Genomic DNA, 144,179 nt, shown 5'->3' with positions numbered 1-144,179 from the left:
ACCACGGCAAATTGATCCCTAGAAGTTAACGTGGTAAATTTACCACTGACATTCTTGGAGGAGTGGATGTTGTTTTGAATTAAGCACAAAGATACACAATGGGCTATCTGTGCTCTGCCCACCACAAGTATCGAAACCCGGTTTCTAGCTTTGTAAGTCCGCAGACATACCGCTGAGCCACTGTGGGGCTGGAGGAGTGGAACATTTTCTTCAAGCAAATTTCTCTCTAGAAAATCTTCATAAAGTTCAAACACTCCGAAAAGATCATCTCTTTAGAAGAGTTTTCAATTGGTTTTAAATGTGCAGAATGATTGGTCACTGTTCTTAAGTTGCTTGGATTTAAGTGGTTTTTAAATGGAAAATAAAATATTGTGCAATGGTATCTTGCATGAGCGTAACAGTCCATAACCTCTAGGATCACATCTCACTTGTAAGACAGGATAGCGGAAGGATATTGTTCTTTTTTGGAGGCAGTTTCAGTGCTATGTTTTCCATTTGATGAAACATACTGAGAAAAAAAAACCTAGCCAGTTATGCATGGAGTTTACTTTGTGGTGCTCACTTTCAATTGCTTTAACGTGTCTAGTAATAAGAACATACTTTTATTTTAACTTAAGGGTTATAATTTCTTAACACACGTGATGTCAGAGGTATCAGTCTTGTGTACCTCAAACTTACGAGAGTGTTGCTAAAATTGACAATCAAATTCAAGTTGTGACTAAATACGAATGTGTTTTTATTTCTTTAGGATAGTTTCAAAAATCTACTACAGTCTTAACCACCCCTGATATTGAACTGATAAAACAGAGTGAAGGCCGTCTAGACAAAAGTACCCACTATTGGTATAATCTAATCAAATTATGGCATTTGTTTGTCACACTTATAACGCACTTGTGAACTCAAATGGTGGAGCACGAACTTACACGACAACGGGACACGAGCGTGGGATTAGTCTATTTCATTTTTGGGTCCGGCATGACCAAGCGTATTAAGGCGTTCGACTCGTAATCCGAGGGTCGCGGGTTCGAATCCCGGTCACACCAAACATGCTCGCCCTCCCAGCCGTGGGGGCGTTATAATGTGACGGTCAATCCCACTATTCGTTGGTAAAAGAGTAGCCCATGAGTTGGCGGTGGGTGGTGATGACTAGCTGCCTTCCCTCTAATCTTACACTGCTAAATTAGAAACGGCTAGCGCAGATAGCCCTCGAGTAGCTTTGCACGAAATTCAAAACAAAGAAACAAACTATATCATTTTTATTATTTTATTGCAAAATGTTCACCAAAGGAAGTAAACACAAAACCTTTAAAATACACATTATGGTCCACAGAGTTTATTCAAGTGTGGATTAAATACCTAAAGAAACCATTCGGGTTGTGCCTTGGCACAAAGAATGTCAGTTTGACATTCCGGTTAAGTTAAATAAACATTAATAAATCAAAATATCACCACTGATTCAATAAGCAGATATCCACGACGCAGCTTTGCATAAAATCCAACTAAACAAACAAACAAACAATTTATAGTGTCTGAAGTTCCCATCTAAACTCTGCCAGGCCAATAAGTAACGAAATAATGATACTTACAATAAGAACACCTGTTTCTGGTATATTACGTTTTGATTAAATTTGACCTAAGAAAAAAAATACGATTGTTTTTTTTGGAAATAATTATTTTAGTTGTTTTTTTTATTTTTAATTTCAGGATTGCTTTGCTTTGGTTTGTTTTGAATTTCGAGTAAAGCTACACGAGGGCTATCTGTGATAGCCCTCTCTAATTTAGCAGTTTAATACTAGAGGAAAGGCAGATAGTCATCACAACCCACCGCCAACTATTGAGCTACTCTTTTACAAACGAATAGTGGGATTGACCGTCACGTTATAACGCCCGCACTGCTGAAAGGACGAGCATGTTTGGTGTGACGGGGATTCGAACCCTCGACCCTAGGATTGTTGTGGGCTGCTAACAAGTTTCACATATTCAGATTCCATGTTATAGTAAAATATTTATGACATAAAAGGGGATAAAAGCAGTAAAGGTGTTGTTGTTATTATTTCTGTCGCTATCTCAGCTTTAACAGCTTAGGCCCCCGGCATGGCTAGGGAATTAAGGCACTCGACTCGTAATCAGCCGTGAGGGCGTTATACTGTGACGGTCAATCCCACTATTCGTTGGTAAAAGAGTAGCCCAAGAGTTGGCGGTGGGTGGTGATAACTAGCTGCCTTCCCTCTAGTCTTATACTGCAAATTTAGGGACGGCTAGCGCAGATAGTCCTGAAGTAGCTTTGTGTGAAATTGAAAACAAACCAAACAAACCTCGATATTAGTTACTGTGAAAAGAAAAAAAAACAACAGAGATTTTTGTACATTCGATCCCTGTAACATATGATTTGTAAAGGATGTTTGTGTTTTCTTATAGCAAAGTCACATTGGGCTATCCGCTGAGTTCACCGAAGGGAATCGAACCCCTAATGTTAGTGCCATAAATCCGTAGACTCATCGCTATATCAACTGGGAACGAATTGTAAAAAAAAAAAAAAGTATTTAATAATTTATTATAAGTTCTTCAAAATATTTAAAAGTATCTCTGTCTTAAAACTAGTAGTTTTTGTCTCAACCCTAAACATGAAATGTGAGACTCCTATGCTTTAAAAATTACTTTTCAGAACTATCTTCCCTACAGCAGCAATAATATGGAACATTCACAGATGAACTCACAAGTTCATCAGAGACCAAATGAGAATTGAAACACGACTTAAACATTGTGAAAAAACTCCTGTTTTACCTACGGTTTACAAACAGATGTTGCTAAGGTTCCGAGCCGTTTATAAAACTTGATATTTACAAGTCTCGACTCTGTTAAAGTAAAGAAACACTGACGAAACAAGAACAAATGAAGAATGTTGTAACATAAACATTTGTTAAATTAATTAAGTTTTTAAACACGAGACATGTAGTGAGTCCATTCTTGCGTAACTACAAGGTTTGTTTCTCTGTCTGAGTCTCTACTATTGTAAAGCTCTTTATGCAGAGCACTTTAATAACTTATAACTGTATTATATCAATTTAAAACGCACGTTTTCCAACGTCAGAAGAAACTCACGTACCTGAATTATACAACTGTTGTAGCTAACAGTATACTCTGCTTGAACAAACGCTTTATGACAAGATCAGTTGCAATGCTGGAAAAAGTGACCCATCTTTCTACATGCCACTGCTTTCCCTTCCTCTTCACTAGTCATCCATTCTCCATATCCATTGTCACCTATTTAACCTATACCTATTCTCTTTACTATATATCTTTACTGTAAAGATATATTAAATACTGTTCATCAGTTAACACCAATGATGGATGTTAGTGGGGGTGACATCAAGTATAAATAATAAATAAATTAATAACAATTAATACAGTTAATTATCTTGTGTTTTGTTGTTCCATCTACAAGACATTCATAAAACTGTCTAGAGATCGGTTACTGGTCTCTGCTGGTGGCTAACGCGTGTCATTGGTTGATTATCACAGCGTAATCCCCCTGTGGCTGTTACATAAATAGCCCTATAATCTTAGTAATCGTGGACGGTTTAATAAGTGAAGTGAAGCACGTGTTTACGTCAAGATTAAAATTTTGAAGTAATGATGCTTCGAGAGTCCAAATGACATCTGATATAATCCAGATTTTTTATGTTTATAAAGCATTGTATTAATCAGAAGTATTCAACTCTAATTACTGTTTCTAGTGGTTATATATTTAGCTATTATTATAATGAAAAACGAACGTTTCAACCCGCAAAGCACGCGTTTCTAACATAATAATGGATGTATTTCACTGAACAATGCAATAATATAGGTTTGGTTTGATTTGTTTTGAATTTCGCGCAAAACTGCACGAGGGCTATCTGCACTAGCCGTCCTAATTTTGAAGTGTAAGACTAGAGGGAAGGCAGCTAGCCATCACCACCCAACGCCAACTCTTGGGCTACTCTTTTACCAAAGAATAATGGGATTGACCTTCAAATTATAATGCCCTCATGGCTGTTTGGTGCAATGGGGATTCGAGCCCGCCACTCTCGGATTACGAGTCGAGTGCCTTAACCACATGGTCATGTCGGGCCTATTTTATCCAGAAAGAGTGGTTTACCGATAATATAGTAATGATACAGTGAGGGTTGAATAAATTATATTAAAACAATTTTTAATTTATAGATCAGCAGGTCACGCGATAACACAACCGCTATGTATTCGCGGTGGAACGGAATGTATAAGAACTACATTTTTATATTGTTTGACGTTTGTAGATAGTTAGATGCCACTGAAAACAAATAGCTTTTCGGAAAGGCATGTTACAGTTTTGTCCGACGCAAAATATTCATACACTCATGACATAAAGATACATTCATGTTGCGAATTTTAGAACAACCAAGAACACCAAACATACCGCTTTACTTAATGGAATTGAAAAAGGAAAAGGATCAACCTGGGGCACCAAGATAATCAGAAAGATACCTGCAGTAAGTTGACTCAAGTAGAGGTAAGTAAAGTGCGGCTTCTTATAACAGGTGAGGAAACATGCTTTGAAAGATCAGTTCCAAAACACATAAGTGCCCCAACGGCAGCAGTAAGAAACATGATCAAGAAAGGTGTAATGTGTACACAAGCTGTTTCCAAAACAGATCTAAGAGAGTAAATACAGAGGTCAAGGTGAACCCTCCTTGAACCCTTGTATATTCCAAGCAGCTGAAGAATGAAACGAATATTTGCGGTAATCGATTTGAAGATATAGCGGTGAGCTCACCGGATTCAGCTCATAAACTGTTGAAATAGTCTTTGACATCCTGTTACACCATATAAATTATAGAAAGCTTGCAGGCAGGATTGGTTTGCTTTGGACATGAACATGATACGACAGAATATTTTTCAGTAGGGACTATGCTGCAGAATTGTTGTCAGAATACACAGTAACAGCGTGGATAGGCTTTAATATAATCCTTTTCACATGTAGACTATTAGTTTTAGAGATACGTGCGCCAAAATAGAGACAGAACAGACTGCAATATCCTTCCACCGACTCTGGCGGCAAGAGTAATAATCCACAGTCTTTTAAGCGGGGAACGTTCGATGAATATTAACTAGAAGATGTCTTATGATTAAAGTCTCCCGAAGAAATAAGGTGTTACTTTGAAGTCGTTGAAATTACAAACAGGATTCTTGAATGAAAAGATGACGATTCTTACAGAATTTTCTTAACAACAAGAAATGGTAAGAAGTTAACTGCCATTCTCTCAATGTTATACCATAAATACCGAAGAGTTTCTCAAAAGAAACTGCTGCTGCTCCACAAGAGTCTGTTTGTTTCTTTAATTTAGAGCAAAGCTACACGAGGGCTATCTGCGCTAGCCGTCCATAATTTAACAGTGTAAGACTAAAGGGAAGGCAGCTAGTCATCACCACCTACCGCCAACTCTTGGACTGCGTTTTTACCAACGAATAGTGGGATTGACCGTCACTTTATAACGCCACCAAGGCAAAAAGGGGGAGCATGTTTGATGTGACGGGCATTCGAACTCGCGACCCTCAGATTACGAGTCGAGCGCCTTATCCACCTGGCTATGCCGGGCCGTCCACAAGAGACTGGCCAAGTGAGATTATTTTGTTATTATTATTACGTTGCGAAAATATATACGTATTATTGGAGGGCAGCGAATGAAAGATGCAAATCACTGTAGAAACACTCGTGTTATTGAAAATATCCCAAATGTATATTCGTGTAATTACACTTCCATAATAGGCAATCACCTTAAGTTTTATATAGTGTAATATTAGATTTGTGTGATGGTATATAGTCGGGAAAATGAAATATTACAAGAAAAACATCTCTCTTGTCTTAATATTAAACTATTTCTTGTTGTTCTCGTACATTGAAAATAATTTTAAAAATTATAGGCTTCAAATACGCATGAAGCGCGTAACAGCATAGAAACTATAACAGCATAAAGACAGTAACTGCATAAAAACAATCGGTGCATAAATATAGTAACTGCTTAAAACCATAGATACATAAAGACAGTAACTGCATAAAAACAATAGGTGCACAAATACAGTAATTGCTTAAAACCATGGATACATAAAGACAGTAAGTGCTTAAAACCATAGATACATAAAGAGAATAATTTTATAAAACATCAGCTGAATTCATAAACTTTGAACTTTGTAAAAAAAGTATTTTAAGAACTTTAAACAAAATAGGCCGCAAAAACATCTGCAAAACACAAATTCCTTGTGGAACGCTTTTCACGTTAGCTTTAGATTACGTTTATTCAATTTTTGTTATAAGGGTTTACTGATATGCAAGTATAAACTGAACTATGCAACTAAATAGATTTCTCGAAATGCCTTGGACTCTTCTCGGGAACAAAGACTGTATGTAAGGGTAAGAAATATCCATGACAATAAATGTGTCTTTTTAACTTGGAAACTACCTCTTCAATGTTTTTAAAAATAATTCTCTCTTGAAAATTACCCAACTTTCAAGCTTAGAATTTTTCAATTAAATATTTTCATTTATTTATTTTTTTTAGTTTACGAATTTTCCGTCACTTTAAACACACAACTTTACTGTAACATGTTTAAATACATATAGTATTAAACTGATCATTTATGGCCAGATAAATGGTTTTCATATTGGGGATAACAGCTTTAAGTGTACTAAAATTCGATACCTCTTACTGAAGCACTGTATAATATCTTCTAAGTCCCATAACCACGGCGGAAAGAATTTCTTAATGGATGAAATGGTTGCCATATTTTCCAGTTTCGTAAATTGGAAACTACTTTTATGGGTTATACTTTACTTGCTGTTTAATATGCTTTCTCTTTATACAACCTCATAACACATACACATCTTTCTTAAACATAAATTGTATTGTAATTCTAGATGGGCAGAATCGATGTTTGCTGTTATTTACAGCACAAAGCTACACACTGGCCAACATGGGTCGCAAACCCAGTTTGTACAGTCGTAGGACTGAAGACATCTGGTTGCACAGCATTCTCTGGTGGTTTTTTTTTATTCTCTTGTAGTGATTGCTTGCTAAGATATATCTTCTGATAGTAACATATATCGAGTACCCACCTTTTATTTGTCTATTTCAGATTGTCAGGGACTTAATATAAGAAGCCTGGCGAAGATATCAGTTAAAAATACCTGGTGTTAAAATGTGAGTATACCTTTATTCTAATTTTTTTACTGCAGCGATCGAACAACGAATTTTAGCCTTTGAAGTACTCGAGCTTTCCGGTGATATATCGTTTCATTCTGGGATTGTTTGTTTGTTTAGAATTAAGAACAATGCTGTGCAATGATCCATCTGTGTTCTGCTCACCGCGATTGTCGAAACCCGGGTTTAGAGGTGGGAAACTCCATACATTCCGCTGTGCCACTGGGGAACATTCTGGGATTCAAGATTGTCGTCTTTTAGAAATTTGGCTTGATGGTTAGGGCGATCGACTGGCAATCTGTAGGTTGCGGGTTCGAATCCTTATCATCAAACATGCTCATCTTTTCAGTCGTGAGGACATTACGAAGGAACGGTGAATTCCACCAATTGATGGTGAAAGAGTAGCCCAAGAATATGCAGCTGGTGGTATTAAGCAGCTGCGTTCCTTCTAGTCTATCGCTGTTAAATTAGCAACGGCTAGCGGAGATAGTCCTCGTACAGCTTTGATCGAAATTCCAAATAAACCAAGTCCAACTAGTTTAAACATTTATAAAACAAATTTATTTCGGTAATTTGTTTTCAGTTGTGCATATCAATAAATTACGATTCACCTGTTAACGATCTGTCTTCTGGATCCAACTAAAATACAAAACAATGAAATTAATTTTGAGTGTTTAACTTATAAAAATATAGCAAAATTCTCATATCTGAAAACAAAATATTTTATTTCAAAACATTGATTATTTGGAATTAAACACAAAGCTACACAATGGGCTATCTGTGCTCTGCCCACAACAGGTATCGATACTCGGATTATAGCAGTGGGAATCCGCAGACATACTGCTGTGATACTGGGGGGCGTTTAAAAACAATTCAGTTTACTTCTTTGTGGATACCATTTGTAGCGAGTATTACATAGACACATTCACAGTAGCTAACGATTTATTTTGTTTGTTTAATGGCCCATTTATTAAATCATATGCGTGTTTTTGCTTCAAAGCTAGACAATGAGCAGTCTGATTTTAGCACAGTAAAGTTGCAAACTTACCGTTAACCCTTCGAAGGACTTATTTAATTTATCTCAGGTGTGTTGTTTTTCAGTGAATGTTCTCGCCTAATACCATGTGATTATATGTCATTTCTATTTCCATTTTACTTTTGCCTCCCAGTGGCTCAGTGGTATGTCCGTAGACTTACCATGCTAAAAACAGGGTTTCGATACCCGTGGTGGGCAGAGCACAGATCGTCCCTTGTGTAGCTTTGTGCTCAATTCAAAACAACATCAATCTAATTTTAGGGCCTGGCATGGCCTAGCCGTCCCTAATTTAGCAGTGTAAGACTAGAGGGAAGGCAGCTAGTCATCACCACCCACCGCCAACTCTTGGGCTACTCTTTTACTAACGAATAGTGGGATTGGCCGTCACATTCTAACGCCCCATGGCTGGAAGGGCGAGCATGTTTGGTGCGACCGGGATTCGAACCCGCGCCCCTCGGATTGGGAGTCGAACGCCTTAACACGCTTGGCCATGCCGAGCTTCGACACAAGTTGATTATTTTTGTGCTTAATTACAGACAAGACAAAAAAACGAACAAAACATTGTATCAAATGTATAAATCACTCATGTATAAACTTGACATGGGCATGGCCTAATGTTTAGTGAACTCCAAGAGTTCCTGGTTTTCGTTCCATTACAATAAAAATGCGCTCTACATGTTATAGAGCCTCGGTGCTCTATTAGTTAAAGTGATACCCAAACCACACTGTCCAATTAGAAAAGAGTTGTCACAAAGTTGGTGGTAGGTGATCTAGAAAAGATCAGTCAGATCAATATCAGAGACAGCTATGCGCAGCTTTTCACGAGAATTAAAGAAAAATATTCCACGACCTTTGAGAGTGAGATTATTTATATTATTTTAGTGTAACGAGACAGACATATATGTAGGTAGCGTTGCTAAGTAAATTTATTTAATATTCTTCGGATTCCGATGGGATCACGCATTTTAAACTCTTGTAAGAAGTAATTCTGTGTCCCCTGCTGGGACAGCGGTAAGTTTAAGTATTTACAACGCTAAAATCAAAGGTTCGATTCTCCTCGTTGGACGCATCAGATACCCCTAAGTAGCTTTGCTATAAGAAAAACAACAACATATCTACACAGTAATTCTGTTTCAGGTCAACAGAGTTCATTGTCATTTAACCAGACTGCTATTTCTGTTTCTACTCATCAAAGTGATCATTCTGGTCGATCACTTGGGTAAACAAGATTCCAATATATAAGAGAACGTTTCTTTTTATCTTTTACAATCTAGAAATGTTGACAACGTCCACATGCTAAGTCAGCTAGATGATTTAAAATACATTTTGCTGGTAAGCTAACTGATTTTTAACTCTTTATTTCTATCTTATAAGGACCAATGAGGACACGCTGGACGTATGTAAGATGGTGAACAAAAATTAACTCTAAACGAAAAAGAAACAAAAAAATAAGATAGCGTCAGCGGTTTATAGAACTTGCAGCCTTATTGCAAAAATACTGTTATGATTACAAGTCTTACGGAGAAATTATGTAGCCTTCTAGCTAAAGAGAACTTTGATAGAATGAGTGTGTTACAACGGTAGATTGAAGTGTTATCTTTCTCTACTTCAAGATAAACAAAAATAAGACTATAAAATGGTAAAAAATTGTAATTGTAATATTTTGTATCTATCTCAAAACTGAGTAACTTAAAATACACTCGATAAAAAATCGTTGTTTTCAATATCTTTTAAATCAGTTGACTGTATACGTATGTGTATATAGTTCACAGATGACAGAATCAATCTTTAAGTTTATCTTTCTCCTCTGACAGTTTGTTTTCCTTTATTAATAAATCACCGTCTGTTTGGAATCCAGGGATAATCAATATCAAATATATTCATAGAAAGATGATACAAAGTAACTATTTATGTAAATACATTCTATGGTTTGTCACTGATTCTTCAAACATGGAATATGCACACCAAAATCATTGGAATGGTGCAGTATTGGACGTTAACTAAAGTAGCTGTTTGATTGTACACCAAGGGCTATGAATTGTAAAGACGTCTAAGAATCGTCCACATATGGTTATGAATGATAAATAAAAGGTGTGTGGTGCACCAAGGGCTAGGAATTGCAAAGAAATGGTGTATGATACACCAAGGGTTAGAAATTGTAAAGAAACGGTAGAATGGTGCATCAAAGGTTAGGAATTGTAAAGAAACGGTGTATGGTGCACAAAGGGTAAGGAATAGTAAAGAAATGGTGTATGGTACACCAAAAGTTAAGAATTGTAAAGAAACAGTAGAATGGTGCACCAAGCGTTGGGAATTGTAAAAAAAAAAAAAAAGTCGTGCGGCATGTCAACTACTAACTAAGCCTCTCTATAAAAGCCCAAAATAATTGCGTTTGATACAGATATTTTCTTTTTAAAAAACTAAAGAGATAAGTTGTTCTTTTGTAATGAAAAAGGTCTTACTCCACGCATGATGCACGTTTAGGTTCGGTTTGAATTTTGTGCAAAGCTACGCGAGGGCTATCTGCGCTAGCCGTCCCTAATTTAGCTGTGTAAGACTAGAGGGAAGGTAGCTAGTCATCACCACCCACTACCAATTCTTAGTGTGTTCTATTTGTTTGTTTGTTTTTAATTTCGCGCAAAGCGACACGAGGGATATCTGCGCTAGCCGTCCATAATTATGCAGAGTAAAACTATAGAGAAGGCAGTTAGTCATCACCACCCACCGCCAACTTTTGGGCTACGCTTTTACCAACGAATAGTGGGATTTACCGTCACATTATAACGCCCCCAGGACTGAAAGGGCAAACATATTTGGTGTGACGGGGATTCGAACTCTAGACCCTCGGATTACGAGTCGAGTGTCTTAACCACCTGGTCATGCAAAGCCTGCAGGTTTGGACGCCTCCTTGTGTTTCAGTGGTGTATATATATATATAGTACTTCTAACACTCATATTTTGGGTTTCGATATCTGCGGTGGGTAGAGTACAGATAATAATACACTGTGTAGTTTTGTGCTTTAAACAAATGAGTACGAAACAAAAACGGACGCTTCATACTTGAGTGTACATGTATTTGTGAGCTAAGCTGTACAATGGGCTATATGTACTGTGTCCACCAGTGGTATTGAAACTCGGTTTTCAACATTATGATATTTATACTTATAGCAAAACCACTAGGGTTGGTTGGTTTGGTGTTTTATGATGCAAAGGAACTTGGTTATCTGCGCCACCACTAGGGAGCTGGAGCTTATTCAGGCATAAGAAATTAAAAATTAATTCAACAATTTTCACTTTCTCACATCAGCTAAAGGCTGAAATAAGAATTACGAACACACAAACATACGGAGTTATTCTTAGGCTTAAGTTATTAATTGTATAAATTACGAACACACAAACATACGGAGGGAGGTATGTTGAGGCTTAAACTCTTAAGTGTATAACGTACGAAAATGAACAAGTTTCGGTTTCAATAACATTTCTAAAAAGTCTTCTTGGAATGTGGAATTTTTAATTAAAGTTACAGAACAAACAATTAACTTATTAAAATCGTAATGTTCATAATGTGACAGGACTAAAAGTACCACTTCTTTATAATTTTAAAATTTCTTTAAAAAGGTTTTAGAAATGCTCAAGTAAGTTATACAATAGAAAAATATTTGTCAATTTCTTCTACTTGAGAAACGTTTTTGATGCTAAAATTAATTATACTTGAATCTAATGGAAAAAAAAAATTCAATAGAATTCAAAAATAAATACGTGAAACAATACGTTTTCAGCACAATTATTCCACACTTAATGCTAAGAATAATGCCTTATGATGTCTAAATATACAGGTGTTGATTTACTTCAAGCTACTTTCACTCCATAACACTTTGTTTCTTGAATAACTTTACAATAGAATAGCAGCATTTGTTAATCTTTGGAGGCCACAGAATTCTTCAAGTATTTAAATTAAATCACATATATAATGCTTTTGTAGCAACGCACGCATGAAGTTGATAGAATAAAATAATTCCTGTTAAACTTTCAACAGGAATTTAACGAATCAACTGAGTATAAGCTACAAGCTATTAAACAGGATAAAACTAGCGTCAACTCTGATGGTTTCTGACACTAGAGAAACGAGCTTTAAGGTTGGGTTTTTCAAAAATTAATTTAGTTTAGAGTGTTAAATAGCCGAGATGGACCAATAGGTTCCATGTTAATGTTATCCTAAAATGTCGTGTTATGTTAAAATCTGAGTTTCGATACTCGTGGTGACCGCAGCACAAATAGTCTATTATATAGCTTTGTGTTTAAGAACAAACAAAGTAACAACGTTACTATATTTATGTATAATGTATCATCGTGTCTACGTTATTATAATTGTTTGTTTGTTTTTGGAATTTCGCGCAAAGCTAGAGGGAAGGCAACTAGTCATCACCACCCACTGCCAACTCTTGGGCTACTCTTTTATCAACAAATAATGGGATTGACCGTTACATTATAATGTCCTCACGACTGAAAGGGCGAGCAGGTGTGGCAGGGATTCCAACCAGCGACTCTTGGATTACGAGTCGAGCGTCTTATCCATCCGTTATTACGGTGGTTTAAATCAGTGTTCGGAAGCACCTGTTAACCCATATTCACAAGAATTCTGAAGGTTAATCAAGATTTTATCGACAGTTTGGATCAAAAGTTCAAAAACTCAACTCTAATATTATGCCTGAAATTATGAAATAACTTTCTTTTAGTTTTTTTCATCAGGAATTATCACACATCTTCTAAAATTACTTGAACTTAAACTTGCTTGTTCACCACGGATTTTAGTAAATCCTCTGAAGCAGTGGTTCTTAACCTGGGTTCAATCGAACCCCAGGAATTCGGTGAGTCATGTCTCAGGAGTTCGACGGAGGTCAAGACTCACACACTGTGTGCGTGTCCGTTCCGTTTACCCAACTCGTGACATCATGTTCCACTTGGCCATCATTGGTTGCGGCTGATCACGTCACATCACTTAGCCTTAATATCTGTGCTGCAGGGAACTTCGTGCGCTTAATTTCACATTTAATGACTTTAACTGGCAAACACTCAAACTACTCACCAAAGACAATTATCCAAATATACAAGGCTTATATCCTTCCGTTAATAGAGTATGGATGTCAAGTCACATATAATATGTAAAATAATACACTACATAAAATCCAAGTACAACAAAATAAAATACTAAGATCTGCATACAGACTACCACTATACACTCCCGTAAATTATATACACCAAATCAGTAACTTACCAACTCTTAGAAACAGACTCACAGAAATGTCATACAAATATTATTTAAAAGCAGAACACAGAAACAAACTAACTGCACCACTATGTATGCCAGTGCACCGACAAAATATATTTCACCATATAACATGTTTCAGCAATCACAAATCACACAACAAAGTACATAAAAGATAAACCTCATGACTATAATATGTACTTCTTTTTCAGGTCTCGGGCACACTACACGTAAATTTTTTGGCGCAGTGGGTTTTCTCGGGGCACTCCTGTTTCCCGCCACATCCAAATCTCAGGCATTGGATCTTTCGATCCCAGCCAGGGCAACATTATTGCCCTGCCCTGAAACGAGTTCTGGCCTGGCTGGTCTCTCCGGTGCTGCTTGTCTCCCTCACCAGTATTATGACCAATCTCACTCCTTCACCTTAAAAACGTCAAAATAAAAGAAAGGCAAAAACCCCATTTAAATTTCAATAATCTTTCACAAAAGTGGACGAAGAGGAACCACAACGTTCCTGAGCACCCCAGTTGGAGAGAGAATTCTTCAGATTTCTCTTTCTCTAAACTAAACCCCTGCCACGTTCGTTTACGTTTGCGTTCGTGCGCTTAGCAGTTGACTTGTGATTGTAGTAATCATGTGTCATTTGTGATTTTTTTCCTAATCTTTCAATCCCTTCACACTAATTATGTTCTGAACAGTGTCGAGTTGCGCCATATCAATTCGAATCTACTCTAAACGAACCTAGAAAAGTTACTTTTGAAACATATTTGACAAGTTCTAGTGATGAGGACAGTTCCACGAGCAAGAGTAGCGGAACTCTGAATGATACTGATAACGCCCAGGCCAGTTGCAAGTCGATCATACCTCCAGTGGAATAATGGTAAGCTTAAGTCATGACAACAAATATGGTCTGTATTATTTCAAGTGCAATTTTAAGCATCTCGAAACCTGTCTGGTGTTTATAAATAATTAGTATCACAGACTGTGTTTTAATTGTTTATACTTTGCCGACTATGGTAACTAATACTCGGCCCTTCTACAATCATTGCATTGGGTATTTATGACTCGTAACAAAATGAATTACAATTATACGTCATAATTCTGTCTATAAAATCAAACTAGATGTAGCAGTCTGAATAGTTAATTTAATATTTATCATAAATGTATAACTTATATGACATATTCCATATGTTTGTGCAAGGTGTAGGTGTGGTTTATGCGAGCAGATGCCAACCAGGAGAGAGTGCGTTTGTTGTCGGTCATATGACAAGGTGTCTCCCAAAGTATGTAATCCGAAAAAAGCACCGATAAACTTACATAAAACACCAGCACTGAAAGGAACAAAGTAGTCGGCGCGCAACGAAGCGTGTTTGGCAACTATTACGTCATAGGGCATGGCATGGCCAAGCGTGTTAAATCGTGCGACTCGTAATCTGAGGGTCGCGGATTCGTATCCCCGTCGCGCCAAACATGCTCGCCCTTTCAGCCGTGGGGGTGTTTTAATGTCTGGTCAATCTCACTATTCGTTGGTAAAAGAGTAGCCCAAGAGTTGGCGGTGGGTGGTGATGACTAGCTGCCTTCCCTCTAGTCTTACACTGCTAAATTATGGACGGCTAGCAAAGATAGCCCTCGAGCAGCTCTGTGCGAAATTCAAAACAAACAAACAATTATGTCATAGTTGTAAAACGTCACGGAAACAGCCGAACGACTGAGAGGAACTTGAGTTCGAGGGCCCGCATATTTTGTTTCATTTTTTACTCAAAAACTAAAGCGTTTAAAAATATAGCAACCACACAGGAATTATACCTAACCAAAGTACAGTTTCTAAGGCAATTATTAAATTTGTTGAAAATTTACCTTTAACGCAACTGACAGAGAAAGTGAATTCAAATTTTAGCCTGGTGAAAGGCTCGCTGGTTTATTATATAAAGTTGTTTAAGCGCTATGTACGTTTTAGATGCTAGAGAAAAAAAAAATTTATTCTCATGCTAATAAGTTATTCATGATTGATTACTATGACCTTTGATTTAAACTCTTAATGTTTACATAAAAGTGTTTTGAAAACGGACTGTATGCACTTTAGAGTGGTCTGATATGTTGCGATTTGTTTACATTTACTTAACAGTCATGTTAAACAAATATAATCCCAAGTTTATTTTCCTTTGAGCTATTTTATTGAAATGTATAGCTATGATCTTAGTATTAAAACTCAATTTTTTTCTAATGAATAATTTTTTTACTTACTAATCCACCGTCAGCAGAAAGATGAGTCCTTGGAATTTTGGTAGGAAGTCTTGAGACGCTGGTAATTTCACAAACTGATGATTATATTTTGTAACATTTGGAGTAGCAAACACGGTGGATCTAGTTTATTAATCCCTGTCTAAGTATGTAAGTGAACAAACGACCTCTTTATGTATATATATAAAGATTATGTTAGTGATTTCGCCCCCGGTAAGATCTTAAAATAGTTAGAACTGACGACAGCTTCACACTCCATACAATAGTGAAATCTGATTTGCTATGTTTTAAAATAGTTAGAACTGACGACAGCTTCACACTCCATACAATAGTGAAATCTGATTTGCTATGTTTTAAAATAGTTAGAACTGACGACAGCTTTACACTCCATACAATAGTGAAATCTGATTTGCTATGTTTTAAAATAGTTAGAACTGACGACAGCTTTACACTCGATACAATAGTGAAATATAATTTGCTATGTCCCCAAAGTGAGTTCTAATATTACTCAAAGATGGACCTCAATAAAACATCTTAATGGACTGTTGTAAAACTTCTCAGTTTCTTGAATAATAATTAACAGTAAACACAAAACTCACCTTTAACACCAACAAGAACACAAGCTTTGAGCTACAATAATAATGACCTATACCAGCATGAAATATTGCATAAAATATTTACTGGTTTGTTTGTTTTTTAATTTTGCAACTTTTATACTGAACGCCTTTAAAGAAAATTCGAATCAAACGTACTTTTATCGTACGTACAAGATACCTGACACATATGAATAAATGTGTGTTCTCTTATAGCAAAGCCACATCGAGCTACCTGCTGAGTTCGCCGAGGGGAATCGAACCCCTGATTTTAGCGTTGTAAATCCATTGATCAGTAGGGGCGTATGAATATGCGTATAACTATTCCAATAACATCAAACAATTTTTATATTTAAAAAATGCTAGTCTGTCATGGTCAGGTGGTTCGAGTCCCCGTCACACCTAACATAATCGTTTTTTCAGATGTGGGGACGTTATAACTTTCGGACAATCCCACTATTCATTACCAAAAGACTAGCCCAAGAGTTGGCGGTGGGTGGCGATGACTAGCTGCCTGCTCTCTAGTCTTGCATTGCTGAATTAGGGGCGGTTAGCGCAGATAGCTCTCGTGTAGTTTTGCGCGAAATTCCAAAAAAAACATAACCAATCAACGAATACAACGGGTCGAGGATGCGATAACTGCTCTCATAATATCAATAAAATATCATCAACCACTCTTGTCTAATTACTATATGTTATAGATATATTTAATTAAATGCTGCACAATTCTTACGAGGGTTTCAAACGGTAATGTTTATGTATTCTTCTGTATCAAAACTGAGTGACATAAATAACAGTACATCTGTAGCAGTAATAGTTCGAATAACACAATAATATACGACATTGTAAGTTATAGCCCCTATACAGTTCTCGTACCCCTAACTCCTTCCTGATTTTTCAAGTGTGTGTGTGCTCGTGTTTCTAATTGACAATGCTAAAGTCACATTACACGAGTTCTAATATACATATAAATATTGGAGATTTTACACACTCTATAAAATTTAAAATTCATTTAAGAAATATTTTTTTAAAGATGTTTTTTTTTTCTGTTTCATTTTAGCTGTTTTTACATTTTTGTTTCTGTGGACTCGTTCATTTACGTTTTTTTGTCTATGTTTGCGTGTTCTCTAGTTGTTTACATTCTGTGGTATCGGCCCGGTATGGCCAGGTATAACAGGTTCGAATCCATATTACACCAAACATGTTCATCCTTTCAGCTGGGTGGGCGTTATAATGTGGTGACCAATCCCACTTTCCGTTGGTAAAAGAGTAGCCCAAGAGTTGGCAGTGGGTGGTAACAACTAGCTGCCCTCCATTTAGTCTTTAACTGCAAAATTAGGGACTGCTAGCCAGACAGCCCTCGAGTAGCTATGCGCGAAATTCAAAACAAACAAACAAACATTCCCTGACACTAACGCGTATTCAACCTATATTTGGTGCGCTATCTAGATTACGATGTTTACCTGGTGTGGCTAATTAATAGTTAATCCCTAAACTCCTCATAAACTCCGTTTCAGAGCGGGAGCAGATTACAGGCTGAAATATAGATTAATTATTGATTAGTATCTAATAAAGGAAAAACTAACGTTACCGGATAGACTACTAACCATGACAACATAGTACGTTCACTTGCCACAACAACACCTGATTCGCCTGGTTTATACAAGTGTTATAAATTCTGATATTCAATACATTCTTACTTTAACTCAATGCAATTATTTCTAAAGAGTGGGGTTCAGTCCCCTGGTGGGCCGGCAGTAGCTTTATGGACATGCGATTCTAAGATCCGAGGTTCAATTCCCCGCTGTGTACAGAGCACATATAGCTATGCGCTTAAAATACGACAATGGTTTGTATTCAGATACACTGACTCATTTAACAATAAATCAACACAGACAATATTAAAGTGTCTTTGTGTTCAGTATCGTAATAAATTATGTCCTCGGTGTAGGATATTTTAAAGCTATATGTATGTAAATTGTCCGCGCTCAAATTCCAAGGACAATAATAAGGTTACATAAATATTACGAACGACCTATATTTTCTTATATCATCGGTCTAATGACCGCACATTTACGTAAATGTCCTAACACTGCAGAAGGCCACCTCGGATTTAGAACTTCTTTAATAATGGCGTGCTAACTAATATTACAGAACAAAAAATTTTAATAAATACTGTAACGTGATTGCAACGTCATTTTAGCTAAGTGATAAATAACAAATACAAATCCTAACTCTGAAATGAAGATGCAAACATGGAAATCTAGGAATTCTCAGGAGAAGCTCGTACTAGATGGTTGGATAACTTATTAAGCAATTTTGGACTAATGACAATGGAAAAACGGCCTAGCTCATAAAATATCACTGTCTTAACAATTTACTATATGTAAGATAAAGAAAGTATTCTAAATAAACAGTAATTTATAAGAAAAAGTCAAATAGACCTTTTATTTAAGAATACGTGAAAAAAGCTTTTTTTCTGAAATTTATAATAGGTAAAAAATACATTTTCTTGGTTCAATAACATGTTAAAAACGTTCTTTTTGTATTTAATAATAAGCGACTTTTTAGATTCAATAACACATGAAAAAATTCCCTCTGTTATATTTAATATTACTTAAAACTTTTTGAATTTAATGACACATAAAATAAATACCTTTTTTATTTAGTAACATGTCTAAAAATGAAAAACAAACCTTTTCCAGATTTAGTAACACGCATACAAAACCCCTTTCTGTATTTAATAACCCCTGAAAAACCCCTTTCTGTATTTAATAACAGGTGAAAGAAAACTCTTTCAATATTTAATAACAAGGGAAAATCCTTTTTGGTATTTAATAGCACGAAGCTAAATAATGGGTTGCCAAGTCGCGGGTATCAAACCCTAGATGTGAGCTTGCCGTCACCCCCACCGGTGGACAAAACCATTTTGACATTTGTACCTTCAATTTCAAGTGTGTCTTATGTTACGATAAAATTCTAAGATGCAGTATTAGCCGTCAGTATTTCAGAATTGTTGACCAAAGATAGGATTACTAGAACAGCCGACTTGACTTTCACAGTTATAGTGCTTCATAGTTGAAACTTTAGTGGCATATCGCAACCTCTCTCCAAAAAACACAACCTGTGGGTCACGATTTCGAATCCCTCCACTGAACATGCTTCTCTCTTCAGGTTTAGAAGCGTTATAAACTTTCAATCAATCCTACATTTCGTTGATAAAAGAATAGCCCAACAGTTGATGATTTGTGTTGTAGTCAACAACACAAGGTGCCTTCTCTCTGGTCTATCACTTCAAAATTAAGAAAAGATAGCGAAGATAGCTTCGTCCGAATTTCAACAAACAGTTAAGTAAAATATTAAAAAAATAATGACTTCTACCAATTTGCACGACACTACTGATGTTCAAGTAAGTCTTTTGACAGAACTGAGATTCAGTCACTACCATATAAAACAAGTTAATAACAAAGCAATTCACTGTGTGTCGTAAGACTTGTAACAGCTTATCACCAAACCATAAACTGCACTTACAGACGAGCTGTTGCGAATTATACTCGTGACCTGTAAGATCCTTCAAGTCTAACCAGTAGAATCATTTGGCTTTCAACAATCTTCTTTGTTCAAAAATTTGTTGTTTAGATAAAATGAATGACGTCATTAATTAGTGACTTCTGGAAATTTTCTCATTAAGATAATCTAGTTTTGGTATAGAACGTTCTCCAAGTCTTCAAAGCCTTTGGTTATTTAAGCCAAAACATATCGTCGTTAGGGTGTTAGCCGTGAAAACTGAAATACTACACAGTATAATGGGCTTATAGATAAACATTAAGTTTCGTTTTCCAATACAAAGAATCTTAAAGATGGAAACCTGGAGAAGCATTGGAATATAATAGGCCTAATAATTGTAAAGAAATCTCAAAGAAGGTTTTTGTTTTTCATTTGCTGTATCTTTACACATTAATAATGTTAAGAGTTCCAACAGAAAGTCTGTTTATACCACAATAATTCTGTTTATACTACCACAATTCTGTTTATAACGCCCTAAATATGCTTATACCATCATTATTCTGTTTATACTATCAAAATTCTGTTCATATCTCCCTAATTCTGTTTATACAACCAAAATTCTGGTTATTACACCCTAATTATCTTTATACAACTACAATTCTGTTTATACCACCACAAATCTGTTTTTACACCCTGAATATGCTTATACCACCATAATTCTGTTTATACCACCACAATTTCGCTTATAAAACTCTAATACTGTTTATACTTCCCTAATTATGTTTGTAACGTCCTAATTCTGAACCATATAAAGTTGATGAAATATTACAAACTGAGTCTAGTTTATATTATAACAGTTGTTGTCCATCCAACTCTGGTCCGTTCTTTATGTTATTGAGACCATCGTATTGAGTGTTTTTTTTACTTTATTTGTCACCATGGTAACCTCCTAGTTGTTTTGATACAGATTGGTTTTTGTAGATTAATATTAAGTTCCGGTTATGTCTTGTGTCTACATCTCATCACGTGTGTTGACATTTGCCTACCACGATCTGTCCACTCAGTTTAACGACTACCATATTAATGCTTGCCTGATGTGGTTTTATTTTCCAACATTTATATGACGTCACTTCTGACAATGTTCCTCAGAATACATTCATCATTCCCTGTGTTCGTGACACCCTGAATACAGCTAGAATCTCACCTAACATCACACTTCTTTGAAAATCTGAAAAACCTTTTTAGCTCCATGTCTTAGGAGCTTTCTTTAGACAAACAAATTAATATACTATTTGTATAGAAATAAGTTAAATACAGATTAATGCCCAGTCAAATAACAATGTGAGCATATTTTGCCCTCTAAGAGACACCAAATCGTGGAGCTGAAAGGTGAAAAGGTTAAATGATTTTGTTAAATCATTGTATATATATATATATACATATGTGTGTACACAGGAGTACACATTTATAGTTGATGATTTAATTAGGATTTTGTTTTTATGTAAATATTCTAAAGTGTGATACTTAGGAAATTAAAAGAATATTGTTTATCAAGAAATTTTGTAGCCACATCTCATGAATCGTGAGTTCCACATGTTGTGCGTGTGTTCACTTTCAGCAAAGCCACATTAGGCCATCACGTATAGTGTTAACCAACATAGTACATGTTCACCATCGAACTCTGAAAACTGTAATATTTCATTCCAATTGCAATTATAGAAAATAAAATATAAGGGATAAGATTGGTGAGAAGTTTGTAGATGTCGCTGTTATAATACTATATAAGTATATAATTTGTGGTTCCATCTATGCGGTAGATGTCGCTGTTATAATACTATATAGGTATATAATTTGTGGTTCCATTTATGCGGTGGGCACCGACAAATATAGCATTCTATAGCTCTTATACATAATGACCAAACAAAGTACTTAAGTAGAATACACGTAATGCATGTTACATAACAATGTATCTTGTTTCTTTTATTTAATAATTGTCCTAAACTGTATATTGTTAGTTGAACTTGAAATAGCTCCTGCTCTCTTAATAGTGAATCTCGACGTTGTTTATTCTTCGAATGAGAACAAAATTTAAAAAAGATACATATAAATTTTAGTTGGAATTGCTTCTATTAATTAAGGTTCTAGACTCATCTCCAACAAGCCAAGTAATTTTAACTCTTCAAATTCTTACTTGACCAACTCGTCACACCCAAAGAACGTGCCAGCACCAGTTCCCAATTACGTAATGGAAGAGGTTTGATTTGAAACAGCAGTGGTGGGTTTCAACTCATTTCAAAGATAAAAAAATACTATAATCTTTTAATGAAAAGCTTAGAAATTGTACTCGAATCTACGTGGCCTTTAGATGTTCTTTTTGTCCTCGAATTCTCAGCATTTCTATTCAGTATTCCATTGTGGATTGGTCCACATTGGAACTTAACAATATCAACTATAATTGGCTTTACCAACTGATCAGCTATATTATGTTCTTATCTTTTCACACTGACTTATTGAAACACAATTAAACTATCAAATTAATAAGTATTAACCAGTCATTATCATTCTGTTTTCATCTCATTAATGGATCAGGTTTCCTTTCCATTAGAATGTCTTCATTTTTCTAATCTGATGAAAGTTCTCCATATTTAAATTCGAAGAGCTCGTAAATCACCTGTCGATCGAAAATTTTCCAGTATACGATGTTTACTTCAGTTAATTTCAATTTAATATTATTTGTTTTGACGTATCAGTTTTTTTAGATATCCACACACTAAAGACAAAGAAGTGTTACGTTAAACGTACGCATTTCTTTGAGGTTTCGAGTCCGTTTTACTTCTTTATAAAAATGTATACAATGTGTTTAAAATGTATACAATGTGTTTAAAATGTATACAATGTGTTTATTTCTTTTCTTGATGTCAAGTACAAAGCTACAAAGTGGCTCAGCGGTATGTCTGTGGACTTACAACGTTAAAAACCGAGTTTCGATACCCGTTGTGGGGAGCGCACAGATAGTCCATTGTGTAGCTGTGTGCTTAATTCTAAACAAATCAAACAAATGCTATATAATGGACTTCTGTTTCGAACTCCATGGGTATCGAACTTCGGTGTTGAACGTTCTAAACCTTCTCAAACGTACAGCTGAATCACCAGAGAATAACGACTTTCTACTGAATATACTTCTAGAGTTTTGTGCGACAAACATTCAAACATAAGTATGATAAATATTTGATAATAACATACAGATTTTTATGTGTTTAACACATAGATATTAACATACAGATTTTACGTGTTTAACAGTTGATAATAACATACCGATTACTACGTGTTTAACAGTTTGATAATAACATACAGATTATGACGTATTTAGCAGTTTAATAATAACATATAGATTACTACGTATTTAACAGTTTGGTAATAACATATAGATTACTACGTGTTTAACAGTTGATAATAACGTACCAATTACTACGTGTTTGACACTTTGATAATAACATACAGATTATTACGTGTTTAACAATTTGATAATAACATACAGATTATTACGTATTTAGCAGTTTAATAATAACATACCGATTACTACGTGTTTAACAGTTTGGTAATAACATACAGATTACTATATGTTTAACAATTGAATTTTCTCCCAGTATATTAGTTTTTGTACGACAAGAGTTATCTGTCTAATAATTATAATACAACATGAGTTATATGTCTAATAATTACTATACTACATGAGTTACATGTCTAATAATTATAATACCACATGAGTTACATGTCTAATAATTATTATACCACTTGAGTTACATGTTTAATAAATAATTATTTGACGAAATGAGTTACATGTCTAATACTTATAATACCACATGAGTTATATATCTAATAATTATTATACCACATGATTTACATGTCTGATAATTATTATGCCATATGAGTTACATGTCTAATAATTATAATACCACATGAGTTACATGTCTAATAATTATAATACCACATGAGTTACATGTCTAATAATTATAATACCATATGAGTTACATGTCTAATAATTATAATACCACATGAGTTACATGTCTAATAATTATTATACCACATGAGTTACATGTTTAATAAATAATTATTTGACGAAATGAGTTACATGTCTAATAATTACAATACCACATGAGTTACATGTCTAATACTTATAATACCACATGAGTTATATATCTAATAATTATTATACCACATGATTTACATGTCTGATAATTATTATGCCACATGATTTACATGTCTAATAATTATTATACCATATGAGTTACATGTCTAATAATTATAATACCACATGATTTACATGTCTAATAATTATTATACCATATGAGTTAGATGCCTAATATTAATAGACCAGATGAGTTGCAAGTCTGGTAATTATAAGAACAGACTCAAAACCTTCACGTGTTTACATTTTCTTGTCCTAACTATACTGGCTTGAATTTGTGCAATGTTACAGAATATTCCTCTCGTTCTAGACAATGAATGCGTTATAAGAGTAAAAGCTGGTGATTGGCTGCTTTTCCTCTAATAAATAGGTCGACTTTGGGAACAGCAAAAGATAACCTTAATAGCTTTAACATAAATAGAAACGTTTAGTGATTATTTAGGAATTACACGAATGTTTGTACAGCGGTTTCTACTTGTCTCTGAAAGTTACCTCCTAACAGAACTGAGTATTTAAAAATACGATTAATTTAACACGGAAGCAGTTTGCTTTAGGCTTTATTGTTATAGTACGAAAAGCATGGATAAAGTTGTATTCGCTGAATAATAGACTTTAAGAGATATTATGAGTTATTAAAGAAACCATTACTAAAATGTAATTTAAAAACATGGCTTGTTTCAATTATGAATTGAAAGCAAATGTGATCATTTTATTATCTTCTTGAAATTATTCAGGGATATAGAAAAATAACGAGAGATAATTTTCTTTTTAATAAGTTAATCTTATGGAATGAAAATAATCTCTAACTTCAATCTGGAATTATGCAGGTTTATACAACGAAAGGAATAAAGTACTTCCTGTGGTCACACAGTCTTGTAACACAGACAAGAATTAAATACTTCCTGTTATCACATACTAATGTAACAAGACAAGAATTAGATACTTCCTGCTATCACATAGTAATGTATCACGACAAGAATTAATTACCTCCTGTTATCACATACTAATTTAACATGACAAAAATTAAGTGCTTTCTGTTATCACACAGTAATGTAACACGACAAGAATTAATGTAACACTTCCTTTTATCTTGTTAGTAATGTAGCTGTTAGACAAACACGACAAGAAATAAGTACTTACTGCAATTACATAGTGATGTAACACGACAAAAATTAGTTACTTCCTGTTATCTTGTCATTATGTAGCTGTTAGACTAACACGACAAGAATTAAGTACTTCCTGATATCACATAGTGATGTAACACGACAAGAATTAAATACTTCCTGTTATCACATACTAATGTAACAAGACAAAAGTTAAGTGCTTTCTGTTATCACACAGTAATGTAACACGACAAGAATTAATGTAACACTTCTTTTTATCTTGTTAGTAATGTAGCTGTTAGACAAACAAGACAAGAAATAAGTACTTACTGCAATCACATAGTGATGTAACACGACAAAAATTAGTTACTTCCTGTTATCTTGTCACTAATGTAGGTGTTAGACTAACACGACAAGAATTAAGTACTTCCTGCTATCACATAGTGATGTAACACGACAAGAATTAATTACTTCCTGTTATCACATACTAATTTAACATTACAAAACTTAAGTGCTTCCTGTTATCACACAGTAATTTAACATGACAAGAATTAATGTAACACTTCCTCTTAACCTTGTTTGTAATGCAGCTGTTAGATTAACGCAACAAGAATTAAGTACTTCCTGATATCGCATAGTAAAGTAACACGACAAGAATTAGTTACTTCCTATTATCACATAGTAATGTAACACGACAAGAATTAATGTAACACTTCCTGTTATCTTGTTAGTAATATAACTGTTAGATTAACACGACAAGAATTTAGTTCTTTCTGATAGCAGCTAGTGATGTAACACGACAATATTTAAGTACTTCCTGATATCACACAGTAATGTAACACGAGAATAATAATTTCCTGATATAACATAGTAATGTAACACGACAATAATAATTCCCTGCTATCAAAGAGTGACAAGAAATAAGTGCTTCCTCGTGTCTCATAGTAGTGTAACATGACAAGAATTAAGGGCTTCCTGTTATCACACAGTAATGTAACACGACAAGAATTAAGTACTTCCTGATAACACATATTAATGTAACACGACAATAATTAATGTAACACTTCCAGTTATTTTGTTAGTAATGCAGCTATTAGATTAACACGACAAGAATTAAGTACTTCCTCTTATTACATACTAATTTAATATGACAAAAATTAAGAGCTTCCAGTTATCACACAGTAATGTAATACGACAAGAATTAATGTACACTTCCTGTTATCTTGTTAGTAATGTAGCTGTTAAACTAACACAAAAAAGAATTAAGTACCTCCTGCTATCAGCCAGTGATGTAACACGACAATAATAATTTCCTGTTATCACATAGTAATGTAACACGACAAGAATTAATGTAACACTTCCTGTTATCGTGTTAGTAATGTAGCTGTTAGATTAACACGACAAGAATTAAGTACTTCCTGCTATCAGCTAGTGATGTAGCACGACAATAATTAAGTACTTCCTGATATCAAATAGTAATGTAACATGACAATAATAATTTCCTGTTATCACATAGTGATGTAATACGACAAGAATTGTGTACTTCCTCTTATCACACAGTAATGTAACACAACAAGAATTAATGTAACACTTCCTGTTATCGTGTTTTTAATGTAGCTGTTAGATTAACACGACCATAATTAAGTACTTCCCGTTTTAAACAGTGATGTAACGCAATTTGAATTAAGTACTTCTTGTCGTCACATTGATTAAGTTTTTTAAGCTTTATTATAATGCTACCATTCTTGAATCATTTTAAACTAACTTTGTTATTATCCATGAATATTATCAGTCAACAATGAATCTTAATACAGGACAGTTGTACGACTTCAATATGTTTATATTTAAATTGTTAACACTATAATGTTCCCAATACAGTTACTTCTTTACCTTAACTTTATCACGTGACGGTAAATCCCTCTAAAAAGAATAAACAAGTAACCCAAAAGTTGGCGGCGGATGGTGATGACTAGCTGCCTTCTCTCTAGCCTTACACTACTAAATTAGGGAAGGCTAGCACAGATAGCACTCGTGTAGCTTTGGGCGAAATTCAAAACAAACTAAACCTTTTAGTTGTTGACCTATTTCATTTTCATTCGGTTCGGCATGGCCAGTTGTGTTAAGGCGTTCGACTCATAATCTGAGGGTCGTGGGTCCAAATGCCCCTTGCACCAAACATGTTCACCCTTTCAGCCGTTGAGGAGTTATAATGTGACAGTCAATACCATTATGCGTTGGTAAAAGAGTAACCCAAGAGTTGGCGGTGGGTGGTGATGACTAGCTGCCTTTCCTCTAGTCTTACACTGTTAAATTATGGACTGCTAGCGCAGATAGCCCTCGAGGAGCTTTGTGCGAGATTAAAAAAACAAACAATCATTTTCATTTATTTTCCTGAATACGTGTTTTAAAATTTCTCATCTTAGTTTCAGCTTGTCGCTGGAGGGCGTTGTAACAAATAGCGCATATATCATAATTTGATCTTCGACCATTCACCAAATTGTGAATTATATTGAAACAGAAAGCAGATAGATTTTATTCTGTAAATAAATTTTACCATTCTTAAATTTTCGTACTCATCAATAATAAAAGCCAAGTCGGAGAATGGTAAAAATACATTTATATTTTGTCTCAAATCGACATAAAAGGTTTCCTTGTTGAAGGCTTACAACATCAGAACCTAATCTTGTGTCCTTCTTCTTCGGAGACACTGTTACAATCCAGTTTCTACCAGCCATAATACGCTAGTCTGGGAACATATAAAAATCTATATTTTCAGATGATGGCTTAGCATGAAGGCAGAAACAAGAAGAGCACGTGATATCTAAATATTTTATTTGTGATGTCCAGAAATACAACTGAAGGAAATATAAAGTAGAGATGACTAAAACTATGTATTTATTATTATATAACTTCTGTAATTAATTACGTGTTAAATGTGTTTATTGGTGTTCGTTTAATGTGGGGTTAAGCTCTTCTGTTAGAAGTTATTACTTAATTTTCTGTGTATTTGCATTTGTTTCTTGATGAATGTTTATACAGATATCGCATTTGCGTTATAAAGTAAAGTTGGCTTTTGTGTTCATTTACTTAGTGTCTGAATGTTATGACACCTTTTGTATGATGTCTACATCAAACCAAAACATCATTTTATCCTAAATTAATATATATGTATTAATCCAGTACATTAATTAATGTAATTAATGGTGTAAGTTTCAACAATCTTATAAGCGTGAAGAATCCTATATTACTACTGCCACCTACTGGTGACACTATGTATTGTATTACAAATTACCATTACACCGAACACTTTTCTAAGGTTATTGATACCCTATATTACTGTCATCTACTAGTGGCACTGTATTATGCATCACAAGTTACCTTTATACCAGAAATGTCTATAAGGTCATCGACAGGCTATTCTAGTGACATTTACTAGTGGCACAAATCATCCTTCAACCGTCCTGTATCCACCATTTTTCAAGTTATTATAGCTAGGTTTTACTATTGCAATATTTTGGTGGTATGCGATACCTTCCTACACCCACACTCTGTAACGTTCATACCCGCCATTTTCTAAACAGATTGGCGTGGATGTTTCTTACCAACTTTCCAAAATAAAGGTACTTCCTTCAGCCATTCTCTCTTCTTCGTAAACCAATCATGTCTAAGTTTTTATTATTAATATTAGTAGTTAGGTAGCACTAATGTTTCTCCGTCGCCACGATCAGGTTAACCGACTGGAAATTGATGGCAAGTTGTTTGAGTCATTGTACTGTAACGTAACTTAGAATTAGTTGGACTTATATGTTGGTAAATGACGTTTGTTGCTACGTGAAGACTTCATCTATTGAGTTTAATCCTTTACTCCTACTTCCAAAACTATTTAATACTGGTTTAATTAGAAGTTAGTATTGTTTCTACAGTAGATGACACTAAATATATATGCAAAAACGGCTCGTTTGGGTTGAGAAAATATTTTACTTAGTAATATAATCAATATATTCTTGATGAAAACAAACCCACTTGCAATAAAAATGTATCTCAGAACGACTGGTATGGGTATTAACACTTTTATTGATAAGGAGAAAACAATGTTTCGACTTTCCTAGCTCATCTTCAGGTTAAGAAAATTTGTTTGTTTTGGTATTCCGCGCAAAGCTACATGAGGACTATCTGCGCTATCCATCTCTAATTTAGCACTGTAAGACTAGAGGGAAGGCGGCTAGATGTCCCATTTATAACGTCCACACTACCGAAAGGACAAGTATGTTTGGTATTACAGGGATTTGAACCCGCGACCATGGGAATACGAGCCGAGTGCCTTAACCACCTGGAAATCTCGAGCCTAGGTTAAACAAGAAAGAATTTGAATGTGAATGTTGACGGACGCATGTCTTAAAGACGAGAGTATAAACAGGTACAGAGGTGGATTTTAGGTTATTAATTAGTATAGGTATAAAGGTATTCCTTTATATTGGTTTAATTTTGGGTTTTTCTTTCCATACTTAATATTTTGATATCTTCTATTGTTGTGTTTATTTGATTTGCAGTGTTCAAAAACGTGTGAACGTGTGTTGTTTTTTTTTTTGTTTTATCCTCTGAATCTAGTTTCCAATTTTCTCATTGTTTCTCTAATATAGAAGTCGTGGCAGTTGTTGCATTGCATTTTATAAATTATCTTGGTGTTGTGTTTGTCAGTGTAGTTTTTACATAGTATAGGCCTTATTTTTGTGTCTGAGTTTTGAATAAATTTGGTATTAACTGGAATGTCATATTTTGTTACTAATTTTTGCCAAATGTTGGTTATTTGTTTGCTGATGTCAGGAATATATGGTATACAGTAGTATATCGTTTCATGATTTTTTGATCCGTGAGATATATTTACTTTTGTTAGTTGATTTTGCTTTCTGTCTAGGTGTGTGCGTATAATGTTTTCTACGGTTTGTGGCAGAAACTTATTGATGTTGATGAAGTATTGTTTTATTTTGTCTAATTCATCGTTAATTTTATCTGGTGAGCATAGTTTTATGGCTGTGTTTATTTGGTTTCTTAGTATGTTGAGTTTTTGTTTTGTTTCATGTGCTGAGTCCCAAGGAATGTATAGTCCAGTATGGGTGACTTTTCTGTGGATTTCTGTTTTGAATTGTGTATCAGTTGTAGTGATTTTGAGGTTAAGAAATACTATTTGTTTGTTTTTTTCCTGTTCACATGTGAGCTTAATGTTGTGGTGTATCAAGTTAACATGATTGAAAAAAAAATAAGTTTGTGTTCTGTAGATGTGAATCCACATCCACAGAATCAATATATGTAGCGCCACCTAGTCAGTGACTGAACGTATCAGTATACACGTTTACGAGTATTACGAGTCAAACTTCTTAACCCACCTGGCCAAGCAGAGGCCCCAAGCAGTAATTAATAAAAGTGTAATATTATTATGGTTACGTTAATTTATGTGATTCCTTGTATTATTTAGGATGATATAACCACGAAATGTTAAGTAACGTAATACAAAATGTTTTATAGAAATGTTTTTATTAATCCATTAATCTTGAAAGTTATCAACGATTATTATAAAAAAATCTATATAAGGTTAATACGACTATCTTAATTAATATATCAGAGATATCTTAAAAGGACTGTGTTTGTGGTGGTAGTGGCCAGGATTCGATCGTGGGTCTCCTTGATAAAACGTCTCGCGACTATTTACTTTTCCATGCTCTCATATAGGTAGCGCCATCACTACAAAAGTCTTTTTCTCAGTTGTTTATCTGGGATACAAAGTCGTCACGTTGGCATGTATTTCTATCGAAACGGTAACCATGACCAATAAGGCTTGTTCAGAAACTCCATAAACACGAAATGGGTGAGTGAAATCACACACAACCAAGCTGCATCCAAGCGTGTGTAACAGTCAATTACTGTTACTTAGGTAAAATCCAATATACATTCACCACTTTATGATACTATGTCCGTCTCTCATTGGAGAGGAGCCATACAGCGATGGAACAAGCTGTTCGTCATTCAGAATCGACTAATTTCACTATTTCGTTTCCAATTGAATAATTAAACCAACGTAGTGACTTGTCTTCAATAATATGCTCGGTACATTATACATGAAATAACTAATTAATCTGCTATATTTTGGTTTATTGATGAATAATAAAGATTAAATTGAACTGCTAAATCTTTTGGATATCGGTACAGAATGCGACTGATAGTTTGTAACAATAAAACGGATTAATTTCTTTATTTTATCAAGTTTTTATTAGTTATATGTTCAAGAAGTAAACTAACTGTCCAGCTTTAACAAGAAGTAAACTAACTGTCCAGCTTTAACAATAAGTAAACTAACTGTCCAGCTTTAACAAGAAGTAAACTAACTGTCCAGCTTTAACAATAAGTAAACTAACTGTCCAGCTTCAACAAGAAGTAAACTAATTGTCCAGCTTTAACAAGAAGTAAACTAATTGTCCAGCTTTAACAAGTAAACTAACTGTCCAGCTTCAACAAGAAGTAAACTAATTGTCCAGCTTTAACAAGAAGTAAACTAATTGTCCAGCTTTAACAAGTAAACTAACTGTCTAGCTTTAACAAGAAGTAAACTAACTCTCCAGCTTTAACAAGTAAACTAACTGTCTAGCTTTAACAAGAAGTAAACTAACTGTCCAGCTTTAACAAGAAGTAAACTAACTGTCCAGCTTTAACAAGAAGTAAACTAAATTTCCAGCTTTAACAAGAAGTAAACTAACTGTCCAGCTTTAACAAGAAGTAAACTAACTTTCAGATTTAACAAGAAGTAAACTAACTGTCCAGCTTTAACAAGAAGTAAACTAACTTTCCAGCTTTAACAAGAAGTAAACTAACTGTTCAGCTTTAACAAGAAGTAAACTAACTGTCCAGCTTTAACAAGAAGTAAACTAACTGTCTAGCTTTAACAAGAAGTAAACTAACTGTCCAGCTTTAACAAGTAAACTAACTGTCCAGCTTTAACAAGTAAACTAACTTTCCAGCTTTAACAAGAAGTAAACTAACTGTCCAGCTTCAACAAGAAGTAAACTAACTGTCCAGCTTTAACAAGTAAACTAACTGTCTAGCTTTAACAAGAAGTAAACTAACTGTCCAGCTTTAACAAGAAGTAAACTAACTGTCCAGCTTTAACAAGAAGTAAACTAAATTTCCAGCTTTAACAAGAAGTAAACTAACTGTCCAGCTTTAACAAGAAGTAAACTAACTTTCAGCTTTAACAAGAAGTAAACTAACTGTCCAGCTTTAACAAGAAGTAAACTAACTTTCCAGCTTTAACAAGAAGTAAACTAACTGTTCAGCTTTAACAAGAAGTAAACTAACTGTCCAGCTTTAACAAGAAGTAAACTAACTGTCTAGCTTTAACAAGAAGTAAACTAACTGTCCAGCTTTAACAAGTAAACTAACTGTCCAGCTTTAACAAGTAAACTAACTTTCCAGCTTTAACAAGAAGTAAACTAACTGTCCAGCTTCAACAAGAAGTAAACTAACTGTCCAGCTTTAACAAGAAGTAAACTAACTTTCCAGCTTTAACAAGAAGTAAACTAACTGTCCAGCTTCAACAAGAAGTAAACTAACTGTCCAGCTTTAACAAGAAGTAAACTAACTTTCCAGCTTTAACAAGAAGTAAACTAACTGTCCAGCTTTAACAAGAAGTAAACTAACTGACCAGCTTTAACAAGAAGTAAACTAACTGTCCAGCTTTAACAAGAAGTAAACTAACTGTCCAGCTTTAACAAGAAGTAAACTAACTTTCCAGCTTTAACAAGAAGTAAACTAACTGTCCAGCTTTAACAAGAAGTAAACTAACTGTCCAGCTTTAACAAGAAGTAAACTAACTGACCAGCTTTAACAAGAAGTAAACTAACTGTCCAGCTTTAACAAGAAGTAAACTAACTGTCCAGCTTTAACAAGAAGTAAACTAACTGTCCAGCTTTAACAAGAAGTAAACTAACTGTCCAGCTTTAACAAGAAGTAAACTAACTGTCCAGCTTTAACAAGAAGTAAACTAACTGTCCAGCTTTAACAAGAAGTAAACTAACTGTCCAGCTTTAACAAAAAGTAAACTAACTGACCAGCTTTAACAAGAAGTAAACTAACTGTCCAGCTTTAACAAGAAGTAAACTAACTTTCCAGCTTTAACAAGAAGTAAACTAACTGTCCAGCTTTAACAAGAAGTAAACTAACTTTCCAGCTTTAACAAGAAGTAAACTAACTGTCCAGCTTTAACAAGAAGTAAACTAACTGTCCAGCTTTAACAAGAAGTAAACTAACTGTCCAGCTTTAACAAGAAGTAAACTAACTGTCCAGCTTTAACAAGTAAACTAACTGTCCAGCTTTAACAAGTAAACTAACTGTCTAGCTTTAACAAGAAGTAAACTAACTGTCCAGCTTCAACAAGAAGTAAACTAACTGTCCAGCTTTAACAAGAAGTAAACTAACTTTCCAGCTTTAACAAGAAGTAAACTAACTTTCCAGCTTTAACAAGAAGTAAACTAACTGTCCAGCTTTAACAAGAAGTAAACTAACTGTCCAGCTTTAACAAGAAGTAAACTAACTGACCAGCTTTAACAAGAAGTAAACTAACTGACCAGCTTTAACAAGAAGTAAACTAACTGTCCAGCTTTAACAAGAAGTAAACTAACTTTCCAGCTTTAACAAGAAGTAAACTAACTGTCCAGCTTTAACAAGAAGTAAACTAACTGTCCAGCTTTAACAAGAAGTAAACTAAATGACCAGCTTTAACAAGATGTAAACTAACTGACCAGCTTTAACAAGAAGTAAACTAACTTTCCAGCTTTAACAAGAAGTAAACTAACTGTCCAGCTTTAACAAGAAGTAAACTAACTGTCCAGCTTTAACAAGAAGTAAACTATCTGACCAGCTTTAACAAGAAGTAAACTAACTGACCAGCTTTAACAAGAAGTAAACTAACTGTCCAGCTTTAACAAGAAGTAAACTAACTTTCCAGCTTTAACAAGAAGTAAACTAACTGACCAGCTTTAACAAGAAGTAAACTAACTGTCCAGCTTTAACAAGAAGTAAACTAACTTTCCAGCTTTAACAAGAAGTAAACTAACTGACCAGCTTTAACAAGAAGTAAACTAACTGTCCAGCTTTAACAAGAAGTAAACTAACTTTCCAGCTTTAACAAGAAGTAAACTAAATGACCAGCTTTAACAAGAAGTAAACTAACTCTCCAGCTTCAACAAGAAGTAAACTAACTATCCAGCTTTAACAAGAAGTAAACTAACTTTCCAGCTTTAACAAGAAGTAAACTAACTGACCAGCTTTAACAAGAAGTAAACTAACTGTCCAGCTTTAACAAGAAGTAAACTAACTGTCCAGCTTTAACAAGAAGTAAACTAACTGACCAGCTTTAACAAGAAGTAAACTAACTGACCAGCTTTAACAAGAAGTAAACTAACTGACCAGCTTTAACAAGAAGTAAACTAACTGACCAGCTTTAACAAGAAGTAAACTAACTGTCCAGCTTTAACAAGAAGTAAACTAACTGTCCAGCTTTAACAAGAAGTAAACTAACTGTCCAGCTTTAACAAGAAGTAAACTAACTCTCCAGCTTCAACAAGAAGTAAACTAACTGTCCAGCTTTAACAAGAAGTAAACTAACTTTCCAGCTTTAACAAGAAGTAAACTAACTGTCCAGCTTTAACAAGAAGTAAACTAACTGACCAGCTTTAACAAGAAGTAAACTATCTGACCAGCTTTAACAAGAAGTAAACTAACTTTCCAGCTTTAACAAGAAGTAAACTAACTGTCCAGCTTTAACAAGAAGTAAACTAACTGTCCAGCTTTAACAAGAAGTAAACTAAATGACCAGCTTTAACAAGAAGTAAACTAACTGTCCAGCTTTAACAAGAAGTAAACTAACTGTCCAGCTTTAACAAAAAGTAAACTAACTGACCAGCTTTAACAAGAAGTAAACTAACTGTCCAGCTTTAACATTTATTTTCACAATTTCAACTTCATCTTGAATTTTTACTTATTTTCTTCGATATACTCGTGCGTGATCAACAAACAAAATTTATCAGTTGCCAATGGCTGTTGTGATGATAAAATCGCAAAACCTTTTTCCTTTTCACCGTAAAAAAAAAAGAAAGTAGAACATATAACGTACGTTTGTTACAGATGCATCTGGCGGGGACCCGAGAAATCTGGTTTGCTTGAAAAATTTTAGTGTTATATTAATATTTGTGTTGGGAAACGTTCTCTTCGCTTTCTTTCTACACACATACGTCGTATCGAATCAGGCGTCTCTTATGCCCCAACAGTAAAAGAGCCAACAAAAACTAAAGAAACAAACTTGGCAACATTGTTTTGTCCAGCTTTGTGTATATTTCATATTCATAAAAAAGAAGATTTTCCTTCAGTTTCTCTGTCTGCCTGTTTGAAATTTAAGTACACAATTACACAAGGGGTTATCTGTGCTCTGCCGCCCCCCCCCCCCACCGGGATCCAAACGCGGTTTTTAGCGGTACCAGTCCACAGGCATATTGCTGTGTCACTGGGGAGAAGGGTCAGATTGTTCTACAGTAAGTTTCAGATGGGCTAGTGATTTTATAAAGGAAAAATTAGGGTGGACCGAGCGCAGATCATCACTGGTGTAAATCTGTGCAAAAAGAAGAGAAATTGTTTACTGAGCTGTCGTTCAGAATCAGCCTTTCATTGAGAATATCCATCAGAAATGTTTGTTCTTCGGCTCTTCTCATCTGAAGTTCAAACTACATGTTTCTAGGTAACAACTTTCCTTTCTCCTCGTTACACTCCATTGAACATGGAGATTTTATCTTGTCGGAACAAACTGCTTTGGATAACAGTAAAGAAATCTGGTTGTATATCAATTAAAGTGACACATGTGAAGCTATTAGGCATTCGGTAAAGTTTCTCTTGTTGTTTCTCGTGACTTACTAGAACTTGTTCTTGTAGATGTATTGTTATGGTGGTTTGTAGCCACAGTGAGTTCTATGTAATTCTACTAGGACTTATTCTTGTAGGGTGTGTTGTTACATTGTTATTGTGGTTTATAGTCACACTGATCTCGTGTAATTCCACTAGGATTTGTTCTTATTGGTGTGCTGTTTCATTGTTATTGTGGTTTATATTCACATTGATCCAGTGTAATTTCATTAGGATTTTTTCTTGTTGCTGTGCTGTTTTATTGTTATTATGTTTTATATCATGCCTTCTAGGCTTTTTAATCGGAAAAATATATAACCAAATGGTTATAATGCAATGCTTCGAATCTAAATGTCCAATGTTCGAAACCGTTGAACATATTTTCAGCAATGGGTGGATGGTAAAACTGATAACCAATCTCATTATTCGATTTAAAAGGATGACCAAAGCCCTTGTTGTTACGATATGGCTGAAGGGCTGACTTCTGCCTGGTCAGCAGTTTACAATTATGGACGACTGTATTTGAATACCACAGTGTTTCTGATCTTAACGTCCAGCCCACGAACTGCTCACGATGGTAATTCTACCTCCAATTAACAGATTCGTTAGATGAAACCACCAATAAACCTGTGTTCTGTTTAAAATTTAAACATCTCCACGTTCATGAAACTAATCTTAGAGCTACACCAGTTCAGTGAGTCAGAACCTTCAATTATTATTTATAGAAATAATATATTAAAGTCTAAATTTCTTCAAAAGTTTTGAAAGGCAACAGTTACAAAAATTTGTTCGCTTTTTGTTGGATTTCGCGCAAAGCTACACGATCATTGGGCACTAGCCGTTCCTAATTTAGCAGTGTAAGACTAGAGGGAAGACAGCTAGTCGATATTACTTGCCGTCTACTCTTGTGACTAACCTTTACCAACAAAAGTTCAATTCACATTATAACGATTCCACAGCTGAAAGACTGAGCATGTTCGGTGATGGGCTTCCGACCCACGTCCCTCAGCTTTTAAGTCACTCGCCCTAACCACCAGGATCATTCATTCTAACAGATCAAACCAATTACACTAACAGCTACTGTTAGTTTTTCGATGTTATACACGAAATTAACTTACAGAGGATATAAGAGTCAAACACAGTGGAAGCGTTATTAAAATGAACTGAATTAAATACACTTCAATGAAAATATACACAACATATGCCAAAATATATATAAAGTACTTATTTCCTACGGGAATGAAGACAATGGTGGACAATCTACACAGTTAACTTTGATTAACATATTCTGAGTTTTATAAATATCTTAAAGAGGTTTTAACAAGTTATTTGTATTGACTCTCATATCTCTTTACATGACTTACTTACTCACACAGTTTGCTCTTGAAGAAGAAATGTCCATCTTTCGAAAGCGCTCGGGTCATAGAGTTTCTGTTTCATTTCTATCAAGACTTCTTGAACCTGCGTGTTTCTCTAACACAATGAAAGCACTAACCCACTTAACATTCTTGGACTTAAAATCGAAATAATTGCTGTTCCTTTGTTTTTTGCACTTTCTTTCCAGCTTTTGCCCTGTTCCATACATTACGATTACGAAACGCTAACGTTTCTTCAAGAGATCTATATCATGGCTGACGAGTCATTGTTTATTAAAAACCAAACACTAAGATCTTGATCAAACATGTGATTTGTTCGACCCAAAGTATTCATCAAGTTATAATTAACAGCATTTTGTTTGATGTCGAGCCAGACCTTTAGTTTCCGGCTGATAAAGAAAAAACAAATGTTTATTTAAGCAAAATTGAAGGATTTCCAATAGTGACCCAGGCATAAATGGGGCACGATAATGTATCAATTGTAATTACATTCCAAAACTTCTGCGTCGTAAACGATAAGAGTTGGAAGGTCTTTTTCTTTTTTCAAATTGGTTTTCTGCCGTGACATCTCACAATCTACGTGTGTAAGGCTCTAGTCTATACACATATTAAAAGAGATTTTAAAACCTGCAAGGATAAATGTAAATATATTTCTTTACTCCCTCGACACACAGACGAGCTACATAGTCGCTCCCTTCCTGCTTAGAAACCGCTGGTCCCAGGGAGCACGCGCAATGGATGCTGCTGGAGTCTGAGAATCAGACGCGTGGCTTCATCAAGAGCGTGAACCGCATTCAACAGTTCTTGTATCTACGGAGCTACTTGAGGGTCGCGGCGTTATGTCGGAAACAGGATGGTAACTGAGAGACATGGAGAACGAGGCAGTGAGCTGGTGAGTACAACCAGTTTGTTTCCTATGTAATAAACGTGTTCAGTGCATCTAGCAGCTGAAAAACCATGCTGTGCACATGAACTACAAACTGGAGTGTCTTCTTTAAAAAGTATGATATGAAACATTGAGTTGTATGTTTTTATCCAGTCTTTATAGAGCTAGTGGCAGCTCATCTAGTGTTCTATTTTTAATATAAATTCTAAACGAAAGTGAAAGAACTCTTTTCATTGGACAAATCCAGTTATTTTGAATAGAATATAGCATTTACGAAGGTATTTTCGTATTGAAGAATTACGTAACTAATGTCTATATCTTATTTCTACACTGTTTGGCTCGTCCCAGACCAATCAATTTTATGAATGAAAAAATTAATTTGAAATTTGAACTAAAGACCAATCAGAGTTATAAATCTAATGACGAGGCCGACTCGACGACGATTTGTATATTTGCAATTAAGCACAAAGCTACACGATGGGCGGCTCTCTGTGCTCTGCTCATTACGAATATCGAAACACGGTTTCTGTCTAGCGTTGTAAGTCCGCAGATATGCCGCTGTACCACTGGCGGAATCACGACAAGTATGTGGAGTTCCTACGTTAGAAACAAAAACTTAAATTTCTTCGTGCACTAGAAGACTAATAATCGAAACTAGTAATTAACCAAATCATTTTTATTAACTGATTTTTAACTGATTACTCAGTCAGCAACTTGGTTAATGCTGAAATGTTTTTTATCACAAACTTTGAATTGTGTTTGTTTATTTTACTCAAAACTCTCACACAATAGCCGGCCATTCAGAGTTCTATGGAATAGAATATAAAACAGTTGAAGATGAAAGATAGGAGAAATATATTTTGACGCCTCGACGTTTCGAAAATAAGTTATAACTCTGAAGATATGTCGTCGAATCACTCACATACCAACATATCATTTTAGCTGGGTTACAATTGTTTCTCCCTTAAACAATTGGTGTAAGTCCACGAGTTTAAATATTTTCGTTATTTTACTTTTGACTCGCATAAAATGTTCGTGTACATTACGGCCTTCTTAAATATACGAGTTGAAAGAAACATGTTATTGATACTGCGTGTGTGTGTGTGATGTGTTATTCATTTTTAATAATTCGAACACCTAACTTTAGGTATAAAATGTAGTTACATGGATGGTTTGGTTTGTTTTGAATTTCGCGCAAAGCTAAACGAGGGTTATCTGCGCTAGCCGTCCCTAATTTAGCAATGTAAGGCTAGAGGGAAGAGAGCTAGTCATCACCACCCACCGCCAACTTTTGGGCTACTCTTTTACCAACGAATAGCAGGATTGACCAAAACATAATAACGACCCCAGGGATGAAAGGTCGAGCATGTTTTGTGTGAGAGGGATTCAAACCCACGACTCTCGGATTATGGGTCGAGTGTCTTAACCACCTAGCCATGCCGAGCCAACATGGATGATTGACTTGTAACTTTCCCTTCCCAAGTTCGCCATACGTAAAAAAAGAAACAACATTTTAGAAAGTAATAGTAGATGATACCTTGATAACAACAAATTACAGCTATGTTTATTCTCATAAGTCTATCTGGTGTTTTCACTGCAAGGAATCGAACCATGGGTATTTGTGAAGTCCGTAAATTTAGATAGGGATTGTAAACGCGTTTTTCTCTGGGTAGTTGTCCTGGATAGTTTAGGGACACTTGCCGACAATCCTTCATAAATAAGTTGAATTGAAATCCAAAAGGCATCTTGCACGCAAGCAGAGGTTAAAGCAACCATATCAAATGTTCATTGGATTCTGATGTAGTCGTTCTTAGCTTCGAACTACTGACCACAGGAAAAACCACTCGCCATCAGTAGGATCTTTGTCTACGTTTTTGAGCTAAGTAGCGGGGTTCGTTGCCACTGTTATAAATGCCTTCACAGATAAGAGTGTTTAAGGTGTACATCTTTAACCTCGGGCCCTTTCGATTTACAGCGAGAGACCACCGTTCCACGCCTTGTACGAATAAAGATAATTATTATAGACATTAACTCTTATTAGACAAAACACTACACTAATATTTATAAGTTTATTCAATTCAAATAACAGGTTTTTTCAGCCCAACTTCAACTTAATATTTGTATTTTTAAATGATTATAGTCATTACTAAAGATAATTAAATTTTGTAAATGTTTATAAAAACAATACTGGCTGAGAACGAACATGGACTCTTTCTTGCATGGTATAAAATGTGACGTATTCTAGTAACACATGACTGTAGTTAACAAAGAGAAGGAGCAAACTTAGTAGACTGTCTTCCATTTGCAACCAGTTCGTCACAGATATAGATATTTATTTTGTTAGTTCTGAAAAGAATACAGAGACAGAATGAACAAACAGACTCTGAAAACATCGAACACGTCTTTGTTTTTATGGGATCGTAACACGTTCGCTACTCTACCGACATGAACTTGATAGGGATCGTAACACGTTCGCTACTCTACCGACATGATAATCGTTCGTCAAAAATACATTCCACCATCAGTTTCCTCGTTTTCTTGGACACTCCATAACAGACGCATTGCGATAGGTACACCTCCGAGTTTCTGTATTTAAAATGTTATGGTCAAATCCACTTTGGTCTAACATTACTAAAAATACAGATCACAGATTCTGTAATAAAAATATTATAATCTAATCCTCTTTTGTCTATCTTTGCTATATATACAGCTCCTAGTTTCTGTATTTACAATGTTATAGTCTAGTCTACTTTGGTCTAATATGGATATAGATACAGCTTCTAGATTCTCTATTTAAAATGTTATGGTCTAGTCCACTTTGGTCTACGTCATTATATCAAGCCTTAAGTTTAAATATTTTGTAATTAGACTCCGATAGTTCTGATACAAACTGTATATTTAAGTCAGAATCTGATGAAACATTTCTTTAGAGTACAGATTTATAACAAGTGTAAGGATAGGCTTTGATATAAATATCATAATGCTTTTTATTCTATCTTCGTGTTGACAGAAAACATAAAATGGGCGTACTAAATCTCATCGATATTTGATATGTTAAAATGAAAAGTGTAATTCTATGGATATTTCCAGAGATTAAATATAAGGTAAAATAAAATTGGCGTTCGTCTGAAAATATCAATAAAAGGAAAACAAAACAACGAGTTTCTAATGAATTTTTAAGCCTTTATTCTAAGCCTGTGTTTAAGCTGTAAAGAATAAAAATATTTGCTTTTATTTTAAAGGAATAAGAGATCCACAGTGATAAGTCTGCGTGAATATTGTACTAAAATTCGGATTTCCTTTCTCGATGTGAGCAGAGAATAAACAAAGCTGAATTTGTATATAACAGCCATTTTCAAGAATCATATGAATGATCTGTCTTATAGACTTGAAATGAGTTTTCATTTGTGTCGTTTGAAGAATAATTAGACGGAAACATTAGTGTCAAAGAAAGACTCGTTTACAATAACAATATATAATCACACGAAGTATCCCTACCCATTATAACAATTCATACTGAAGAAGTGATAGTTACCGAAGAATACACGTTTTTTTTTTTCTAACTTAAGATTATCTGACGTAAGAAACGGCCAAAGTTGTTGGATGTTAGATCTCGTAATTACGTTGTACGTTTAATGGTTAATATTTAATCAACTACTTTAATGGTTAAAACTACATTAAGTTTTAATGAACTACATTAACGGTTAATAAACTACGTTAATTGTTAAAACTAAATTAATTATTAATGAACTACTTTAATGGTTAATTTATTTCTTCTCGATAGTTCGTACAATGCTACACAATAATCGTCCTAAATATCGTACTGGACATGGCATGGCCACTGGTTATGGCTCTCATCTATCCAACAGTCGTGGATTCGAATACCTGTCCAATTAAACATGTTCATCCTTTCAGCTGTGGGTGTTATAACGTGACGGTAAATCCCACTATTCGTTTGTAAAAGAGTAGCCCAAGAGTTGGCGGTGGGTGTTGATGACTACCTAGTTTCCTTCTAGTTTTTCACTGCTAAATTAGGAACGGCTAAAGTAGGTAATCCTCGTGTGGCGTTGCGCAAAATTAAAAACAAACAAAAACAAAGATGGCGATTTAACAGCCGTTCTTTACATTGTACAAATGAAAATTAGAGGGAAATTAGCTAGTCAACAGAAACACTTAGCTGGGCTACTCTTGTCTAGTCTAATAAATAGATTTGAATATCATTATTACAGCGCAACCATGATTCCAAAGTGCGGTGCGTTTTTTATAATAACATGACGCGTGACACGAGCCCTTGGACTCCCACTCCGATCATATTAACCAATAGACCACTTCCAGTCCAATAGGAGATGTGGTGCTTTTAATGCTGACATTCGAAATAACAGTAGCTGAAGTAGTATCGAACTATTTGTAAACAGCATTGGATGAGGTCGTTTTACAGACACTTTGACGGGTTGTGTATATAAATAACAGTAGCTGAAGTAGTATCGAACTATTTGTAAACAGCATTGGATGAGGTCGTTTTACAGACACTTTGACGGGTTGTGTATATTTTAGTTTGTTTATTTTAAACAAGATGAAGCACTAGACAAGGCCGCCTCCTCTCTCCCTAACCGATGTATGCAAAGTTAGAATTTTGTGGCGTCAGTTCTAAAATGTTGAATAAACAGCTACAACATACGTGATGTACATACGTTTGCATCTTATAGCTATGCGTCTTCTGGCATCTCTCCAAAAGAATACATCACAGAGACAAAGAGAATATAGTCCGATTGCTGTTTATAAAAGTACTTCATTATAGCCGTAGGTTTGAATAAAGTTGGTTGTATCGATGAATAAGTTAAATATAATTTTAAAAATCACAATTAATACAGATGCAAGGGTGTGATTCTTGCGAAATTCACCTTTGTTGCGATGACAACCAGTACGAATCTGGCATTGTGTTGTTTATAAAGTTCAACTTTGCCCCATTGAAAACCAGCACAAATCCAGGGATCTGTTGTAACCGAAATTTTACGCTGTCAGACAAAAACTCACACGTAAACTTATTTTAAAAATTTATATTAAAGTAAGCAATAGAGTATGGTGTTCATAACAGTGTAGATAGCATGAAACGGCTACAAGTGGTCAGTGTATGACAGTTTTATGAATAGAAACAAAGATACTTAAAAAACGAAGAATAAAACACGTAATAAAGGAAAACGTAGCTAATTGGCGTTTATAGCAGCCTATGAAACAAACCGAATATAAATTATTGCAAAGTGAAGTAAATGTAAAGTTATAATAAAGGCAAACTTAGCTGATGATGCAAGAACGACTGCGTGTTCACAAAGTAATAAGTGTACGTTTTTATGCGAACTGTGCATGCGTACTCGAGACATAAATCAGTCGAGAAAGCACAGAGTAATTATATTTAGCGTAATAATCAGTGATGACGAGAAAACTCACTTGTAGAGAAAAATATGGTCGTAATGGACAATTCAATAATGTCCACATATGAATCGTTTAATTAAAATCTTGGTAAATACATAGCATGGGCATTCTCCAAATATGTAACATCAGCCAGCTCATTCATCAAAGACTCTTTTAATTTCAAGTCTAATCTAAATCAACTTAATCATAAAGCCTTAATGGCCAGTTTCGATGTTTTATCCCTCTTTACAGAAGTTCCAACCCCTGAAGCCTGCAGTGAACTTAGAACTTAGAACTCTATATCCGAGACCCTAACCCAACTATAGACATTCCCAGCAACCAATTAGCAACCCTCATAGAATTCACCACGATAAAGACAAACTTCATGTTTAACAACCACAACTATATACAAACAAATGGCCTAAGCATGGGCAACCCAGTATCACCAGTTCTAGTCAATATTTTTATGACACAAGTTGAAACACAAGCAATTAACACAGCATTACATCCACCACTATACTGGTACAGATATGTAGATGACACGGTTGCGGGATTCAGATCTACAGAACACATACTTAATTTTTTCAATCACGTTAACTCTATACATTCCAACATTAACTTCACATGTGAACAGGAAGAAACAATCAAATATCATTTCTTAACCTCAAAATTATAAGAGCCGACACACAATTTAAAACAGAAATACACCGAAAAATCACCCATACTGGACTATACATTCCTTGGGACTCAGCACATGAAACAAAACAAAAACTCAACATACTAAGAAACAAAATAAACACAGCCATAAAACTATGCTCACCAGATAAAATTAACGGTGAATTAGACAAAATAAAATAATACTTCATCAACATCAATAAGTTTCCTCCACAAACCGTAGAAAACATTATACGCACACATCTAGACAGAAAGCAAAATCAACCAACAAAAGTAAATATATCCCATGAATTAAATATCACGAAACCATATACTGCTGCATACCATTTATTCCCAACATCAGCAGAAAAATAACCAACATCTTGCAAAAACTAGTAACAAAATATGACATTCAAGTTAATACCAAATTTATTCAAAAACCAGGCACAAAACTAAGGTCTACGAGTATACTGTGAAAAACCTACAATGGCAAACACCACACCAACATTACTTATAAAATACAACTGCCACGACGTCTATATTGGAGAAACAAGTAGAAAAATGGAAACCAGAATTCAAAGAACACAAAAAGTCACCTTGTCACCTTCACATGTTTTCTAACACTGCAAATCAAATAAACACAACATAACCATAGAAGACACCCAAATACCAAATAAAGAAACAAACATAAAGAAACGCAAGATTAAAGAAGCCTTACTTATACAACAACTTAAGCCCAAAATAAACCAATTCAAAGAAACACCTTTATATCTATATTAATGAATATAATCAAACATATAAACACGCCCTCTACATTCCTACACTCAGTTACACAACCCCTTCAAACATCTGGTCAGCTATTGGTCAGTTATTTATATGCAAAAACGGCTCGTTTGGGTTGAGAAAATTCTCCACATCACTGATTACTATCGGTCAATTACCTCTTTCTTTCTTTGTGAACCTGACAATGACCGAAGAAGGTCGAAACGTTGTTCGCTCCTCTAAATAAAAAAATTTTCTCAACCCAAACCAGCCATTTTTACATATATATATTTAGCGTAATGCTCATTTCTTAAGGAAATTACACAACAGTTAGATGTTGTTTTTGTGAAACATCTCGCAAAGAAAAAAAAAATTGAATTTGAAGCCATCCGTGGCAACGACATTCTACCATATTGTACCATATTCGTTGCGTTAAGAAAGTAGAATAAGCAAGAAAAAGGTAAGGTGATTCTAAATGGAAAAGCAAATATGTAATCCAGACTCCTCGGACAAAGGCATTTCTAACGTTATGAGATTTGTATATACTTTAATCGAAACATTTGCAAGCAATGTTCCAGAGAAACAAAGACAAGAGTTTTATATATAAGATTACTTTTATGACAAAAAGTGGATTTGAAAATGTTCATTAAATTTACATTTTAACAGGTTTTTTTCATCCTATTTGTGACTTCTTATCAGCTCCATATACAAATACAGCCCTTTACATTGTGTAAAACCTTCCACCCCTTCTAGTTCTAATGTTACATCCTAATGCATGAATCTCTACATCACATCAATAGAAACTTTGAGAGTGTGTTAAGGCGTGCGACTCGTAATCCGAGGGTCGCGGGTTCGCATCCTCATCGCGCCAAACATGCTCGCCCTTTCAGCCGTGGGGGCGTTATAATGTGACGGTCAATCCCACTATTCGTTGGTAAAAGTGTAGCCCCAGAGTTGGCGGTGGGTGGTGATGACTAGTTGCCTTCCCAACACACTATCACTGCTAAATTAGGGACGGCTAGCACAGATAGCCCTCGAGTAGCTTTGTGCGAAATTCAAAAACAAACAAACAAAAAACTTTGTGTTACTCTATATCCGTAGTTCTCTTTAAGTAAACGTTTTTAGGTTAGTGAATGTATTTGTTTGAGAGTACCTCTATTTAAATACGTAAAGCCTTTGGTGATAAAGGCACCAAGTCTATATTCACACTTTCGTAACTATTTTTGTGAGCATCGGCCTTTACGAGTTAGAGTTTACGACCAATCGTATCTACACAGATACCATCAGGCTACAAATTATCCCCTAGCGATCTTGCTTTCTTTCATTCTCCATTTTCTTCCCTGTTGCTATAGCAACTGCTTCAGTAATAGCTCTCGGAATCTCCAATATTTATAAAAATATCACGTGAAGAAAGTAAATCTAACCAGAAGTAAACAAAAACACAGTGCCATCCAACAGACCCGACTTTTTACGCCTCTTTAAACCTCTTTCCACACCCTTTGATTATTAACATTAAATCCAACCGATCTTCGAAAAATATCGAATGCTTTTATTTATTTGTTGTCAAGCAAATACACAATGGGCTATCTATGCTGATTTTAGCGAAAGGGGGGATTATTTTTGCATAAATGTCTTTTTTTTCATAAAACAAATAGTCTCTCACGATACTTGTCCCCCAGTGGCACAGCAAAATATCTCAGGACTTATAACGCTAGAAACCAGGTTTCGATAGCCGTGGTGGGCAGAACACAGATAGCCCATTGTGCAACTTTGTGCTTAACTTAAAAACGATAACAACTTCATAACATGTACATGAACCATCGAAAAAAAATTGAGATTTAAGAAAAGTTATAAGCATATACACTAGAGGTCGTGCTAGTCGAGACGAACTATGAAATTATTTTCTCGCAAACTAATGTTATTTTGAATGTTTACTGTATATTGTTTAATTCTTAACTCTTAAACCATACCTCTTGAAAAATGAAATTTAATAAAACAAAGAATATCCATACGACTACACCACCTATAGGATATGATGAGAACTATAAGTAAATAGCACTTAATACCTGTTTATTCAGTCATTATCTTCAGACAAAGTGCAGTTGTTATCTCAGAAAGTAAGGATTAATTAGTGTGTTAATTTATGCAAAAAGTAAGTATTGATGTGACAAATAGCAAGCAGACCGCGAAGTGAAAGTATCAGCTATCTGTTAAGTAGCTAAAAACATGCTAATATATTCAATTTACAGTAAAGAACATGTAACCGTTAGGGAGAAGCAAGCATTTAATCTTTGATATCATGTCAGAGTAGTGAGAGGAATACTCCATGTACAATGTTCGTAATTTCTAAAGTTTTGATTGGTTAACGAACGTTATCCGCTGGAATAGTTGTTCTGTGTTTTTACTGCTAATGCAACATAACAAGAAAAGCAATCTGTGCTCTCGCCACTACAAGTATCGAACCTTAATTATGTAATCACGCATTAGAATAGAAAATATAGCACTATTATTAACTTAACATAAGCATTTGTAAATTCGAGAAACAGTAAGTAAATACATACAAGGGATCATCGATAATTCTACAAAATAAGAAGATATAACCAGAAAAAATTTAAAATATAACCAGTAGATATTCAAAAATACAAAGATAAGTGTGTATAACAAGGTTCTAGGGTACATAAATGAAAATAATATGTAAAGATAATATTTATATATCCAGGCTATAGGGTACATCAACCAAGTTAGTATGTAAGGGTAATATTTATAGAAACACGCCCAGAGAAAACAACTAAAGTTAAAATGTAAGGATAATATTTATATTACTAGGATGTAGGGTACACCAACTACGTTCATATATAAGAATAATATTTATATAACTAGGATCTAGAGAACATCATCGAAGTTAATATCTAAGGATAATATTTATATTACCAGGATGTAGGGTACACCAATTAAGTTCATATGTAAGAATAATATTTATATAACTAGGATCTAGAGAACATCATCGAAGTTAATATCTGAGGATAATATTTATATAACCAGGCTATAGGATATATAATTGAACTTACTATATAAGGATAATATTTATATATCCAGGTTCTAGAGAACATAACTGAAGTTAATTTGTAAGGGTAATATTGAAATTACAAGTCTCTATAGAACATAAATAAAGTTAATATGTAAGGACAATACTTATATAACCAGGCTATAGAGTACAGAACTAAAGTTAATAGGTAAGGATAATATTTAAAGAACAGGCTCTAAAGAACATAACTGAAATTAGTATGTAAGAATAATATTTATATTACCAGGCTCTAGGAAACATAACTGAATTTAATATGTAAAGATAATATTTATATAACCAGGCTATAGTGTACATCATTAAAGTTAATATGTAAGAATAATATTTATATAACCAGGCCCAAGAGAACATAACTTAAGTTAATATGTAAGGATAATATTTATAGAACCATGCTATAGAGAAAATAACTGAAGTTAATATGTAAGGATAATATTTATAGAACCATGCTATAGAGAAAATAACTGAAGTTAATATGAAAAGATAATATTTATATAACTAGGCTCTAGAGAACATCACTGAAGATAATGTGTAAGGACAATATTTATATTACTAGGCTCTAGGTAACAAATATGAAGTTAATATGTAACGATAATATTCATAGAATCAGGCTCTAGAGAACATAAATGAAATTAATATGTATGGATAGCATTTATATAACCAGGCTATTGGGCACGTAACTGAAGATAATATGTAAAGGTAATATTTATATATCCAGGTTCTAGAGAACATAACTGAATTTAACATGTAAGGATAATATTCAAATTACAAGTCTCTAGAGAACATAAATAAAGATAATATTTAAAGGTAATATTTACATAACAAGGGTATAGGGTATAAAACTGAATACAATATATAAAGATTATATTTACATAACAAGGCCCTATAGAACATAACTGAAGTTAATATATAATGATAATATTTATATAACCAGGCTCTAGGGAACATAAATAAAGTTTTTATGGCAGGATAATATTTATATAACCAGGCTCTAGACATGATAACTGAAGTTAATATGTAAGAATAATATTTATATAACCAGGCTCTAGACATGATAACTGAAGTTAATATGTAAGAATAATATTTATATAAAAAACCTCTAGGGTACATAACTGAAGTTAATATGCAAGGATAACATTTATATAACCAGGCTCTAGGGTACATAACTGAGGATAATATGTAAAGATAATATTTATATAAGCAGACTATAGCGTACATAAATGAAGATATGTGAGGATAATATTTATGTAACCAGGATATAGGGTACATCACTCAAGATAATATGTGAGGATAATATTTATGCAACTAGGCTCTAGGGAACATAACTGAGGTTAATACGTAAAGGTAATATTTATATAACCAGGCTAAACGGTGCATAGTCGAATTTAATATCTGAGAATAATATTTATATAAGCAGGCTACAGGGTACATAACTCAAGATAATATGTAAGAATAGTGTTTGTATAGTCGGGTTCTATAACACATTATTGGCGTGAATATTGAACGATAATATTTATATAGCCAGGCTATATATAATAAGGTTTATATAACCAGGACCTAGGGAAGATTATTGAAGCTAATATGTTAGAAGAATGTTTATATCACCAGACTCTAGCTTTATTATTGAAGGTAATATATAAGGATAATGTTTGTATGAACAGGTTCGAGCATACATTATTGAAATTAGTGTTTAAAGTAATGTTTTTATAGTCAAAGTCTTCTGTACAATATTGAAGTTAATATGTAAGGATAAGGCTTATATCGCCATGCTCTAGAGTACATTTATGAAGTTAAGATGTAAGGATAAGGCTTATATCAACAGACTATCTTAATTATTGAAGTTAATATGTAAAAGTTTTATATAACCAGAATCTAGGGTACGTTATTGAAGTCAATATTTAAGGATAATGTTTATACAGTCAAATTCTTCTGTGCAATATTGAAGTTAATATGCAAGGATAATAATTATATAAGCAAGCTCTAGGTTCATTATTGAAGTTAGTATGTAAGGATAATGTTTATATAACCAGGTTCTAGCTTCATTCTTGAAGTTAATATGTAAGGATATGATTTATATAACTAATCTGTAGAGTACTTTAACGAAGTTAAGATGCAAGGATAATCAAACTCTAAAGTATTTTAACGAAGTTAATATGAAAGGATAAGGCTTATATAACCTTGCACTAGCGTACTTTAATGAAGGTAATATGTAAAGATAATGTTTATATAGCTGGGATCTATAGTATATTATAGACGTGAATAGTTAAGGATAATGTTATATAACCAGGCTCTTTATTACCTTCAGTGATGTTGATAAAACCCACTTGTATAGAAAAATATATATGTAAAAACGTCTCGTTTGGGTTGAGAAAATTTTTTACGTGGAGGAGCGAACAACGTTTCGACCTTCTTTGGTCATCGTCGAAGATAGTCGAAACGTTGTTCGCTCCTCTACGTAAAAAAAATTTCTCAACCCAAACGAGCCGTTTTAACATATGTATTTTTATTACCTTATCAAAGTTAGTGTTTAAGGATAATGTTTACATAACCAGGCTGTAGAATACATCAAGATAATATGTAAGGATAAGGTTTATATCACAAGGATCTAGCTTCATTATTAAAGCAATATGTAAAATACGTTTTATATAACCTGAATCTAGCGTAGGTTATTGAAGTCAGTATTTAAGGATAAATGTTTATACAGTCAAATTCTTCTGTGCAATATTAAACTTAATATGCAAGGATAATATTTATATAATCAGGCTCTAGTTTCTTTACTGAAGTTAATATGTAGGGATAAGGTTTATATAACCAGGCTCAAGCGTACATTATTGAAGTCAGTATGGGAGAATAAGGTTTATATAAGCACTATCTAAAGTACAATATTGAAATCGGTATTTAAGGATGGTGTGAATATAAACAAGATCTAGAGTACTTAACTGAAGTTAATATTTACGGATAATGTTTACATAATCAGGCATTAGAGTACATTAATGAAGTTAATATGTAAGGGTAATGCTTTTCTGACCAAGCTCTAGCGTCATTATTTAAGCTAATATTTAAGGATAACGATTATATAGCAAGGCTCTAGAGTACACTGATATATATATATCCCGGCTCCATAGTAAATTACTGAAGGTAATATTTAAGGATAACGTTTATATAACCAGGCTCTAGAGTACATTAATGAAGTTAATATGTAAATATAACGTTTATGTAAGTAAGCTCTAAAGTACAATTATGAAGATAATAGTTAAGAATAATGTTTATATAGCCAGGCTATAGAGTACATTATTGAAGTTAATACGTAAGGATAAGGTTTATATCAGCAGGCTCTCTTGTGCATTACTGTAGTTAGAATTAAGGATAATGCTTATATATCTAGGATCTCTTGTACATTATTGAAGTTAGTATTTAAGGATAATGTTTGTATAACCAGGCTCCAGCTAATGAAGCATAATGTAAAATATAGAAACAAAACACAAGCTGTTAATGAAACATTAAGTAGAAAATAGAAACAACATACAGCCTGTTAATGAAACATAGTGTAGAAAATAGAAACAAAACACAAGCTGTTAATGAAACATTAAGTAAAAAATAGAAACAACATACAGCCTGTTAATGAAACATAGTGTAGAAAATAGAAACAACACACAACCTGTTGATGAAACATAGTGTAGAAAATAGAAACAAAACACCTGCTAATGAAATAATGTAGAAAATAGAAAAAAACAAAACAACAGCTAATTGTATGTACAGTCAAATGGTTCATAATACAAAACGTTTCGGTTTTAGCCGTAATCACCACTTGACTAGTTAAGTTTTGCCTACACATGGATAAACCATTTATTTTATGTCAGTATGATGTACATTTTTATTAGAAATAACGTTTCTTTGGATGTTTTTTTAATGTGACATAAACTTTTCTCGAGTGTCTAAACTTGCTGTTTATGAGTTTTTATATAACATGTGATACATAGTCACTACACATTGTGGCCTGGCATCGCCAAGTAATTATGTCACTCGAATCGTAATGTGAGAGCCGCAGGTTCGAATCCCTCTCACACCAAACATGATCGTCTTTTTCAGCCGTAGGGCGTTATAATGTGACGGTCAATCCCACTATTCTTTGGTAAAAGAGTAGCCCAAGAGTTGGCGGTGGATGGTAACGACTAGCTGCCTTCCCTCTAATCTCACACTGCTAAATTAGGGATGGCTAGCATACAGATAGCCCTCGAGTAGCTATGCGCGAAATTAAAAAACAAACAAAAAATTAGGAACAGTTGACACAGATAGCTTTCATGTAGCTTTGCATGAAATTCAAAAAACAGCAACATGTCCAAACATGGTTTGTGTTTTGGGTTTTTTTGGTACTCCGTTAGAAATTCTTTACACTGAGATTATGGATTTTAAAATTCTCATTTTATTTAGCCACAAAAGTAATTGTTTAAATAAACGTTTGCGTTATTACAAGATTTACGAACATTTAGAGTTAAACTGTTAAAAAATGTATTGTATTTCATTATATTTAATACCTCTTTGGCATTGAATGTATCATGATGTTTCGTTCATTCAGGCCGGCTAAGACACAACAAACCCACAAACTCATCAGTAAGTGTTGGCGGTAGTGAAAATGGGTAATATAGTTTCGTTGAAATACTTTAATAAGTTTAACTATTGGAACTAAATGGAGAATGCAGTGTTAAAAATATACTTAAGCCTAAAGTAATTTTTTTATAACAAGTATGATTCACTGTAATTATGTTTCGCCAACCTGGAAAAGGTATTGATTAATATTTGTTTGTCTATGTGTGTATGCGATAAAATATACAAACCTGTACAAGTACAAGAACCAAAATAGCTGATCGACAAGTATCCTTTTAAACAAATAAAGAGAAATAAATAGAGAGACGCGGCCCGATATGATCAGGTGGTTAGAGCATTTGACACTCAATATAAGGGTCACAGGTTCGAATCCTCGCTTCACTAAACATACTCGCCCTTTCACTCGTGGTACTATTATTTTGTCATGATCAATTCCACCATGTGTTGGTTAAAGACTATTCCAAAAGTTGGCAGTGAGTGGTGATGACTTTCTGTCTTCCTTTTGGTCTATCATTGATAAATGAGGAACGGCTAGCGCAGATATCCCTCGTGTAGCTTTGGTCGGAATTCAAACGACACTTAAACAAACAGACTTTTTGTTGGTAGTTTTATACTTAAAGCATAACACCAATTAAATCGATAATTTTACAATAAAGGACATACGTAGACGACATATTGTGTTATTCACAAGAAGTTAAATATGTTTTTATTAGAATTAATGGTCAAGAGAAAGTTTACTGGGACAATAACGTTAGGGAGATTAATATAATATATTTTTATTACAGCAATGATTCGTCCTTACGTCTTCATGTTAAGAGAACAAAAAACAAATACATTGCTTGCTTGTTGCTAAATTGTGTTGTTTGTATTTACAAACCTGCGTTATCCACACTCTCCTTCCTGATACTGGGATTTAAACCCGAATTTCAGTGTCATGTGTCCTCAGACTTACCGCTGAGTCACTGGAAGAAGTGTCACAAGCGACGTCATACTTCATGTGCATAAGATACATCAGTTTAAACATAACACCAGTTTCTCCTGGAAAGCTTGTAGTATATGTTAGCATTTACTATATTTCTTTATATAGCAGTTAGTTATGAAAATAAATTAAAAGGGTTATTTTATCTTCAGTGATACAATCTTCATTTGATTATTTAAAGAAATGTTTCTATTCTCTTTAAAATCTTGGTGCAGCTTTACCTTCCATTAAGGGAGCTTATACATAATTGAAGAAAATATTTTTTAAATAAAGAATATATATATTTGAATTATATTTCTGTGATGTTGATAGCGACTGACAAAAAAAAACTTTTGTTCTTTCTTTATTGTTCTGTAGTCCAATTCTTATAATTATACATAACTTTCTGTAACGCGAGTTCCTTTCACTTTGTTTCGGTCAAGACGATATTGTAATTGGCTGGTTGGAAAACAAAACACACGAACTACGATCTATATCTTTACGGTTCTATTACCAGCCGAAATGCATTTATCTTACACGGGCAGATGTACTCAGCGTACCCTTGGGATCCATAAACTATGTAAAGGACATAAGCTGCAAGTTGTAATCGGTGAACGAACGGGTTTGTAATCTTAGGGGAACGACTCACTCACTACTTTTCTTTTTTTTTTTTCCTTTCTTTCATTTCACAAAATTTAACTTCTCGGGCAATAAAATATAAATCGCGTTGCGCAGCTGCAGTGAAAGTTTCATTTTGGGTTCAGTTTTGGTTGTTGTATCATTGAATAACAACAGAAACATACACAACTAGTGTTACATTGGCGTGTAAGGCTCTTATCTATCTGTATACGCCTGTCCAAAGCAATAATGAGGATTTGAACGTACGATACGAAAATAAGTAACAAGTGAATTTAAAGTTCGAAATTTTATCAAAACGTTAAACTATTTAAAGTTGAAACGCCATGTAAAATCAAAACTCAAATTTCTAAAATATTACCGTTGTTTTAATTAGTATTAAAATGTACTTGTGGGTGAAGCTTCTGTTGAATGCCACGAGCGCGCATGCTCATTTATTGTTTGTTTGTTTTGTTGACGATTCATTATTAACATATTGAAATTTGAAACTGATTATTTTTCCTGGACTGAAAGCAGTTGCTAATTCATAAAAGTATTTTTACTCGAGTTTGTTTGTTTTTTAATTTCGTGCAAAGCTACACGAGGGCTATCTGCGCTAGCCGTCTCTAATTTAGCAATTTAGGACTAGAGGGAAGGCAGCTAGTCATCATCACCCACAGCCAGCTCTTGGGTTACTCTTTTACCAACGAATAATGGGACTGACCGTCACATTATAACGCCCCCACGACTTAAAATGCGAGCACGTTTGGAGCGGCAGAGATTCGAACTCGTGACCCTGAGATTACGATTCGAGCGCCCTAACCATCTGGTTATTATTTGGCATATAATAGTTTGAGGAAGATATTCAGATGTGTAGCGTTACTACCCCTGACGTTTCCTTGACATAACTGGCTAACTGTGCTCTGCCCACCACTGGTATCAAAACCCAGATTCTATTGTGTAAGTCTGCAGACACGCTGCTGTGCCACTAGGGGCTCCTCTAATGCTTTAACATCTTTAATCGATTTCTGTTATTGCTTTAAGGCATTCGAAATCCAAATCACACCGACGGATAGATGAAAATAAAGAGAAAGAGAGAGAGAGAGAGAAAATTGAAATTTACACAACCGTAGTTTTAAGCCGTCTACACAGATGACGTTCTTAATTCATGAAGCAACTTATTTAATAACGACGGCTAACGTCATCAATGGGAGGTTTCAGTTCTCACCCCCACGATTACCATGTCTATAGAACCAGATTTCCAAAGATTACGAACCCATCTTCGTTTTGTTTTTTGTTCGAGCAAATCACCTTTTCAGACGAACAAATGGAATTTTCTACGAACAACGGGATATAAATTGTTTTGTAAACTGGAAAGAACGACATTTTCTAGATTTTTTGTATTTTCTATCTCATACTTCTAACTTTATATAAGTGGCTTAGAAAAGTCTAAATACACGATTTATTGATATGTCAAGGAATTTCACTTCCTTATTGTTTTCTTTTCAGCAATTTACCTAAATTTATGTACATTTTTAGTTATTATTATATCTTAGTGGGAAGACGTCTTTAGCAATAAAATACTACAAGTTTCATTCAAGGATGTCGACTCAATTTCTTATGTGATGACTTATTAATAAGATTATGTCATCATAACATCGTCACGTCATACAAGTGTTTTTATACTCAAATTATAGCAGAAAAATCAGTTTGTATCATTAAAAAATAATATAACGCGAAGATCTCCGGCAGAATTGTTTTTTATTTAACTAGAATATTAAAGCCGTACTGGGTAAGAAATGTTTTGGTACTCAATGAAAATATGTTTTGGTAGGTTTTCAGTGAAAAATATTGTTAATTTTTAGGTTTAGGTTTTCAGTGAAAAATATTGTTAATTTTTAGGTTTAGGTATTCAGTGAAAAATATTGTTAATTTTTATGATTAGGAACTCGACGTGTGGTACTTCACCGTGTGATCAATCCGAGTTTAAAAACTCGTAATTAAATGACTGCGGTTTCAAAGGAAGGTAATATTAGACCAGGGGTCTTCAAACCTTTTTGGACAAGAACTAGAAGGTAGATCTTTTTAGGCCTTGTGAGCCGCAGGGGTCGTATTAGAATTAATTAGGAATGCATACATGATCATAATACAACGTCACTAATTTATTTATCATAAGATCACATATTGAAAATATTTAAGATGCACAATAATCCTTTTTTAGCATCAGTGAGAAGCGTGAAACTGGTGCTTTTCAAAGTTAGCGCCCCTATCATCAAAAGTGGTTGTAAATGCTCATCCGATCAGGCTGATCTGTGACAAGATGTCATGTACTGCATCTTTGAAAATGTTTCACAGAAACAGATAGTGACAAAAACTGAAATTAATCCACAAAGTTTTTAAACGAACACAGGGATCACATGGAAGGCGTTTATAGAACTCTTAGCTTCTCTTCTCTGTATTTGTCCTTCAACACATCCTTAGACTGTAGATCAGTCACTTCCATTTGAACTTCAGGTGACAGTTCATGAATAAAACAAACAAACGAGTTTTGAAAGATCCTTATTTCTGTTGCACTCGCATCAAGATCAGAAAAATGCTCCTTGAACTGTAGTTTCAGGTCAGAAAGAATATCTTGAGCAAACCTGCGTGAGAAAGGGAATCCCGCTTCTTGCTTGAACTTTTCACAACATGAAAAATGTGTGAAGCAAACCCTCATCAACTGGGACTCAAAAATAATTGTTTTTGCTGAAATGTTTTCACTTTGGTGTATGTATCATAGGTAAGCATGGTTTTGCCTTGTAATCTAGGACTGAATTCATTCAGGTACATGGTCAAGTTTACAGAAAAAGTTAATTTCCAAAGCCATTCATTGTTTGTGAGTAACAGTTGAGAGCGGTTCTTTTCATTTAAGAAAATTTCAATCTCAGTTCTAAGCTCAAAAAATCGCGACATAACCTCCTCACAGCTAAGCCATCGAACTGAAGTGTGGTAGGGTAAGTTGGGATATGTTTCTTCTATTTCTGCCAAATATTTACAATATTGACGATGGTTGAGTCCATGAGAACGAATGGAGTTCACTGTTGAAACTACAGGCTACAGGTTCCATGGCACAAACAGATATTTTGCACACAGTGCCTACTGATGAATAATGCAGTGAAGAACCATAAGCTTGGAATAGCCCACACTTTCAACAGCTTTGTAAGTTTGTCCAACTAAACCTTTTCTTGCACAACACATATTTTGACCGCCATCTGTTGTAACTAATAACGGTTTCCAGATTGTAATGAGTTAGTGATTCATCGACCTCTTTCAAAATGTCTTCACCTACAGTTGGTGCATTCATACTGTGCACAGAAGCTAATTTCCAGTTACTTCAAAATTAATACTGACTCCGCAAACAAACAATAGCAACTGTGACGTAACGGGCACATCTATTGACTCGTCAAGCATGGTGGAAAAGCACTCGTACTCTTTGGCCTTGTATTTCAGCTGAGACACAGTATTGTTTCCTACGTCCTCGACTCGACAAGCAACTCTACTCGCCGAAAGGCTAATATTTTTAAATAAGCCTACTTCTTTTTGGGCACATTTCTTTGGCTGTTCCAATCACACATAATTTAATTAGTTCACCATTGGTAAATGGTTTTTCTCGCTTGGCAACAGATGTGCCACTCGAAAACGTGCTCTTGTTGCAGCTTCATTTTCGGCTTTCTTCCTCTTAAATAAAATGTGAGGATAAGTTACATTTCAAGGTTTCGAATTTGTCTGAACGTAGCTTTCTTGTGAACTGAGAATAGTTTAATGAGTGCTTGGTTTGGTAATGTCTACGAATGTTGTATTCTTTTAGCACTGCGAAAGTCTCGTTGCTTATTAAGCACAACGTTTTGTTACTTGATTCAACAACAATGTTGTCCACACTATTCTGTTCTTTAAAAAACAGAACATTCAGAGCCAACTTTTTTCTTCTTCCCTCGTCCTGATATAATAACTAGGAATAGCTGTAAACTCAAACATAAAGTAAACAGCAGCATTCACTGACACACACTGAGGTACACAGGGCATGCGTTGGAAGATACACGCGACTTCAGGACACTGGAATCGATAAGTGACATGACATAATACTAAGTAATATGACGTTTTACAGCAAATAGAAAAATGTATCGCAATTAGATTGGCTTTTGTATTCTCAAAACAGTTGGTATGGGTGTTAGCAGTTTAATTAAAATAAAGTACAGAATAACGTTTCGACCTTCTCAGGTCATTTTCAGGTTAACAAAGAGAATTGTTCTGTACCTTATTTTGATTAAAGTGCTAATACCGTAACAGTCGTCTTCAGAATACATTTTTCCTCAAGTGGGTGGCCCGGCATGGCCAGGTGGGTTAAGACGTTCCACTCGTAATCTGAGGACCGTAGGTTCGAATCCCCGTCATACCAAACATGCTCGCCCTTTCAGCCGTGGGGGTGTTATAATGTGACGGTTAGTCCCACTATTCGTTGGTAAAAGAGTAGCCCAAGAGTTGGCGGTGGGTGGTGATGACTAGCTGCCTTCCATCTAGTCTTACATTGCTAAATTAGGGATGGCAAGTGCAGATAGCCCTTGTGTAGCTTTGCGCGAAATGCAAAAGACAAACAAACAAAACATTCGATTAGATTTCTCGTCATCACGAAGAGTTTGACTTTTGCTCAATTACGTTTTATTTATTGTTTGTATATTATTGAAAATTATATATTTTTACTTTAATAAACTGTTGGCGGGCCGAATAAACCGAAGTCACGGGCCGTAGTTTAGAGACTCCTGTATTGATAATAAAACGACTTACGAAGAAGGCTATGTTTCGTTTGTGCACAATCTGAGCCCATTTCCAAAAAGATGTCCATAACTTTTACTGATTCTTTATTTTATTTTTAGCCTTTTATCTTTTGGTAATTTCAACCTCATTCCGCTTCTATAACGACACATGGGTTAAACTACCAAGTCAGAGACCTCGTAAACTTCAAGTTTACACTGTCTAGTTTTGAGCTTCTGACAAAGACGATAACAAGAAGTCAGCAGTATTGACTGTCACAGCTATTATACACCTGCAACTGAAAGTGTGAAAAGTATTAAGTAAGATATAGCGTCTTGAACTTTAAACTCTCAGATTCAAAGTTCATTACGCTAATCCCTACAAACCCGTGCCTAATGGCACTGGTAGTGAATTTGTTTGTTTGTTTGTTGTGTTTTGGAATTTCTCACAAAGCTACTCGAGAGCTATCTGTGCTAGCCGTCCCTAATTTAGCAGTGTAAGACTAGAGGGAAGGCAGCTAGTCATCACCACCCACCGCCACTCTTGGGCTACTCTTTTACCAACGAATAGTGGGAATGACCGTCACATTATAACGCCCCCACGGTTGGGAGGGCGAGCATGTTTGGCGCGGCCGGGATGCGAACCCGCGACCCTCAGATTACGAGTCGCACGCCTTAACACGCTTGACCATGCCGGGCCCTGGTAGTGAAATAACTAAAATAATTGGAAGACCAAATGCGTATGAAGTACTTTGTTTTCAACAAATTAATATAAAAATAAATAAACGGTAACGTGGCAAATAGAAAATGAAATGAAAGGTCAGATTTAACTGGGCAATCAGTCAGCTAGTTCCAAGACATTCAGTCTGACTAGAAGCACGGTTTAGTTAAGTAAAACAACAAACAGCGCAGAGTTAAGCAGGGCGTTTTATTTTATGTTGTACAGATTGGTTGAGGAATGATTTGAAAGTAGGAATACAACAAAAATACAAATCTTTATTTTATGGGAAGGAAAACACGTCGACTTATCATTGAAACATCTCCACCATAATCCGGTAAGTCTTCAAAATCCACTTGTTTCCGAAGACATAAATATCACCAAACCTCCAACTAGAAGCACGTGGAACAAACGTACTGATCGGAAAACTACTAAGATAGGGGACTATTTTTATACGAGTAAAGAACTCCATCAGGTAATGAACAAGATTAGCTGTGTTAAAAAAAGATGGAGTATCTGTAAGCAAGCTTCAACTAAATCAGTTTCATCTTTTCCCCTTCTATCTCTTCAATCACGTTGAAAAGTTGTTCTCCAATTGGATTCCTGATTTCACACTCAAAATCTGAATTGTTCAACCACAGCTAAGCTCTTCGAGCTTCCGTTCAATAGCTAAATATTGCTCATCCATTTTCTACTTGCTGACTCTCTACCAAACACTGTACTTTCATTGGTTGCCTAATTATTCTACATTTTATGAGTTGTTTGACTAGACCACTACTGGACTTTTCATGAATTGTCTGCCTAGCGCACTTTCATTGGCTATTTTATATACTGCACGTGCATTGGGTGTCTAACTAACTGAATACCCAAATGTTGCACTTTCATTGGTTGGCGAATATTTTGGTCCTTTTATTATTATTATTTTAGTTTCCGTCTCTTGGATATGCTTGTTTCAAAACTCATAAACCTTCCGAAGCAAACTACATTTTAGCATACAACGGATCGGCTAATAGACATTTAACTGATTTTTAAACGTTTGAAAAATTATAACGTGAAATTATTTAAATTAGAAATTTCTCAAATACTCATACAATTACCAACTGTTGTATTTCATGAAAACACAACCGACAGAACACTAGAGTTCTAGGCCTGGCATGGTCAGGTGGGTTAAGGCGTTCGACTCGTAATCTGAGAAACGCGAGTTCGAGTCCCCTTTGTACCAAACATGCTCGCCCTTTCAGCCATGGGGACGTTATACTGTAACAATCAATCCCACTATTCGTTGGTAAAAGAGTAGCCCAAGAGTTTGCGGTAGATGGTGATGACTAGCTGCCTTTCCTTTAGTCTTACACTGCTAAATTAGAGACGGCTAAGGCAGATAACCCTCGAGTAGCTTTGCGTGAAATTCAAAACTAAACAAACAACTAGAGTTCTAGTTTTATCTCTTCATTATAAAAATCTCTCTTTTATACTGCTCTGAAATAATGTATCGAAACTTAAAACTGTAAAAGATACGTTTATATTTAATTAAACCTCTTGAAAATTCAATTAGACTATCATAAGGGGTTTATTAGCGTACTCAAAATATCAGTGCATGATTGAAGTGAAAAATGACATCAAAATTTTGTTAGGCTTCTTGTTAATTGAGTGTTGACGTCATAATTTTGAAAACTTCTTATTGGTTGAGGGTATTACAAGGAATCCAGCAGAATTTGCTAATGCTCCCCGTTTTTCTGTACAATTTTCTTATTTCTTTATTAGCGTGAAAACAAATAAATGCTTCATAGTTATCTATATCATGACACAATTTTCGATTTTTGTCCTCAAATTTCAATCAGGATAAAAGCCTCTTATCTGATTATTATGCGAGTCATCTTCATTAACTACAAAACATTTCTACACGAAACTTCTACTTGTACATGTATTACAAGATATCGACGCTTCTTATGTGTACGATATGAAAACACTTAATATTTTTAGCGATTGAATATCCACCATGCAGGTGAAAATGCTTAAAGTTCAGGAGTCGGAAATTGTTTTGATCACATAGATATCGATCCACACTGATGATACTGTTATATTTCCTGCTTCATGGTATAAATAAAACCGTCTGTTAGAGCGTTCCAGAAGAATTATTGCGCGTTCCAGAAGAGTTCTTGCGAATATTTCTTATTATCCATCGTAGTTTCTCTCTCGCTTTTTCATATGAATGGGGCACAGAGAGAACGCAATCAGTTTAGTTTCCACGCACAGCATTTTCATACAGAAGAGCCGTGGTGAGCAGAACAGAGAGTCCATAGTGTTGTCTTGACCTTAAGAAGAATCAAACCCTCTAGAAGATTTTATTATATAAATTGTTGTTGAAAACAATATAAATATTATAAGCATTATTTCTTTGAATATTACAATATCACTACTAATAACCATGTCACTCTCACATTAGAAAAACAGTTCATATCTGGATTCTAATTATAATTGTTTCTTTCTTTCTTCCTTTCAGAATTTCGCGCAAAGCTACACGAGAGCTATCTGCGCTAGCCGTCCCTAATTTAGCAGTGTAATACTAGAGTAAACGCAAATAGTCATTACCACCCACCACCCATTCTTAGGCTACTCTTTTCCCAACGAATATTGGGATGGACCGTGACCTTATAATTCCCCCACGTCTGAAAGGGAGAGCATGTTTCGGTGTGACGGGGATTCAAACTACCGACCCTCAAATTATGAATTAAGCACCTTAACCACCTGGCCATGCCGTAATTATAATTCATGAGGCTTGTTTGTTTGTTTGTTTGTAATGTTCAGTTTTATAAACGACTATTACCCCATTTAATAATAAAATATTGTCAGATCACCCAGGAAAATGGCTGTTTTGATTTGTAACTATTATTAACGAAGCTAAGAACATCAAATATGTGCTGGATGACCAATCACACCGCGGGGATCGAGGTATATTAACATAGTTTTATAACGTCCTAATTTGGTAAAACCTGTAACAGATTCGCAACCAGAGCGAAACGAAGAAATTGATAAAACACTTAGACCATCAGTTGAGTTTGAGTTTCTTTAACTACTTTTTTTACTACTTTTCTGTTCTTTTCATAAATATTCATTTTTACTTACCATGATATTCCACTGAGCCACGAGGGGGCACTTACTCTGATTTATAAGATGGTTAGCAACTTCCAAAAATATAACGTGTACCTATAAAGAACTTGCAGTAAGTTGTTTAGAAACAAACAGTCATCTACAATCACACTTAGGGCCGGGCGTGGCCTACTTATTAGTGTACCTGACTGTGGATCTTTAAGTATATGGTTTGCGTCCCGTTATCGGGGTAGAGGGACTTGCTCCGCACTTTGAAGCAGTGGGTACGTTATAAGAATGACAGTCAAATCCCAATATTTATGAAACAAATGCAGTTGAAGCAATGATGGTAGGGTTTTTTTTTTACTAGTTGTCTTCCTTCTAGTTTCTTAGTTCGAAATTAGGGACGGATAATGCAGCTAACCCTCTAGTAGCACTAGATATTCAAAAACTTTTAATGTTTTTACCTCTGTGAATGAAGCTATTATTTCAATCCCGTTAACCCTTGCTGTTTTCGTGAGTATCCCAGTAATTAGGCCAAGAAACTTAAGATTTTTATCGACGTGACAGCAAGTATCGGATTCTTTTCTCTTCTTTTCTTTAAATTTCTTTCTTTTTGATAAGGATATTTCAGTAGATCTTATGGAATAGGCTTTCTTATCACCTCTTTTAGAAAGTAACGTGTCGAAAGTAATATTTTTTCCCTTTTTATATCTATGCCGTGGCAATAAGTTCCTGTTTTTTTTATTGTTCAAAGACCATGAAAGTAAACATCAAAATTTGAGGTCCATTTTCCTGCTCCATCGTATTGAATTTATATCCTTAGAAACAACATCACTGCTACACAATTGAAACAAGATGTGAGATAATAAAAGTATGGATACAAACGTAGGTTGTTGTTGTGTTAAATTAAACACAAAGTTACACAATGGGCTATCTGTGCTCTGCCCACCACGGGTATCGAAACCCGGTCTTTAGCGTTGTAAGTCCGCAAATGTACCGCTACGTCACTAGGGGGTACAAATCTAGGTAAGAATGCAGAGGCTTTTGGACAAACCTTGGTAAGAATACACAAGTTTGTATGGTAAATATTTCTTTATGTATATATTACATAAACTGAGGGAATATACATTTTTTTTTATCAAACTTAATGATGAAATTTTAATAAATGGGTAAAAAGGTGATCTGATAAGTTTTATTAGATGTATTATAATTTAATGTAGATTTTTATATAAAGGTGTACATATATTCGTGTATGTCTTAATAAGCTACTGAAAGCGACCAATGAGATTTAAATTGAATATAACCTGACCTTTCACTGAGAGTTCCTTTATAAAACTATGTCGCAAATATTAACACACGAATGACAGACACTGGACGTGTCATGAATCTTACAATTTTTCTTAAATAACCTTACGTCCTACTAGAATTTGCTTTAAAGAAATCGTGTTTCTGTAGAGACTCTGTTTGATATTAGTTCGATAAAAAGGCTTCACTGAGAAAATATCGAATAATCCAGTTTCAACCTTATAGATTCGCAGATTTTACTGTTGTGCTAGTAGGTTGGTTACTGTGGGTGAGAATACCGCGGAATATTTTAAAAGTAAGTTCTATAATTTCTTTTCATTTTGCGCAAAGCTACTCGAGGGCCATCTGCGCTAGCCGTCCCTAATTTAGCAATTTAGGGCTAGAGAGAAGACAGCTAGTCATCACCACCCACCACCAACTCTTGGGCTACTCTTTTACCAACGAATAGTGGGATTGACCGTCACATTATAACGCCCTCACGGCTGAAAGGGCGAGCACGTTTGGTGCGACCGGAATTCGAACCCGCGACCTTCGGATTACGAGTTGAACGCCTTAACACGCTTGGCCATGCCGGGCCCAGTAAGTTCTAATTGGTGACAAAGGGTTGCCATTAAATAATTACAAATATGAAACATATTGTGCGATAGAGAAAAACTCGTGATTTATCAAAAATTTAGTTGTATTTTTTGAATAAAATATATATAACAGTACAATCGTTTCAAAGAGAAAACGGAAGTTTAATTATGAATTGTGTAAATTAGGTGTTTGAATTCGTAATAATTTGAACTAAAAATGCAAATATAATTCAATTACAAAGACCAAACTGCATATTTAGACATAGATAACAAATAATACAAAAAATTGTTTTAAAACTTTTCACATATTAGTATAAAACTCCATTTACTAGGCGACAAATTTTATTGACTTTGCAACATTCCTTTCGTCCAGTCAACATGTTAAGAAATGCTCTGGAGCAGTGGTGCCATAGGGAACATGCTTAACATCTGCTCTGCCAATTTTCATCCATTTCAGAACCACTAGGTTAGTAGAAAATGTATGAACTTACAACACTAAAATCCGGGATTCGATTCCCAAAGATGGACAGTGATGGTGCTAAAACAACCAACCCAACTATATATTGCCCCCACCTATTGCTTGTTTGTTTGTTTTTTGGAATTTCGCACAAAGCAACTCGAGGGCTATCTGTGCTAGCCGTCCCTAATTTAGCAGTGTAAGACTAGAGGGAAGGCAGCTAGTCATCACCACCCACCGCCAACTCTTGGGCTACTCTTTTACCAACGAATAGCCCACCTATTGCTAAGGGATAAGTCAGAGAACTCATAATGAGCTTAGATATATGTGGCTAGCACAGCCCAGATAGTTCGAGAAGCTTTATTGAAGATACGCGATTGTCTTTTAACAATTTTTAAGATAGATTATTCATATAAATGAAGTTGCTGGAAAACGTAGCGTCGAAATACAGGGCATTTCAATAAAGAGCATCTTTGTTTTCTACTAGGAAATGGTAGTACTTTACACAGCAGAAAAACAACGGATTATTATATCAAATCACTAACCAATCATAGGTTATGGCACGAAATGATTAGCAAATCCTAGATTGTGATATTAAGCCACTAGACAATCCTAGGTAATGATACCAAAACACTAGCCAATCTCATACTGTAATTCCAAACCGCTAGCCAATCTCATACTGTAATTCCAAACCGCTAGCCAATCGTAGGTTGTGATACTAAACCACTAGCCAATCGTAGGTTGTAATACTAAATCCATTCGTAAAATGATGGCTATGATTAGAAATGAGAGAAAGTCATTGAAATGAAACGAGGCATATCATCTGGTTCCGTTAAAAGATAATAAATAGGTATTCTAGTTCACAGAAACGCAAGCCAAAGGTTCACAAGCTTTCAATTACACCACGAAACCAACATATGTTTGTATAAGAAAGATGACATTAGAATTACATTATTACCATTCGAACACACACTCGTTAAGTGTTCACCTGCAGTATCGTGTCTGTGATCTACATAAATTCTTGACAGTTAGAGGACAGTATTTCTCAAGTTTAAGTTGCCATCTTTCATGTTACAGTAGAAATTGTGGGGTCAGGAAATGATGTTCAGTAAGGGCCGTCAGACACTGCACGGTTGGGATGAAGAACTAGTTCCCGATATATACCCCACCCCTTTATAATGTAAACACCAACAAGTACGACACACTAATCATTCCAGTGGTGTTCATTCTCGTAGGAGGGAGTTCCCCTATAACTAATGTAAACCAAAAAGACATTTTAGTCTGTGAATCTTCGTCACATTTAATGTGAATCAAAACAACATTTTCGTCATGGGGTTCAATACTACTAATAATGATTAAATCGACATTTTCATCAGGGGAGTTTTCCCCACAACCGATATAGATCACATTGATACTTTCGTCAGGGGAGTTTCTCCTTACAAGCAGTATGGATCAAGTCGACATATTTTATTCCTTTGGCTTCCATGAATGTTTGGAATATAATATTTCACGAAACAGGTGTCGTAATATCGCGTCAAGAGGGACGAGAGTTTATCAATGTTAGATACTCTCAATTTAGACGAAAACAACCTAACCTTATAGTGTACACGGTGATTATGTGAGATTCGTTATGAAATATTAAAATATCACATACGTTGTTTTTTCTCTAAAGTACGTCTACGATAATAAAACTTAATTGATAAAATTTAGTTCTCGAGATGCAACATAAATATAATTAATTTTTATTACACTGATTTAGAACCGCGGTTTTCTGCATTTTATTATACGTTATATTTCTTAAAACACATCTGTTCATATACATACACATATATTAATGAAAATGAATACATTTTAATGAAGTTAAATAAGCTGTAATGTCAATTATTGCCCCTTTATCATATTGGGGGCTGAGATGCCAACTTCAATAGGTAAGTTTTTAACTTACTCTCAAATGGTAATACCTTATTTCCTTATTTTTATTTCAATTAATTTTTTTCTTCTTTACATGGGAAAGCAGTAACCTTCCCACAATTGTCTGTTGGCAGTAAAGGGTGATATAGATGTGGACTTCAGCACCCAAATTTCGTTTTCCTAACTTATATTTCTGCATCTATTGCTACTCTTATTTCTTATGCGAGACTGACGAATGGAGGTTAAGGCTAACAGACAGTGTCTTCCCACCGCAATGTGGATCCTACTTCCACAGTCACCTCCAAAATTAGGGTACATTTTATAATCCCACATTATAACTTGTACTCTGAGATCTTTACAATTAGTGCAGCGTTTTTGTTTATTTTTGTTTCGGCTTGTTTTTTTAAGTTTTAACAAACTAATATATATAACTCACCATAATATTTGATCAATTTAATTTTATATTTTATTAGAATTTGAGTAGCTCAAGAGTCGGCGGTGGGCGGTGATGACTGCTTTCCTTCCCTCTAGTCTTACACTGCTAAATTAGGGGTAATTAGCGCAGATATCCCTCACGTAGTTTTACACAAAATACAAAAACTAAGTCTTTAAGACGAGACGACTTTTGTAACACAGACGTGAAACATGTCATCAGACCCGTAAATCAGGATCTATTATCACAGATTAAAGACGTGTTTCAAATAAACTGGTAATCTTAGTGGTCACCTGGATACAAGGAGAAGACTATACGTCAGTATCGCGTTAGTCGCTCTCAGTCACATAACACAGTTCATCCACACGCGCCTGAAATAAGCCTCTCAGGTTATTCACATTATTACTTTAAGGCCCGTTACTTGCCTTCTCTGTAAATACATCCAATAATAATAATACTTATAATCACGTGCATTTCCTTGGTCTAGCTGGTCTAACTCGTATTTCTAGTTTATCAGCAGTCTCAAAATATTTTCATCCGGGAATTTTCCCCTTAAAACTAATATGGATCAAATGATTCTTTTGTCCGACAGTGGTGGGGAGAGTTGACTCTACCACTAATATGGATTAAATATATAACCCCTATATAAAGCCAACTCTTTCATTTCCATGGTGATACAAAAACATCTGTTGTAGTGCCAAGCTTATTTTGTATATGTTTTCTTATAGCAAAGCCACATCGGGCTATCTGCTGAGTCCACCGAGGGTAATCTAACCCCTAATTTTAGGGTTGTAAATCCGGAAGCTTATTTTGTGAACCACAATAGAAAATATAAAGAAACGTGTTTTACTATTTATGGCTTATCACACACTTGTCATCGTGCGATATAAGGTTCATATACAGTTAATATCACACGTTCAATGACGGAGATTATTCGTTTTCGCTCGTGGAAATCTGATTTGAATAACCTCCAGTGGCACAGCAGCACGTCTGTAGCTTTCTATTGCTAGAAACCAGATATCCCTTTGTGATTAACAACAACTGTTTTGAAAACGTATCTTATGAGAATGTTTATATTGATATTTGTACATTACGTTTCATTTTTCATTCTTTCAATTTTACCAAAATAATTTTTAATCAAATTCCAAACGCCTATTGAGGGCTGTTCTCTAATTATTCTATCCACTCTTCCGTTTATTTTATAAAACATGCGAAACCCGGCATGGCCAGGTGGTTAAGGCCCTCGACTCGTAATCTGAGGGTCGCGGATTCGAATCTCCGTCACACCAAACATGATCGCCGTTTCAGCCGTAGGAGCGTTATAATGTGACGATAAATCCCACTATTCTTCGGTAAATGAGTATACGATGAGTTGGTTGTGGGTGGTGATGACTAGCTGCCTTCCGTCTAGTCTTACATTGCTAACCAAATAACGGCTAGCGCAGATAGCCCTCGAGTATCTTTGAGCGAAATTCAAAACAAACCAAACAAAAACATGTATTTACCTTATATTTTAGAATAAGCACATGTCAGTGTTTTAAAATTTATTCAGTAGAGTTTGTGCTGTTGTGTGAACTATTATGTATTCGAATTCATACATAATTAAAACAGAATAGAGAAAAACTATTTTTATGTTGTTCGCTGCTCATTTCACAAGAAGAACCCGCCACTAAAGGAAATAAAAGGGAATCCTCAATAGTCGTGTCACATGAAATACTTTCACGCAGGATTATAAGAAATTAATCTGCGAGACCACGGACGTGATCAAACATGTCAGTCGAAAGGGTTTGATCTCATGAGTCCAAAACTGTAACTTGATCTCAAATCGGTCAAGAGATGACGGAGTTACGAGCTAAACGTTTCTATTTGAAAAAAAAAAATCAGAGACGTTTTTCGCGCCGTTATGCCGTGGCTAACAATATCAAGTATTGTTATCACAAAGCTATAATATTATTACTACCATTCAAATAAAATTATTGAAAGAAAAAAATTACTTTGGAGTTCTAATTTCAGTTTTCTTACGGTTCTTCTTTCGATTACAATCATATCCTAAGGCTATTTTTCAAGACTCTTTCTTTCTGCCAAGGTAAGAGCCTATACTGACAAGCTTCGTACATATGTTTTGTTAACCAGAATTATTTTTCGGTCTTATAACTTCATTCGGAATAAGTTTCTTTACTTATCTTGGGTTTAATAATATAGTTCACGAGCAAAAACTAATTTACCAGTTTCAATGTTTATTTCTAGATAACAACTCGCTAATGCACGGTTTATTTTTATACACAGAAACAAGAAAAAAAACCGGACATTTTTAAATACTTCTTTACGGAACTGAAACTGTTATACTTTGAGAACTTTGTTGGCTAATAATCGTTTATCGTTGTCGTAATGTATCTGAGTTTGTACGTTTTTAACGTCACGGTTTTGAATGCTAAAATATCTTGGTTTATCGGGTTCATAGGTTTAGGCTTTACTGGTATATTTATTTATAAATAAGTTATAAAACGATTATTTGATTCGCTTTCATTATTTTAAAACATTACAAATACAGGAGCAGTGAAAAGCTTGTTTCACCCTATGTTAGTGTAAAACTAACTATCGCTTTTTAGGATACTCGTATTTTTCTCCTGTCTCTCCGCCCCAGTGGCACAGCGGTATATCTGCGGACTTACAACGTTAGAAATCGGGTTGCAATGTCCTTGGTGAGCACAGTACAGATAGCCCATTAATACCTAATAGAGAAAAATGACTTTCCTCATTCCTTATTCTCTGAAGACAGCCAGAGTATCTCTAATTATGTTCTTTCATTTTATCACCCGTTTCTTCTGCTCGGACTTCTCTAGTTGAATAACACGTTTAATTCAAATTTTGAAATATCTTAATACAAGTCAAGTTTCCTACGATATAATCAACTGAAGAATTTAGTGTCCATCCACTAATTAAGATTTGTAAGATCTCACAAATGAACACAGAACAGCCACATATCTTAAGAGTATAGTGATATCAAAATAACCAACATCTTTCACATACAAATCTCTCTAAAAGCCCGGAACGTAACGTTAAGCTAAATTGAACAGGAGACACAACACCTGGACACTTGACAATTAATGTCAGCATTCCACACAACATCTCTACACTTGACAATTAATGTCAGCATTCCACACAACATCTCTACACTTGACAATTAATGTCAGCATTCCACACAACATATGTACACTTGACAATTAATGTCAGCATTCCACGCAACATATGTACACTTGACAATTAATGTCAGCATTCCACGCAACATATGTACACTTGACAATTAATGTCAGTATTCCACGCAACATATGTACACTTGACAATTAATGTTAGTATTCCACACAACATATGTACACTTGACAATTAATGTTAGTATTCCACACAACATATGTACACTTGACAATTAATGTTAGTATTCCACACAACATATGTACACTTGATAATTAATGTTAGTATTCCACACAACATATGTACACTCAACAATTAATGTTAGTATTCCACACAACATATGTACACTCAACAATTAATGTCAGCATTCCACACAACATCTCTACACTTGACAATTAATGTCAGCATTCCACGCAACATATGTACACTTGACAATTAATGTCAGCATTCCACGCAACATATGTACACTTGACAATTAATGTCAGCATTCCACGCAACATATGTACATTCCACGCAACATATGACAATTAATGTCAGCATTCCACGCAACATATGTACACTTGACAATTAATGTCAGCATTCCACGCAACATATGTACACTTGACAATTAATGTTCAGTATTCCACGCAACATATGTACACTTGACAATTAATGTTAGTATTCCACGCAACATATGTACACTTGATAATTAATGTTAGTATTCCACACAACATATGTACACTCAACAATTAATGTTAGTATTCCACACAACATATGTACACTCAACAATTAATGTTAGTATTCCACACAACATATGTACACTCAACAATTAATGTTAGTATTCCACACAACATATGTACACTCAACAATTAATGTCAGCATTCCACACAACGTCTCTACACTTGACAATTAATGTCAGCATTCCACACAACATATGTACACTTGACAATTAATGTCAGCATTCCACACAACATATGTACACTTGTCAATGTCAGCATTCCACACAACATATGTACACTTGACAATTAATGTCAGCATTCCACACAACGTCTCTACACTTGACAATTAATGTCAGCATTCCACACAACGTCTCTACACTTGACAATTAATGTCAGCATTCCACACAACGTCTCTACACTTGACAATTAATGTTAGTATTCCATACAACGTCTCTACACTTGACAATTAATGTTAGTATTCCATACAACGTCTCTACACTTGACAATTAATGTTAGTATTCCATACAACGTCTCTACACTTGACAATTAATGTTAGTATTCCATACAACGTCTCTACACTTGACAATTAATGTTAGTATTCCATACAACGTCTCTACACTTGACAATTAATGTTAGTATTCCATACAACGTCTCTAGACTTAACAATTAATGTTAGTGTTCCATACAACGTCTCTACACTTAACAATTAATGTTAGTGTTCTATACAACGTCTCTACATTTGACAATTAATGTTAGTATACAATTGGAATCTCAGTTCTTGCCATTCATCTGATATCACGTGCATTTTAAGAAACTTACCTATATTCTCACATTTGTTTGTTTCACTGCAATGTTATTCCACGTCTGTAAGACAAGACCCATATTTTAATATGTAAAAAAATAACCAGAGGTTTATTTATTCAAGAAAAAGCAATATACACGGATATTCATGTAAAGGTTAGCCTTCCTTAATTCTGAACAATATAATAGATTACAGAGTAGGCTGATAGTCAACATACCCACGTTAATCGAATGTAAGGGTTTAACCTTCATTCTAATAATGCACCCACTAACCCACACTATAGTGCACCTTTTCTTTTTCAGTCAACGAGGATCCAAACCATGGATCCTCGGATTCACAGCTCATAACACCAGAAGTTAGCATAACAAGAACTGTTGTAGTGCTAATGTTCGTGAATAACAGTACTAGTGTGGTTGTAGTGCTAATGTTTGTGTGTTACATCACTAGTGTGGTTGTAGTGCTGATTTCTTTGAATTGATTTTTTTTTTAAAATAGGGAAATTAAATAAAATAGCAATTGTTAAGAAAGGTCTGTGTAAAGCGACACTGAAAACAGCCGCTACGTTATTTAAAAAATGTAAAACTTGAAACTTAAAGCACTTAAGTTAACCAACGAAGTGTTGGATGTCAATGGTACAGATAAAATAAAACTTAAAAGATGTCATTTAAGAAACTGAATCATAGAAATCAGTTCACCCTGAGCATTTCAGAACAGTTTGTGTTGTACAGTCGTATTAGATGTACGTCACTGAACATTCTTATCATGTTTTACTGTCATTTAACTGTATGGCGAATGAATAAAAAAACCGTCTACTAAAGTGTATTTCTAATTTTCAGGTCAAGACAAACATTTGACTTATGGACGAACGGTACGAAGACATGAAAATTTTCGTATTTTCTACTGACCGTTCAAGTGGGCAGGGGAGGACAAGTAAATCACCGAGTATAAGACACGCGCCATAAGACATCCCCACTTCTATGTTCCGACGAATATGAAGGTTTCCGTTCTCTTCGCTTGCGAATTAGGTCTCTTGTCCTTAATATGGGCTACTCGTCGCTTTTCAGCAATCGAAGAACCTGCCCGAAGAACCCCTAAGCCCCAAATCACATTTGGGGTTATTCTCCCCGAAACACTACTCACAACAGTGGCACGTTCTTACCTCAAGAGGTTAACTGAGGCTGTCGAAGCTTTTACCATCAGCAGACATAATAAATACCGATTTAAAGATTACTATGAAATTTCATCGCCTCTTGGAGCAGCGATGTCGCTTAATCCGAGCCCGACTGAAATACTGGATAAACTGTGCAATAGACTGATAACGAATAATGTCGTTGTCATCCTGTACTTTACTAATTCAGAGATATTTGGTAGTAACGCTGCATCCGTACAGTATCTCCTACAACTCACTGCTTACATGGGAATCCCTGTAATAGCGTGGAATGCGGACAATATAGGAGTAGAACAGGTAAGGCTGTTATGGTACAGGATAACTAGAGCTTACAGTAAAGTGTTGTTAAACAAACGTGTTGGGAATAATCAACGTGTATATTAACATGTGCGGTTAAACAAACGTGTTTGGAATAATTCACATCATCTTGTCATGTTAGTATAAAAATAATGTAAGTGATGTGCGTTTACTTATTACCCTGACTGTGTAAGTAATGTGCGTTTACTTATTACCCTGACTGAATAAGTGATTTACGTTTATTACCCTAACAGTGTAAATGATGTGCATTTATTTATTACCTTGACTGTGTAAATGATGTACGTTTATTTATCACCCTGACTGTGTAAGTGATGTATATTTATTTATCACCCTGACTGTGTAAGTGATGTACGTTTATTTATTACCCTGACTTAATATAGAACTTTCCAGTTTCTGTTGCGTAGTGGTATTTTTAAAATGAAAACAAAGTTTCACACTTTCAAACAATCTCAGCCAATAAATCCACCAAGTGGGAAACAGTTTTTTGAAAGCTATTCACAATTCCAGAACAACTGTATTATAATAAAAGACCTAATGGATGGACGGACGCCTGTTCCTTCCTACAAACCTGAACTAACGTCGAACATAAGTATTTAGGATCATCCAAATAAGAGTAGTTTAGTTTAAATACCAGCCAGGTGGTTAGGAGGCGCTCTACTCACAACCGAAAGGTCGAGGGTTCGAATCTCCGTCAGATCAAACATGATCGCCCTTTCAGCAGGGGTTGAAGGCGTTATAATATGACGGTCAATCCCACTATTCGTTGGTAAAACACTAATCCAAGAGTTGTCGGTGGGTGGTGATGCCTCGTTGCCTTCCCTCTAGTCTTACACTGCTAAATTAGTGACGAATAACGCAGATAGCTCTCGTGCAGCTTTGTGCGAAATGAAAAACAAACAATTTTAATACATTTAGTATCAATACACTTAACAATATCAGAAAACTTTGTTTTAAGAGTAAAGCTAGATGATGATGGGAATCGAGCCGTTGTCCCACCAGAGGGACATATGAAATCTGAGGCTGATTTTCGATCTAAAAAACGATTTTTTTTGTCAGTGAAAAGGGTAACAAAAACAAATATTAAAAGGAATTTTATTTTTAAAAATGCTGCTGAAATTCACGTTCACGTTCTTATAGCTATCAAAACGGTTGATACCTCTCAAAGATTTAAATCTGTATATTTACTTTCATTATTAGAAACAATAGGTTCGGATATTTTGTTAAACGTAATTACATTATCCTTCATTTACTCTAATATGTACGTGGTTATAAGACACGAGTGTGTGTTAACGATCTTCTAGTGCACGGTAATATGTTCTAAAATAAATCGAACTTCAGTTCTGACTACGCATTCATTACGAAACTTACAGTAGCACTTGAGCGACTCCATACATTTTTTCTTTTTGCTTGCAGAGATAATTTAGTTTCACGATTAATCAACATCCTTATCATTACAGGATCGTCATCTCTTGCGCTTGAAAGACGACTACTGTATTGTTTCACACTTGTTCACTGTTTACCTAAAATAAATTATTATAAGGTATGAATAATAAAAATAACTTAGGATACATTTAATTTCATGCTAGACATTTGTTTGTTTATTTTTGAATTTCACGCAAAGCTACACGAGGGCTATCTGCGCTAGCCGTCCCTAATTATGCAGTGTAAGACTAGAGAGAAGGCAACTAGTCATCACCACTCAACGCTAACTCTTGGACTACTCTTTTACCAACAAATAGTGGTTATTGACAGTAACATTATAATACCCCCACGACTGAAAGGGCGAGCATGTTTGATGCGACGGGGATTCGAACCTGCGGCCCTCAGATTACGAGTCGAGTGCCATGTTAAACATAAGGTTATTATTTTCAATATTAAACAAACATTCATTATATGATCTCAGGGAGATATTTTTACTCTGGCAAAGTAACTTCATATGAAAAGTATATTTTATCGATTATAAAATGAAGACTCATTATCAAAGCTTTCGTTTTAACAATCGGTGTGCAGTTACATATATTTATTAAATAAAGATAATTAGCTATCAACTTATTATCCACCATGACTTCCCACAGTAATTAGTGGAGAGTCAAAAGCCCAAAAGCATTTCTGAGGGGGTCAGCTTGCGTCTTGCTTATAAATCAAATTACTAAAGCTAATTAATAAGATACAGGAATATAAAAATGAGCAGGCTTGTTTCGAGGCTCTAGCTTTAAAAAATAATCTATGTACGAATACCAGGTCGCCCTCGTTATGGTTTAGAAATAATTAACCATAAAAAATTAGTTATGTTTAATCACACTGAGCACGAAAATTTTAGTCCTAACGACAATAGCTTCGAAGGAACTCAGTATAAATAACAGTATTGTTTATTGCATGCCCACGTAACCACTTTGCAGGGTGTAGATGGATTTTTACCAAAATTAGTATGGAGGTTCGTTATAGCCATGTGGTTTGTTTCCCTCTACCAACAAATACAGAGTTTAATGTGGTCCCACCCTACGTCTCACTCACTGTTCATGAGAAAAGCGCGGTTGTTTGAGAAATAATCAACTTTCATACTTTGACCTTTAATCCCTTTAGAATATTCAACATTGTCTAAAGCTTCAATATTCCAAGACAGTTTGAGACTGACTCAATAGGCTTGGAATAATTAACCAACAGAATTTACTCAATAAAAATAGAGTTGAGCTTAATTTTGACCACATTAAGACACTCCCTATAGTTCCATAATGTTTACTTACAAATTACATTCGAGATTAACCACGTTGGCTGAGGGCAATTAGGAATAAACAGACTCGTGTTTCGCCTTTATTTTTATAGATAAAGCTTTAACGTGCAAGATCTACTATTTTTTTTTGTGTGTTTTTGTTGATTTTTTTTCACAACTTTCGTAATAAGAAGAAATTTGCCTTAGAAATCTATTTACTGTCATTGTTTAATAATTTAACTAGACTTGACGTAGTTCAAGTAGGCTTAATGGCAGTGTTTTGGTCGTCAAAATCTAAATTATTTGGCTAAAATTTTGAAACATTTTCGAAAACGTTTTTTTGGTTATTCCAGACGCACCTTATTCAAAGAAGGTGGGAGGGTTTACCGAGTCAATTTCGTTATGTTAGAGTTAAACATTATAATTGTTTAGTTGTTGTCAATCTGAATGAATGATAAGTTTGTTTGTTTTTCTTTTCCGTGCTATTTTTGGTTAGATTTTTATTATATGATATAAAGGCTGTAAAATATGCATATTTTTCATTCATGGATTTCATTTATTTTGCCTGTGTATTTTATATAACAAATTTCCTTTGACTGGACGTTCTGTTGCTAAAACAGCGCACTCTTTCGGTCAAATAGTGTTAATTGATTAAAGTAGCCCAGGAATTGATAATGTGTTTTTTAAGCCTATCAAATAAAAACTAAGATGAATTTTCGCATTTAATTTTTGTGATATTTGCATGAATATCCAAACCAAACTGAATCTTTAACCGAGTAACGGGAAAAGGCTTAACTAAAACCTGGTGATTTATGGCCGAAGTGTTAAAGAAGTTGATTTTTATTACTTAGCTACTTTGGAGTTAAATAAATCGTGCACATTTAGTTAAAAATATGAAGATTTACTTTAATAGTTCAATAAGTTATAAGCTTCTCGTTTCGTAAAAGGTTTATTTTACGAATGCATAATTCTTATTTCTTTTTATTCGTTATTATCCAATATATAAAATGAGTTATTTGAAAAAAAATTAATGAAAAAAACTTGCATATTTTGTCTTTAGAGCATCTAACAAGGAAAAAGAAATATCTCTATTAAACGATTTTCATTATTTACTTGTGGCTGTGCTCTAGAAAACTGAAATTATTATTTGTTGTTGTGTCCTCTTACAACTGGCGAACAGTTGCACCAAATGACAAGAAACCCTAGATGTATCTGTATCCCCCCTGAAGCAACATAGAAAGGTCGGAGTTCAGCGCCTCGAGTGTCACTCCTCAACGCTCAAAACTGACAGACTTTTGGACCTATTATCGTCAAACCTGACTTGTACCATTATGATACCAGAAAAGTTACCCAGAGAGTTGTCATTCGAATATAAGCCTTCACCCCTTCTCACGTGCCCCCCTCCTCCTCTTAGTGGTTCAGCAGTATTTCTGCGGACTTGCAACGCTAAAATACCGTTACCCACGTCACCCACTGAGGCCTTTATATTATTCCTGTGCCAAAAACACGCTCATCAGCAATTTGTAAATATACTGCTAATGGTCGAAACATTGACAAATTCAAATAATGTTACTAGAAAATAACTTATTGTAATTAATGGACATGTGTATTATTGTGAATTAATTGTAGTTGAGACTGATTCAAAAATAACGATTTCATTTTATAGCGCAAGAACATACATACGTTTTTCATAAGGCACTCACCATCTCTTGTTTTCCGACAGTAAATTTTGTCAAGTTCCGTAGAACGCTTGAACATGCCTTTTACATAAAGAATACAGAACAATTGGTATAATGAACGTAAAACTTTTCGGCCGAACAACTTAACTTGAAGTTGCTTCGTACGACAAGAGCAGTAAAGTTAAAAATGGCATAAAGCGCCATCTTTTACAAATTAAAATTAAGTATTTCATTATTTTAATTATTAATAAATATATTTTCACGAAACATTAAAGTGTGATAATTTTTCTTTTAGTTTTTTTCTTCATTTAGGTTTCGTTTAAGGTTCGTGTAGGTACTCTTGCTATCCTTAGATAAATTGACTTTGTAATAAATAAAATAACTCATCTCGAAAGGAACGTGAGTTGACGGGACTGGTGGTAAGCCTACAAAGTTTTAAGATGCAATTATGCAAAATTATGCTAATATTCAAAACACAAAATTGCACTCGTAACCACGCGTAGCTAACAGACGATATCAGACCCTAAACGATTAACTCTATCGCCTCGGGAAGGCTTAGAATTTAAAATAAGGAATTTGAAATGCCGTTGGAGGGGTAAAAGTACTAGCTCAGAGACAGATGACAATGAAAAATACATACATACAGTTCATACAGCTTTATCATTTTTCATTGCTGTTTATTTTTCGTCATGATGAAAAGTGAATCTCATTGCACAATGATAGTAGAAACGTTAAGGATTATAAGGAATACAACATGATCGAAACATTTGGAATTATTAGTAATACAGCGTGATCGCAACGTTCGGGATTATCACAAATACATCGTAACCGAAACATTTAAAAATAAAAAAAAATAAAACTCTTATAGCAAGAAATAAAAAATATCTTTCATCTACTAGGACATTTAAAAACTCAAAAACTTTAAAAAGAAAGATAGCCTTTCTAGTGTTACTTCACAATTTCCTTCCAAACCTTTCAGTTTCTAGTCTTTTGTTTCTAATCCAACGACCATCCACTCCAGAGTTATATACACATTGTACAACAACCCTTCATGTTCATCAGCGATCCTTCGTTAGACTGAAACACAAAATGTTGAAATTTACTTTACAAATTTCATCATTAGTCACATTTGGCTCTACCTGTATCTTTAGTTTGTTCCTTGTTGTTTACAGGGTTTCAGTAATATTCGTAAACTCTGTTGTTGGCTCTACCTGTATATTTTAGTTTGTTCCTTGTTGTTTACAGGGTTTCAGTAATATTCGTAAGCTCTGTTGTTGGCTCTACCTGTGTACTTTAGTTTGTTCCTTGTTGTTTACAGGGTTTCAGTAATATTCGTAAACACTGTTGTTGGCTCTACCTGTATACTTTAGTTTGTTCCTTGTTGTTTATAGGGTTTCAGTAATATTCGTAAACACTGTTGTTGGCTCTACATGTATACTTTAGTTTGTTCCTTGTTGTTTATAGGGTTTCAGTAATATTCGTAAACACTGTTGTTGGCTCTGCCTGTATACTTTTGGTTATTTATTGTTGTTTATAGGGTTTCAGTAACACTAGTAAATATCGTTGTTTGCACTATTAGTAACTTTTGTTTCTTAATTGTTGTCTACAGGGTTCCAGTAATTTTAGTAAATACTGTTGATGGCACTAGAAGTATATTTTTTACTCATGTTTACAGGGTTTCAGTAATATAAGTAAACATAGTTGTTTGCACTACTTATATACTTTTGTTGGTTTATTGTTGTTGACAGTGTTTCGATAATATCAGTAAACATTTTTGTTTGATCTACGTATATACTTTTGTTTGTTTCTTTATTGTTGTTTATAGGGTTTCAATAACATTAGTAAACATTGTTGTTGGCATTATTTGTATGCTTGTGTTTCTTTATTGTTTTTATAGGGTTCAATAATGTTAGTAAACATTGCTGTTGGCTCGAGTAGTATACTATTGTTGGTTTTTGTTTGTTTACAAGGTTTCGGTAATATTAGTAAACATTATTTTTTGCTCTATCAATATACTTGTGTTTGTTTATTGAAGTTTACAGGGTTTCAGTAATACTAGTAAACACTGGTCTTGGATCTATCAGTATGCTTTTGTGCGTTTATAGTTCTTTACAGGGTTTCCGTGACACTAGTAAAGATTTTCTTGACTCCACAAGTATACTTTTGTTTGTTTATAGGGTTCAATAATATTGCTAGACGTTGTCGTTAGCATTTCTTTTGTGCTTTTGTTTATTTACTGTTGTTTACAGGGTTTCAGTAATGTTAGTAAACATTGTATTCGGCTGTATCTGTATACTTTTGTTTCTTTATTATTGTTTATAAAGTTTCAGTAACATAAGAAAGCATTGCTGTTGGCAATACCAGTAACTTTTTTTGTTTATTGTTGTTTACAGGGTTTATATAATATTAGTAAACACTGTCGTTGGGACTTCCTATATACATTTTTTTTTGTTCTTTACAGGGCTTCTGTAATATTAGTAAACATTGTTGTTAGCACCAGCTATATAGTTTGGTTTGTTTATTGTTGTTTATAGGGTCTCAGTAATATTAGTAAACATTCTTGTTGACACTACCTATATACTATTGTTTGTTTATTGTAGTTTATAGGGTTTCAGTAATATTAGTAAAAATTGTTGTTGGCATCACTTCTATACTTTTGCTTATTTATTGTTGTTTATAGAGTTCAGTAGCATTACTAAACATTATTGTTGGCTCAGAAAGTACACTTTTTTGTTTATTGTTGTTTAAAGGATTTCAGTAATGCCAGTAAACACTGTTTTTGGCTGTACCAGTAAACTTTTATTTGTTTATTCTTCTTTAAAGGATAGCACTAATATTAGTAGACGTTGTTTGCACTACAAGTATACTTTTGTTTCTTTATTGTTGTTTACAGGGTATCGGTAATATTAGTAAATATTCTTGTTGACACTACCTATATACTTTTCCTTCCTTGTTTCTGATTGTTTACAGGGTTTCCATAATATTAGTAAACATTTGTGTTAGTTCTGTCGATATAATTTTGTTTCTTTATTGTTGCTTACAGGGTTACAGCGATATCAGTAAGCATTATTGTTGTTGGCACTATCTTTATACTTTTGTTTCTTTATTGTTGTTTACATTGTTACAGTAATATTAATAAATATTGTTGTAGGAACTACCAGTATCCTTTTGGTTGTTTTTGTTGTTTATAGGGTTTGAGAAGCATTAGTAAAAATTGTTGTTGGCACTACATATACACTTTTATTTGTTTATTTTTGTTTACAGGGATTCAGTAATATTAGCTAGTAAACATTGTGTTTGGCACTACCTATATACTTTTGTTTGTTTGTTTATTGCTATTTACAGAGTTTGAGTAATACTATAAAACATTGTTTTTTGCACTACCTATATACTTTTGTTTGTTTATTGTTGTTTATAGTTTCATTAATATGAGTAAACACTGCTGTTAGAGCTACCAGTAACTTGTGTTTGTTTATTGTTGTATAGAGTGTCTCAGTAATATTAGTAAACATTGTTGTTGGCACTACAAATATACTTTTGTTTGTTTATTGTTATTTACAGGGCCTCCGTAATATTAGATATCTTATTGTTAGCACTTCCTATACACTTTTCTTTGTTTATTTTTGTTTACAGGACTTATTTAATATTAGTAAACATTCTTGTTTGTATTATCTGTATACTTTTGTTTTTTATTGTTCTTTATAGGGTTCAGTAATATTAGTAAACATTCTTCTTGTCACTACCTGTATACTTTTGTTTGTTTATGGGGTTCATTACTATTATTAAACATTGTTTTTCGCACTACGTGTATGCTTTTGTTTGTTTATTGTTTTTCACCGGGTTTCACTAACGTTAGTAATCATTGTTAGCACTACCTTTATACTTTTCCTTATATAATGTTGTTTACAGAGTTTCAGTAATTTTAGTGAACACTGTTCTTAACCCAAACAGTATCATTTAGTGCGTTTATTGTTGTTTATATGATCTTAGTAGTATTAGTAAACATTTTTTTCGAATTGCTTATGTACTTTTGTTTATTATTGTTCACATGGTTACAGTAATATTAATAAATATGTTTGTTAGCTCTTCCGATATACTTTTGTTTCTTTATTGTTGCTTACAGAGTTTCAGAAACATTGTTTATGGCATTATGTGTGCATTTTTGTTTGTTTACATTTGTTTATTTTGTTTTAGCAATATTAGTAAACACTGTTGTTTTTTCACTGTCTGTAAACTTTTGTTTCTTTATTGTAGATTACAGGGTTTCAGTAATGCTAGTAACCACGATTCTTGGCTCTAACAGTATAATTTTGTGTGTTTATTGTTGTTTACATGGTTTCAGTAATATCAGTAAATATTGTTGTTGACACAACCTGAATACTTTTGTTTGTACATTGTTTTTTCAGGGTTTTAGTAACATTTGTAAACATTATTATTGGCTCTAATAGTATACTTTTGTCTGTTTATCGTTCTTTACAGGAATTCAATAATATAAGTGAACATTATTGTTCGCTTTACGAGTATATTTTTTTGTTTTTTATTGGTTATATGGTTTCAGTAATATTAGTGAACATTGTTTTTTCTTTGTTTATTGTTGTTTCCAGTGTTTCAGTAATTTTAGTAAACATTTTCTTGGTTCTGCAAGTACACTTTTTTGTTCACTGTTGTTTACAGGGTTTCATTAAAATAGAAAACATTTTTGTTCGCACAACCAGTATACTTTTGATTTTTATGGCTGTGTACAGAGTTTCAGTAATATTAGTAAACATTGTTCGCATTACCTATATACTTTTGTTTCTTTATAAAATTAAAGGTTTTAAGTAACAGTAGCAAACATTGTTGTTGGCATTACTTGTACACTTTCGTTTGTTTACTGGTTTTTTATAGGGTTGAGCAATATTAATAAAAATTGTAGTTAACACTACCTCTATGCTTTTGTTTGTTTATTGTCTTTTATCGGGTTCAGTAATATTAGTAAAAGTTATTGTTAGCACTACCTGTATAATTTTCTTTGTTTATTGTTGTTTGCAGGGTTTTAGTAATATTAGTAAACGTTGTTCTTGTCACCACCTGAAAATTTTGTTTGTTTATTGTTGTTTACAGGGTTTTAGTACTTTTAGTAAACACTGTTCGTGGCCCTGACAGTATAATTTGTGCGTTAATTGTTGTTTATAGGGTCTCAGTAATTTAGTAAACGTTTTGCTTTCTCGATCAGTATAATTTTGTTAGCTTATTGTTGTTTACAGTGTCTCAGTAAAATTAGTAAATATTATTGTTAGCTTTATAGTATACTTTTGTTCGTTTATTGAAGCTTACAAAATTTCAGTAATAAACTAGCAGACACTGTTCTTGGCTCTAGCAGTATATTTTTGTGTGTTCATTGTTGTTTACAGGGTTTCAGTAATATTACCAAACACTCTTTTTGGCACTATGTACATACTTTTGTTCGTATATTGTTGTTTATACAGGTTCGGTAATATTAGTAAACCTTGTTGTTAGCAATATTTATATACATTTGTTTGTTTATTGTTGTCTACAGGGTTTTAATAATATTATAATACATTTTTTTTCACTACCAGTATACTTTTTTATTGTTGTTTGCAGGGTTTTGGTAATATTAGCAAACATTCTTTTTTAGAATTACCTATATACTTTTGTTTGTTTTTTGTGGTTTACAGGGTTTCAGTAATATTAATAAACATTTTGTTGACTCTTCCTATATACTTTATTCTTTATTGTTGTTTACAAGGTTTCAGTAATATTAGTAAACACTGTGTTTGGAATTACCCACATAGTTTTGACTGTTTATTCTTGTTTACATTGTTACAGTAATATTAGTAAGCATTGTTGTAAGAACCACCAGTGTACTTTTGTTTGTTTATTTTTCTTGATAGGGTTAAGTAATATTAGTAAATATTGTTCTCGGCACACGTTTGTTGATTTATTGTTGTTTAGTTAGTGTCAGTAGTATTAGTAAACATTGATATTGGCTCTACCAGTATACTTTAGTTTGTTTTTGTTGCTTACAGGGTGTCAGTAACATTAGCAAACACTGTTGTTCGCACTACCTATATACTTCTGTTTGTTTAGTGTTTTTTATAGGGTTTCAGTAACATCAGTAAACATTGTTTTTTTCTCTACCACTTCACTTTCATTTGTTTATTGTTATTTACAGGGTTTCAGTAATATTAAAAAAAACAATGTTGTTGGCTCTATCAGTATACTTTTGTTTCTTTATTGTTGTTTACAAGGTTTCAGTAATATTAGTAAACATTGTTGTTGGTACTACCTATATACTCTTGTTTCTTTATCATTGTTTACAGGGTTTTAATAATATTAGTGAACATTGTTTTCGGCACTATCTATATATTTTTGTTTGTTTATTGTTGTTTATAAAGTTTCTATAATGTTAGTAAACATTGTTGTTTGCACTACCAGTAAGTTTTGTTTGTTTATTGTTTTTATTGGGTTTCAGAAATATTAGTAAACAATGTTGTTGGCTCCACCTATGTACTTTCGTTTGTTTATTGTTGTTTATAGCGTTCAATAACATTAGTAAGATTTGTCGTTGGCTGTACCAGTATACTTTTGTTGTATATTGTTGTTAAAAGGGATTTAGTAACATTAATTAACATTGTTGTTGGCACTACTTATAAACTTTTGTTGGTTTATTGTTGTTTCCAGGGTTTGAGTAATATTAGTAAACATTGATTTTGGCAATACCTATATATCTTTGTTTGTTTGTTCATTGTTGTTTACATTGTTTCAGTAAAATTAGTAAACACTATTGTTGACTCTAACAGTATACTTTTATGTGTTTATTGATATGTGCAAGATTTCAGTAATATTAAGAAACATTATTGTTGGTTTTACCAGTTTATTGTTATTTATATGGTTTCATTAATATTAGTAAACACTGTCGTTGGCTCTACCAGTATATTTTTGTGTGTAATTGTTGTGTACAGGTTTCAGTAATATTAGTAAACATTATTGTTGCCTTTACCAGTATACTTTTCTTTATTGTGTTTACAGGGTTTCAGTAATATTACTAAATGTTGTTGTTGGCACTACCAATATAATTTTGTTTCTTAATTGTTGTTTACAGGTTAAAGGTAATATTAGTAAGGACTGTTGTTTCTCTGTTTGCTATTGTTTTCAGGGTTTCAATTATATTAGTAAACATTGTTATTTCCACTACCTATATACTTTTGTTTATTTATTGTTGTTTACAGGGTTTCAATAATATTAGTAAACATTGTTGCGTACACTACCTGTGTACTTTAATCTTTTCACATGCAATCGTTTATTTTTAGGACAAAGCCACATTGAGCAATTTGTTGTATCTACCGCGGCGAACCGAACTCTGAATTTTTGAGTTGTGAGTCTGTAAACATTCTGCTGTCCCAACGACGGCACTTGAAATACAACTATAACATTCAGTTTTTTGCATATAAACTATAACATCATGTAACACCAATTTTGTTCACTGATAGTATGTGTTATTTCTTAGTTGATTATGTTGTAAAAGTACAAAAAATAGCCATTATTCCCTTCAAACTTTGCTCTTGTGACCTGGATTGTGACATTTAGAAAGTAACTTATTTTCTATGTAAAAACAGGAAAATTTGCACATTTTCATTTACATAAGGTCCGAATAAAACAGCATATAAATCAAGATTTACATGCGTTTATACTAAAGTTATACAAAAATTAACAAAAATGTTTAGAAATGACTAATTTTTCGAGAGTTGCGACTGTAATGTAAATCACTTTCACGTATCAGCCCCCAAATATAATCTCCGATCATGTTTTCGTTATTGGTAGCGGCGTTCAAAGTCCAGTATACATTGATGGAAGCGCTCGCCTTGCTCCTCTGAGTATGCTCCCATGTTTTCCTTAAACTGATCAAGATGAGCGTCAAAGATATGGACTTTCAGGGACGTCCTGCAGCCCATTTTGCCATAGTTCTTCACCAGAGCCTCACCCAATTCCACATAATTTTCGGCCTTGTGATTACCCAAGAAGCGTCGAACCACTGCGACAAAGCTGCCTCAAGCTTTTTTTCCCTTTCTACTGAACTTCTTGGAGAATTCTGTGCACTCAGGGATCTTCTTTATTTGTAGTCCAACAAAGACACCAAAGACAGTTTACGGAAGAAGTCTCGAAGGTACTTGAAGGTTGCAGACTCCTTATCAAGAGCTGTGACAAATTGTTTCATAAGGCCCAATTTTATGTGCAGTGGTGGGAACAACACCTTCTGGAGGGCCACTAGTGGCCCACATTTGATATTGTGCCTACCCACAGAGAAGTCGGTCCGTGTGACTAGTAGTTCCTGTTGTAGTGCGCTACGGTGTTCCTGCTGTTTCAAAGACAAAGATAACAAGGAAACTTGGTAAAACCTCCTTGGAGATCCATCAGTAATGCCACCAGTTTGAAGTCTCCAATAACCTCCCAGCCATACTCGTCAGACTTCAAGGCAAGGTCTTGATCCTGTTGTATTCCTCTTTGAGGTGCACCGAATGAGCCAAAGGAAGAAACAGATACTTATTCCCGTTAGGGAGCAGCACATCTTCTGGATGAGCTATCAATGAAGAGGTGCCACTCGTTCGGGTTAAAGGCAGTTCCAATTGCCTCGCACAGACCGGATACATTGTGACAGAAGCAGAGCCCATTTTGACGAGTGAAGCTCTATAACATTCTTGAAAGTTCTTGAAAATTCTTGTATGTTCTACAACATTCTAGAAAATTCTTGTAAGTTCGAACAAATTCTCTATCAGCTATTCAGCACTCAATCTACCTGGAATGTTATAGAAAATGGGTAAATTTGAAAATTTCATTACTCAGGTTACAAAAGCAAAGTTTGAAGATAAAAATAGGTCTCTTCCATGTCTTTAGGCATAAGCAATTGGGAAATAACACTTTATGCCCAGGAACAAGAAAAAGTAAAATTTTGTTACACGGTGTAATTATTACTATTATAATTCTAACTTTACTCCATAAAATGTGTTGGTGAAATCCACTATTTCTACACTAAAACTACAATAAAGAGCACAAAAAAAAGAAATTTCTTTCTTTCACGGCCGCCCAACTTTCACAGCGGCATGTCTGTGGACTTATACCGCCTCTCGATACTTGAGGTGCGCAGAGAATAGACAGCCCTTTGCAGAGCGCCCAGCAATTCGTGGGTCGCGGGTTTGAATCCCCGTCGCACCTAACATGCTTGCCCTTTCATCCTTGGGGTCGTTATAATGTGACGGTTAATCCCACTATTCGTTGGTAAAGGGTAGTCCAAGAGTTGGCGGTGGATGGTAATAACTAGCTGCCTTTCCTCTAGTCCTACACTGCTAAATTACGAGCGGCTAGCGCAGATAGCCCTCGTGTAGCTTTACGTAAAATTCAAAACAAACCAGATCTATGTAAGACCCATAGAAATCCTTTGCCAGTTCCATCATGTGAATTAGAAAATTTGTACCAACAAATAAAAAAATCCCTCTTTTCAAAGTTTTCAAAGTTTAATTCATTTTACATTTCAGATAAATGATGAACTAATAAAATTAGATAATTAATATACTAATTAAATTTTTTTTCGTTCTGCATATTTCTTAAAATTAACCTCACATTTAGAAGTTTTTTCTCTATATACGTGACATTGAAAAGCGGAAACAAAGTAAATATTCGTAAGTCTTCCCTAACCAAGTAACCGGTTCCAAAAGAAGTATTGAAAGTGAAAGGAAGCCTGTCAGAATAAAACCTACAACTTGTCAACCAGAATAAAGGGTCATGACAACCTGAAAGTAAAAGCTATAGTTTATCTTTTCTTTATTTGGTAAGCCATACAACAGTTTTGTGTTTAACCAACAAGCAATGTACCGATAGTATCATAGTTGTGCTTTACCCTCCGTAGATACTAAAACCCGATTTTTAGCGTTATAAATCTTTTTCAAGCACGTTATCAAAGCTCGGCATGGCCAAGTGGGTTAAGGCACTCGGCTCGTAATCTGAGAGTCGCGGGTTTGAATTCCCGTCACACCAAACATGTTTGCCCTATCAGTCGTAGGGACGTTATAATGTGACGGTCAATCCCACTATTCGTTGGTGAAAGAGTAGCCCAAGAGTTGGCGGTGGGTGGTTATGACTAGTTGCCTTCCCTCTAGTCTTACACTGCTAAATTGGGGACGGCTAGCGCAGATAGCCCTCGTGTAGCTTTGCGCGAAATTCAAAAAACAAAAATAGGGAATTAAAAGAAATGTTAACAACGAATCGGAATATGCAATAATTTCTCTCGTCTTTTTGTCGTGTCTGGTGGAACAAGGGTAATTTTACAACGTTAAAATATAGGGTTCGATTCTCCGCAGTTGATACAGCAGATAACCTAATCTAGCCTTGCTTTAAAAACAACCTTCCATTTTTTATAAAACAATTTAATTTTTCTTTCTTTTTATTTGAGAAATTTCACATTTAGTTATATGCTGTTTACACCGCGGAAAATCGAACCCTAGATTTTAGCATTGTGAGTTCATTAACTTACCGCTTACCCACCATGATGTATTTCTCTTTTAATAAATGCATTTGAACCTCGACAACGTTTTGAAGAAGTTCCAGAGTCTTCCTGGATAAAAATGGTTTATTTTGTTGTTTAACAGATAAATATTTTTTACAGATTTTTCTTCTGTTAAAATTAGCAACAGAAAACACAACGGATATTTCCCGTTTTGCCTGTTAATTAATTGTATTTATGAATTCGATTACAAAGTATTTCACATAACAGTCCAAACTATACTGAATTAATTTTAAATTTATTTAGTTTTCTTCAAAACTTTAAGTTAAGCATTTTTTGTGGACCAGTTTTGTTTGTTTGTTTTTTGAATTTCGTGCAAAGCTACTCGAGGGCTATCTGCGCCAACCGTCCTTAATTTAGCAGTGTAAGACTAGAGGGAAGGGAGATAGTCACCACCACCCACCGCCAACTCTTTTACCAACGAATAGTGGGATTGACCGTCACATTTATAACACTCCCACGGTTGAAAAGGCGAGCATGTTTGGTGTGACGGATATTCGAACCCTCAGAGTACGAGTCGAATGCCCTAAGCACCTGGCCATGCTGGGCCTGTGAGTGGTGCACTAATCAAACTCTACTTAATGACGTTCACCAATAAAGATGTAGTCTGAATCTGAGTCAATCTATAAAAACCCACACAGAATTGATGGATTCCTGAATGTTTATAGGTACAGGCATATTCTGATCCACCAGAGAGAAAAAAATAAAAGATTTGTTCACAAGGATTCACATTTGCGCAAGACAACGTTCCCAATATTGGAGAGTAAAAACTAGAGGTCGTTGGAAACCCACAATCTCGAGTTAACCAGCACAAAGTCTCGATAGGAATATGATCAAGGCTGTCTGAGTCAAAATACAACCAAAGAAACTGGCTATATTGTGAAGACTGGCACAGGACATTTGGAAAAAAAGTTCACAACCACACATCGGTATAGTTATGACAGCATTAAAACAAGGTACAATGCCCTACGTAAAGCAGATGTAACTCACTTTTATTTTGAATTTTTTGTACTAATGACAAATTGACCATTTAATAGCAGCTACTCGTGTTCTTCGTGAGTGGTTCATCCTACAATGACATCTAATACAATACTCGTTTATTGTTCAAATTGTTGCCGTCAATACAGACATGACTCTCCTTAGAAAATGTAATATCTTGTGATTCTGTCCAGCATATAGTTTGTTAGAATTTAATTGTACACTTGTGTGGCTCTAACAGTGAGTTTTGGATAGAATACAATCTTTCACTACGTGAAAATATATTTTGTATTTATTTAATTATGGCAGTAATCAATCCGTCTCTATGAAAATTACATAAATAATTTTGAAATTTGAAGGTTTTTAAGATAGGAATTTCAAGATAATGTACCGCATTTTCTACACGTTAGCTCCCAATAGTTTTTACCAATAACCAGAACAATACATTGGTGTGGACTATCGTTATTTTATTAATATATTTGCTCTCGTTGTGAGATCGAAAGTTTTATATTGCTAAAATATGTGGTTCAATCACTGCACTGAGAAGATCCCATTGTGTTTAACAGCAACCAAACAGACAATTCATAGGTAGGGCTGATTTTATGTTTGTTTTTCTTTTTAATTATCGAGTAGCTTTGGGCTATCATCGCTAGTCGTCCCTAATTTAGCAGTGAAAGAATAAAGGGAAGGCAACCAGTCATTACCATCCACTGCCCACTCTTGGGCTACTTTTTTACCAACGAATAGCGGGATTGACCTTCACTTTATAACGCCCCCACGCCTGAAAGAGAGAGCATGTTTAGTGGGATGAGGATTCGAAACTGCCACCCTCAGATTAAGGGTCAAGCGCTTCCTAACTCCCTAGCCATGCCCGCTTAATAAAGACCTGAAGAACCTTAAGAGACCAGGATTTTGTCAATGGTTTAATAATTATCAAAAAAATTAAAATGTCTTTCTAACATATTCTGTCACTAATACATCATATGTTCAACCATCTTTACATATTTTGCAAATACCCTTCTCTCCTTAATTAATTCATTACAGTATTCAAATATAAGTGTTAAGTGTTCTGTGATACTACATTGTTACTCAATGCATGGCTGGTCTTTTTCCTGGAATACATTATTAGCATATCAATGGACACCGTCAGAAATCTCTATTGGATTGTTGACTTTAGAACTGGATACATAGACGTAAACAGTTCACTGAGATTCACAAAGCAAGCTGGCTGCTGTCAAAATGTATTAATACCATCCATCTGAAACTCTGGAGTACAAGGTCGCTTGAAAAACACTGAAAGCCTTAGCTGGTGTCGTTATGTCGTAAGTTTGTTGAGTTGGTTAATGTCGCTGTGTTGTTGTTTTGTTAGGTTCGTTAATGTTGCTATGTCGTTGTTTTGTTAGATTGGTTAGTGTCGCTGTGTCGTTGGTTTCTAAGGTTGGTTAGTGTCGTTGTATCATTGGTCTGTTAGATTCGTTAATGTTACAGTTTCGTTGGTTTGTTAAGTTGGTTAGTGTTGGTGTGTCATTGGTTTGATAGGTTGGTTAGTGTCACTGTTTCGTTGATTTGTAAAGTTGGTTAGTGTCGCTGTATCTTTGGTTTGTGAGGCTGGTTAGTGTCGCTGTGTTGTTGGTTTGAACGTTGGCTAGTGTCGCTGTATCTTTGGTTTGTAAGGTTGGTTAGTGTCGCTGTGTCGTTGGTTAGTTAGATTGGTTAGTGTCTCTGTGTCGTTGGTTTGTTAGATTGGTTAGTGTCTCTGTGTCGTTGGTTAGTTAGATTGGTTAGTGTCTCTGTGTCGTTGATTTGCTAGATTGGTTAGTGTCGCTGTGTTGTTGGTTTGTTAGATTGGTTAGTGTCTCTGTGTCGTTGGTTAGTTAGATTGGTTAGTGTCTCTGTGTCGTTGATTTGCTAGATTGGTTAGTGTCGCTGTGTTGTTGGTTTGTTAGATTGGTTAGTGTCGCTGTGTTGTTGGTTTGTTAGATTGGTTAGTGTCGCTGTGTCGTTGATTTGCCAGATTGGTTAGTGTCGCTGTGTCGTTGGTTTGTTCGATTGGTTAGTGTCGCTGTATCGTTGATTGTTTAATGTTGATAGTTTGGTTAGTATTGTTATGTTGTATTAGAAATGAAATTTAAAAGTTTTCAAAATGTTATTTTAAGTCTCAAGTCACGATTATGGACAAACAAAATTTGTCTATCTATCTATATCTGTGTGTGTGCGTAAGTGCAGCGCGTACCTATCGATTAATTTTATTTTCAAGGCAAGAGTGAACACAACACTTATATAAGCTTTGGTAAGCTAACACGTATCCACAGTGTAAAGGGTTTTAGGGTTAAACTGTTTAAAATAAGATTTACGTAAGTGAACCATATTTCTAGAAAGATACGATCAACCGAGAAACGTTCATTGATATTTTGTTTCCTATTAATTAACGAGTGAACTTATTCCGTCTTATCGTACGGTAACCACAGCAACCAGTCACTTTGAGTGTTTAGTCACGAAGATAATGATTGTCTCATCATCCTAAACAGAACTTCTAAGGGTGAAGAGAACTCATACCCATAATCCCACCACAGTTTTTTTTAATACACACACACACTGTTTTTACTGAATGGTTTCTAAAAGCTGGATAAAACAGACATGGGATATACTCGACTCATAATCTATGGGTCACGGGTTCGCATCCTGTCATTAATTGCGACTGTCTTTTTGACCGTGAGAGCGTTATAATGTGATCATTTTTATTAACTGGTCGTTTTTCTTTATCTACATTATCTTCTCAAAACTAGGGAAGGCTAAAGCAGATGTCCCTCGAGTAACTAACTATTCTCGAAGATTAACAAAGAAACATCTCATATGGATTTTCACACAAACCTTTTTTTCTTCAAGATGTCAGCCTAAACATTAATTTTATCTGTTATAAACGTGGCCCGACATGGCCAAGCGTGTTAAGGCTTTCGACTCGTAATCTAAGGGTCGCGGGTTCGCATCACCGTCGCGCCAAACATGCTCGTACTTTCAGCCGTGGGGGCGTTATAATAAGACGGTCAATCCCACTATTCGTTGGTAAAAGAGTAGCCCAAGAGTTGGAGGTGGGTGATGATGACTAGCTGCCTTCCCTCTAGTCTTACACTACTAAATTAGGGACGGCTAGCACAGATAGCCCTCGAGTAGCTTGGTGTGAAATTTCAAAAAAACTAAAACAAACTGTTATAAACACAGTTGGTATAAATTATTCAAAGTTAAAAGCTATTAAATTATTTAATTCTACTGCCAACTAATCAGAGATTATAGTACTTATTTCTCTTTTTTTTTTCAGCGTGTCTCGGATTCACGGATTCTCCAGTTAGCGCCCTCTATGGAGCACCAGGCTGCAGCCATATTGAGTGTCCTGAAAAGATACTTTTGGCACCAGTTTTCAATCGTTACCAGTCTTATTGGTGGACATGACGATTTTGTGCGCGCTGTCAGAGATCTCGTTCTTCAAAGTATCGATTTCAAGTGAGCTTGTTTGATGCGTATAGAAACAGTGCGTACATAATCTAAACTGACAAACCTATTTAGAAAAGTGTGTTTTTTAGAACAAAATTTGAGTTCCTTTATATTCCTTGAAACATGTTGTTCATACTTGCGTTTAACAGATCTGATTGTAATAGGAATAAATAAAAATTTAGAACCGCAAAGTTTCTTCGATAATTATTTATTATATTTAAATTTAGTTTTTAATTGTGCTCCTAAAATTATACTAACGTTGATAACTCTAAAACATCTTGCACTTTCTGTGATTTTATAAGGCAGAGCACTACATGGGCGTCTTTTTCAGAAAGTCTCAATTTAAAAAGGTTTGTCATTTACAAAAATAACAATATTTTAATAGATGTTTCACTAGCTTCCTCTTTCACTGCAAAGCGAAAGGTCAATCGCCAGACACTTTCTTTCTAATTGATATAAGCTAGTCTAAAGTGTACAAAATGTATATTTTAAATTGGAAAATTTTTATATTGACACAGAATTTTAACAATAATTTTGATTTTTATGATTTTATTTTTATTATATCCAGCATTAATTTAGCAGTTTAAGGCTATAGAAAGGCAACTATACATCACCACCCACCGCCAACTCTTGGGCTGCTCTTTTACCAATGAATAATAAGATTGACCGTCACATTATAACGTCTCAACGGTTGAAAGAGCGAGCATGTTTGGTGTGAAAGTGATTCGAACCCGCGACATTCAGATTGCGAGTCGAGCGCCCTAACCATCTAGTTATGTCGGTCCGCTTATGCAACTATTAGTTGCGTAATTTTGTACAAATATCTAAACAAAATAATTTCATTTTTTGTAATATTTCTTTGTACAGATAATTGACTTAGTCAAAATATTTATAATTTATGTTTGACTTCCAATTCGAGCCCAATGTAACGGACAATCCTACCATTCGTTTGTAAAAGAGTAGCCCAATAGTTGGCGGTGAGTGGTGTTGACTAGCTGCCTTCCCTCTGATCTAAAAGCGCTTTGTTATGGACAGCTAACGTATAGCTTTAGGCGAAATTCAGAAAAACAAACACGTTTTCAATGCATTTTATTTGTTCACGTTTTCCGTCTCTTCTGATGGAAACTTGGAAAACGGATTAATTAATTTCAGTAGTTTTTCCCTATTTCCTTTCTACTGATTACATTCACAAATTTTTCGTTCACTAGTTATTTTTTATTGGCGAACTTCACGCGCGATGCATCTGGCTATCTAAAAGTTTGGACAACGATGCAGAGTTTTGTTATGATTAATTACCAAGCTATGGAACGTTTGTCATAATTAACTACCCAATTAACCAGCGAAGCGAAAGCTTTTATTCCAATTTAGGATTCTCCTTCAGCCCCAGTCAGTACGCTAAATATATAAACTTTAAGCCTTAAGCTCCCCGGTGGCGCAGCGATATATCTGGTGACTCACGCCGCTAAAATCTGGGATTCTATACCCGTGGTGGGCAGAGCACAGATAGCCCATTGTGTAGTTTTGTGTTTAATTCTAAAGAAACAAATTAAACCTAAAACGTCATTAATAACTGTATCTTTTGACTTTCATATCACAGTATTTTATCAAACTCTGAATTTCAGGGTCCGTCATGACCAGGTGAATAAAGCACTCGACTTGTAATCTGAGGATCGCGGGTTCGAATCCCCGCCACACCAAACATGCCCTCCCTTTGAACCGTGGGGGCTTTATAATGTTACGACCAATCCCACTATTCGTTGGTAAAAGAGTAGCCCAAGAGTTGGCGGTGGGTGGTGAGAACTATCTGCCTTCTCTCTAGTCTTACACTGCTAAATTAGGGACAGCTAGCGCAGATAGTCCTCGAGTAGCTTTGCGTGAAATTCAAAACAAACCAAACCGAATTTTAGCATTGTATTAGTGTAAAATTATTACTGACCAACTACAAAACAGATGTGTAAATAAACTATAGTAATATTTTTATTACATATTTATGTGCCACGTTTTTATTTTGTTTGTTTGTTGTCAAGCGCAAAACTACACAATGGGCTTTCTACTTTGTGCCTACCACAGTTACCGAAACCTAGTTCTTAGTGCTATAAGCCTTCCAGACTTGTTGTTAAACTACTAGATGAGCTACATTTTGTGCATAAGAAAGAATAAAATGCAAAGCTGAGCTGTTTTGTTTTTTCGCACAAAACTACTCGAGGGCTTTCTGTGCTAGCCGTCCCTAATTTAGCAGTGTAAGACTAGAGGGAAGGCAGCTAGTCATCACCACCCACCGCCAACTCTTGGGCTACTCTTTTACCAACGAATAGTGGGATTGACCTAACATTATAACGCCCCCACGGCTGAAAGAGCGAGCATGTTTGGCGCGACTGGGATGCGAACCCGCGACCCTCGGATTACGAGTCGCACGCCTTAACACGCTTGGCCATGCCAGGCCGAAGCTGTTTTGTAGAATGATTTAGGAGAAGGCAAGGATCTACTGTTTAATTAAACATGTTTGTCATTGCTAGCCCCCGCTAGTACAGCGGTATGTCTCCGGATTTACAACGCTAAAATCAAGGGTTCGATTTCCCTCGGTGGGCTGAGCAGATAGCCCTTTGTGGCTTTGCTATACGAAAAACACACACATTGTCATTGCTATCAGACATATATATTTGTGTTAATATAATTAAACAACGTATCTTAAAAACCTTTACTTAATTTAGGGTTAACCCATTTTCAACGTTTATATAATTAGCAGTTCTCTTTCCTAGTTTAGAAGTAATTGTCGAACTGTAACCGTAAATTTATGCCGTTTTTTTCCATTGTTAGATTCAACATTCTTGATATCTTCGTTATAAAAGGAAAGACAAAAAATGAAATACGGGCAGAATTGGAAGTTTTAAAAAATAGTGACGCTCGTGTTATTGTTCTTTACGTCACCAAAGATGAGGGTAGCAGCGTCATGGGAGCAGCCAATGATCTGGGACTTACTGGAATGAATTACATGTGGATCGCTACTCAGTCAGCTGTCGGGTCAGGAATTGTGAAATATGCTCCAAGTGAGTTCCCTACTGGCATGTTAGGTAAGAATTTTCATTCGAATGTGTATGAATATGGACAAGTATGGGCAAAGCTTTCTTAAGCGTTCAGTTTGATGTCGCCAGTGTTCTGGGGCAAATCTGTCTGAGTGCAAACATACAATAATTTCTAAATGATAGACAATGAACATAACTTTCCAAACATATATAACGTGTTAAGTTTTTTCAGAATATCAGGGAAATAAACAATGGTGGAGTGTTTAAAAATTGCATGTTGCCAGTAGAAAGTTTGAATTTCAAAAACAATAACACAAACATAAAAATCGTAAGTATGGCCCAAGCCTTTATTGTGATTAATTAGTAAACATTTATTACGTTTGAAAGTTTGTTATTAGCTGACTGTCCCATTACTTTTCCCATCCAAAAATATCCAAAATTATGTGCCACCGTAATTGCATGTTCTCCTTGACGGTTGTTTATTTTCAAGTAAATAAAAAATATTTGATTCTAAAATCAATCCGGGAAGTATATAATTTGGTTTGATCATACCACAAACACAGGGTATCAAGAGATGTTTTGGGTATGTTCACTCAGAGTTTGTAATAAAACTAGTTTTTTTAAAGCACGTATCTGGTGTATATACTCTAATTACGTCATTTTGTTATATCGTTATACACAACAACCAAGACATGTTGTTATCAGAAACTGAAGAGTTAACCCTAAATTTCATTCTCAATAAAAATCACTGAACATGAACCTGTGTGAACTCCTTTACATGTTTTCTTATACTCAGTTTTGCTTCAGAGGGAAAATATACAGAGTACATAATGATTTTCCCGCCATATTTATCTTCCACCATGTGGAGATGATTAGTATACAACTGATTTGAAATGTATTAGTTACAAACCAACTCATTTTTTCGCAAGAAACGTCCTTGAAAGTGGGCCCGGCATGGCCAGGTGGTTAAGGCACTCGATTCTTAATCCAGGGATCGCGGGTTCGAATCCTCGTCACACCAAACATGCTCGCCTTTCCAGCCATGGAGGATTTATAATGTGCGGTCAATCCCACTATTCGTTCTCAAAAGAGTAGCCCAAGAGTTGGTGGTGGGTGGTGATGACTATCTGCCTTTCCTCTAGTCTTACATTGCTAACCTGCTAGCGCAGATAGCCCTCATGTAGCTATGCGCGAAATTCAAAGCAAACCAAACCTTAAAATTGAGACTATATAACAGGTACGTATACATTTAACTATATAACTAACATTCAGATGGTGTGATTGGTGGTAGTTTTACGTTTAAATGAGTGGTAAATTACAAAGTTAAATCTGTGAGGAATAATTAGGGGTCTACTTATAAAATATGAATAACCTGGTGCGATTAATGTAAAGGAGTTCACGGAATAGGTGCAAGATACTATCATTTTAATTCAACTCCTAAAATATGCTTTTCACTTCTTAGTATAATGTCACATTATAATAAATGAAAACATTTATGATCTGTTTAAATAGTCTAGTATAGCTGCATTTACTGTAAAAATGTAAGGGAGATCACATTAAATTCTACACTTGTTTTTACATAGGTGGTATGCCTTTTGACGATGGGTTTTATATCTGTACTTTTAGAATGTATTGAAAGTTAGCAGTTGAAATATTATAACATACAAAAGGTAGCAGAAGCGAAAAACCTTATTACAATCTGTTTGCTTTTTACCTTGTTTTTCTAGATACAATATAATCTAGTAAAGGACAACGAGTGTATATAACTGTAGTCATCTTTATCAAGGTGGAAAATATGACAGAATGTAACCAGAGTGATAGATGTCTGGCACACGGTCTTTCAGTAGTTATATTTTCAAGAACTGTATAAATTATAGTTATATGAGTAGTATTTTTCAGCATTTTTCAGTTGAGAAATGAGCGCTTAAGAAAGCCTGGTCCTTGTAGGGTTTTTTAATTATTTTAAAGTGAAGTTGCAAAATCTATACAAAAATGTTATTGTGAAACGTAATTACTGAACAACAAAATAAGGTTTTTTGAACATCAGCTAGATTTAATCAATTTGTAAAAAAAAGTTACGCTTAAAGAATGTGTACAAAAATCAGCATTAACATGTTGACGAATATTAGGTAGGCTAAATGCATATGCACAAAAATCAACACAAACATCTTACGACGAATACTAAGATGTGATACGAAACTCTACTTCCATTCAATACTAAGAAACCAGAATACTTATTTCATATCGCTGTAGTTCATCGGATAGGAAACCAATAATCTTTCTTTTAGTAAGTGATTTCGTGAAGTCCATAAAACATTGTATGAAAAGATCTTAATAGAGAATACCACGCGTTTGATATAAGCGTTTATCAATTTAGGCTAAAGTTACGATATTATGCTTAATGCTATTGCTTCGAAAAAAGAACAAAGTTCACAGGAAAATTTTACTAAGACCTTGGAAACATACAAAAATAATCACATAGTTATAACTAAAACACAGAATAAGCCATTCATGAGTGCTGTTATCTTTCAATAATAGAAAAGAACAATAGCTCCACGACGTATTAGTAACTTTGATTCTCAAGTTATTTTGTCATACATACCGTTAATAAGTATCATTAATTCATCACTTTCCTTTAACATATCTTAAACTTTCCCGTAAAAATAACTCTTGTTAGCCGTCGATAATTTTAAATTGATAAAGATGGGAAAAAACAGCTAATAAAAAACACCCACTGCCAACTTTTGGAATATTCTTTTACCAACAAATAGTTTGAAAGGATGAATATTTGAGTGATAAGTTTTCTATCCGAGGCTAGAAGATTACGAATCCAGCACCATACCTACACATCTCGATATTATTACTAAATACGAAATTAATTTATTAATATAATAAAATCACTTAGGTTCTCGTAGACCTGAAACTAACAGTTAAGGGTTAATATACACACCATGCGGTATTTCTACCTCACTGCTACAAAATCTCTTTACAGAAAATAATATATTGATTTTTTTGTGCTTTATTACTATTTCCTTATTTGATCCCCCTAGCGTTGGTTTTCTATAACTCCACTTGCAAGTAATTTCTAACGGTATACGAGTGGAATGGTTGGTTTAAAACTTTCGAAAGAAAATAAAATCACACTAATGAAATTGCAGAAGTTCAATCGTGAAGAGAAAATTACATTAGATTTGTTGATCATGGAAAGTTAGTTAATAACTCATTATTATGATCGTGAAACTTTAATCAATAACACTTTATATGTATATTTTAGGAAATGATATTAGAAATGATTTAATTTGTTCAATTATACGAAATTATTCTTATTTTTTTAAGAATAATATTTAAGGAACCTGTTGTTATGCTTTTATTTATAATACAATAAAAAAATTTTTTTTATACTTAAAAATTATAATCAACAATAACAAAAGATAAATTAGGCTTAAAGAATATGTTCAAAAATCAACACATACATGTAATGGCGAATATAAATTAGGCTTAAAGAATATGTTCAAAAATCAACACATACATGTAATGACGAATATAAGTTAGGCTTAAAGAATATGTAAAAAATTCAACATTAACATGTAACAACGAATATAAATTAGGCTTAAAGAATATGTATAAAAATCAACACTAACATGTAACGACGAATATACGTTAGGCTTAAAGAGTATGTACAAACATCAACACTAACATAAGTTAGGCTTAAAATATGTACAAAAATCAACGCTAACACGTAATGACGAACATCAGTTAGGCTTTACTTTACAGTAGATTTTCTTAACAAAAAAAAGAGCGAAAGACTGAATTTACTTATCAAAAATATGATTCCTATTAATTATTTTACTTTACAGTATATGGTATTCAAAGGATAAATATTTTATATTTATTTTTAATTTACCTTTGAAGCCATTCACTTCAACGCCAGCACGTTAAAACTGGAAGATCAAATAGAACGAGCCATTTCAATATTTTTTTACGGCTTGGAGCTTTTCGTGAGTGACCAATCTAACCTCAATGTAAACTTGTCCCATAACATACAATGTTACGGGCCTGGAGATACTCATTGGAGTCGTGGAGATCTATTCTACAGGTTAGAATCTTTTTAATTTTATATGTGTATCCGAAATTAAACCTGGAAACAGGTATTGCTTTAAAAGAAAGCATGGTGTCTAAGAATTCATTTCTTCAAACCATTGTACCAGTCTGTTTGTTATAAAATCTTTCGTTAAACGACAGACTCGAGTGAAAATTGAGAGGGTTTATTTTTATGGTTATCGGTTTTGGGTTTATTTTTATGATCTTCGTTAAAGTACACACGACAATAAATGCCCTAAAAGCAATTCTTGCAATTACGAATATATTCTCAAACATCGTTGGCGGATAATAAACTGGGTAATACTATGTAAAGACAGATATAGTTGTGATAAAAACTGGAGACAAAAACACCTTCTTTCAATGTGTTAATAAAGATAAACAATAATTCGACACTAAATTTGTCTATTAAATAGTACAGTAATATGAAAACTTAATTTTTAGAAAATGTATGACGTACTATGTCTGTACAAACACCATAAAAATATGTTTGTTTTTTTTTGTGTGCAATTTTGTGTCGACACTTATCGTCTCTGATTAACGTAGGTGGATACGTAACCTAATTACTCTATCATTTTAATATATAGTTGGTTATACATGTTCGGTCTACTCCATCTTCAACGATACCGTAAATTCTTCAGGGCTCATTTTGTAATCAGTCCAAAGTCAGGTTCTTTGACGTCGTGTGATGGATTGAGAAAATGAAGTCTCAGAGGTGTTCTAATAACTTTACATAACAACTTTTTTGGTCAATTCACAGAGGAAAGATGCTAACAGAACACCCAGGGGTGTTCTAAGTAATTTTTTTTCAGCCAGTCTATGAGCTCTGAAATTTCTTGTTTAAGATATCTCATCATAATTCCAGAAAAACTATACTACATCAGGACAACCATCGCTTGCATCAAGGATGTCGTCTATCTCAAGACATCCAAACATGGATTCTCGTGTTTCCAGTAAAGCATACCAAATGTTAAGTTTCTGAACAGATGATATTTTAGCCGTAAATCAGATAAGTGAAGCGTATATTTTTATCCAATGGCTATTTCATTGGGCCTATTTCTCAATTGCTTATGCCTAAAGTAAATGGAAAACACCTATTTTTCTCTTCAAACTTTGCTTTTGCAAACCATATTTGGAAGCTAATACGTGAAATTGATTTACGGTACAGTCGCAAAACTCGGAAAACTACTCACTTCTAAACATTTTTGTGTAGCTTTAGGATAATTACTTGCAAATCTTGATTCATATGTTGTTTTATTCAGACCTAATGTAAATAAAAATGTGCAAATTTGCCCGTTTTACTTTAAAAAATAAGTTAATTTCTAAATTTCATTATCCAGGTCACAAAAGTAAAGTTTGAAGGAAATAATGGCCATTTTCTGTACTTTTACAACATAAGCAATTAAGGAATAACACATACTATCAAGGAACAAAATTGGTGTTCCATTATGTTATAGTTGCATTTCAAGTGCCGTCGTTGAGACAGCAGACTGTTTACAGGCTCACAACTCAAAAATTCAGAGTTCGGTTCGCCGCGGTAGATACAACAGATTGCTCAATGTGGCTTTGTCCTAAAAATAAACGATTGCATGTAAAAAGATTAAGGTACACAGGTAGTGTACGCAACAATGTTTACTAATATTATTTAAACCGTGTAAACAACAATAAATAAACAAAAGTATATAGGTAGTGGAAATAACAATGTTTACTAATATCACTGAATCCCTGAAAACATAGAAAATAGGTTAATTTCTAAATTTCATTATCCAGGGCACAAAAGTAAAGTTTTAAGGGAATAATGACCATTTTCTGTACTTTTACAACATAAACAAGTAAGAAATAACACATACTATCAAGTAACAAAATTTGTGTTACATAGTGTAATGAATAACAAATTCAAAGATGGGCTTTTTTCAATTAGCCATAGTCTTTTACAAGTGTTGGTTTTTTACAGTTGACATTACTTGTGCTTTTACAAATTGTAGTAAAAATTACATTTGGTCATGATTCAGTTTCTTCTTTCCATAAAGCCTCCCTCTCCATCACTACTTTATATCACTGTTGTTTATATAGTACGGACTTATTCTCTGATTTGTATTAATGACATGTTTCTATATCACTGTTGTTTATATAGTACGGACTTATTCTCTGATTTGTATTAATGACATGTTTCTATATCACTGTTGTTTATATAGTACGGACTTATTCTCTGATTTGTATTAATGACATGTTTCTATATCACTACTGTTTATATAGTATAGACTTAGTGCCTGTTTCGCATTTATTATATATTTCTCTATTGCTTCTATTCATACAATGTAGACTTATTGACTGTTCTCTATGTATTGCGTATTTCTATATTACTTCTATATGTATATACTGTGTAGACTAATCGTCTGTTTCCTATTTATTATATACTTCTATATGACGGATGTTTATATAGTGTAGAATTATTGTCTGTTTTTTTTATTTATTACAGGTTTCTATATAACTGCTCTTTAAAATATATATACTTTTTGTCTGTTTTCCATTTATTACATGTTTCCACTTTACTACTTTTTATATATTATAGACTTTTGTCTGTTTTGTACGTATTACATGTTTTTATATAACTACTATTCATATAATATAGACTTCTTGTTTTTGTATATATCACATGTTTCTATATTACTTCTGTTTATATAGTATAGACTTATTGTCCGATTTGTATTTATTACATATTTCTATATTACTGCTGTTTTTTGTATAGTTTTTGTCTGCTTTCTATTTATTACATGTTTCTACCTCACTACTGTTTATATAGTAGACTTTTTGTCTGTTTTGTATTTTTTACATGTTTCTATATAACTGTTTTTTTATTTAGTGGAGATTTATTGTCTGTTTTGTATTTATTACATGTTTCTATATACCTGCTGTTTATATTTTATAGACTTTTTTCTGCTTTTCATTTATTACATGTTTTTATTTTACTACTGTTTATATAGTACAGACTTATTGTCTGTTTTGTATTTAATACATGTTTCTATATAACTGCTATTTATATAGTGTAGACTTTTGGATGTTTTCATTTTATTACATGTTTCTGTTTCATTATTGTCTGTTTTTATATATGTTTCTATATAGATTTTATTGTACACTTTTTTATATATCACATGTTTCTGTTTCATTATTTTTTATATAGTATAGACTTATTGTTTTTATATATCACATGTTTCTGTTTCATTATTTTTTATATAGTATAGACTTATTGTTTTTTATATATCACATGTTTCTGTTTCATTATTTTTTATATAGTATAGACTTATTGTTTTTTATATATTACATGTTTCTTTATTACTGCTGTTTATATTGTATAGCTTTTGTCTGCTTCCTATTTATTGCATGTTTCTACCTTGCTACTGTTTATATAGTACAGACTTGTTGTCTATTTTGTAGCTTTTACTTGTTTCTATATAGCTGCTTTTTATTTAGTGTATACTTATTGTCTGTTTTGTATTTATTACCGGTTTTCTATATATCTGTTGTTTATATTGTATAGACTTAAAATCTGTTTTGTATTTATTACCTGTTTTTATACATCTCCTGTTTATATTGTACAGACTTAAAATCTGTTTTGTATTTATTTCCTGTTTCTATATAACTGCTGTTTGTATAGCATAGAATTTTTGTCATTTTTACATTTATTACATGTTTCTATATTACTACTCTTTATTTAGTACAGACTTATTGTCTGCTTTCTATATTACTGCTCTTTGCTATTCATTTCATGTTTATAGAGGTTAAACTTACCAGTCTATTTAGTTCGCAATATTTTTATGTCTGGTAGAATTTCAAATAAAAACTGCACAAGGCTATGTATGCTAGCAGTGTCTATTTTGATGTGTTGAAGTAAATGGAAATTATCCACAGTCAAGTCATTCTCACCGCATAATGGAAATTGACAGTCATTTTCATAAAACAACTAATGCCCAGTGGAGTACAGAAAGATTTATTTTCTTATCTATAGACTGTTGCGTTCTTTTCAGTTCACCATTTTTTTTTTTCGGGGGGGGAGACCATGGGCTCCGAACGCGGAGCCTTGGATTTACAGTGTAACACTATTACCATCTTTGCTAAAGAAAAGGTTCAGCAGCGCACACCACTAACTTTTGTCTTAGACGAGTTGTGTGATTTGACTGTCACCCTTGTAACACACCCACGGTCCTAAAGGGAAGAACACAGTTTTACATCATCACGACAGGAACAGTGACCGATTCACAGCCTAGCGTTTTAACCCCTGGACTATGGTCAGGTCAAGAATTAAACAACATATATATCTGTTGTATAGAAAACAATTTATCACTATTTCTGACACACCGCTGCTGATTATACGTAAACTAATATTTAGAAGTTTTCATTAGTCTTCTTATAACAAAATGGTTTAAAAACCGATTTTTACATCGAAACTATACAAAGCTTCCTTGAAATATTTTAAGTCCTTTAAGAGAGACCCCTGGAAACTAAGTTTTCATATTATAGTTTTAATTCCCTTTTACATCTAGCGCTCCTTGCTTGTGTTAGATAGTTTTAATAAATCAGAGATCATCTTCTTAATGAAATAAACTTATTTGTTTATTAAAACTGTGTTCGTTTTTTTTTCTCTTTTTAAGATATCTTCGGAACGTTAGCATAAACACGAGGCAAGACGAGTCTAATGTTGAGTTCAATATTGATGGCACCTTGAAGTACGTTAAACTTGAAGTTGTCAACTTAAACAGAAGAAAAATGTGGGAGAAGGTAGTTCGATTTTTATTTTCACTTAAGACTTAGCACTCTTGAAGGTTTTGTTTGTTAGTATGTTTTTATAATGTCGCGCAAAGCTACACTAGGACTATCTCGGAGTAGCCGTCCCTAATTAAGCAGTGTAAGACTAGATGAAAGACAGCTAGTCATCACTATCTACCACCAACTCTTAGGTTACTCTTTTACTAACGAATAGTAGGATTGACCGTGGCATTATAACGCTTCAACGGGTTAAAAAGAGAGAGAGTTTGGTATGACGGAGATTCGAACTTGCTACCCTCAGATCACGAGTCGAGCGCCCCGAACCAGCTGGCCGTGCTGGGCGTCTTGGAGATATTGATTATACTATTATACCTCACGTCATCCAGAAGACGTGGCTGAAGCCATCGTGTAGCTTTGTGATTAACTTGAAATAAACAAAATCTGATTGAATAATATGAAAAAAAAATATTATCAGTTTATTTAACCCATTATTCCTTTCTTATTTATTTGTTTTTTAAGTTTCAGCCTAAAACGGATTAATATATTTAGGGTATCTTACATAGTACAACATGGAACTGTAAAGGACGAAGAAGTGTGTTCAAATTAGTTTTTCTCATTTTGATTTGTCTCTTTGTTTGTTAGCTTTTCTGTGTTTTTTTTCCATCAACACTTGATGTATATATTACTCACCACAATAAAATTTACAAACCAGCTGAAACAAACGCTATCCTTAACTGAATACTTAGTATAAGGTAACAAATATTTTAACATTATACGGATTGTCTAATATTACAACCACGAGTTTGTGGATGAATAAGCAGAAATAGGGTTTTGTTGTATAACACCCCTTTACTTTAGGTGTTAAGATGGTAAGAGATCTGTAGTGTTAAGTTTCCTTTTCTTTAGGTGTTAAGATGATCACAGTTCCTTTGTGCAACGACTCCGTTTCTTTGAATGTCAAGATTTGTACATTTCTTGTGTGCTATCATTATAACGGGTTGATGGAAACTGGATAGATAACTCACCTTACATATCCAGTCAACATTGTTATCTATTACTTTCTATACCTCTGTTCAGATGATTCTTATATCTGAAGATTTACAAAAAACAACGTGAATTAAAGACAGAGCTTTTTATAATCGTTTCGTTCCATATCTTTATTAGGTCGGTTCTTGGACCGAAGATGGATTAGAAATCAAAGATATCGTCTGGCCAGGTGACTCCCCAGTGCCCCCTCCAGGGGTTCCAGAAAAGTTCAATTTAAAGATCACGTTCTTGGAAGAACCGCCATATGTGAATATATTTCCAATGGACAGCGAAACCAGAGAGTGCAAAGCCAGTAGATCAGTTCGATGTCGAGTAGTTCCTGATACCCAACTTGCAGAGTAAAAACTGAATACTTGATTACACCACTATAACTCATGCTCTAGTCTACATAAAGATTTCAAATCTTAACAGACTAAAAGTGAATACTTGATTACACCACTATAACTGATGCTCTGGTCTACATAAAGATTTCAAATCTTAACAGACTAAAACTGAATACTTGATTACACCACTATAACTCATGCTCTGGTCTACATAAAGATTTCAAATCTTAACAGACTAAAACTGAATACTTGATTACACCACTATAACTCATGCTCTGGTCTACATAAAGATTTCAAATCTTAACAGACTAAAACTGAATACTTCATTACACCACTATAACTCATGCTCTGGTCTACATAAAGATTTCAAATCTTAACAGACTAAAACTGAATACTTGATTACACCACTATAACTCATGCTCTGGTCTATATAAAGATTTCAAATCTTAACAGACTAAAACTGAATACTTGATTACACCACTATAACTCATGCTCTGGTCTACATAAAGATTTCAAATCTTAACAGACTAAAACTGAATACTTGATTACACCACTATAACTCATGCTCTGGTCTACATAAAGATTTCAAATCTTAACAGACTAAAACTGAATACTTGATTACACCACTATAACTCATGCTCTGGTCTACATAAAGATTTCAAATCTTAACAGACTAAAACTGAATACTTGATTACACCACTATAACTCATGCTCTGGTCTATATAAAGATTTCAAATCTTAACAGACTAAAACTGAATACTTCATTACACCACTATAACTCATGCTCTGGTCTACATAAAGATTTCAAATCTTAACAGACTAAAACTGAATACTTGATTACACCACTATAACTCATGCTCTGGTCTACATAAAGATTTCAAATCTTAACAGACTAAAACTGAATACTTGATTACACCACTATAACTCATGCTCTGGTCTACATAAAGATTTCAAATCTTAACAGACTAAAACTGAATACTTGATTACACCACTATAACTCATGCTCTGGTCTACATAAAGATTTCAAATCTTAACAGACTAAAACTGAATACTTGATTACACCACTATAACTCATGCTCTGGTCTACATAAAGATTTCAAATCTTAACAGACTAAAACTGAATACTTGATTACACCACTATAACTGATGCTCTGGTCTACATAAAGATTTCAAATCTTAACACACTAAAACTGAATACTTGATTACACCACTATAACTGATGCTCTGGTCTACATAAAGATTTCAAACCTTAAGAGACTAAAACTGAATACTTGATTACACCACTATAACTGATGCTCTGGTCCACATAAAGATTTCAAACCTTAAGACACTAAAACTGAATACTTGATTACACCACTATAACTGATGCTCTGGTCTACATAAAGATTTCAAACCTTAAGAGACTAAAACTGAATACTTGATTACACCACTATAACTCATGCTCTGGTCTACATAAAGATTTCAAATCTTAACAGACTAAAACTGAATACTTGATTACACCACTATAACTCATGCTCTGGTCTACATAAAGATTTCAAATCTTAACAGACTAAAACTGAATACTTGATTACACCACTATAACTCATGCTCTGGTCTACATAAAGATTTCAAATCTTAACAGACTAAAACTAAATACTTGATTACACCACTATAACTCATGCTCTGGTCTACATAAAGATTTCAAATCTTAACAGACTAAAACTAAATACTTGATTACACCACTATAACTCATGCTCTGGTCTACATAAAGATTTCAAATCTTAACAGACTAAAACTGAATACTTGATTACACCACTGTAACTCATGCTCTGGTCTACATAAAGATTTCAAATCTTAACAGACTAAAACTGAATACTTCATTACACCACTATAACTCATGCTATGGTCTATATAAAGATTTCAAGTCTTAACAGACTAAAACTGATTTCAAATCTTAAGAGACTAAAACTGAATACTTCATTACACCACTATAACTCATGCTCTGGTCTACATAAAGATTTTAAATCTTAACAGATTAAAACTGAATACTTGATTACACCACTATAACTCATGCTCTGGTCTACATAAAGATTTCAAATCTTAACAGACTAAAACTAAATACTTGATTACACCACTATAACTGATGCTCTGGTCTACATAAAGATTTCAAATCTTAACAGACTAAAACTGAATACTTGATTACACCACTATAACTGATGCTCTGGTCTACATAAAGATTTCAAACCTTAAGACACTAAAACTGAATACTTGATTACACCACTATAACTGATGCTCTGGTCTACATAAAGATTTCAAACCTTAAGAGACTAAAACTGAATACTTGATTACACCACTATAACTGATGCTCTGGTCCACATAAAGATTTCAAACCTTAAGACACTAAAACTGAATACTTGATTACACCACTATAACTGATGCTCTGGTCTACATAAAGATTTCAAACCTTAAGAGACTAAAACTGAATACTTGATTACACCACTATAACTGATGCTCTGGTCCACATAAAGATTTCAAATCTTAACAGACTAAAACTGAATACTTGATTACACCACTATAACTGATGCTCAGGTCCACATAAAGATTTCAAATCTTAACAGACTAAAACTGAATACTTGATTACACCACTATAACTGATGCTCTGGTTTATATAAAAATATCAAACTTTAATAGAATAAAAACTATGATTACAAGGCTACAACACACGCACTGATCTATATAAGAATATCAAACTTCAGTAAACTAAAACTGTGATAACACCATTAGAACACACACACTGATTTATATGTATTATAACATGTAGATATACAGGTTTATTACAGAGTTGTGTTTCTTTTCTCAAGGGTTAATATGTCTGAAGCAATCCACGATCCTCGATACTTTAAGTGTTGTTCCGGATTCTGTATAGATCTGTTACAGAGTTTCGCTGCCGATCTGGGATTCACGTATGACTTGTTTCGTGTCTCGGATGGAACGTGGGGTGTACTAAACGTGGGTAATTTGTACTGTTGCTGTGGATTTAAATGTGTTTTGAATGACTTTTAAAGAACACTGTTTATGCTATTGTATTATTCACTAACATTATTCGTTTAATTTGGTTCGTAAATAATTTTGCACAATATAATTTATTTTCAAACTTTATATTGTTACGATAGATCTTGACACACGAATAAATTCATATTACGTTTATCCTTAAATTTATTTGAAAGTTTTGGTCTGGTTCATTTGATTTATAACAGTTTTATAGTAACTGTTTGGTAGCACCTTTTTGTAGTAAGTCCTTCAAAACAACTGTTTCATAGCAACTTTTTCGTTTGTTTTGTTTGTTTGTTTTTAATGTCGCACAAAGTTACATGAGGGGTGTCTTCGCTAGCCGTCCCTAAGTAAGCAGTGTAAGACTAAAGGGAAGACAGCTAGACATCATCAACCATCGCCAATTATTGGGCTACTCTTTTACCAACAAATAGTGGGATTGACTGTCACAATGTGATACCCCCACGGCTGAAAGGGCTAACATGTTTGGTGTGACGGGGATTCGAACCCGCGACTCTCAGATTACAAATCGAACGCCTTAACCCAGCAGGCCATACCGGGCCCAACTTTTTTCTTAGTAGCTCCTTCAGAGTAACTGTTTCGTAGTGTCTTTAAAGAATGACATCGTGTAGGACCTACGATATGATAAGCTTAGCAAATAATATTTAAAGCTAGTTGTTTCGTTTTGTATTTACACATTTAGTGCTTTGTTTTAATTGTTTGTTTTTGTTTTTTGAATTTCACGCAAAGCTACTCGAGGACTATCTGCGCTAGCCGTCCCTAATTTATCAGTGTAAGACTAGAGGGAAGGCAACTAGTCATCACCACCCACCGCCAACTCTTTGGCTACTCTTTTACAAACAAATAGTGGGATTGACTATCACATTATAACGCCCCCACGTCTGAAAAGGTGAGCATATTTGATGCGACCGGATTCGAATCTGCGACCCTCGGAGTACGAGTCGAATGCCTTAACACACTTGTTCATGCCGGGCCTCAGTGCTTTGTACACCGTACAATCGTTGTCTTTAGGGTGCCAATCCGTATATCTTGTATGAAGTGAAGGGGTAAATAAAGAAATCCAGACACATAATATTAAAATTTATCACAAATCTTCATATAATAATTATTTGAAACGCACGAAGGTTTACTTAAAACGATGTTTGACACTTACATGTTTTATATGAAAAGGCAGCTTTTCTACTGGTAACATTTTTATACGCATTTAGTGAGAGCTGTGTGTTAATCTAGGCATATATTTGTTCATGTCTATGCATAATATATACCTTTTAAGTTGTTTAATCCATACATGGATATCAAAACTAAACAAACTATCATTATATCAACTAGTGTATAAATCTATTATGTGACGAAGAAGTAAAAGTCATTGCTGTTAGAAATCCCCTTGAAGTTGCAAATATCTATTTCGATTGCTAGGTAGCTATTATTGCTGTGTGGAAACAGCCAGAAAAGGGATTTGCAAATTCACAGGTATTTCTATTAGCAGTGACTTTTACTTGTTTTCGTTACTTATTATAGATGTACACACTAGCTGATATAAAGGTATTTATTTAACACCTGGAGTCTATACTTTTCGGTAGCTTTAATCCTCATTCCGTATTTCCCTCTTATTTTATGTTAATTTGTTTAAATATTCTAGTTTTCAGTAGTTCCATGTTGCATCAAGTGGAAGTTCGATTTCATTAGGATAAGTAGAAAGAGAAATCACAAGAAAAATAAGGACATGTAAATATCGGATTATGTTTGTCTTTGTTCTTGAATATTAAAGGAAAGTTTAAAAATTGACAATAAGTTTTTTTTTCACCTTTTCCTTCTCAATATCAAAGTTGAAAAATACAGAAATATATTTTTTTCTTGTGACCAAACATGCTCGCCCTTTCAGCAGTGGGGACATTATAATGTGACGGTCAGTCCCACTATTCGTTGGTAAAAGAGTAGCTCAAGAGTTGGCGGTGGATAGTGATGAGTAACTACCTTCCCTCATTTCTTACACTGCTAAATTAGGGACGGCTAGTACAGATAGCCCTCGTGTAGCTTTGCGCGAAATTCAAAACCAAACCAAACCAAACCTTCTGTGACAACTAACAGACTCTAGGGGGCACCACAACTCACTCCGTTTCTCTGGAATGAAGATAGTTGTATTCTCTTTCTTTTTCCTCCAGACAAGATATGAATTTTAAGAAAAAAGGAACTGTGATTAATAACCGAACTGAAAGTCGTATTTATTGTAACTAGTGTGTCATTTAAAGACGTGAAAAGAATTAAAAGACACAGATTAATTGCTTTTCCTCTATCTTTAGATAAAACTGAACATTCACTGACTTTAACATAGCGATCTGTGCGCCGTTGTCAAGCCCAACCAGTGGCACAGTGGTATGTCTGCGAACTGACACTACGATAAACCAGATTTCGATATCCGTTGTGAGCAGAGCACGGATAGCTCATTGTATAGCTTTGTGCTCAGCTACAATCAATCAATCAACTGTTCTTGGTTAGATTAATACTATTTTTATAATGAAAAAGGGGTATAAGTAAATTCGATTTCGACCAACCACCCGTCATAAATGTTTGGATTAATTTTTTATAGTTGGTTTAGTTTAGATAAAAGCTAAGAAACGGGGTCCGGCATGGCCAGGTGGATAAGGCACTCGACTAGTAATCCGAGGGTCGCGGGCTCGAATCCTCGTTGCACCAAACATACTCTCTCTTTCAGCCGTGGGGGCGTTATAATGTGACGGTTAATCCCACTATTCGTTGGTAAAATAGTAGCCCAAGAATTGGCGGTGGGTGGCGAGGACTAGCTGCCTACCTACTAATCTTACACTGCAAAATTAGGGACGACTAGCGCAGATAGCCCTCGAGTAGCTTTGCGCGAAATTCAAAACACACGAAAACCAAACCAAGCTGAGAAACGAAAGGATTTATCGAGTGATATGTTTCTTTGTTATATGATTTAAATCTGTGGTAATTTGTATTACAAACTATTTTTTTCTCGCTCATCCTAGTCCAACATAGGTACCAGTAAATTGTAGTTAATTGTAGTTTTAATAGAAAGGAAAAGTCACGCGTGACTTTGATAACCGTTCAAACTAAGAGCAGAAACACACACAAGTTTGTTTCTATCACTAGAACGGCACCTGGAATGGTCTGATAGCTGAAGTTATAAGAGGGAAGGCAGATTTAGTCGTGACTAGCATCAAGATAAATTCGGAAAGACAGACGGCTGTTGATTTCACGGTTCCCTTCCTGGAGACAGGAATAACCATCGCTGTATCCAAACGCACCGGCATTGTCTCTCCTAAAGCCTTTCTTGGTGAGTAGCCACCATGTGGTTCTAGAAAGATATTTATCCATTTGATGTTTGATTACTCAAAAGTAGTGTAATTGTCAACGCTAGTCAAATTCGAAATAGCCATAGAGGAAGTGTTTCAAATACCTTCTTATCTGATAAAGTTAACATAACTAAAATAATATGTTACCAACCCTTTAGAAAGACTCAGTTTAATTATATCAGAAGATGCCATATTAATGGTGTTTGTTGTCATTGTTACTAATCTACTTTGTTACCTAAATCTAAATAATAATGATTTTGTTTAAACCGATGTAAAGCTCTTGGTCATAACCTGGTCTTTGTTGACAGTGATTAATTATTAACAAAATGGATTTATATCTTCATATTTTGATTTGTAGAAAGTATTCTTTGGAATATGATAATTTGATATTAGAACCATTTAAAGTCAGCCTCTCTGTGCGTTATAATAAAAAGGTTTTTATGAATATCCTCACCAATTCTTATCCTGTCTGTGTATTAAAATAAAATTGGTTTTATAAGTATTCTCACCAACTGTTATCCTGTCTGTGTATTAGAATAGGGTAGGTTTTATAAATATCCTCACCAACTCTTATCCTGTCTGTGTATTAAAATACGGTAGGTTATATCCTCACCAACTCTTATCCTGTTTATTTTCAGAACCTTTCGATACAGTCACCTGGTTGCTAATACTTCTAGTAAGTATCCAACTTGCAGCTGTTTTCATTTTTGTCTTTGAGTGGATGAGTCCATCTGGTTATAATATGAAGGCGATCCTCCCTGCAGGTGAGGGGTTCCAAAGAAATGTGTTTCGTTGTACTCTTGTCATTTAGGATACTTTCAGTGGATAAACATCGTAAATAAACTAACATTTAGGATACTTTCAGTGGATAAACATCGTAAATAAACTAACATTTAGGATACTTTCAGTGGATAAACATCGTAAATAAACTAACATTTAGGATACTTTCAGTGGATAAACATCGTAAATAAACTAACATTTAGGATACTTTCAGTGGATAAACATCGTAAATAAACTAACATTTAGGATACTTTCAGTGGATAAACATCGTAAATAAACTAACATTTAGGATACTTTCAGTGGATAAACATCGTAAATAAACTAATAATATCAAATGAATTTTCTTAGTACGCACTTGGTCATAATTTATCGCTTCTGAATGTTAATTAATTTTAAGATGTGGCTTAGGAAATACATCATGTTCTCACTATGCTATTATACATACACATATATATGTCATCTCATAATAAAACGTATTAGAAACGTTTAATGTAGTTAATTGCTATGTCTAACAAGTGTTTCAATATAATTTTCACATGAGCCAGTTTCATGATTTATGCAGCTATCTGTTTTTCAATTTGAAATTATTAAGAAATTAAGTGAAAATATTATTATCATTTGAATGTTTACGTATTATTCAGACTTGTCTGAGTTAATGTAGAAAGTTTTAATTTCAGTTTTACGACACATCAAGTAGTGTTAAATATTTTTAATGCAAGAAATAGTGATCCAAGTCATAGTAAGAACTTTGATTTAAAAACACAATATCTTCAACATTTTGTAATACAAGTGATAATATGTATAATTACCAAACATTCCTGCTATCTAAAACAGGACTTATTAAAGAGGTTTTTGTTGTTGTTGTTGTAATAAATACAAAAAAAGTTTTCTGTGTTGTGCCTAATACGGGTATCGAAACCAATTTTTGTTGGCGACTAAATCTTCAGACTCACCACAGATTATGGTTTTTTGTTTTTTTTATTTTCTTTCACTGAGTTGAGTTTGAGTTTTATGTATTCGAATCGTAAGTTTGGCTTAACGCTACGAAATAAATTCTGTAAGTTTTGAAATAATCACTTTCATTATTATTGATGAATAATTTGATTGGATGATTTTAAGTCCAAAGATTTATTTATATTCCTGGCCTGGCATGGCCAAGCGCGTAAGACGTACGACTCGTAATCCGAGGATCGCGGGCCCGTGTCGCGCCAAACATGCTCGCCCTCCCAGCCGTGAGGGCGTTATAATGTGACGGTCAATCCCACTATTCGTTGGTAAAAGAGTAGCCCAAGAGTTGGCGGTGGGTGGTGATGATTAGCTGCCTTCCCTCTAGTCTTACACTGCTAAATTAGGGACGGCTAGCACAGATAGCCCTCGAGTAGCTTTGTGCGAAATTAAAAAACAAACAATTATTTATATTCTACTTTATTTTAACACTCGGTCTCATTTTGAGACCAACATAAACTAGACGTACTTCCGCAGAGTCCCTAAAAGTATTCTGTTTCAAGAGTAAATAAAACTAAAATTCGAAATCTGTGATTGAAAAAGGCCCCTGCAACTAAGCTCGGGGAAAAGAGGAATTATTTCTCCTCGTGGCATCACGTAGTGACGGAAAGCATTTCAATCAAAACAGTGTAAATCAGAAACAAGTCGAAACTAAATATATATCATCTGAAAATAATACACCAATCACAAACGTATTTGCCCAATAAGTTCAGAAACGGATTCTGATTCTTTCTGTTAACCTACCCTTTAATAAGGACTCGTGGTCGCTATGGCAACCACAGGAACCCTCTGTTTGAACAGCGTTTTGAAATCAATTTCCTCTTCTCGGTTAGCACTGATGAAGACTACAGAGACTGTGCCTTTTTTTCTCTCTTTTTTTTTTTTTTTAGAAGAGTAAAGACCCTTGTTCTATAATCTCATTTTTTATAATATAAATAAAATAAATGTTTTAGAACTAAGTAACACAAAATTCTGCTGCCAAATGAAAAACAAAACAAAACTACACGTTACTAACTCTCAGACCTCTTCAGGGGTGTAACATTCTATTTTTAATCATGCATTTGAAGAAGGTGAATTATGACTGGTATCAAAAGATGACTTTATTTATCTATCATGAAATTTGCTGTTGGTACTTGTGGTCAGTTTTAGGATGTCCTGTCCCAAGTGATGAGAATTATATTTATTGTATTTCGGAGGGCAGAGAAAATTAAAAATAGGTCGCTCTTGGTGTAAGTTCTCTGTGACACAAATTTGTCGACGGTGAATAACTACATTTAAGGTATTAGTTTCATTGTGTGTAGTCATTTTTTTATTTTCAACCATTTTGTCATCGGTTTGAAAATTTTCAAAAGTGGAGTTCACCTTCACTAAACTTATCTTTTAACGGCATCCGACATCCAGTGAAACCGTTTTTAAAAATGTTACACAATCCCGTCACTAATTATAAATAAACCCATATATATGTCTTCAGTTTCCATCAGGTTTATATTTTAATTTTTTTAAAAATTCAAAACTCTTTTACTAAATGGCCCAGCATGGCCAGGTGCGTTAAGGAACGCGTCTCGTAATCCGAGGGTCGCGGACTCGAGTCCCTGTCACATCAAACATGCTCGCCCTTTCAACCGTGGGGCGTTATAATAATACGGTAAATCCCACTATTCGTTAGTAAAAGAATAGCCCAAGAGTTGGCGGTGAGTGGTGATGACTAGTTACCTTCCCTCAAGTCTTACATTGCTAAATTAGGAAAGGCTAGCACAGGTAGTCCTCTTGTAGTTTTGCACGAAATTCAAAACAAACAAAACCACAACTAAATTGCCATGACTGTATCTTTATTCAATGAACAATTTGTCCAATGATTTAGAAGATAAAAAATATACGCACCTTTACATGAGAATTATTTAGATGTGAAACATTGATACCATAACGTATTAATATGTAAGTTTTGAAAGTTCTATTTTTTTTCTAATTTTCTTTATATGATAGATTACAAATTATCTTTTTTCCGTATGACTTACATACGTAAGGTCTATTTTTTACTCTGTTGTCTTTGTAGATCACAAGTTTTCCCTGTTTCGTACCTACTGGCTAGTGTGGGCTATTTTATTCGGTGCTAGCGTCAATGTTAACTGTCCTCGAGGGTACACGGCGAAATTTATGTCGAGTGTATGGGCAATGTTTGCAGTTGTCTTCCTCGCATTGTACACAGCAAACTTAGCAGCGTTCATGATCACAAGAGAAGAGTACTACGACTTAACTGGAATAGATGATAAACGAGTATGTTAAGCTTTAAATGTTCTGTATCTTCTATTAAAAAATATATTATAACATTCTTTTATCACTGTTTAGAATATCTCTTACTGTTTGTTGTTTAATTTGTTGGTTTTGTGGTATATTATTAAAAGCTCTTCAATGAGGTAATATTGGCAACAGAGAATAATTATTATTATTGTTGAATTTATAACATATAATTAAAGGCTTCTAAATAAGGCAATATTGACAACAGTATTAAACATTAAAACATGAAAAGTATGAGAGGGCTATGTGCCTTTCTGTGAGCGGACTTATTTATTGGAGGTTAAAAAGTGTTTTCATGTGAGTTACTTTTAGAACGTGTTTTCATGTGAGTTACTTTTAGAACGGATCTAGATTTAGCATTAACGGTCACAGTCATTGTTATTTTTCTTAGTGGCGACCTCTATTTTACAGTGAACCGATTTTAACTTCTACGTGAAACAAAATCAAACAAAAGCTCCAAATCGTGTCCAAAACGGATACAGATGAAGTGACATAAGCGAGGGCGTTTTAAATCTTGCATTTTAGAAAACTTAATTGACTAAAAATGCATAAGTTGATTCGAACTGTTTCCTTTCACGTAATTTGTTGTTATTGTTTGTTTGTTTTTCATTTTCCGAGTGTGGGCTGCTCCTGTAAGCCTATTACACAATATCGCATGTGATAAGTCGATTATTTTCAGGTCATAAAGATCGACTTACGTTTACTACTGCCATTTTTAAAAATTGTTGTATTGTTTCGTGAATCACCTGCTCTGACATCTTGACTTTAGGACTAATCTTATTTCTGCTGTTCATTTGGAGATCAGAACGAAGAAAAATGGCCCCGGCATGATTAGGGGGTTAAGGCACTCGACTCGTAATCTGAGGGTCGCGGGTTCGAGATCCCGTCACACCAAACATGCTTGCCCTTTCAACCGTGGGAGCGTTATAACGTTCGATTAATCCCACTATTCGTTGGTAAAAGAGTAGCCCAAGAGATGGCGGCGGGTGGTGATGACTAGCTGCTTTCCCTCTAGTCTTACACTACTAAATTAGGGACGGCTAGCACAGATAGCCCTCGTGTAGCTTTGTGCAAATTCAAAAATCCTCCCCAAAAAAACAGCCAAGGTTATAATTTTTGCACTTTGTCAAGTATCTTTTATTACCTTGGATTCATGAATGAATTCACCACATTGCTGTTGGAAATAGTATGATTGCTTATACATTTATAGATATTATTTTTGTATAACACCCCTACAGTCACAGTGGAAACCATTAACACGTGAATGTGCTCTTGTAAATTTATTTTGATGCAATGTGTTAACCGTTTCATAATTATGTATAATGCTGTGTATTGATACCTTCCTTACAAAGAGTTTATCTGTTTCTTGATGAACTTCTTGCTTTCTTGTACACTTCTACTGGTTGAAGGTGCTTTACAATACTTTTTACTTCTCTTATAGGTTATCTTAACATTCCCCTTCTTATGGAAACAACTTCGTTTCTCGTTCCTTGAAGCGATAAATGTAAATTTTCTTGATAAGTATACCCTTTATTGAGTATATGGAAGGTGTTTTATAACATTACACAACTGCTCATACGTACTGACATTATCTATTTTATCGAGACTTACTTTATATAAAGATCTTCTTTGAAATTTCTCTGTTACTCAGGGTGGTTGATGGTATACTTTATCTGACTGATCAGAAAAAAAAACTGTCAGCAGGATATCTTGTCATGGCTGATGTATTCTGAGTCAGAGATGAGTGATTATCAAATGACACTAAAGTCGCTTAGCAAATCATTTAACTGTCCAAAACTTAATGTTATAAACAAAAATGCAAAGATGGTGTGTTGTTCTCTGATGATATATCAAAAATAAGAAAATAATCAAATACTTTCAATCAATGATGTGTAAAATCCTTCCACACATCCATGAAACTATCATTTTGAAATTTTACGATTTATTATATTTACTAAACTGTTCCTCTCATATTTACCAAACTGTTCTTCTGATATTTACCAAACTATTCTTCTGATATTTACCAAACTGTTCTTTTGATACTTACCAAACTGTTCTTCTGATATTTACCAAACTGTTCTTCTGATATTTACCAAACTGTTCTTTTGATACTTACCAAACTGTTCTTCTGATATTTACCAAACTGTTCTTCTGATATTTACCAAACTGTTCCTTTGATACTTACCAAACTGTTCCTCTGATATTTACCAAACTGTTCTTCTGATATTTACCAAACTGTTCTTCTGATATTTACCAAACTGTTCTTCTGATATTTACCAAACTGTTCCTCTGATATTTACCAAACTGTTCTTCTGATATTTATCAAACTGTTCTTCTGATATTTACCAAACTGTTCTTCTGATATTTACCAAACTGTTCCTCTGATATTTACCAAACTGTTCTTCTGATATTTACCAAACTGTTCTTCAAATATTTACTAAATTCTCACCACATGCAATTATTGTTTTCATGCAAAAACTCAACAACGGACTGTCAGCATTCTGTCATCCATGGGGACTCGAACCAAATATTTCAGCGTTGTATGTTCATAAATGCAAGAGAACTGCAGACTAATATCTTTAAAATCTAATAAAGTATGTATTAATGGTTTAAATAAACTTGCTAAATAGAGAATCTTAAGGCGATTTTAAGACCAACAACTGAGTAGAAGCTCCTACTACGAATATCAATCAGACTTTCAATGTAGAGATGGCCCATCTTGGACTGATGGTAAAGTTTTCGACTCGTAATCTGAGGGTCGCAGGTTCGAATCCCCGTCACACCGAACATGCTTGCCCTTTCAGCCGTGGGGGCGTTATTAACGTGCGGTCAATCCCACTATTCTTTGGTAAAAGAGTAGCCCAAGAGTTGGCGGTGGGTGGTGATGACTAGTTGCCTTCCCTCTAATCTTACACAACTAAATTAAGGAGAACTAGCGCAGATAGTCCTCGTATAGCCTTGTGCAAATTCAAAAACAAACAAAAAATCAATATAGATTGCACGAGCCAAATTGCAGAAACTGTTATGTGCATTTCAACTCCACATACATATATATACATATAATGGCAGCTTTCAACGTACAGTGATTATTGCCTTGTAAAGATTGTTAATGAATAATACAATGACGGTTTTACCTCATCCTTAACGAAATTCAGTTCCATCACATTTTGCTGACATCTATGAAAACGGATATCTTTCCTTAGGCTATTTCCTCTTCACTAGAAAAAAGCTCTCTGTAAGATATCGTTTTGTTTGCACAAACTCTTATCTGTAGTAAGTGAGCTTTATATAAGTGATAAAACATCCATAGTTAAACATGAGTTGATGCACTGGAAACAGGAGAGGACAACAGAGAAGTGAATCTCGTGATATAAGACTGTACAATATCTAATTTTCTAATTAATCGACTTGTGTAATTAACATTTTGTTCAGATTATGAAATTGTCTCGAGGCTGTTTTATAAAATAATTATTACTGCATATTTAATATTCTAATTATAGAGGTCGCTTCACTGACTCAGAGTAAAGTGTTGCAGGTCATCTGTAAACATTTGAAAGTAATTTTCACATTCGTTCTTCCTAAATTGTAGGACAGACATTTGATTGTTTGTTATTAATCACAAAGCTACACAAAAGGGCTATCGATGATCTGCCCACCACGGGTCTCAAACCTTGGTTTTTAGTGGTGTGACTTTACAGCCATACCGCTGTGCTACTCGGGGAGGGGCGAAATATGATTGAAGCAATCTCGAAATAAAACTAACTTTTCACAAATTATCAAGTGTAGTGAATAATTAACTAAACGGAAGAAATGCTGGATTTATAATAAGTGAATTAGTAAGGAAATGCACCGAATTTTAAGAATGTTGGTAGTTATTATTTTTATTACCTTTCGCAATTGTGTTGGAAACATATATGTTGAAAAGTGTAGTGAGAAAAACAGAAGAAAACTATTCTATTTATTAAAACCTAAGCTATTTTTTTTCTTACATAGCAAAAAACATTCAACTTGAAAACAAAAATGCACGACAACTGGTTTTAGTTTTGCTTTGGGAATGTTTAGTATTCGTGTTTCACAATTGATTTCTACTTTTATTGAGCGGATTCCCGGTAACGCAGAGGCATGCTTGTCGATTCACATTGCTAACAACCGGGTTTCGATACCCATAGTGGTTAGATAACACCTAGTACAGCTTTTTCCTTAATTACCAACAAACAATATTTCCCATAGCGGTTTATTCAGACTCGTGATTATCTTTACTTTATTTCTTACACGAACATCCATATATAATACTTCATTATTGGACAGTATTTTCTTAATATCATTCATTATTAAATAATTAAGATAAACTGCTATTTGATCTTCATAACAATACTTGTACACATTATTTATTTACTGTAATTTTGTTCAATACATTATCGAACGCTCAAATATCCGTTTCGAATTTTATATATTTTTACGCCTAAGCCGTAAAACTATATTTAACAAACGTTCACATGGAATCGACCAAAATTTGTTCTAAAAGACAAAAACCACAACGAATATTTTAGGGCTACTGTTGTGAATGTTAGAAAGTGTTCTGAATTCTATAGACTCCTAATCTGAGAGTTACTTGTTCGAATCCCCGTCACACCAAACATACTCGCCTTTTAAGCCGTGGGGGTGTTATACGTTTAATCCCACTATTCGTTGGTAAAAAGAGTTGGTGGTGGATGGTGATGACTAGCTGTCTTCCCTCTCGTCTTACAATGCTAAATTGAGGACGGCTAGCGCAGATAGCCTTCGTGTAGCTTTGCACGAAATTCAAAACAAAACCAAAACCAAATTGGATCCTGTAATATGAAGTTAAATTTGGCTTCTTGTGCGGGCATGTTAATGTTCTTTTTACACTCACAAAATATTAATATTGATATGTTACATATATGTAAATGCAAATTCATATGTATCGTGGATGTCTCTTCAAGAATAAAAAAACGCATATTTATACATATCTTTACAAGCGAATCAAAGTTCAACTTCATGTAAGGGGTTTCAATTTTCGTAAGGCGAAAGTTACCCTACCTTACTGTCTACATAATGGGATGTTTTAAAGTAAAAAAAAAACAACAAAAAAACACGAAGAACTTTGTTAGAGGGTTTACTTCCTGACAGGAGTCATCAACAGCCCTTTACAAACAACGCTCAGGAGTTATCAACAATCCCCTCTACAAACAATGGTCAGGAGTCATCAACAACCTCCTCTGCAACCAGTGGTCAAAAATAATCAAGAGTCTCCTCTACAAACAACATCCAGAGTTGCAAATAATCCCTTCTTCAAGCAATGGTCAAAAGACAGCTTCCTCTTCTTGTAACTTATATCATTATTGTCTTATTCCTATTTGAACAGCTTCCTCTTTTTTTAATCTGTATTTTTATTGTCTTATTTCTATTTGAACAGCTTCCTCTTTTTTAATCTGTATCTTTATTGTCTTATTCCTATTTGAACAGCTTCCTCTTTTTTAATCTGTATCTTTATTGTCTTATTCCTACTTGAACAGCTTCCACTTCTTTTAATCTATATCTTTATTGTCTTATTCCTACTTAACCAGCTTACATTAGTGGCTTATAATTGATGCTTTATACATACACCTGCCATTGTATCAAAACTTTTGTTTTCTTTTCACTTAGGTTTTACACATGAAGAACTAATACGTGAATATAACTTCTATATTAGCGTTGTAACTTTAATGCAGAGACTATTAAATAGAGTGCAGTTGAACATCTCTTGAGTGAGTGCCTTTGTCGGCATTTAGCCTTTAATATCTATCCAGCTCTTGGTCACCGGGGACAGCTGGACAGCTCTAGTGCATTCAAACTTCCTTTTTAAGTTCCACTTTAACTACAAGGAGGTTATTGTGTCTCATGTTGTTTTTCTGTTGGCTTAGATGAGAAAGTGCAATTTGTTGCCAATTTTGTTTTTTTCATTTTACATTCCCTCTAGGTTTCACCTAAGTGTAAATCTTGTTTACTTCGCCTCTGTGTTTGTGAGGAGTAAAAGTCTCTTAATCTCTTTCAAGTACAAGTCGAACTTTGTACAAGTTCACGTTCTGTCACCACTCTAATCAACCAATGCACCTGATCAATTCTTTGTGGCCACTGTGATCAACCAACATTCTTAGTCCTAGTCCATTCTTTGTCGCCACAGTAATCAACCAACATTCTCAGTCCCAAGCCATTCTTTGTGGCCACAGTGGTCAACCAACATTCTTAGTCTCAGTCCATTCTTTGTCACCACAGTAATCAACCAACATTCTCAGTCCCAGTCCATTCTTTGTCGCCACAGTAATCAACCAACATTCTCAGTCCCAGTCCATTCTTTATCGCCACAGTAATCAACCAACATTCTCAGGCCCAAGCCATTCTTTGTCTCCACAGTAATCAACCAACATTCTTAGTCCCAGTCCATTCTTTGTCGCCACAGTAATCAACCAACATTCTTAGTCCCAGTCCATTCTTTGTTGCCACAGTAATCAACCAACATGTCAAGTTCAAATCGTAATTTTATCGCCACATCATTCAAGAAGTCTGCCAAGGAACGTCTGACACTCCTATCAATTCCAATAATAACACACTGTGTAAAGACATAATAAAGACATTTGTGTTGCTTCTCAAGTTTTGTTCAGTCATTTTATTTTGATAGATCACATACTCTGAGAACCATTATCTAACATGCTATTGCTATCGAATTTCTGGTTACTCTCCTGGGTGTAACCAACTACGTGATTCATTAAACACTACCACAACCAACACAGTTTGATTACTATTGGACTCAAGAAGCAAACATAACGTTTCAGTCTTCCAACAAAACTTGGTTCTCTTTCTAATGTTATCTTACAAGAAGATATATATACATATTACAAAATATTTTCTATCCATGACAACTTTTAGCTAATTTATCTATTTATGCTTTTTTAGAGTATATAATGCTGTCTCATAGATGTTGCAAAGAATGAGCGATAAACAACAAGTGTTTATTTTTCATTTTTAAAAATTCGTCCTCTGTTCTAGGTAAGCAACCCCTGGTTGTCGGATCCACCGTTTCGTTTTGGTACTATTCCTCACGGTAATACGGAAGCAGTCCTCAAGAATAATAAACCTGAAATGCACAATTATATGAAACCTTTTAACCGGTCCTCGGTAATAGAAGGTGTTAAAGCGGTGAAAAAAGGGTATTATACATATACATTTATTTAAATACTATATTTTTATGTATGTATATATATATGCATTTATTTATATACTATAAATATATATAAATGTTCATTAATTCCTTTAAATATATATATTCATTTCTCTAGATACTATGACTATCTCTCTATATATATTTCTTTAAATACTATATTTCTTTCATGGTAAACATGTTTGTAACAGCATTTTAGTAAGTTTTAGTAAGGGAATCTTTTTAAATCACAACTTTCAGTTATAATTACGTGTAGATATATATTTATGTTTGTTTGTTGTTAAGCTCAAAGCTACCTGTGGGGTATCTGTGTTACGCTCACTGTGAGCATCAAAACCTGATTTTCAGCTTGTGTGTGTGCTTTCAAATTTACCGCTGGGCCATTATGGGTAATAGATCTGTTCGTATGTTATTCTTACCTTACGAAAATATATTACAAAAACCTTTAAGATTGTAAATCCTTTTATCAATCTTTGTCTCTTCACTTTATCTTCAGACGTGCAATCTATTTATAAAATAAATATTAATATAACCTCCAAATTAACGGACTCAAACACCCATAAGCTCAGTAAAAAAAAAAAAAAAAAACTTTATTTACTAAACAACTAAATATTTAATAGCGACCTTAATATTTGTGAAAACTAAACAAACGAATTAACAGAGCGGTTATGTCCCCCCCCCCCCAGTATCACAATGACAATAATACTCTTCTTAACTCATAGTAATAATGTTGGTTATTTATAACAGTATTCTTATCTTGTTTTAAAGTATTGTTGGTTATTTATAACAGTATTCTTACCTTGTTTTAAAGTATAGCTGGCTATTTATAACAGTATTCTTACCTTATTTTAAAGTATTCTTGGGTATTTAAAACAGTATTCTTACTTTGCTTTAAAGTATTTTGTGCGCTATTTATAACAGTATTCTTACCTTGTTTCAATATATTGTTGGGTATTTATAACAGTATTCTTACCTTGTTTTAAAGTATTCTTGGGTAGTTATAACAATATTCTTACCTTGTTTTAAAGTATTTTGTTCACGATTTATAACAGTATTCTTACCTTGTTTTAAAGTATTGTTGGGTATTTATAACAGTATTCTTACCTTGTTTTAAAGTATTGTTGGGTATTTACAACAGTATTCTTACCTTTTTTAAGTATTCTTTGGTATTTATAACAGTATTCTTACCTTGTTTTAAAGTATTGTTGGCTATTTATAACAATATTCTTACCTTATTTTAAAGTATTCTTGGGTATTTAAAACAGTATTCTTACTTTGCTTTAAAGTATTTTGTGCGCTATTTATAACAGTATTCTTACCTTGTTTCAATATATTGTTGGGTATTTATAACAGTATTCTTACCTTGTTTTAAAGTATTCTTGGGTAGTTATAACAATATTCTTACCTTGTTTTAAAGTATTTTGTTCACGATTTATAACAGTATTCTTACCTTGTTTTAAAGTATTGTTGGTATTTATAACAGTATTCTTACCTTGTTTTAAAGTATTGTTGGCTATTTATAACAGTATTCTTACCTTGTTTAAAGTATTGTTTGGTATTTGTAACAGTATTCTTACCTTGTTTTAAAGTATTCTTGGGTATTTATAGCAGTATTCTTACCTTGTTTTAAAGTATTCTTGGGTATTTATAACAGTATTCTTACCTTGTATTTAAAGTATTGTTGGTTATTTATAATAGTATTCTTGTCTTGCACTAGGTATAATAATATAAGTCGTTATTTTAAGTTTTACACTATGGGTAATAAGACGAATCCTTACTTTTGACACTATAGATAATAAAATGAATCTTTAATTTAAATTTTTGCACTACAAATCATAAGATGAATATTTAATTTACATTTTCATACTACAGATAATAAGATGAACATTTAAGTTAAATTTTCACACTACAGATAATAAGATGAATCTTTAATTTAAATTTAACACTGCAGACAATGAGACAAATATTTTAAGTTTTCACACTACATATAATAAGAGGAATCTTTATTAAAAGTTTTAATCAAGAAATAAACATAGTATTCCCATTTTTTGGTCACTTCATCTGGATCAGCACTTTGTACTCCAAAATATAATAGTTAGCGTCTTTAATATAATTTATACATGAAACTAGTAGAACTGGTTACAGTTTCAGTAACTTCAATATATATTTCTTTGGGTGCACATTGATTATAAATGTATATCGAAGAAATACTTAGAACACCGTGATTTAATTTAATATTGTTAACTCAATACTCCTATATATTTGTTGTAGTACAGTCATGATGCAGTGTTCACTTAACCAAACAACGACCCATATGTCTTCCGGTAGGTCAAAATTAAGCTCACGGACTTACAACAATAAAATTCTGGGTTCGATTCTTCTCGACCAATAGAGTGCAGGTAGCTCATTGTGTAGCTTACCGCTGACAAACTAATAACCATCACAGCATAGTCTCGGTGTCGTGTTTATTTACGTAATAAACAACTTTGTTTTATGTACTTAACAATAATAATGGAGTAACCTTCAGTTGCTTGACGGTAAATTCGAAAACACATACCTCCAGCATGATAACCCGGGTATAGGTGGGTTATTAAACACGAGTGATCAAGAAAATAACATGACAACTAAATTAGTAGATATTCTCATAAAAATAACTTAGTGGCTATTAATATAACATAACAAATAACTTTGTGGGTATTGATATAACATAACAAATAACTTTATAGGTATTGATATAAAATTACAAATAACTTTGTATTGATATAATATAAAAAACAACTTAGTGAGTATTAATATAACGTAACAAATAACTTTGTGGGTGTTAATATAACACAGTTAGTTGAATTATCTCGTTTACTCATAATTATTATATAATCAGTTATACAATCGAAGATTAGAAATGGTTCTTTTTTAATCTAGGGAACTAGATGCCTTCATTTATGATGCCACTGTCCTGGAATACCTCGCAGGACAAGACAACGAATGTCGTTTGTTGACTGTTGGCACGTGGTATGCCACCACGGGCTATGGTTTTGCTCTACCTAAAACTTCCAAGTATTTAAGTATGTTTAACAAATGGATGATACACTACAGAGAAAATGGTAAGCAGTAGATCATTTTTCAGGATTCACTGTGTATTCAAGTTTAGGGTCTTACTTATGGTTGTTTGTAGTGTTAGTTTGTATCAGGGTTAGAGGTCTACTTATGGTTGTTTGTAGTGTTAGTTTGTATCAAGTTTAGGGGTCTACTTATGGTTGTTTGTAGTGTTAGTTTGTATCAGGGTTAGGGGTCTACTTATGGTTGTTTGTAGTGTTAGTTTGTGTTCAGGTTTAGGGGTCTACTTATGGTTGTTTGTAGTGTTAGTTTGTATCAGGGTTAGGGGCCTACTTATAGTTGTTTGTAGTGTTAGTTTGTATACAGATTTAGGGTCTACTTATGGTTCTTTGTGGTGTTAGTTTGTATTCAGGTTTAGAGGTCTACTTATGGTTCTTTGTAATGTAAGTTTGTATTCAGGTTTGGAGGTTTACTTATGGTTGTTTGTAGCGTAAGTTTTCATTCTTGTTTCGGGGCCAACTTTTAACTCTTTCTATTGCCATTGTGCATAAAGGTTTCACAACCTACTTGAACCTTTTCCTAATATAATAGTTTATTCACGTTTTGGGTCTACTTTTAACATTTTTAAATGCCAGTGTGTATGCAAGATTCTGAACATACTTTTAGCACTTTGTAATGTCTCTGTGTAATCAGGTTTAGGGACTTTACTCCTTTTAACTTCTGTTGTATACTTTTGTTTTGGTCCCTATACGTGACTCGTATAAAGTAAAAAGTATGTGATAATACAAATATGTCTGAACAAACAACCTATACAATGTTTCTGTCTAAAAGGTTAGTGTATCACACAAACAACAATATGAATTTTAACCTAAATGTTTGAACTTATAGATGTCATAACTTAGAGGAAAGACGTATCATATTTCTAAAGGATAGACGGTCATATTTACATGTACTTGTAAATCAAGAAGTTTCAGTTTTCTCACATGAAGATTTTCTCTATTTTAATCTACCAACTTAGGGAGCTTATAACATTAAATTCGATGTTTGATCCTTTAAATTGGCACGGCACAAATATCCAATTCTGCATTTCTGCGTGAGGCATTAAATAGATAACCTATTGATCTAGAAAATTTCATACTATCACAGCTAAAAATTACAATAACATAATTGCAATGTTACAGAAAACCGATTTTTTAGGCAATCGGTTTGAAGTGTAAGAAGTCTGTTATTCTTTTTCTGAGGAGGAAGTGACAACAATACAATATATTCTCTGTTTATTTTCATTAAGTGTGAGAAGAATCTACGAGCTATGATTCAGAATAAAAGCCAAAGTCAATAGGTATGCAAATTTTGGTAGTTACTTCACCCGAGTGAAGAATACGTTTAATTCCATCTGATAAATAGTGTATTAAGCCTTGGCTTTCAAGGAAAGATTAAAACAGTTAACAGAAAACAAAAACTTTAAAACGACCGTTTATGTTATCTGAACATACGAAACTAAATTCTTTTCCATTCAGTTTTGAAGTTAGCTGGTCCTGCTTTCCTTTCTAAAACTAGCTTGTCCCTCATTACTTTTTAAAATTACTTTTCCTCCATTCCTTTTTAAAACTAACTTGTCCGTCATTAGTTTTTAAAATTACTTTTCCTCCATTCCTTTTCAAAACTAACTTGTTCTGCTTTCCTTTTTAAATTGACTTATTCTCTATTCCTTTTTAAAACTAGCTTGTCCTGCTTTACTTTTCAAAATGACTTATCCTCCATTTCTTTTTAAAACTAGCTTGTCCGTCATTAGTTATTAAAATTACTTTTCCTCCATTCCTTTTCAAAACTAACTTGTCCTGCTTTCCTTTTTAAATTGACTTATTCTCTATTCCTTTTTAAAACTAGCTTGTCCTGCTTTCCTTTTCAAAATGACTTATTCTCCATTCCTTTTTAAAACTAGCTTGTCCTGCTTTCCTTTTTAAAATACTTATCCTCCATTTCTTTTTAAAACTAGCTTGTCCGTCATTAGTTTTTAAAATTACTTTTCCTCCATTCCTTTTCAAAACTAACTTGTCCTGCTTTCCTTTTTAAAACTAGCTTGTCCTGCTTTCCTTTTTAAAATTACTTATCCTCCATTCCTTTTTAAAACTAACTTGTCCTGCTTTCCTTTTTAAAATACTTATCCTCCATTTCTTTTTAAAACTAGCTTGTCCGTCATTAGTTTTTAAAATTACTTTTCCTCCATTCCTTTTCAAAACTAACTTGTCCTGCTTTCCTTTTTAAAATTACTTTTCCTCCATTTCTTTTTAAAATTGCTTATCCTCCATTCCTTTTTAAAACTAACTTGTCCTGCTTTCCTTTTTAAAATACTTATCCTCCATTTCTTTTTAAAACTAGCTTGTCCGTCATTAGTTTTTAAAATTACTTTTCCTCCATTCCTTTTCAAAACTAACTTGTCCTGCTTTCCTTTTTAAAATTACTTATCCTTCATTTCTTTTTAAAACTAGCTTGTCCTGCTTTCCTTTTTAAAATGATTTATTCTCCATTCCTTTTTAAAACTAGCTTGTCCTGCTTTCCTTTTAAAATGACTTATCCTCCATTCCTCTTTAAAACAAGCTGGTCCTGCTTTCCTTTTTAAAATGACTTATCCTCCATTCCTTTTTAAAACTAGCTTGTTCTCCATTAATTTTTAAACTGACTTGTCCTCCATTCCTTTTAAAACTAGCTTGTTCTCCATTAGTTTTTAAACTGACTTGTTTTCCATTCTTTTTCGTTAGGAGACTTAGAGCGTCTTCAAAGATTCTGGCTACAGGGGGCTTGCAAACCAACGAAAAATAAAAGGAATGCAACTAATCCCCTAGACATCAACCAGTTTATGAGTGCTTTTCTCCTCCTAGGCTGTGGTGTTCTGTTCACAGTATTCTTACTGGGGGTGGAGCATATATACTTTAAGTACCTCAGAAAGCACCTAGCCAAGACTGATTCCGGAGGTTGTTTTGCTCTCCTTAGCTTGGTAAGTTCAGTTCAGATTTTGCCTGAAACGATTCGGACTGAAAATTTATTTCGTTTCATTTATAAAAAAAAAATTAGAATTAATAACTGGAAAATCTTGTTAGATCGGTTACTGCAGTTCATATGCAATACGTTTGCTCGCTAGTGTAACTCTGATGATTCATAGACAATATTCACAAATGTTTGTAACACTCGTGTATCCATATTTAGGCACGTGGTGACCATGAGGAACATCCATAAAATTTTCGGCACTTTTTTGTACATAATTCTTATATAATTAAAATGTTTTTATTTTCTCATAGAATTATGTGCAATCCATAAACATGTATTAATGATCGAGTTTCTTTATCGCGTAGAGCATGGGGAAGTCTCTGAGCTTCCGGGGGGCCGTATTTGAAGCTCAGGATAGGCTGAAACACCATCGGTGTCATGACCCAGTGTGTGACACGCAACTGTGGAAGGTTCGACACGAACTGGACATGACCCGATTACGGCTTCGGCAACTCGAGAGAAAACTCAACAAGCGGTAAGTGTAGTGGCGATATACTATCTTAGCGATGATGTCTATATCTTGAAGTTGGATAGTGACTTACAATTTTAATAGATAATCCGAAAGTGTGTGTTGTAATGGGGACAAGTTTCTGTCTAAATAAGTAACGTTTAAGTTTCTTGAAATGGATGCCACCTTAACTTCTTAGTGGATAAAGTGCAATTGTTTCAAAAGGGGGGTGCTGACTTACAATCTTAGTGCATAATATGTGCTGCTTTAAGTAAATGGTAACCTTAGTGGGTAATGTTTGTTTCTTGAAATAGGGGGGTCCATTTTACAACCTGATTGGATAATATATACAGTTAATAGTTTAAATATATGCCTACAGTCAATGGTGCAGTCGAATCAGGTATGACCAACCACATTTTATTCAGAGATTGTTCGTGTTACTGATTTGGAGAATTTCAACTTCTTGCTTTAGGCAAACTAATGAAATATTAAGAAGACGCTGAACAGAGAAATGAAAGACGTTGATTTGGTTACTGTCATGAAAATAAAAACCCCATCACTATACCTTTATCTAAAGAGACGTGTTAATTACATCTATCCAAATTCAGGATAATTGAACAGACTTAATACATTTTGTACTATACCTTCCTTCGCTGACGGTCTGAACCAAAACCTGTTTTATTTTTTGTTTTGTTTTTAACTTCGCACAAAGCTACTCGAGGGCTATCTGCGCTAGCCGTCCCTAATTTAGCAGTGTAAGATTAAAAGGAAGGCAGCCAGTCATCACCATCCATCGCCAACTCTTGGGCTACTATTTTACCAACGAATAGTGGGATTGACTGTCACATTATAGTGCCCCCACGACTAAAAGGGCGAGCATGTTTGGCGCAACGGGGATTCGAACCCGCGACCCTCGGATTACGAGTCCAACGCCGTAACCCACCTGGCCATGCCGGGCCTATTTTTTGTTGAATACTGCGCAAAGCTACTTGAGTGCTACATGCGATAGCTCTGTCTAATTTGATTAGTGATAGGCCAGAGGTAAGGTAGCTGGTCAATACCAACCACCGCCATCTCTTAGGCTGCTCTATATCAAAGGTAACTGAAATTGGCGAGAAGGTTTGGTGAGGAAATTGCGGGCGAGCGACTTAACCACCAGGCCCTGTTAATCTTAGAACACACTAAGTAAATATCTTGTTTCGTGTCCTTCCGTCTAGAAGACCACAGCAAGTAAAAGTATCTTGATAAGATATATGAAAGATTCTTTGGAAGCTCCCTGAAATCCATCACTTTTAAACCACTATTGAAAACTCAGGAAGAATAACACGAGAGCATCAAAACTGTTGTGTTATCAAAATTGTTGTGTTATAAATAACTCTTGTGTTAGCACAACTGTTGTATTATAAATATCTGTTGTGTTAAAAAAACTGTTGTGTTATAAATATCTGTTGTGTTATCAATACTGTAGTGTTAAAATATCTCGTGCTATAAATATCTGTTTTGTTATAAATATCTCTTGTGTTATCAATACTGTAGTGTTATAAATATCTCTTGTGTTATCAAAACTGTTGTGTTATAAATATCTGTTGTGTTATCAAAACTGTTGTGTTATAAATATATGTTGTTCTATAAATATCTGTTGTGTTATAAATATCTCTTGTGCTATAAATATCTGTTGTGTTATAAGTATCTCTTGTGTTATCAATACTGTAGTGTTATAAATATCTGTTGTGTTATCAATACTGTTGTGTTATAAATATCTGTTGTGTTATAAATATCTATTGCACAGATTTGCGAGATATTTGTTTTCAACAAAAAAATCACTGGAAGGCGATTTATTTATTACCCTTTTTCTCGTCAAGAAGTGAATTTGTAAAGTGAGCAGATATGAAGTTATAAAAGGTTAATAAAAACTCAACCATATTCAGATTATTTGATACGACACGCCATACAGTCAGTTATCAACACCTTCAGTTTATAAGTAATGCCATACATTTAGTTATTTATTACCCAATAGCTTCAGCTTATACGCAACGCCATATATTTAGTTGTTTATTACCCAACAACTTAAGTTTATCCGTAATGCCATAGTTTCAGTTTATACGTAACGACATGTGAAAATCGACTGGTATGGATCGAGAAAGCACTATGTAAAGGAGCGAACAACGTTTCGACCTTCTTCGGTCATCGCCACGTTCAGAAAGAAAGAAAGAAGTAACTGACTGATAATTGACCACATGTTTCAAGGCGGTTGTGTGATGAGTGTAGGAATGTAGAGGGCGTGTTTAGCTGTTGGATTATATTTATTAATATAGGTATAAAGGTGTTCCTTTGTATAGGATTATTTTGGGCTTGAGTAGTTGTATGGGTAAGGCTTCTTTAATTTTGCCTTTGTTTATGTTTGTTTCTTTATTTAGTATTTGGGTGCTTTCTATGGTTATGTTGTGTTTATTTGATTTGCAGTGTTCGAAAACGTGTGAAGGTGACTTTCGTGTTCTTTAAATCTGGTTTCCATTTTTCTTCTTGTTTCTCCAATATAGAAGTCGTGGAAGTTATCACATTGTATTTTATAAATAATGTTGGTATGGTGTTCGTCAGTGTAGTTTTTACATAGTATAGACCTCAGTTTTGTGCCTGGTTTTTGAATAAATTTGGTATTAACTGGAATTTCATATTTTGTTACTAGTTTTTGCCAAATGTTGGTTATTTTTCTGCTGATGTCGGGAATATATGGTGTGCAGCAGTATATGGTTTCGTGATTTTTTAATTCGTGGGATATATTTACTTTTGTTAGTTGATTTTGCTTTCTGTCTAGGTGTGTGCGTATAATGTTTTCTACGGTTTGTGGCAGAAACTTATTGATGTTGATGAAATATTGTTTTATTTTGTCTAATTCATCGTTAATTTTATCTGGTGAGCATAGTTTTATGGCTGTGTTTATTTGGTTTCTTAGTATGTTGAGTTTTTGTTTTGTTTCATGTGCTGAGTCCCAAGGAATGTATAGTCCAGTATGGGTGATTTTTTGGTGGATTTCTGTTTTGAATTGTGTGTCAGTTCTTTTAATTTTGAGAGTAAGAAATGATATTTGATTGTTTTCTTCCTGTTCACGTGTGAAGTTAATGTTGGGATGTATAGAGTTAATGTGATTGAAAAAATTAAGTGTGTGTTCTGAAGATTTGAATCCCGCAATCGTGTCGTCTACATATCTGTACCAGTATAGTAGTGGGTGTAATGCTGTGTTAATTGCTTGTGTTTCAACTTGTGTCATAGAAATATTGGCTAGAACTGGTGATACTGGGTTGCCCATGCCTAGGCTCTTTGTTTATATATATAGTTGTGCTGGGAATGTCTACAGTCATGTGAAAAAGTTAGGACACCCTATGAAAGCCTGTGTATTTTTGTAACATTTCTGGATATATAGATATTTAATCTCAATTTTAACAATACTGAGAGATTATAGGAATATAACTAAACAATTAAAACTGAAAAAAAAACTTTTCAAGATCTTCTGTAAAATGTAATTCTACAAAAATGCATATTTGAACCGAGAAAAAAGTTAGGACACCCCCACATTTATATCCACATAAAATGGCTCAACTCATACACAGGTGTATCACTCCAGGTGCACGTGATTAGAAGATCGTTGTTATCGTTATTGAGCTCGTTTTGACAGTCACTAACTTAATGAGAAGATGAACAGTTTGACAATTTAAGCTATTAATCTCGTTGAGACAGTCACAGATTTAGGAACATGTACAGTTATACTTTTTTTAAATATTAAACTCGTTAAGATAGTCACTACTTTAGTAAGCAGATGAACAGTTCTACTATTTAAGTTATTAAACTAGTTAAGACAGTCACTAATTTAGTAAACAGATGAACAGTTCTGTTATTTAACTTATGAAGTTCGTTAAGACAGTCACTACTTTAGTAAGCAGATGAACAGTTCTACTATTTAAGTTATTAAACTAGTTAAGACAGTCACTAATTTAGTAAGCAGATGAACAGTTCTGTTATTTAACTTATGAAGTTCATTAAAACAGTCACTGCTTTAGTAAGAAGATGAACAGTTCTACTATTTAAGTTATTAAACTCGTTAAGACAGTCACTAATTTAGTAAGGAGATGAACAGTTCTGTTATTTAACTTATGAAGTTCGTTAAGACAGTCACTAATTTAGTAAGAAGATGAACAGTTCTACTATTTAAGTTATTAAACTCGTTAAGACAGTCACTTATTTAGTAAGGAGATGAACAGTTCTGCTATTATATTACGAAATTCGTTGAGACAGTCACTTATTTAGTAAGGAGATGAACAGTTCGGCTGTTTAAGTTACGAAATTTGTTGAGACAGTCACTGAAGGAGACGAACAGTTCTGCTATTATATTACGAAATTTGTTGAGACAGTCACTGATTTAGTAAGCAGATGAACACTTCTACTATTTAAATTATTAAACCCGTTAAGAGAGTCACTAATTTGATGTAATACGTTAGTTGTTTGTAATCCCTGTTCTACTTATATACTTAATTTTCTTACTCGGTTCTGAGTTGTAATTACGTTCGTCTTTTTTTTTTTCTGTCGCTAGGGCTTCTCCGGATGATCTCGGGACTCCTAGAGACTTATCCTGCCGACATCTTCGCACCAACGAAACTCTCCTGTTACGTCCCTCCCATGAAAATTTTGGCAGGTACTTTCGTGAATCCTTTGGAAGCACCGAAATTACTGAAATCGAAACTGTTTTGTGACTCTGGCGACTTCAAGATCGTTACGAAATGTGCTGGAAAAACAGATCCACATTCTTTTAATACATTCAAGTTACGTGTCAAAGTAAATATCGTAAATAATTTGAAAAAAAAGAAAAGAAAAGAGTAAATATTGTGTCGTATTTTAAGAGTCAGTGTATATATATATATATATATATAATGTAAAATAATTTATCAAAGGTACTTGTGATTTTTCTCCTTATACGATGTTTCTTTTCACTTGTTGAATGCTGTTTTCTAACTTTCTATATTCTTTTCTAAACGTTTCTCAACGAAATATTCTAAATTGAAATTGAATTTTAACGAATTTCGATGTCGTTTCGTCCTTTCCATCTTATACTTATAATTGATTGAAACGTTACTCGAGAATTTATTACTAAATGTATTTAACCAATCTGAAACGAAGTAGTTTCTAGCTTATTCAAACGTTTTAAACAATATTCTGTCTATTGTTCACGATGTCCAGCACGTGTGGATAGTTATTTAAATTGTTAAGAAAAAGTTGGTTTTCAAGAGTTTTATACATGTTTATTTTATAGTAATGAAAATTTGTTTTCTTCTTAAAGTATCTTACGTTGTACTTCAAATTTTAATACAAACAAATGTATTTATTAATTAATTTCATCTAAATGTTCTCCCTGGAAGTTAGTATCTCTATTAATATCATTTTAAGTGATTTTCTGAATGATTATATAATGAACCATTATGTGTTGCTTTTCTAAACAAGAAACAGTTATAAATTATTCCAATCATTTTAGGAATTCTAACTTCTTTAAATACATTTTTCTTTTAAACTTACGAAACGTTCCCTGCTAGTACATTGATAAATCTACTGAGTTACAACGCTAAAATCAACGGTTCGATTCCTCTCGATAAACTCGGCAGATAGCCCGATGTGACTTTGTTTTAAGAAAAAAACACTTTTAAAACTAACGTATCAGCTGGTGAAGTTGAATTGGCTCTCACATGTCTAAGGCATGTTTGTTTTCTTTTGAGAAAGAATTGCCAGTTCTTACGTTTTCGTATTATGCAAGCTTTCATTTCAGTCCGCGTTATTGGTTTGCTTATAAATCCGTAACAAACCACTGTATAAAACAGATTCAATTGCGCCATAAAATGGCACAATCAGTAAGTCGACTTCAAGTTTTTTCAAATGTCTATCATTCTAAAAAAAACAATTGGTTCGAACCCAACTACTAAATTTAGAGTAATTGATTGGAAAAGAAGACAATAAAATACCTTTTCATATGAACTGGAGCTTTTTTTATGTTCTTTTAGGCAGGAACTCATTCCCATATCGTACTTACTTTCAAAATACTACAATTGTTTGAGAGATAAACTTTAGTCAACGCATCTTATGGGTTGCGTTTGGTAATCGACACATTAAAGGCTTAATTTTTTGCTGTTGTTGAAAATGAATACAAAGTGTTAAAAATTAGAATATTATCTTACCAATTTAATCTTTAGGTGACATTTTCACAACGGGATTCCTTTAATTCAGAATGTCAGAAGTTTTCAAAGATTTTATTATGAAAAACTACTTTTCCAAGCGAAATCATGAGTATTTGATTTTTATTAAATTTTCTACTACACAAACTAACTAACAAACACGAGTCGAAAAAGTTTGAAAAATTTCGGACTAGGCAAAAATTAAACTTAAAATATTTCACTGTCCTAAACATTGCTCGTTGAAGGCGTTTATGGAAGTTTTGTTATGTGAGTACCTACTAAAATAAAACCACATCTATCATGACATTTAAGAAGGTGAAACTGTCGATAATATAAGTAGACAAATCTTTTAAACGTACTTTAATTTAAGTTTCACTTTCTGCGATTTTTAACACGTATTAAGCATACTTAACTTCATAGATTATCTTTCTGTTTATAAAGTTCATTAGCTAATCACTTCGAGTGCTACTTGGGTCGATACAGTGCTTCTAATGACCACTCCTAGTGTCACTTTTGTCACTAAAGTATTATAGATGATAACTCCTAATGTCACTTTGATCGGTAAAGTATTATAGATGACCACTTCTAGTGTTACTATGGTCGGTAAAGTATTATAGATGACCACTCCTAGTGTCACTTTGGTTGATAAAGTATATTGGGGATCACTTCTAATGTCACTTTGATCGGTAAAATATTATAGATGACCACTCCTAGTGTCACTTTAGTCGATAAAATATTATAAATGACCACAAAATAACGTTGTTTGATTATTTTGCGGATGAGAAAGGAGTCGTTGTTGTAAAGTTTTCAAAAGTTCATATCAAGTAACTTAGAACTTCCACTGAAACTTTAAGTGACTTGAAAGGTTTACGATAAATATTGTGTTTGGAGTTCATTGGTAAACGAGGATGAGCTATAACTGGTCAGTAAGTTTAAATCTTCAGTCCGAGTTCAACCATCTCCACTTCGTGAACATAACGACTGAAACAGAAAGTTAACAGTAAAAAAATTATCATTTGTTTATGATTAAATCCTTTGTCTTTTTAAGGCAAAGCTACATTGGGCTGTCTAGTGTGCCCACAGCGGGAAGTAATCCTCGGACTGTAATGTAGTCAAGCCATAGTTGAAGGCTTTCTGATAATGATCAATACAGGCCAGAATAAAACAGAGGCCAGAAATAACAACAGAAGGAAGATCAGAGCAATTTGAGATATAATGCAATGTATTTAAACTGTTATATGCCGTGTACTATTTGGATAGAAAGACGTGAAAGGATAGAAACAAAAATTACATATACACGTTCATGATATTAGGTATTTTATTATCACTAGTCCAGTTGATTTAAAGATGGCAAGCTTGCTACATCAACTTTGTTTTTTTCGACCAATAAAGAGTCGAGAGCGGAGATTATCGTAACTGAAACAAGAATTTTTTTCAGTGGCTCAATTTTCTCTTCATTAAAATCAGTTCTTTCGAGGAGATACAAAATTATCTTTTTCTCTTCGGTTTTCGCTTCAGGTAACGCAGCCATTAAACAGATACGAGTGCAAGTTACGCTTTCTTTTCGGGCAGCGTTCGAGGCATGTCGCGTGCGATCAAAGAACCAATTGGAACGAAGTGAACAACAACAGTTTCGTTATGTGTATATATAAATTATCTGTGACTTGAGATGAACCATTACAACCGGAATAATTCAGTTAAACAGTGTCTTCTCCCTTCATGAGAAGTAGAAGTTTTTGTGAAATGTTTCAGGCAGAAAAAAATCTCTCAACTGAAAAATATTCACAATCCAGCTTCAGTGTTTTGCTCTTGCTTTCGTTATTTAACCAATAAAGAAAATGTATAAAAATGGAAATACAAAGAAAATGTAGGTTTTCTGGAAAACAGTTATGGTTCCGTTTATAATAATTTCATACACTATAGCGTCGTTTAAATCATTAACTCAGCTTTACACGTGTTTTCATCTAAGTGGTGCTCGGCATGGCCAAGCGTGTTAAGGCGTGCGACTCGTAATCTGAGGGTCGCGGGTTCGCATCCCCGTCGCGCCAAACATGCTTGCCCTTTCATCCGTTAGGGCGTTATAATGTGACGGTCAATCCCACTATTCGTTAATAAAAGAGTAGCCCAAGAGTTTGCAGTGGGTAGTGATGACTAGCTGCCTTCCCTCTAGTCTTACACTACTAAATTAGGGTCGGCTAGCACAGATAGTCCTCGAGTAGCTTTGTGCGAAAATTCAGAAAACACAAACACATTCATCTAAGTGGTAATGAATTTAATATAGTATATTACGCTTTAATTTATATTTCTTAAAATCTTCTTAAAGCAAAACATTTCTGTTTTCAATTAAGCAAAAAGCTACACGGTGGGCTATTTGTGCCCCGCCCGCCACGGATATCGAAACCCGGTTTTTAGCGTTGTAAGTCCGCAGAGATACCGATGTGTCATTGTGGGTGGAGCAAAACGAAACAAAATATAAAATAAAATACTGAAGTTAACTGTTCGCCCCTCTAGCGGCACGTGGTTTATTGGTATTGAATAATATAGACCTACACAATAGGTGGTGAACATTAAATAACTAAGCCTCAAAGTACAGTGGATTAAAAATAAATTATATTTTGTCTTCACTAATTTATTATTAATTTTTACCCTAGTGGACGGCAGTTGAGCAAACCAGATATAACCTATTGTACGGTAAACTTGAATAGCCACCCAATAGCAAAGTGCTCTTTCTGCGGACTTACAACTGAAGAAAACGGATTTCGATACCCGTATTGGGCAGAGCACAGATAACCCATGCTGTAGGTGTGTGCTTTACTTTCAAAATATCAAACGTCTCTAATTAATTAACATGAAACAATGATTCTTCCTATTATTTGTTTTATTCTTCTCCACAGTGATTCAGTAGTAACCATGAAGGTATATACCATTTAAATTCGGGGTTCGATCCACGCCGTATGGTACAACACATTAAAGCAAACTATGTTCGTTTTCAGAAAGATTTCATTAAATGAAACCAGAGAAGTAATACGAAGCCAAATAAGTGGAAGTCGTGTCCATAGGTAACTCTTTGTATAACATTTTCTTTTGTACTTCCCCCCAGTGGAACAGCGGTAAAATCATGGGTTCGATTTTCCCTGGTGAGCATAGTATATAGTCCGATGTGGCTTTACCGTGAAAGAAAGACACATGCACAGTATCAAACATTTAGTTAATGACAACGAGACTCGGCGTGGCCAAGCGTGGAAATTCAAAAACCAAACAAACAAAGACAACGATTATTCTAATTAGCTGCAACTTTTCGCTTGAGCTTATATTTATGTTAATAAGCTTGTTTAGCGTGTGACATCCCAAAACCTTCTGAAACTACACAATCCCTGAAAAAGACGCTTCTTGAACAAAACGCCTGACATAAAATTTCCTGTAAAACTCCGCCTAGAAAGAAATATTGTAAAATGCATCCTATAAAACTCCCTGCAAACAATAATAAAATATACCTTATAAAAACACACCATATAAAACTCACCCTAAAAAATGCACCCTATAAAACTCCCTGTAAACAATAATAATAGCAAACGTTTTAAAAATATATATTTATAAAATTACTACCTGATGAGTTACTTATTATCACAGCTATTACGACTTTTATGATGGACTTATTATGCATTGTTATTCTGGTGAATATGTGAAGAGAAGTTCAGACAACCTATAAGGCTCATCATAAAAGTTTGCACAAACGTTAATAAACTCACTGAGACATTTTGCACAAACTAAAAGTAATGAATAATTTATTAACTAGAACATTCATTAGAAACAACGCCGCATGATGGCATGTATTGTATATCTCGTCCGCTATTAAGGAAATCCTTTCTGACACAGACATATACTAGATGATGCTACTAGTGAAATACCGACTTTGACAACAAACTAAATACCACTCTTCGCTACAATCCGGAGTTTGATTCCACGCGGGGAGGATGAAGAGCAGATAACTCATTGTTTAGTTCTGAATACAACTATCTGAATAAAGTCACAATGTCGTCTTCGTCTCCGTGACAATTAAGTTGAAGCTAACATTCACCATAATTCATCTTAAGTCACAAAGTTCGTTATTTAAGTTGATAATACCTTCTGTATTTTTATTTTTTCACCACGAACTGCCACCCTAAAGGCTCAGCGATACATCTGTGGGTTTCCATCCCACAGCGAACAGAAAAAAGATAGGCTTTTGTTTAGTTTTCTGCTTTAAAAGCAAACAAACAAAAAACACTCACACCTCATAAACTCCTTTAATTTTTCTGAAGTGCTACACCACGCTATGTATTATGCCCCAGGTTTCTTTAGAAAAAAGGCCACCTAGAATGGACATTGCATGACAAATGACCTTATATTAGAGTCTTCAAGTTATTTAAAGGACTAGCCATATCTGTTTGTTTGTTTGTTTTTTGTAGTTAAGCACAAAGCTACACCAAAAGCTATCTGTGCTTTGCCCACCACGGGTATCTGAAACCGATTTCTAACGCTGTAAGTCCGCAGACATACATAGAGCTGTGCCACTGGGGGAGCCCAAAATATTTCAGACGTGTTAGAATCAACATGTAAACACGAAGGCTTACGATGTACCCGCAAGTCTGTAGCCTGACACGCCAACCACTTCCTCACAATCTGGGAAACTATTGGGAAGATAACTAGTCAACAGCACCCACCACCACATGTTGGGGTACACTTCTATCGAACAGTGGGATTTGACGGTCACTATTATAACTCACACACAGCGACGCGCGATATTTTTCAGTAACGGAACGCTAATTTTACACCCTCTGTTTTACGTACTATCTATCACGCTAAACACGAGACTAAACCCAGGAAATATATTTAGAAGTGTGTTTTTTCTATTGTTTAAAGCTACGTTTTATTTACCGTTGTGTCACAACAAATTTAATGACGTGATATTTCAAGATATACTAACTTAATGACGTAATATTTCAAGATATATTAGCTTCAAAATACATTATATATAAATAATGGTGGCTTGATGTAAAATGAGATAAAGTTCTTTCATCTTAATGAAAGAGAAAACAAAAGAGGTACAAAAATACGACATCGAACTTCTTTCTGAAGACTCTTTTCGTTCGTTATATTTTAACTATTTCAATGTAAAGAAAAATTCATAATGTTCGCATCCATTGATGAAACACTGTTAACTCTAAAGGCCCAACACACAGCTTTCTTATCATACACTGCGTTTTTTGTGTCGTAAATTCAACACGCACTGGCAAAAAGCACATGCATTTAAATAACAAAACGGGCAATTATTTTAGCTGAAGTATACAAGACCTGAGTGCACAATAGACACTAAAACTATACCGAGTATCCGAGGGTCGCGGGTTCGAATCTCCGTCACACCAAACATGCTCGCCCTTTCAGCCGTGGTGGCGTTATAATGTGACGGTCAATCCTACTATTTGTTGGTAAAAGAGTAGCCAAAGAGTTGGCGGTGGGTGGTAATGACTAGCTGCCTTCTCTCTAGTCTTATGCTCCAAAATTAGGGACGGCTAGCGCAGATAGCCCTCATGTATCTTTGCGCGAAATTCAAAGAAACCCAGAGCTGAAAAAATGAGCGTGTTTGCGTTCCCTCAGATTGCGAGTCAAGCGCCCTCTACCAACCAAGCCGACTCTTTAAAAGCCACAGTAAAAGTAGCCTTAGAGAAATCAGTCTTCATTAATTCAATAACACTTTTTTCGTGGAACGATAAACAATGTTCAAGTTGTTTGTCGTGCGTTTTATTCAAATAGGATACATTTGGACATTGTCATCAAATCTTGTAAAAACAGGAAACAGCTGGATATTGTCACCAAATCTGGTTGTGGACCCCAAGTAGACACATTGCAGTCGGTGTTTGGATCTAAGTCACCCTTGAAAGTTCCCATTTTTTTTCCATGCGTGTTGGACGGGTATATCAGTTAGTAACATTAATTTCAATAAATTCAGAGAAACAATTAACTTTTGTTTTATAAGATTCATTTAATTTTAGAACAAACGTAAAAAAAATGATTTTATAAACATTCTTATTCATAAACCACGTAAAAAACCAGTTTGAAGAAAATTTTCGTTCGTTTTTTTCTTTATCAAATCGTTTTTACAAAACTTTTCCAATAAGCGCTTTATTTTCAGGTAAAGAATAAAAAACTTAAGGCCCGGCATGGCCAGTTGGGTTAAGGCGTTCGACTCGTAATTTGAGGGTCGTGGGTTTGAATTCCCATGCTCGCCCTTTCAGCCGTGGGGGCGTTATTATGAGACGGTCAATCCAACTATTCGTTGGTAAAAGAGTAGCCCAAGAGTTGGCGGTGGGTGGTGATGACTAGCTGCCTTCCCTCTAGTCTTACACTGCAAAATTAGGGACGGCTAGCACAGATAGCCCTTGAGTAGCTTTGTGCGAAAATTCAAAAAAACAAACAAAAAACAAGAGAACTGGTGTATAAAGCCGAAAGCTTGAATGCACGTGATAAGCTGAGAAGTCATAAAAACAAGTCCGAAACACACAGACTGTCAGCTGTTTTTGGTATAATATTTCATGTGTACACAGGCAAAATCTAAACCTAAAAACGTACTTAAGTGTTGGCGTGCAATGACATTTTTATGCAGTAAATACTAATTAAATTTGTTTATATACGTAGATATGCGAAGTTCTGAGTAGGTTCTGTTAAAAAAAAAATCTTAAATACAAAATCAGCAAGTTCCGGTAAAACGGATTGTATAAGAACTACATTTTGAATTTTTTTATGTACCTTATAAATTAGAATATAGGCTAAAAATACGTTTTACTGTGAAATATAAAACTTCAAATATATCTCATGAAACAACAGTTTGTGTGTCTGTAACATACTCTGTTAGCTCCAGTCAAATTAGTTAATGAGCTTTACTATCGCATACAAAACATGAAATACACGAATGCACAAAATGAATTTGTAACATAAACATTCAATTGTAGTTCATATAATTTTAACTCACACAAAAATGATAATAACTTTAAGTATTATTGGCATTTTAATGTTAAGGCTGGATTGTACACACTAAAGTCAATGCTGTGGTAATAACTCTGTTCGATCTGTTTTTAGACGAGTTTCTCGGAACACGTTATTGTTTTCCACAATCTGCTGAAGAACATCTCACCATAAAAATACCA

At 34.3% G+C, this 144,179-nt stretch overlaps 1 protein-coding gene and 1 long non-coding RNA gene across 3 annotated transcripts; one reads left to right on the top strand and one right to left on the bottom strand.

Moving 5' to 3' along the window:
• Nucleotides 1–38,244: 38,244 nt before the first annotated feature.
• On the top strand, nucleotides 38,245–135,660 carry LOC143255050 (glutamate receptor ionotropic, NMDA 2B-like). 2 transcript variants are annotated; one of them, XM_076510090.1, is made up of 16 exons: nucleotides 38,245–38,358; nucleotides 73,236–73,864; nucleotides 93,127–93,308; nucleotides 96,117–96,370; nucleotides 100,235–100,418; nucleotides 105,070–105,196; nucleotides 106,349–106,569; nucleotides 109,395–109,542; nucleotides 112,735–112,918; nucleotides 113,576–113,701; nucleotides 116,776–116,996; nucleotides 124,065–124,225; nucleotides 127,156–127,337; nucleotides 130,050–130,285; nucleotides 130,641–130,810; nucleotides 135,369–135,659. In XM_076510090.1, the coding sequence occupies exons 2-16, from the start codon at nucleotides 73,391–73,393 to the stop codon at nucleotides 135,526–135,528; spliced, it is 3,030 nt and encodes a 1,009-aa protein (XP_076366205.1). In that variant the 5' UTR covers nucleotides 38,245–38,358; nucleotides 73,236–73,390; the 3' UTR covers nucleotides 135,529–135,659. The 2 variants fall into 2 exon arrangements, with proteins under 2 accessions (XP_076366205.1, XP_076366206.1); XM_076510091.1 differs by lacking the exon at nucleotides 38,245–38,358 and having other exon boundaries at nucleotides 73,249–73,864; nucleotides 96,117–96,346; nucleotides 135,369–135,660.
• LOC143255051 (uncharacterized) lies at nucleotides 62,115–78,428 on the bottom strand. Its single transcript, XR_013030429.1, has 3 exons — nucleotides 78,299–78,428; nucleotides 72,417–72,461; nucleotides 62,115–62,251 (listed from the first exon to the last, which is right to left on the bottom strand). It is a non-coding gene; the product is annotated as an uncharacterized LOC143255051 (long non-coding RNA).
• Nucleotides 135,661–144,179: the final 8,519 nt, after the last annotated feature.

Source organism: Tachypleus tridentatus, chromosome 7 (assembly GCF_004210375.1).
Source record: "Tachypleus tridentatus isolate NWPU-2018 chromosome 7, ASM421037v1, whole genome shotgun sequence".
In the NCBI taxonomy this organism is placed as follows: domain Eukaryota; kingdom Metazoa; phylum Arthropoda; class Merostomata; order Xiphosura; family Limulidae; genus Tachypleus; species Tachypleus tridentatus.
Note: the sequence above shows the minus strand (reverse complement) of the source record. Positions and strands in the feature narration are given on the sequence as shown.

Bases quoted from the DNA above. Each gene is read 5' to 3' on its own strand.
- LOC143255050 (XM_076510090.1), top strand. From the start codon at position 73,391: ATGAAGGTTTCCGTTCTCTTCGCTTGCGAATTAGGTCTCTTGTCCTTA. The intron at 73,865-93,126 runs GTAAGGCTGTTA...TTTTTTTTTCAG, and splicing joins ACAATATAGGAGTAGAACAG to CGTGTCTCGGATTCACGGAT. The intron at 124,226-127,155 runs GTATTATACATA...TTTTTAATCTAG, and splicing joins GTTAAAGCGGTGAAAAAAGG to GGAACTAGATGCCTTCATTT.